The 144,179-nt window shown below is 44.5% G+C and overlaps 1 protein-coding gene and 1 long non-coding RNA gene across 3 annotated transcripts; one reads left to right on the top strand and one right to left on the bottom strand.

The window, feature by feature from the left end:
* Positions 1–55,613: 55,613 nt before the first annotated feature.
* On the top strand, positions 55,614–66,862 carry LOC142020245 (uncharacterized). Its single transcript, XR_012647321.1, has 4 exons — positions 55,614–55,685; positions 57,371–57,654; positions 64,010–64,109; positions 64,663–66,862. It is a non-coding gene; the product is annotated as an uncharacterized LOC142020245 (long non-coding RNA).
* A 22,211-nt stretch (positions 66,863–89,073) lies between these two features.
* On the bottom strand, positions 89,074–114,411 carry TENT5D (terminal nucleotidyltransferase 5D). Of its 2 annotated transcripts, XM_075007750.1 has the most exons (3): positions 114,195–114,411; positions 103,293–103,415; positions 89,074–90,990 (listed from the first exon to the last, which is right to left on the bottom strand). In XM_075007750.1, exon 3 carries the CDS (start codon positions 90,969–90,971, stop codon positions 89,796–89,798), a length of 1,176 nt encoding a protein of 391 aa, XP_074863851.1. In that variant the 5' UTR covers positions 90,972–90,990; positions 103,293–103,415; positions 114,195–114,411; the 3' UTR covers positions 89,074–89,795. The 2 variants fall into 2 exon arrangements, with proteins under 2 accessions (XP_074863851.1, XP_074863852.1); XM_075007751.1 differs by lacking the exons at positions 103,293–103,415; positions 114,195–114,411 and adding an exon at positions 100,330–100,370 and having other exon boundaries at positions 89,074–90,948.
* Between the last annotated feature and the right edge of the window lie 29,768 nt (positions 114,412–144,179).

Genomic DNA, 144,179 nt, shown 5'->3' with positions numbered 1-144,179 from the left:
AAGCTGCTCCTCGATAAGCCTCAGTCCCTAGGAAACATAAATGCACAAGCCCAACTGCCCGCATATTTGCCCTCGATAAGGCTACTGTAGCTTGCTGTGGGCTGAGGTCTCTCACAAATGTTAACGTACATCAGCAGGGTCCATGTAGAGAGCTGGTGTACAGCAAGCCAGTGTGGGGGTAGATTCACATCCCAGCTTGCTGCAAACTAAGTATTCATGCAGAGAAGCCCATAGGTGCCTGACTTTCTCATTCATTGTCTAGAGATCAGAATGCTTAGCTCAGTCTTTGTGGCTTTCAGTGACTTCTTTTATTTCTTCCACAGTTCCCAAAAGCTCAGTGTTGCAATGCCAAGTCCCTTTGTAGATCCAGGCCTAACTGTCACACATACCTCAGAGGCCATTGCAAGAAATGAATGTTCTTTCAGTGATTGTCTGATACTAGATCAAACAGCAACTGGCAGTCAAAAGCCAAGGCTGTTTACTGACTCCACCAGTTTGAGGGAAGTGGGGGGAAGCCGTGAGGTTTGGAGCATGCTAACTGAGCAAGCTCGAAGTTCCAGGGGCGTGTAGGTAACAAAAGAACCAACGTGCAATTAAAAGTTAATTATGTTCTGCCAGCAATTGCTCTTAGGTGTTTAGGACTATAGAAGAGGAGGGGTTGAGGGGAGTAGACTTCATCTGGGCGCAGTGGGTGGAGGAGAAAAATCAAGGAGATAGAAAAGGAGGAGGAGAATTACAGCGTGACACTGGTGAATACTTTCTATATTTGTGCCGGTTACGTCTTTGGAAATACGCAGGTGGGAAGGGGCAGTATCTATTACGATGATGGGAATTTGGTGTAACTGTCTTTCTTTTAAAAATGATATAACATGTGAAATTAATCAGGTCCCTTACACTGTTTTGTCCGGTGTGTCATTCATGTGCAGTTGTATTATTCCTCAGATATGTCCTTGGCCTGGTCACCCACCCAGTATGACAAGCAATGGTTCCTTTCCTTTGGGCCACTTCTTCACATTGGTGTGTAGGTTTTTCCAGCATTTCTTATCTCTTCCTTGAGATGGACCCTTTCTTTCAAGCCAAAAATACTTTGAACATAGGCACCAACTCCACTGGTGCTGAGCTCTCATCATCAGTCAAGCTCCCTCTCTGCCTCCCTCCGCCCTACTGCCTCTTGCCCAACACTGACCCTGGGCTGACCAGCTCCAGGGCTCTGAGAGGATGGGGAGAACAGCAGGTTGGTTGCAGTCACGAAGCTCCAGGAGGGAGGGATAGGAATGAGGACAGAGCGTGCGGGGGAGGAGATGGCGCAGAACAGGGGTGGGGCTTGGGCCAAGAGGTGGAATGTGGGCGGTGGGAGATGTTGGCTGGAGGGGAAGTTGGCACCTATGACTTGGGCAATTTAGAGTGGCAACCGGTGACTCTGTTTGCTCCCTTGTTAACTATTGCAAGCATAGGAAGAACTGCTGCACCTGAGGTTGCTGTCATCCAAACTGCCGAGAAGCAGGGCATGATAGTATGACAGCTGGTTGTGATGGGGGTTACTGTGCTACCCCCGTGAGCAACAGCAAGTGAGAGCTTTTCTGCTGCCAACCTGCGTGTCAGCTCCCCTGATATGCTGCCTTGCCCACAAACCCTTCAGGGCTCCGCCAGGCCAAACCTTGCCTAGCAGCTCAAACACAGGCATCCTTCTGCAGTGCACAGACAGTTCCAGCTCACTCGAAAGTTCACAAGACTTTATCAAGGCGTCTCCCTGCTGCTTTAAGGAGACAATCTGCAGCAGCTCGTGACCTTGACTGGAATCAAATAAATTCTGTTTCAATCCGAGTCCTGAGCTGGCCTATCACAATAAAGCCTGCCTGACTTTTAACAGAAGGATCATAGGTTGAAGTGATGCCACGTCTTAGCAAGAGGGATAGAAACCCAAATGAATGAATATGCTCCTAACTCTTGAATCTTATCTAAGAAACAAATGGATCAAAATTTTCTCAGTGGTTTCCTTCTACTGTGGCTGATGAGATCTTTAACCAGGACCCAACATACAGAGCTCAAGGTGCTCGGTTTCTTTTGACTCCTAAACTGAAGGATAACCTAGGGTTTCACTATCCCTCTCGCAGTAAACCTTGGGAATATATCCCCAGATAAAATTCTTACCCCCTGCTGGGAGTCAGCTCCATATTGGTTATTCCCCCACTAATGGTTTTTACAATGGGAATGAGGCCTTCCTGCAACCTCCGGTGGAAAGGAATAGCCCACTGCCTTTTGCCACACTTAGTCTGAGGTGTCAGCTTCATTCCTTTGTCTCAAGAAGGCCTCAGAGGAGTAGCCATGTTAGTCTGTAGCTACATTTGTTAGTCCTTTAGGTGCTACAGGACTGCTCGGCTGTGTCTACATGGCACAGCTATTTCAGGTCACCTCAGTATCCCAAAATAGCTACTCCTGAGGTGTCCAATATGCTCCCTGTTCTCCACATGTGGCGAGCAGGGCAGCACAGTGCGGAGAAATGTGCCTCCTGGGTTGCCTCTCTGGCCACTCCGTGTATGCACCCGCCACACAGTGGGACAAGCACATGGTGGCAGTGGTGGGGGTGGCTCCTGCAGCCCTGTCAGGCTCCAGCTGCAGGGCAGCTAGAACAGCACAGCTTCAGTCCTGGGCAGCTCGCGTGGCGGCAGCTCCAGTCGCACCACAGCTTCAGCCCCAGGCGGGTTGCACGGTGTGGCTTCAGCCCAGGGCGGGTCGCGTGGCTACAGCTGAGTAATCTCACAGGGGTGGGCTGTGTCTGGCTTCGGGGGAGGGGGGCAGTGCCTGGCTGAGGGGGTGGCGCTTGGCTGGGGTGGGGCCTGAGGTGATCAGTTAAATTAAAGGGACGCCTGAGCTACTCCATATCTTTGAAACACGCCTGTTACTTCGAAAGTTTTCCAAAATAATGGACGCACTATTTGGCATCCCTGTAGTCCACGTTGCAGGAGGAGTAAGGGGTGCCTCGAAATAACGCATTATTTCAAACATTTGCCACTGTTTAGACAATGCCAAATGCTGAAATAGCCTAGTTTGAGTTCAGGCTGCCGTGCAGATGTAGCCTTTATCCTCCAGCTAGAAAACCTGTTTATCATCTCCCCCAGATGCACCCGGTTTAAGCGCATCTGAGTCAAATCTTTTCCAGCACATCTGTAAAGTTCTTCGTGGGTTAACTGGACATGCATCACACAGGAGTATTAATGATCTGTAAGCAACCAGCTTTCCAGTAATATATCACATGCTGCCTTTTGGATAAATATCATGGCAATAATGTGCCATCTGCCACTGATGTGCTCTTAGTCACCCCAGGATACAGGTCTCTTGTTACCTTCATGGAACAAGACTCAATTCCATTTACATTTCCCATATTAGGTTAAAATGTGCACTGCAATTTAGTAAAAACTAAACTGATACAGATGCTGCAAACTCTATTTTTTTGTAACTCCTCCACAACCCCGACCTAAAGCATAAGGTTCACAGGAGTGTCAGTACTCAGCACTTCTTTAACTTCCCCAGCTCCAACAGCTTTCTTTTTTGGAAAGGAGTTGACCCGCATTTCCTTGCCCACTGCAGGAAAAATCAATGATGATATAAGAACACACTCAGGCTGCGTCTACACTACAGCTCCCTTTCGAAAGGACAGCTTTTGAAACGTCTAAACGGATCATCCACACAGGCAGACAGGGAGTGAAGGTTTGACCCGACCTTTCGACAGTCCCCCCCGACTTTTGAAAGAGAGCGTCCACGTGTCTCAGGGTGCTTTCAAAAGTACAGGGGCAGGAAGTGCCACAGGCAGGGTCACATGGCAGACGAGCCCTTCTGGGGCTGTTGCCTGTTGTCACTTTAAAGGGCCCCCCCACCCCAACCCTTGGCCTGCACATGCTGAGGGCCAGCTATTTGTCTCCATGCACCCAGGGAGAGTGAGCAGAGGAGACACCCCAGGCCCCCATGGATCCCGAGCAGCTCCCCCCCCATGGAGGCTGTGGCTGGCACACTGGCCACGGTCCTGGCTGCCGTGCAGCAGTGGCTCCAGGTGGCCACCCTACTAGCCACTGTCCTGGAGGCCGTCCTCAGGGTGTGACATCTCCACCCAGTCCCCCAGGCACGCGCCTCATGTGGGGCTTCCCCACAAGCAGCGACTGGTGGGACTGGCTGGTGCTACAGGACTGGGGCGACGACCGGCGGCTGCAGAACTTCAGGATGACCAAGGGGACATTCCTGGAGCTGTGCCACTGGCTCGCCCCAGCCCTCCAGCACCAAGAAACCCACATAGAATCATAGAATACTAGGACTGGAAGGCACCTCGAGAGGCCATCAAGTCCAGCCCCCCTGCCCCAATGGCAGGACCAAGTACTGTCTAAACCATCCCTGATAGACGTCTATCTAACCTGTTCTTAAACATCTCCAGCGATGGAGATTCCACAACCTCCCTTGGCAATTTATTCCACTGTTTGACCACCCTGACAGTTAGGAACTTTTTCCTAATGTCCAACCTAAACCTCCCTTGCTGCAGTTTAAGCCCATTGCCTCTTGTTCTGTCCTCAGAGGCCAAGAAGAACAAGTTTTCTCCCTCCTCTTTATGACTCCCTTTTAGATACCTGAAAACCGCTATCATGTCCCCCCCTTAATCTTCTCTTTTCCAAACTAAACAAGCCCAATTCTTTCAGCCTTTCTTCATAAGGTCACATTCTCTAGACCTTAATCATTCTTGTTGCTCTTTTCTGGACCCTCTCTAGTTTCTCCACATCTTTTTTGAACTGCGGTGCCCAGAACTGGACACAATACTCCAGCTGGGGCCTAACCAGCACAGAGTAGAGCAGAAGAATGACTTCTTGTGTCTTGTTCACAACACACCTTTTAATGAATCCCAGAATCATGTTTGCTTCTTTTGCAACGGCATCACACTGTTGACTCATATTTAGCTTGTGGTCCACTCTAACCCCTAGATCCCTTTCTGCTGTAGTCATTCCTAGACAGTCTCTTCCCATTCTGTATGTGTGAAACTGATTGTTCCTTCCCAAGTGGAGCACTTTGCATTTGTCCTTATTAAACTTCATCCTGTTTACCTCAGACCATTTCTCCAATTTATCCAGATCATTGTGAATTATGACCCTATCCTCCAAACCAGTTGCAGCCCCTCCAAGCTTCGTATCATCTGCAAACTTAATAAGTGTACTTTCTATGCCAATATCTAAATCATTGATGAAGATATTGAACAGAACCGGTCCTAACACCTAACATCACCCTCTGGGAACTGGCCACCCTGGACAGTCACTGATCCTTCGGGCACTAGTTCAGGGTGGGCAGGGCCACGGTTGGGGCTGTCCTCAACAAGGGAAGCCATGCCCAGGTCACACCCCCACCTCATGCGGGAGCTGGGGACAGGGGGCACCCTGGCAGGGGACATCATCAGGAACTTGGGGGGTAGTCCCAGCTGGGGATGGGCGGGGGCAGGGACGAGGATGAGCAGGCAAACTGCAACCCACCCCACACTCATGATCGTGTCCCACCCCCACACCCTGCAGGTCATCTGAGCCATCAACAGGGTCCTCCCATGACAGCTGATCTGCATCTGGGACCTGGACGATGCCATCAGGGGCTTTGAGGAGTTGGGCTTCCAGAGCTGATTTGGGGCACTGGACGGTATATGCATTGCCATCCAGGCCCTGGAGCACAGCCATGGGGCCTATGTAAACCACAAGGGCTACCACTCTGTGGTTCTTCAGGCACTTGTTGACACCAACGGTCAGTTCCAGGACATCTGCCTGTACTGCTCCGGCCACACCCACGATGCCAGGGTGTTTCGGAACTCAGGGCTGGGCTGCCGCACAGCCAAAGGGATCTTCATCCCTCGGTGGGAGCTCCCTATCGGGGACACCACAATGCCACCCTGCATTGTGGTGGACATGGCCTACCCCCTGCAGCCCTGGCTGATGAGGCCATACACGGGACACATGCAGCCTAGCCATGATGTTCTTAACGAGCGGCTCAACTGGGCCCGTACTACAGTTGGCGGACATTCAGCTGCTTGAAGGGGCGTCTCCAAGGCCTCTTCACCAGGCTGAAGGTGGGCCTCCACAGCGTACCAGCAGTGGTTGGGGCCTGCTGCACCCTGCACAACCTCATGGAGGTGAGGCACAAGCCATTAGCGTAGGGGTGGGCCCTCGAGGTGGGGTGTGGGTAAGAGCAGCCCCCTGCTGCTCTGTGCCACCAGGCCCACCAGTATGGGCTGTGGGTACAGGAGGCCCTGTGCCAGGCCTTTGAGCAGGGACCACAGTAACCCCCGCCTGCACACTCACCCCACCACCACCCACACACATGCGCAGGGGACTTGGAGTTAAACTCCATAATAAACTCTTTAAATGCACCTGACACCAGTCTCTGCCTGTGCCAACTCCAGGGAACTATATACATGGGGAACTGCAAACGGGGAGCTGGGGAGAACTATATACAGATGTGTAGCGACCCTGGGCAGGTGCCCTCTGAGCCCTGGGCATGCCGAGGGTCGGGGCAGGGGGCTCTACCTGTCGACGGGGGTCGAGAGCCAGGATCCCTGTTGCCCATGCCCGCCCCCCTCCCCTGTGTCTGGGGGCCCCCTTGGGGCTGGGCCAGGGCTGGCAGCATGGGGAAGTAGTGCCATGGCTGGGACAAGGCCCCCGCGGTGTCCCTGGGGTCGACAATGGGGGACCGGGGGGGGTGGGGGGAATGGCCTCCTCTTGACTGGCCCTGGCCAGCAACATACGGGCCAGCTGCATGAGGTTGGCTGGGGGGCAGGTGGGTCGGGACCAGGGCAGCGAGGTCAGGCTCACGGGGACAGTTTGTGGTGGGGGGTGGGGTGGGAGGGGGGACCGAGGTGGGAGGGGGATCGGGGGGAGTCTGACTGGGGGATGTCAGGCGGGGGAGGCATCAGGGTGGCTGGGTGACAGCGGGGTGGGGCAGGAGGGGCAGGTGCATGAGTGGCTCACAAGGGCGCAGCAGCTGGGGCCAGATGGCCAACCACAGCCTGGGTCAGGATGTCCAGGTTCACTGCAACCACAGCCTGGGTCAGGATGTCCAGGTTCACTGCAACCACAGCCTGGGTCAGGGCGTCCAGGTTCACTGCAACCCAGTCCCAGGCCTGCTGCTCCTTGCTGAACCACTCCCACAGCATGCCGGTGAGGTCCCACAGGGCTGCCGTGTGGGCAGCGTCCCTCGCCTCTTCCTCCCCACCTTGGTGGTGCCGGTGGACGGCCCATGGCAGCCCCACGCAGTCCTTGCTCGGGGTCCGAGCCGCTCCCCCTTGACCTTGAGGGTGGGGCTGGTTTTCTTCCAGCTGCTGGTGCTGTGGAGACAAAAGGGGAGAGGGGAATGGGCCGTTTGTCCCGGACGCTGGCCCCCATGTCCCTGTCCACCCATGCCGTCCTGGGGGCCCGGCGATTCCTACATCCTGGGGTTCCCCACATGGGTGCCACGGGCGCGGGCTTCCCCCCGGTCCCTCCACGACGAGCCGGCCCATGGTGCTGTCCCACCTGCGTGGTGCTGAGAGCTGCGTGTTGGCCCCCATGGGGTATGGGGAACATAGCTGTCTGGGGTCCACGTGTATGGGTACTGGTGGCAGCCAGGGGGGCTGGGATGTTGAGGATGAGGCCCCCTTGCTTGAACCCTTGTCTTCATCGGTGGGATCCACTTGGGTACTGTCTGCGGGCGCCTGGTGCTGGCTGCCAGTCCCAGGCGCTCCTCACCCTCAGTCGCCGTCTCCGGCTCGGTCTTGGACTCAGCCGTTCCAGGATGATGACTTGGGGTCCGGCCTCCTTTGGCCCCAGGAGGCGGTGAAGCTCTTTATAGCAGGGGCGGCTTGTGGGCACTGCCTCTGACTGCCTGGCCGCATCCTGGACCTTGCAATAGCCTTGCTGGAGCTCATTTGCCTTCAAACGGACCTGGTCTGGGGTGCGGGTGGGGTGGCTCCGGCCAATCAGGCCCTTTCACAGCTGCTCAAAGACCACAGCATTGCAGTGCCAGACCCCTGTTTGGTGGAGGAACTCCTCATCCTCCCATAAGTAGAGCAGGTCCTGGAGCTTGGCTTCCATTCAGGAGGGGGTCTGATGCTTCAGCGCCTGGCTCGCCTCCTGGCAGGACTCCCTGCTGTGCCTGGGGGGCCGCTGGGGTGGGCAGGGTTCTGGGTGGCTGGCCATGGGGCTGAGGAGGGCGAGGGGCTGGCTGAGGTGTCGCAGGAGGCAGAGAGCTGGAGAGCAGCCTGGGCTCCCTGTGGCCTGCATGCTCTCAGCTTCCTGCCTGAGGCTTGTGGGAGCCTGCGCCTTTGAATGCAGCTGGAAGCTGGAACCATGGAGCTCTGCTTATGCTGAGAGCGGCTCTGCCAGCTGATTGCCACCATGGCAGACTCCATCTTTCAAAATATCCCTCTGTAGAACCTCTACACTTGCTCTCTTTTGAAATAATCTTTCGAAGGGGGGTGCTCTTCCCACTGCGCGAACGGAGGACCAACATCGACAGAACGGCCCCATTCTTTCGACGTTATTTTGTGAGATCGTGGAGTGTGTGTAGATGCTCCGTAGGTTATTTCAAAAGAAGGCCATCTTCAGACCTCAATTTCAAATGTATTTACTAGTGTAGACGCGGCCTCTGTGTGTATCTGTCTGATTGTTCACGCAACATTTCTACTGCACACACATGGCCTACGCTGATTATTTCCTCTGTAAAAAGTCATTGTAAGAACACTGACGTCTGAACAGAAGAGATTTATTGGGTGGGCACATTAGTCTCTTTACATTTTTAGTAATATGCCTGAGCATCATACTTGAGTAAACAGAAGTAACATCACAGGATGCCACATCTGTTCAATTCAGATCACTAGTGCTTGCTTCTTCTATCTTTAGACCTACACCTGATCACATCAAAGCAATAACTGAGCCACCGAGAACCCTCTGCTGTAAGCTGTCCCTGCGTGATCTGACTGTGCAGTGTTTAGAGAGAAGCAGTGACTGAACTCTGGCTCCACTTTTAGAAAAACAAAATACTTGTGGCAAAAATAACTGACCTCCACTAATAACTAGAAACTCAGGTCAGCTTTGGAGTCAATACTTAACAGAGTTAGCAGCAACTCATAGACAAATACTCTAAAGAAAACTTTACAAGCTCCCTCTGACCACAATTGTTTTCCTTATTTGGTTTGTTACAGTTAATTTTCATAATTCAATTATGCCAGATGCATAAAAAATCTTAAGTGTTTTCTCCTTTAAATAGTCTCATAGAATTTCACGTGCATTAAAAATGGGACGAAGCGTCTAATGGCTGAGCCATAAATGTATTCTGAGAACACCCCAAAGCAGTCATACTTTGATCTTGTGGTCAGCCTGCCCTCCGCAATACTCCAAAGCACTTTCAACCCTCTCACCTTGATATCATCTGCAAATCTTATAAGTGTACTCTCTATTTTCATTGGTGGTGTAGATAAGGGCACACTGAAGAGAACAGACTGAGACCTGATCCCTGTGGGACCTCACTCATTACGCCCTTCCAGCATGACTGTGAACCATTGATAAATATTCTCTGGGAACAGTTATCCAACCAGTTATGCACCCACCTTATAATAGCTTCGCTGTGATTGTATTTCCCTAGCTTGTTTATGATAAGGTCGACCAAGGCCATATCAAAAGCCTTAATAAAGTCAAGATATACCATATCTACTACATCCCCCACCCACCCCTGAGGCTTGTTACCCCATCAAAAAGCTATTAGGTTGGTTTGGCATGATTTATCTTTGACAAATCCATGTGGACGCATAGCACCTTATTATGTTTTAGGTGTTCACAAATTGATTGCTTAATTATATGTTCCATTATATTTCAGGTGACTAAACTTAAGCTGACTGGTCTGTACTTCCCCAAGTTATCCTTTTTCTTCTTTTCATAGATTGTCACTATATTTCCCCATGTACAGTCCTCTGGGATCTCACCCAACTTCCATGATTTTTCAGACATAATTACAAATGGCTTGGCTATCTCCTTGCATGTTTTCTAGGATGTTTTTCATTACACCCTGGTGTCTTGAAGGAATATAATTTGTCTCGGCAATTTTAACACATTCTTTCCCCATTTTAGCCTTTGATCCTATCTCTTCTCCGCTAGCATTCATTAAATCAGGGAAAAGAGATAGATGAGACTTTCTTCAGGCAGCTATAAGTGAAGCTTCCAAATCACAGGCCCTGGTTCTCCTGGGAGACTTTAATCATCCACACATTTGTTGGGAGACCAATACATCAACACACAGATAATCCAGGGTGTTTTTGGAGAATGTTGGGGATAACTTCTTGGTACAAGTGCTGAAGGAACTGACCATGGGCCATGCTTGACCTGCTGCTCACAAACAGGGAAGAACTATTAGGAGGGTGGAAACCTGGGCTGCAGCGACCATGAAATTGTGGATTACAGGATCTGGACAAGAGGAAGAAAGGTTAGCAGTAACATACAGACCCCTGATTTCAAAAGAGCAGACTTTGACTCCCTGAGAGAACTGATGAGCAGGAGCCCTTCGGAAATGAAGATGAAGGGGAAAAGAGTACAAAGGAACTGGCAGTATTTTAAAGTCTTACTGAAGGCACAGGAACAAACCATCCTGCTGCATAGTAAGAAATTCAAATGTGGTAGGCAACCAGCTTGGCTTAACAGAGAAATCCTTAGTCAGCTTAAACTCAAAAAGGATGCATACAAGAAATGGAAACGTGGACCATTGACTAAGGAGGAGTATAAACATATGGCTGGAGAATGCCGGGGAGTAATCAGGAAAGCGAAAGCACAATTGGAACTGCAGCTGGCAAGGGACATGAAGAGTAACAAGAAGGGTTTCTACAGGAGTGTTAACAATAAACGGGTTATCAGAGAAGGTGTGGGGCTGTTACTGGGTGAGGGAGGTAACTTAGTGACAGATGATGTTAGAAAAGCTAAAGTAGTCAATGCTTTTTTGCCTCAGTCTTCACAGACAAAGTCAACTTCCACATGGCGGTCCTAGACAATGCAGTATGGGAAGGTGGAGGGCAGCCATCTGTGGGGAAGGAACAAGTTCTGAGCTATCTAGAAAAACTAGATGTACACAGATCCATGGGTCTGGATATAATGCACCCAAGGGTACTGAGGGAATTGGCAGAGGTCATTGCTGAACCTTTGGCCATTATCTTTGAAGACTCTTGGAGATCGGGGGGAGATACCAGATGACTGGAAAAAGGCAAACGTAGTGCCCATCTAAAAAGAAAGGAAAGAAGGACAATTCAGGGAATTATAGACCAGTCCACCTTACCTCAATCCCTGGGAAAATAATGGAGGGAATCCTCAAGGAATCCATTTTGGAGCACTTGGAAGAGGGGAAAGTGATCAAAAGTAGCCAACATGGATTCACCAGGGGCAAGTCCTGCCTCACCAATCTGATTAGCTTCTATGATGAGGCAACAGGCTCTGTGGACATGGGGAAGTCAGTGGATGTGATACACCTTGACTTCAGCAAAACTTTTGTTACGGTCTCCCACAACATTCTTGTTCATAAGTTAAGGAAATATGGATTGGATCCTTGGACTATAAAATGGACAGAAAGCTGGCTTGATGGTCGGGCCCAACAGGTGGTGGTCAATGGCTCAATATCTGGATGGCAGTTGGTTTCAAGTGAAGTGCCACAAGGCTCAGTTCTGGGGCTGGTGTTATTCAACATCTTCATTAATGACCTGGTGGAGGGACTGGATTGCATCCTCAGCAAGTTCGCGGATGACACAAAACTAGGGGAAGAGGTAGGTATGTTGGACTATAGAGAGAGAATCCAGAGTGACCTGGATAAATTGGAGGACTGGGCCAAAAGAAATCTGATGCGGTTCAACAAGGGGAAGTGTAGAAACCTGCACGTGCAGCAGAAGAATCCCAAGCACTGTTATAGGCTGGGGACCAACTGGCTCAGATGCAGTACGATGGAAATGGACCTAGGGGCTATGGTGGATGAAAGGCTGGATATGAGTAAACAGTGTGCCCTTGTAGTCAAGAAGGCTAATGGCATGCTAGGGTGCATTAGGAGGAGCATTTGGAGCAGATCTAGAGAGGTGCTTATTCCCCTCTATTCAGCACTGGTGAGGCCACATCTGGAATATTGTGTCCAGTTTTGGGCCCCCCAGTATAAAAAGGATGTGGATTTGCTGGAGCAGGTGCAGTGGAGGGCAACAAAAATGATTAAAGGGACTGGAGCACAAGACCTATGAGGACAGGCTGAGGGCTGGGCTTGTTTAGTTTACAGAAGAGAAGACTTAGGGGTGTTTTAATAACAGCCTTCAACTTCCTGAAGGAGAGATTTAAAGAGGAGAGTGAGCAACTGTTCTCAGTGGTGTCAGATGGCAGGACAAAGAACAATGGTCTGACGCTGAAGAGGGAGAGGTGTAGATTAGATATTAGGAAAAGCTACTTCACCAGGCGGGTGGTGAAGCATTGGAATGCATTGCCTGGAGAGGTTGTGGATTCTCCATCCCTCGAGGTTTTTAAGTCCCAGCTGGACAAGGTCCTGGCTGGGATGACTTAGTGGGGGTTGATCCTGCTTGAAGCAGGGGGCTGGACTAGATGACCTCAGGTACCTTCCAGCCCTGTGATTCTGTGTGATTCTGTGAAATCAATGTCCAGGTGCTAGTAGGAGCATCATGAAATGTGTTATTATCAGTTGTTAAGACAATTTAAGTTTAGTTTTACATATCTATGATGAAAGTTAACAATAGTTAAGTTTATCTGGCCATCTATATGCATTCAACCTATATGAATCCCTTTCAGTGCTTTGGGCCATATCCAAGTCTTCTTTGGTGATTAAAAAACAACAACCAGTGACAAGCTCTGCGTGCTTTTCTCTGTTTCTTGGTGTGAATTTTAAAACTTCATGTAAACTCTATGGGACAGGGACAGTCATTTTCATTCTGTATTTGTACAATGCTTAATATAAAGGTGTCCTGGTCCATTTCTGGAGTTCCCAGGCCACTCTGCAATGCAACTAATAGATAGTGATAACAAGTCGCCTACACAGGGCTCAGCTGGCCTGCATATTGTGAAATCATATGTTATAATTAATCGTAATTTATAGTAAATTACTCACTAACAAACCTCAGAGGGGTCTCACCTGATGCCCTCCCCAAGTGATGGAAGGAAAAATGTAGAGCTGGAAAAGAGGGTAAACAAATCTGGTCTCCAGGAGACAAAAGAGATGAGGTGGATACTGGAGCCAAGAGGTATTTTGCCCAGAGAGCACCCTGCCAGCACCTGCCTTCTGTTTGAATTCAGAGAATTATTTCAATCAAGCTTGAGCACCTCTGCTGATAACCATGAAGGACGTATCTTAAAAAATACACTGCCATATTTTCAAACATTTTCATTGCATGAACCATATCTCAACAGGAGTGCTTAACCTCCCTTCCCATTCATGATTATGTAACATCCCTGAGACCACAGCAGCATTTGTTTGCATGGAAGATGAGTAACAAAAACATTTAATAAATCTCTACCTGTCCTTAATGCAATTTAGCAGCTGGAAAATAAGGTGGAAGGCAGTATTATGTGACTAGTCAGTGCTCTATAAACCAGCTGCAAGAGCTCTGTGGTCCACAGCCTGAGAACTGATGTTTTCTATGCTTCAGGGAGATAAACAATGTATGAGTCAGACTGTCACTTAGTATGTTTGTACAGTGCCAGCATGTTGGGCCCTAGACAGGTTGGGCCTTGCTGCTGTCCCAGTGGAAATATTTAATAATCATACTGAACCATTTCATGGACTGAGTGTAGCTGAACAGAAACCAGCCTAAACCACGTGAAAAAAACAGTCTGTAACACAAATCCACTCCTGAAATGCCTTATAGTGAGAGGCTCAAAGAGCTCCATCTCTTCAGCTTGTCAAAAAGTGGACTGACAGATGATTGCTTTGGGGTGGAGAAGCACACTCACGAGGGAAAATTTTGGATAATGATCTATTGGACAAAGGCATAACAAGAACCAGTGACTGAAGCTGAACCAGACAGTTTCAGATTAGAAGTAAGATGAATATGTAAGAGCAAATTTACACTCCGGGAGGCGATCTAGGTTCCATAGCCTATGTGAATAGTGTAGCTGAAGTCAACGTTCTCAGGGTACATCCAAGGTGACTCTATTAAAGTCGACTTTATACCACTAGATTGTATAAAGTCAAAGTTGAGTGTCTACACCTGCTCACAAAGTTGACGTTCTCTGTCCCCATAACATTGACTCAGTTCAACTGTAGCAGCAGTGCATTGTGGGTACCTATCCCATAATTCCTGTAGCTCTGTTGCATTTTGGGGCTTTTTGCCAGTGTGTTATGTGAAAAAATGCACCACATATGGTTGAGGGTGTGTGATGTCATCATCCCAGAGTGTATTTCCCTCATCTCCCCCCGCCATTGAAAACATACGTACATTTTTCCAAATCCCGCCGCTGAATCAGGATGCTTTGATGGTTGCCACCATCAGCACTGGCTATTTATGTGCCACTCTGCACAGTGCAGAGTAGACTGGCAAAGCTGAGGACAGTAAAGTTGTGGAAAGTGAAACTCTTGTGAGTGTTGTCAATCCCACACATTAGGGTGTCTGCACTTCAGGGCTACGTCTACACGTGCAGCCAACATCGAAATAGTCTATTTCGATGAATAACGTCTACACGTCCTCCAGGGCCGGCAACGTCGATGTTCAACTTCGACGTTGCTCAGCCCAACATCGAAATAGGCGCAGCGAGGGAACGTCTACATGTCAAAGTAGCACACATCCAAATAGGGATGCCAGGCACAGCTGCAGACAGGGTCACAGGGCGGACTCAACAGCAAGCCGCTCCCTTAAAGGGCCCCTCCCAGACACAGTTGCACTAAACAACACAAGATCCACAGAGCTGACAACTGGTTGCAGACCCTGTGCCTGCAGCATAGATCCCCAGCTGCCGCAGAAGCAGCCAGAAGCCCTGGGCTTAAGGGCTGCTGCCCATGGTGACCATAGAGCCCTGCAGGGGCTGGAGAGAGAGCATCTCTCAACCCCCCAGCTGATGGCCGCCATGGAGGACCCAGCAATTTCGACGTTGCGGGACGCGGATCGTCTACACGGTCCCTACTTCAACGTTGAACGTCGAAGTAGGGCGCTATTCCTATCTCCTCATGAGGTTAGCAACTTCGACGTCTCGCCGCCTAACGTCGAAGTTAACTTCGAAATAGCGCCCGACGCGTGTAGACACGACGGGCGCTATTTCGAAGTTGGTGCCGCTACTTCGAAGTAGCGTGCACGTGTAGACGCAGCTCAGCTGACTCTGCCTTTTCAACAGGTACCTCAGGTTTCCCCTGGTGAAAGAACACCTTGAGAGTGTGAAGCCCATGAAAAAACAATACAGTGGCCAAAAGGATCAGTAGAAGTGCTCAGTCTACAATAATCGCTGAGCAATTCAGGAAACCTGTAAATGTATGTGCTTTCAGTGGAGCCCATCAGAAGCAGACATCTGGCAAAGTTAAGGAAATAGTAGACGATAGAAAAGATGAACTCCGAGAGTGTTGTCAATACCACACAGGAGGGTGCCTGTGCTCCAGCTGATTGTACCATGTTAGCAGGTACCTCAGGTTTCCCCTGGTGAAAGTACACCTTTTCACGGGGCAGGGCAGCACATCAGGGAGCTGTTTTCCCCTGGTAAAAATGCAACAAACAGGCCGCGGCTGAGACTGTGTGGCTCCCACACGTTTGGGAAGGGAGAGTCCTGTACCGGTGTGCTGAGGTGTGGAGGCCAGCCGAGAATAATGATGCATACAGGGCTGGCCCCCCCAAATTCAGCTGGCATGAGCCAGCTGAAGCACCTGTTAACATGGTGCAGTTACCAGAATTTAGGTGTGGCCCTGCTGGAGGAGCCTTCCCTCCCACCCCCAGTATGTGTTGCTTTACAGGGGTCGGCCAGCTCCCAAAAATCTTTGCCGCGGGGGGAGCCTTTCCCCTGGTGACAGTCCCCAAAAATAATTCCCACTGGGGAAGACTTCACCCCGCACAGGTCAGGACATGCTGCTGTCTGGAAAGCCTGGTCCATGTTGCACTCCCAGCACATGGTGCAGTGGGGCAGGGGCTAGCTACGTGGTATTGTGGGGTGGGGGGTGGCTTGCCAGCTAAACTGAGACCCTGGCTCTCCTGATGGCTCAATGCTAGGGGTCTCTGAAGTGGCTAATGTGAGTACCACACTGATCATAAAGAAATGAATTCAAAATGCTGGTGTTCCTGTTTCCTACTTCTGCACACCTGGGCTACGTCTACACGTGCACCCAACCTCGAAATAGCTTATTTCGATGTTGCGACATCGAAATAGGCTATTTCGATGAATAACGTCTACACGTCCTCCAGGGCTGGCAACGTCGATGTTCAACTTCGACGTTGCTCAGCCCAACATCGAAATAGGCACAGCGAGGGAACGTCTACACTCCAAAGTAGCACACATCGAAATAAGGGAGCCAGGCACAGCTGCAGACAGGGTCACGGGGCGGACTCAACAGCAAGTCGCTCCCTTAAAGGGCCCCTCCCAGACACACTTTCATTAAACAGTGCAAGATACACAGAGCCAACAACTAGTTGCAGACCCTGTATATGCAGCACGGACCCCCAGCTGCAGCAGCAGCAGCCAGAAGCCCTGGGCTAAGGGCTGCTGCCCACGGTGACCACAGAGCCCCGCAAGGGCTGGAGAGAGAGTATCTCTCAACCCCCCAGCTGATGGCCGCCATGGAGGACCCCGCTATTTCGATGTTGCGGGACGCGGATCGTCTACACGTCCCTACTTCGATGTTGAACGTCGAAGTAGGGCGCTATTCCCATCCCCTCATGGGGTTAGCGACTTCGACGTCTCGCCGCCTAACGTCGATTTCAACTTCGAAATAGCGCCCAACACGTGTAGACGTGACGGGCGCTATTTCGAAGTTACTGCCGCTACTTCGAAGTAGCGTGCACGTGTAGACGCAGCCCTGAAGAGCAGTGGGGATGGAGTGATGACCTGAAAAGACACCTCTGGGGCACTGGTAGATAGTTTAAAGGCTAAAAAAAAATCTTAATAATGCTGCCGTCTCCACTTGTATAGTTTGAGTTTGCAAATTCGACCTCTCGAGTTACTGCGGGGGGAAAGCAGCATTACAAAGGTCAGCCTTACGGTACCTCAAAATCAACCTGTTGAGCACTGGAGTATAGACTGGGAGTTTATAATATTGAACTTAAACCCTTAAATTTGGCTTAATTTCCTAGTGTAAACTAGGCCTTATATCTCCTTACTGCAGTGTGTTGACAGGAGCTGCTCTCCTGTCAACCCCTCTTGCATTTCTTGTTGAGGTGGAATACCGTGAGCCAATGGGAAAATGATCAGTGGTTGATATATCGTGTCTATACTAGACCTGATAAATTAATACCTGCTGAATTAAACCATTGATCTGGCTAGCAGTGAAGACAAGCCCTAAGAGGGAGGAGGATTAATCACTGGAACAAACTACCAAGGGAACTGATAGATTTTTCATTGTTTGGGGTCTTCAAGTCTGGCTACAGAATTTTGTCCAAAAAGTTATAATGTTTTAGTCAAACACAATTTTTTGGGAAAATACAGGGAGAACTGGGTGAAATAGTCTGACTTCTGTTATATCACAGGGCATAACAAGTGATCGAATGGTCTCTTCCGCCCTTAAACTCCCTGAATCATATACTGTATGTGTAAAGTACTTCCATGTGCTGCTCTCAGGATATTGATACTCAAGAAAGGTGGTGTGCTCAGATCAAGAGACTAGCTTCTTTTCCTTGCTGGGTGCCTGCTACCTAACCTTGGTGAAATCTCTTCACTCTCTGGGCTGGTGTTTCCCCTCATACTTTTTGCCTGTCTTGTCTATTTAAACTGTAAATGCCTCAAAGAAAGAAGTGTCTTGTCCTAAGTTTTTGTGGAACACCCATCACTGTGGTGGGCTGAATTTTGCGGGAGCCTCTGGCTACGTCTACACGTGAACACTACATCGAAGTAGCTTATTTCGATGTAGCGACATCGAAATAGTCTATTTCGATGAATAACGTCTACACATCCTCCAGGGCTGGCAATGTCGACGTTCAACTTCGACGTTGGGCAGCACCACATCGAAATAGGTGCTGCGAGGGAACGTCTACATGCCAAAGTAGCACACATCAAAATAAGGGTGCCAGGAACAGCTGCAGACAGGGTCACAGGGCGGACTCAACAGCAAGCCGCTCCCTTAAAGGGCCCCTCCCCGACACAGTTGCACTAAACAACACAAGATCCACAGAGCCGACAACTGGTTGCAGACCCTGTGCCTGCAGCATGGATCCCCAGCTGCCGCAGCAGCAGCCAGAAGCCCTGGGCTAAGGGCTGCTGCACACGGTGACCATAGAGCCCCGCAGGGGCTGAAGAGAGAGCGTCTCTCAGCCCCTCAGCTGATGGCCGCCATGGCGGACCCCACTATTTCGATGTTGCGGGACGCGGATCGTCTACATGTGCCCTACTTCGACGTTCAACTTCGAAGTAGGGCGCTATTCCCATCCCCTCATGGGGTTAGCGGCTTCGATGTCTCGCCGCCTTATGTCGATTTCAACTTCGAAATAGCGCTCACCACGTGTAGCCGTGATGGGCACTATTTCGAAGTTGGCGCCGCTACTTCGAAGTAGCATGCACGTGTAGACACGGCTTCTGTGTGCTGCTGTAATACAAATAAATAATAAGATAACTTGCTGACCAATGTTACTCTAGTCAACTCTCTCACTCAGCAGTGAGATCATCTATTCCACTCGAAGGCCTGGTTATCCAGAAAGAAGTCTCACAGGGTAGCCATCTTAGTCTGTAGTCTGAAGAAGTAGGTCTTTCCCATGAAAGCTCATTACCTAATAAATACATTTATTTGTCTTTAAGGTGCTAAAGGACTGCTTGTTTTTTGTCCAAAAAGAAGGTTAAAAATCTTAATCTTCTTGGGTTTGTGACTGGCTTAGCGCTTTCCCTTTGGCATGTGTGTCATAAACGTGAAAAATGCAGAAAAGGCTTAGTAGGGAATGGCCGTTGAGAAGAGTGGATGCAATGGAACGAATCAACTGAGGTCTGGATGGAGTGTGAAGACATAACTGTAACTATTGTAGAAGACACATGCACCTGGTCTACATTCTGAATTTAGGTCAAAGTTAGCTGCATAATGTTGATTTTTATAATGACAGTGTACACACACCAAGCCCTTTCCATTGGCCTTAAGGGCTTTTAACGTCAACTTCGATACTCCACCTTGACAAGAGGAATAGTGTTAAATTCAACATTCTGGGGTTGACTTTGGGGTAATGCAGACACAGTGCTGTTCAAGTCGACATTCTTGGACTCTGGGAAGTGTCCCACAGTGCCCCGATGTGACCGATCTGGCAGTGCTTTTATCTCTGCTGCACTTCCAACATGCAAAACCCAAGGAAATTCTAATTTAATGTCCTGTTTGGCCAGTGTCGTGAGCCCAGCAGCACGCCTGACCATGAGAACCCGGGATCACAAACAAACACTAGCTTGGAGCACAAAGAAGATACTTAAGCTGGTTGGGTTGTGCGGAGGAGAATCCGTGCAGGCAGAACTCCAAAGCAACAGAAGAAATGCTGATATCTATGTCAAAATCACACAGGGCATGGTTGAAAAAGGACACAGCAGGTACTCCCAGCAGCACCACATGAAAACAAAGGAGGCAAATAGATGGTTTGGGTCAGAGCCCCGGACATGCTGCTTCTATGAGCAGCTGCATAGGATTCTGAGAGTGGGGGAACCCAACCACTATCCCCAAATTGTCCATGGATATCTCCCAAGTGACTCTTCAGATATCCTTGGGCAACAACGAGGAGGACAGTGCAGATAATGAGGAGGAGATTTCTCAGAAGACAAGCAGAGGATCCAATCTCACCAACAGTCAGACCGTTTTGTAACTTTAGAGCCAATCCCTTCCCAGGGCCTATTATTGCTGGATCCTGAGAGCTGGGAGGGCTCCTCTGGTGAGTTCACATTTGTTATCATGTTACAGTGGTGAAATGTAATTTGGTTTAATCTTTGAGCTGTCCTGAGCATTTGGGATACAGTGGCAGCCAGCCTGCCTGTGCAGCAAGAGCTCCCCAGAAAAGATTGTTAACTTATCTGGAGATGGAGCAGGAATCCTCCCTGCGCATCGCTGTCATTGAGTTACTCTGGGATTCTTCTCAGAAGGCTGCTGCTGGGGGGGCTGCCCTTATTCTGCCTTATTCTGTCCTCCCTGGTGAGATACTTTACCATGCTGAGCCAGCAGTAAGTGATCTGGCACCAATGCAACACAAAGCATTTCAGCATAGGGCTCAGATTTCTGGCCACATTCTTACAACATCTGGTTCCTATTATACTTTGTGAATTGGAGAAGACTGATATCATGCATGGTAGCCTGGGTGAAATGGGGGAAGTTCTGTAATTGATAGCCCTGAGGCAATCCACCTTTGTCTGCTCGTCCCCAGCAAATTATTGCTGTAAATTTGCTGGCCTGTTCTGGAATGGCCCTGAAGGGATTATCCCAGAGAACAACGAAGTGGTGCGTGCGTGTGTGTGAGAGATCATGAGCTGACTATCCAATCTAAGCCCAATTGCCAGGGCTCCTGAAGTAGAAAAGTGTCATTCCCACAGTTTGAATGTGACTCAGGGAGCTTGTAATAAGCCAGGTGTCCTTGTGCTCCCCACAATCCCATTATCAGACCTTAACTGTGCCTGCAATTCCTTTTCTGTTTAGTTATGTCTGTGTTCCCTATGCTTCCAAAACTGCGCCCCCCCCAAGCATGAAAAATTCATTGTGCCAATTCACTGGGGTACGGGGGTTGGTTTACAGGGCTGTACCTGTACAACGGGGGCAGCTTGGTAATGCATATGGATTACATACATACATAACTGTCAATTATTGTCTGCTCATTCATTAAACTGGTTTGCAGAGCCTTGCTGGTACACAGTACACTTTGATGTGCTCTCCTTTTTGCACTGGTGTCTGGCTGCTCATAACTGGCCACCAGGCAATGTGCCTTGAGCCTCCCTTCCCCTGCCAGAAACTTTCCCCCTAACCTTTCACAGATACTATGCAGAAAGCAGCAACAGCAAAGGAATATTGCTTTTGTTGAGACCTGACCTAGTCAGTAAACTTCACTAGCTTTCCTTTGGGTGGTCAAGGGCACATTCTACCGCCATTCTGCACTTGCATCAGCCTGGAGTTGAACTGCTTGTTGCTGCTGTGCCAGCTGCCTCTGAACAGTTTAGTAATCCATAGAGGCTAAGGGTAGCTGGGTCTCCTATGAGCAATATCAACATTTCGGTGTCTCCAATAGTAATTTTCTGGCTTAGACAGAAAGTTCCATCTTGAAGCTTTCTGAAGAGACTGAAATGCCTAAAGATGGGCACATTATGCACCTTTTCCAACCATCCCATGTCGGTGTGGGTGAAACAGCCACTGTGATCCACCAGCACCAGCAACACCACTGAGAAATACCCTTGCAGTTTATGTACTTTTTGGTAAGGTGGTCTGGTGCCAAGACAGGGACATGTGTTCCATGTATCTTCTCCCACAGATAGGGCACCCCATCATGGTGAAATCATCCACTGTTCTGTACATGCCCCAGAGTCACTATCCTGCCTAGTGGAAGGGTATTGATTGCCCCGGCTTCTTGGGTCCCAGCAGCCCCCTCTCTAGGTTTACCCACTCTGAACTTATTCCTGACTGACTGGTGGCAGTCCGGCCGTGCAAGCTTCCACAGAGCTGGCGCCTCTTGCTTCCCAGCTATCAGAGTGGGTATCTCTCTGGTATTGCTGCACTTCAAGGCAGGGGAAAGCAACTCACAAGGTTCCATGGAAGTGGCCTTGGGCATGAAAAGTTTTGCAGCCACTGGTCAGGGTCCCATAGCCACAAAACAATGAGTCCCACCTGACCGTGCTTGTTTCCCAGGACATGAATTGGTGCTCCGCTATGTCAACATGCCCAAGTGCTGCCAGCATATGCCAACTGCTCCCTTCAGTGACTTCCCAACTCTCTGTGCGCACGGCCACCTCACTTTCTTCCTCACACAGATGGTCCCTGGCAAGGCTCTGGACAATCATCATCATCATCAATAACCGTGGGCTCAGCGCCCATTGGTGTCTGATGCCTCTCTCACTACTCCTGTCCATCATTCCCTGTCCAGTGCAGAGAGGCTTAGCTTCTGTAGACTAGCTCTGCACCAATCAACTATATCATCTATCCATTCCCTGTGGGGTCTGCCTCTCCTATTCGAACTGTCCATTATGCCGAATACCAGGGCCTTGATTTTTCGTTCGTCGTTCATTCTGCAAATACGCCCAAATAGTTGTAGCTTCTGTTTTATAACCTTCTGCAGCAGGTTCTCTTTCGGCTGCATCTTTCTACATAATTCCTCATTGGTGAACTTCTGCATCCATCCTATGCTCTGGGCAAACTGCAGCATAACATGTGAGGCGTTTGCAATGCTTGCCACAGCAGTCTGTAGCAGAGCGGTGGCTACATTTGCTGTGCAATGGCAGCTGCATGGACAACCAGGGAGAAAAGGGGACAAATTGATGTTTGCCATTGATTTCCAGCTGGGAGAGAGGAAGTGAGTTCATTACAGGAAGCTGATGACATGTACCCGGAACCATCCATGATAATGTTTTTGTCCCATCAGGCACTGGGAGCCTAATCCAGATTTCAAATGGGTGGCAGGAACAGTGGGGTGGCTACCCACCCCGTGTCGCTGTTAGAGGTGCTGATAGCCATGACAGTGGCAATACACATGCTTAACAAAAATGTGCATCTTCACTTTATACAGATAAGTGTTAAAGGTTGACATCAAGAAATCCAACCTAATTTCATGGTGTTGGGCATAGCCTGAAGAATTACAAAAATAGAGCAAATCCCATGCTTCTCCCTCTGGGAAGCTTGCAGAAGAAAGTTCTCCGTTTTCGTTTCTGTTGTTCTCTTCCTAGGAACCCTCTGGAAAGCGTTGCAATCACTTTTTTAAAAAGGTATTTGAACATTTTAAAGTGGTTTTTCGTTTCATTTTGCTTTCTGAATGGCGCTCTTGGAAGGAGTAGGTTAGATGCCTGCAGAAGCTGTGCTGCCAGAATTCATAAGGGCCTTGATTAAAAAGAAAAGTTGGTGCCTAAGAAGAGTTAGTCGCATAAGCTGTTCATCCAAAACTGTTAACGATAATGACACTTACGTATGATCTTCCCTCATAAAAACTGCTTTGCAGATTAGATATAAACTATCTGCCTGATGGAATTCTGCTACCACTGAAATAGCCCTCTGTGGGCCCCATATGTAATGTGCATCAGCAATTCCTATTAGTGGCTTACATCCTTGGGGAAATAAAACACTTCAGGGCTGGGGAAGCGGGAAGAGCACTTGAGGCTGAGTGTGTTCACCTGGATGGTATAGCTGGAAGAGAAGGAGACACTCAGGATACCCAGATTCAATGTCTGAGTCTGCTACCGACTTTCTTTCCGAGTGTGCAAACCCCTTAGGTTGCGCTTCAGTTTCCCACATGTAACTTGGGGATCGTGGGTTACTTCTAGCTCGCAGAGGGAAATGAGGAAAAATGCATTGCCATTTGGAAGGCACTCAGCAGGGTCACCTGTAAGGGCCGGGGGCAACCCCACTTCCACCCCAGACCCTGCACCCGCCCAGCTCTTCCCCAAAGCCCCCTCCCCAAGCACTGTGAGATGGGGAATTACCTGGGGGCCTGGCACAGGGTGACAGCAGGGGTTGCCCCCACACTCATTGGCGTGGCCGGAGCTGCGGGAAGCAGACAGATGCAGCAGCCTGCCCTGCCGGGTCACTCCACTTTACCGCAGCGGGGGGGAGTGGCGTGCCGCAGGCCACTCCATTCTGCTCCCCTGAACCCTGCGTGGCTGGGAGGAGTGGAGCAGAGCAGGCTGGGGCTGAAGCCAGGGCACTGCCCTTCCCACCACTTTGGTGAAGGGGAGAGACCCAGCTGGCAGATGGTGCAGTGGAGCAGGCTGCTGGGTTGCTCTGCTTCCTGCAGCTCCAGCTGCTGTTAGGGGAGTGGGCCCAAGTCTACTGCCGCTCCATGCCAGGCCCCCTCTCTCCCGGTAATCCCCCAGGCCACTCCGGGCCCCTCGAGCTAACACCAATCCAGGGGACTGTCCTGTCCCTAGGACAGTTGGGGAAGGTCCTGGAGCAGCTGCACTGAAAACTCCTCCACTCGAATGCAGTGAATACCTTAAGCCGTGGCTGGTTGTGTAGGAAAACAAACCAGCAGCAGCAATTTAATCATATTTTAAGTGTGTTAACCTTGCACTGACAACGTGCAGTTTCTTTCTGCAGACAACCAATTTCTTCACCGGGCAGATCAATCTCTTCCTCATGGTATTTCCTCAAAAAGTGCAGCTGCCCCCCCGGGGCTGCTTAGTGGGGGAGGCTCTTTCCCCTCCCTGCCGTATGGCCTGGTGTCCAAGGACCAGGGAAAAAGGGTTTGTGGGCAAGGAGACCACTTACCTCAGCTGGTGGCTGACAATATGGAAAGTCCTGGCCCTATCTGGCCACTGTCTTGCTGGTGCAGCCACCCCACCCCCCGGTCACTCAGCTGTGTGACTGTTCCCTACACTCACTGCTCCCCATGGTCATTGTGCAGCATAGCTTTCCCTCCTATCAGACACCGTCCCTTTTCTTGTTATGGAAACCAATCAAATTCCAGGTGCATCCCATTGTCTGGGCACTGTCAAACCCTGATCTTGCTTCAAGGTAGGATAAGAGGAAGCTGCGTACCACATTTGGTGGCCCTACTTCTTATCCATCCCATTTAATTTTGCTTTGTTTAACCTTTGTACTTCTGCAGCCTCAAACTAGAAACCAAAGCAAGGGCACCTGGAACCAGAGTGCCCTGCACACAGGCCTGTAGCATGAGATAAGGTGGACGTCTCACTGAGGTGTTGAACAATCTCAGCTCCCACAAAAGTGAATGGGAGTTGAAAGTGACTTGCAAACTAGCTCATGCTTCATCTTCCTGGCATGACAAATTTAGTTACGGAAATCTGTAACAGTGTCAGTCAGCATACCCAGGGCTGTCCCCTGGTACAAGTCTGGTTCATAACGGTGTGTGACTCAAAGCAGAGCGCTGCTGTCTGAGGCAGTTGTGATGCACATAAAGGAAATGGCTTGCGCCTTCTGAGTCTTTGGACTCCTCATTTACCTATCATTTTCTCTGTGATTTGGTTCCCAAACGTCCTGTAATTTCATTGTGCCGTTTAATTAGGTTTTTTTGTGGATTTTTTTTTTCAGCATGTAATTGCCGGTTCCCTGAAGCAGGATCTTTTAAATTATTTTGTACAAAGAAAATGTTTGGGAAAATATTTACTCATTTGTCTTCTGTACTGTCAATTTCAAAGACACCACCCCAGAGCTGATGCTATAAGTGAAGAAGATGATGCAATACCTGGATGCACAGAGGCTACAGACTCCTGTTTACTCTACATGTGGGAACAGTGAGTCCCAGTTACACGTCCCTGCCCTGACAAGTTTACTTTTCAACTCCCTTTCCATGAGATTGTAAGAGGTTCGTAACTGTCCACTTGGTGGGCGCTACTCTGACTCTCCCATTTCTCTCCTTTTCACCTTGCAGCCTAAGAAGGCTGGATTCGTCTCTCCAATGTCAGACCTAGGTCAGCCTGAGAGAGTTGCTTACATGTGTTGTAAAAAGTGTCCTTTCCCGGAGGCTGAACTCAGATCTCCATATAGCAAATTACTACTACACTACTACTTCTCTAGCTCAGCTACAAAGTCAGAAGGTCTCATCATCCATGCCAACTTCACTGGAGCTGTGTTGTGGAGGACTTTAATCCACAAATCCTCCAAAAACTAAGGGCTCGATTCCATTCTGCGCTGGAATTTGATTTGAGGGCTGTCAGGGAACCATTACAGCTCTCTGATTCTGAAGCCACAGCTTCTGCAGTATGGAGCCTATGGGCTCACTGTGTATGGTCTCTAAGTGACCATATACCAACTGAGAATTGGCAAGGCAGCGCTGTACTGCATCCAGTCCTTGGCTCGCTGCTTGAATGCCTCATATGTCCTGTTCACTGGGGAGTGGTATAGTGGGGCATCTGGAGCAGAAATTGGCTTTCAAGAGCTGAGTGAACCCCTTATGGGGGGAACTATCAGCTGTTCATTGATGGCCAGATCCACCTCCTTTGTATTGTCTGAGTACAACAGAGGAGCTGGTAGCAGAAGAGTCTGGCCCTAAGTGACTGGGCAAGGCAGTGTATTCACGTGAGAAGAACTATTAATTGGTAATTGCCATTGCTGTAGCATCCAGACCCCTAATCTCAGTGATCCTGTCTTTGTCACTGATAAGGCCATTTGAACGATCACATCTATGGCTACATCTACACTGCGAGATAAATTCAAATTTATTAAAATCAATTTTATAATACCGGGTTTTTCTAAACTCAATTTTGAGTATCCTCACTTCCTGCAGGCTCCTAACAAATTCGACACGTTGCTTCTCCACTGAAATCACCAAACATCAACTGTTGCTGCAGTGCATTGTGGGAACCTATCCCACCGTTCTCCCAGCCCCGCATTCTGAGCCAGGGGCAGCAGCATTGTCAGTTTCCAAGGTCCAGCAGCTTGGGGGACCCGGGAAACTGACAGTGAAGCAGCCTTGGTCAATTTCCCGGCTTCCACTAGTCCAGTAAACCCTCCATTTAATGGACTAATAGGGCTGTCCATTCTTCCCCATAGTTTGTTAAATGTGAGGGTTTACTCCCCCTCCCCGTAGGCTACCCCAACCCTGTTCCCACCTCAACTTCCTCCAAAAAACACAACCTCCTGAAAAAAAAACCCAAAACACCCCCCACAAAAAAACCATTCTTCAAACAAACCAAACCCCTGCCACTCACCAGCTCCAGTGGAATTGCTGCTGGAGCCCACTGGCTCGGGGACCCTGGTCGCAGGTGGCCAAGGGTGCCTGCAGGGTGGATGCCTGCCCATGGGCATCTGGCCCCCTGTGGCAGGAGCCACCTGGCTGCAGGATTCCTGGCCCCATGCTTAGCTCAAGATGCCCAGCAGTGGGGTGCCTGGATCCATGCGGCTTGAGCTGCCTGGCCACTGGGTGCCTGGCCCCAGCCCCCCCACAAGAGTGCAGCAGCCTGATCAGTTTCCCAGCTCCCGCTGGTAGTGGAGAACTGGGAACCAGGTGCAGCAAGCATAGCTTTGTGGGATAGAGAGGGGCACTTCTGGAGGCTAATAAATTCAATTTTAAGACATAGCGCTTCCAGCCTAGCCTTTGATCAAACCTCTGAATTTAAACTTGACGCTGTACCCGTCAGATAACTTTGATTTTGTAATCTCAAGATTAGTCCACCCTACGTTGAGCTAATGTGAAGACAGTCACCTGGTAATATTGAGCTAATTGCCTTAAATTCAAATTTATCTTGTAGTGTAGCCACAGCCTATTTTACAAAATGTTATTAGATTTGTATATAATATAAAATTTTACTTATATGATTTGAGCACAAGCTGAGCATATGCATCAAAGCAATTTGCTTTCCTCCATGCCAGGGTTAAACACCACAAAACATTTTGAATTAATGTGAATTTAATAAGGATTAATCCATCCTCTTCAGTCAACACTAATAGCCTATTAACCTGAACTGTCATGACATGCTTTCCCCAGGTGCTCAAGTAATTTTGCATAGTGTTTTGCAGAGACATTGTAATTCAAATACTTATTCATCATTCAAACACTTCCAATCTGATCACACATTTTCCACAGCAATACTCTATTATTATATCTGTTTATTTATGACACTTCAGGAATATTGTCATGTCTCTTGTAGAGTTCTTTAAGTAGTGCCTACTGTGTTGGTATTTTGAGTTTTCTTCTGCTCTAGGCTTGTTTTGAAATGCCCCATACTGTAAGTAAGGTCATTTGGCGCCGTTTCATAAAATTGTGTTTAATATAAAACATATTTTTATTGCACCTGCATTTTTTTTATTGAAGTACCATATAGTAATCAATTTTGCTTCCCAGAGCTGAAGTGAAAAAATGCAATGAATGGAATATATGTATCACATTTAATCCTCCAGCTTTCTTTATCTTCACAATGCATTATTTTAAAAATAAATAAAAAAAGCATACAGAAAACTTCTTTAAAATGACTAAATATGTGAAAAAGTCATTGGGTGAAATCCTGGCAATGCTGATGTCAATAGGAATTTTGTCATTGACTTCTGTGGGACTGAATTTCATGCACTGAGTATGTATTATCTTGACACACTACAGAATTTTATTTGAAAAGTGACTTGTGGGTGCCACAGAAGAATGTCCAGCCATTTGCCTTTATAAAGTACTAACAAATTGACTTGGTGCTACTTAGGTATTTAAGATCTTTTTTCTGTTTGGCAAATAAAAGGGAAAACTGTAAGGTTTATGAAAATGATTGGGAGCTAATTGCGTGGGAGCGGCGGGGTGTGGGGTGGGGTAGAGGGGTACTTACTTCTCCCAGCAGGGTGGAGAGCCCTGTCTCCAAGTTGCCACTGTTTTCTTGCTGCAGCTGCCCCCAGTGGTAACTCTGCAGTATGGCTGTTCCCTACATTTGCTGCCCCCCTTGGTGAGTCTGGAGTATGTCATCCCTCCTGGCGGTGCCCCTCACTTTCCATGTTCTGGGAAATCCTGGGATTTCAGGCATTTCCCACTTTCCAGGCACAACCAAACACTGACTTTGGTTTAATTTGTAGCTGGTAGCTTGACTCCTTATGCTTGCTCTCTCTCTCTCTCTCTCACACACACACTGGCTCTTTTGGTAGCCTACACTCAAGATCGTTTATCAGGCTGGTGACGTGCCGTGATGGTGCACCCACACCACACAAGACCTGAGTGCTTTAATGTGGGTGACAAAGAGCCAATTAACTTTATATACTGCATCTGCAGGGATGCCAGGACTTGATAAGTCCTAATAGCAGAGGAAGCTCAGCTGGGGAAGAAGTTGGGATAAGATGATAAAGCCAGGAAGTGAAAGCAGGGAAGCAGCAGTGCCAACAGCCACCATGGGCCCCACGGCAAGGTGCATGCATGGTGGGAGGCATTGACTTTGGGCCCCTGAAAGGAATGGGGCCTTGGGCATAAGGGAACCCTCCCCCATCTCTCAGAGCCACATGGAGTGATGCTTCAGTGGCAATTCAAAGGGACTCAGGCCTCTAGCAATGGTGGCAGCCAGGAGCTCTGGGCCCCTTGAATTGCTGGGCCTCAGGGAAGCTGTCCCCTGACCCTCCTGTTGGTGGCCCTGTAAAGAGAGAACTGCAGGGAAAGAAGTCTATAGTCACTCCCAAGGATGAAGGAGGTCAACAGGTCCCAGGAGGATGCACAGGGACAGAGTGATCTTTCTGAGCCTGTCGTGGAGTCAGGTGTCTGGCAAATGGCTTTGGAGGGATGATGTAGCCATGGGTAGTAGAATAGACTCCAATGGTAAACCCAGAACTGCACCAGAGAAGACAACGAAGCTACATAGGAAGGGGTCCAGGGAAGCAGCACCAGGAACTGGGGTTCAGCAGATATGGATGGCTGGTCATAGCATCTCGGGGCAGGAACCCAGTGCGGTGAGTGAACCCAGGTTCCCCTGCCAGCTACGGGTATAGTGGCAGAGAGCCCGGGAAAGGGCTGAACATAAGGGCTGGCAATAGCATTTGGACTGATGTCCTGTTGGACTTTGTAACCCTAGTAGAGGTGGGCTCTCTGATGGTTCTCCGTGGTGACTGCACCAGTCTTAACCCAGCTTCTCCAAACTGAATGATTGTGGTCAGGATGTTTCCACTTGTCAGGGGGAATGTTGAATTTCTTGAAGCCTTGCTTGACCTTGTCACTGTACCGGAGTTTTCACCTTCCCCTATGTAGTGAACTGTTCTTAAATTGGCCATAGAGCACAGCCATCCACAGCCGGTTTTGAAGCACGTGCTTCATGTGTCCCATCCAGCAAAGTCTGTGAACATCAATCGTAGTCTAGAGTGAAGACCAATTCTCTCTCTTCTGGATCTTGGTAATGGTAATCTGGTGGGCCCAAGTAATTCCAAAGATTCTTTCTCAATAACTGATTTTTTGTTAGAGATTCACCATATAAAGAGCAGTAAGGATAATCTCATTATTAGAACATGTTTCTTTCGTACAGTGCTGACCGAGCCTTTTCAGTTTGTTACATGGAATCACATCTGCACTTTTAGCAGCTAGTTTTCAGTTTGTCTCCGTGCTTGAAATTCTCCATGTAGAGAAGGAAGGATGAGCTGTTAACTGCTGCACAACGTTTGGAAAGGATATTAATGTTTCCTGGGGAGTTTCTGTCATTGAAAAATCAGAGTCATGTTTGCACTATGATATATCTTCTGGAATAGACAACGGAGAAGATGTGCTTTAAAGACCTCTATAGCCAACAGAGAAGCCAATGTATATTTCAAGACTTTGGATTCTGCAGCAAAGGGACAGTGCCATTTTGCAGCTTGTCAGCATTCCTCTGCCCTTTTCCAAGGGTCAGAGAAAAGAAAATACAACATACGCACCATGCATAATTCTTAGTAGATAATACATCTTAATTACATTTCAAGTCCTAAAAGTAATTTGTGCTGGTGCTTCCTTAAAATGGGCACTCCGGTGAAGACTGACGAGTTTTTATTTTGTTATAAAACTTAGCTGAGCATGCTCAGAATGAGGCCTGCTATCCTTACTGCATAACTGTAGTTTGAGGGTAAGACTGTTAGACCCTGTCTGTATCATCACTGCACCCCTCAGGCAGAATCATGGTGATCCACAAAATCCATACCATGTGGCTGACTTTTCTCCATCTCCTCACTAGCCACTAACCTGACTGGCATTCTGGATCCATGTGGGCAATATTCTTCTAGTTCCCTTTCTGTGTGAGGAAAGTTAGGTTATGAATATCCAGCAAGCTAGCACTGCTCATGAAAACGTTGATCAGACTGCAGTTTTTACAACTTATTTACAATTTCAAATGCCTTTACCCAAACAGCGTGATAAGAAACAAGTTCTTCACGGATTCAATATTTAAAACAAAACAAAAGCGGAGCTTGAAGTTATTTGCTCTTGAAAAAATAACCATGTTTTTTCCAAGGAGCCTCTACTGGTTATTTACTGAGTACCCCAAATATTTACAGAAGCTGAGGTGTCAGTGTTGGAAAGGGTAGCTTTATTTAAGTCCAGATTCCTAGGGACTAAGTGTGATGCGCTATAATAATGTTTCCATTTAAATATCTATGCAGAATTCTCTTCCCTTTGGCCCTTCTTCTTCTCTGTTAAGTATTTTTCTTAGGCTAAGCAAACGTAACTTCCTCAGCCTTTCCAAAGCCCAGTATTCTGCAGGGTTTAACTCTGACACTATAAAGTGTCCATTTGTGGCCAACTGGACACTGTGGTGTGGCAAAGTGGCTTGTTAGACCCGCACATGTGTGCAGCGCCCTCTGCCCTTGTGCGCACATGCCCCACCATTCGGTGGCACAAGGGCATGGTGGCTCCGGCAGGGGTGGCTCCTCCTGAGTTTCACTGTGGGCCACGAGGTGGCTTGGCGCAGGGCGGCTTGCTCGGCGCAGTTCAGAACAGCTCACGTGGTGGGGCTCGTATGGTATAGTTTGGGGTGGCAGGGCAGCTCATGTGGCCCAGTTCTGGTGGTGGCTCCAGTGAGTCACCAGGAGTTTGTGGGGTCGTGGCTGGCTTGGAGGGCGGGGCTCTGTGACAACTGTTATATTTTGTTTTGGGCACCATTGCCAGAAAGTCCTCAGAGGAGGCCCCTGACTTCCTTTACTGCATCTTTGAAACTAAATAATATTCTGCAATCCTGGGGTGAAATGGTGGCATCATTGAAGTTAATGGCCTCAGTGGAGCCATGGTTTCACTCCCTCTTGCAATTGTTACCTTTATGGTCCTCCTTTGAATCCTGCCTGTGTTGCTTCTATCTGGGCCCATAAATTTTCATAACCTGATGGGTGATTATTTTGAACAGTGAGGGCACTCCAGAACTGAACTAAGCTTGATTCATTTATGTGCCACAGCCGCTACATACCTTTCATAGTGTAAAGGAGGTGTCAGTGGTGTAATGGTTGAGAAGTGCAGGCATCTTACATGCTTCTTTTGAATTCTGAGCATAATTACTGTACTGATTGTAAGCACTTTTGACAAGAATCCATCCCTCCCTCCAGTTCATTTGGCTGGCTTTCTGCCATCAGTCAAACCTTAGTGTTACTTTCCAAAGAGATTTAATCTCCTCCCTCCTGATAAGCGCTACACATCTATGTTCTGCATTTTCTGCTACTAATTAGTAATCCTAATAGCATATTTCCTATTTATGATCTAATTTTCTAATTTATTGTTATTTCTGCCTGCTGAGATAGGTCTAAGTAATTTTGGTGAATGATAATTTTGAACATACATTTTGGAGAGAGATATTTTTACATACTTTAATAAAGGTCTATAGGGCAATTCACCTTCATATTATATTTCTGTAGCTTAGCATCCTATTTTACTACTCTACATAATCATCTAGTTATAAACGTCTCACCATCTGATGCACTCTTATTTTAACAAGTATGCTTTTTCATTTAGAGCACAAATGTCAGGCATTTTATGTGCTGATTGTCTTTTAACAGTCTTTTTTGGAAGCTGAACAGCGCAACAGTTAGAATATCTTAGTGTTCATTTTATTTTAATGTAAATTTTTCTCTCTCTTCTGTTTCATTTTGAGTTGCTTTTTAACACCCTGACTCTATTTTTTCCTATCATTCATCTGAACTAAGCTAATTATTCTGCAGTCTTTACTCTGTAGGTCTCTTTCATTTTTCATTCAACTACTTGTCCCTCAGATAGATTGAGTGACATTTAACTTTTGGGTAGAACCTCTCATGTGGAACTGTTGTTATTAATATATTCAGAACAAGCTCATAACAAATCTCTCAACTTTCGGAATGACAATTATGATACACATCAGACGCCTTCTGAAAATTTACCCATGAAACTATAACACTGTTAAAGTTGAGTTTTTTAAGCTATAGTGCATATCTGTACCGAAGAGTGGGTTTTGTTCTGAAGGTCCATTACCTCAAAATGTTGCTGTGCTCTATCAGTCGTTGTGAAATAATTGTTTGGCAGTTCATACAAAACGTAGCTCTTGCTTGCCTAGAATAATAGGGGCTATTATGGCTGCAACATAGCGAAGGCGCAACAGAATTCAGCCCCTAGCTGTAATTGAAAGTAAACAGGAACTAGGCACTTAACTGTCATTAGTGCCTTGAAAGTCTCCTTTAGTTTCACCAGCCCTGATTTTCACTTACACTAACTCTTTATCTCTCTCTGGCATTGTAAGGGGATTTATTGGCAGTCATCGATAGAAAAAGCTTACCCCATTTCTCCTCATCATCAGTTTCTTTTCTCTTACTCTAAGACAATCAAGAATTTTTATTAGAATCTGGAGAGGTTATGTTAGTGGGTCTAATGGCTTTCCACTAAAGGCCATTGCCAAGCTGTTGGTTAGAGAGGTTATGTGTACGGCCCTGTTTCACATGGCCTGTTCAGTAAAGATGCTATAATAGAGCATGCACTGGTCTTTGTTAATGGGACATGGGGAGAAGTAAGGAACATGCTGGGCCTAGGCTTCCATGAGCCATCACAGCCTATAATAGCGCTTGGCCTCATCTTTTTCACAGCCTTGCAGCTATGGTTGTCAAATGATTAAAAATAATGGTGTGATTAACTGTGCGACTAAACAGTAAGAGAAAATTCTTTATGTAAATATTTTGGTTATTTTCAACATTTTCAAATATTTTATTTTATTTTTATTTCAGCTACAACACAGAATACAAAGTGTACAATGCTCAGTTTATAGTCAGCTTTGATTACAAATGCTTGCACTACAAAAATTGTATTTTTCATTATCATTTTCCATTAGAGGTACTGTAGGCAATATCGTAGCAGTTGGCTGTATAAGAAGTAGGACTGAGTGGACTGATAGGCTCTAAAGTTTTACATTATTTTTGAGAGCAGTGATGCAACAAAAAAGTCTACATTTGTAAGTTGCACTCTCATGATAAAGATCTTGCACTATCATACTTCGGAGATGATTTGAAAAATACTACAATATTTCTCTAATCATTTGTACACTGCAAATATTTGTAATAAAAATAGTATAAAGTAACCACTGAACACTTTGTTTTCCATGGTGTAATTGAAATCCAATACATTTAAAAATGTAGAAAACATTAAAATACTTTAATTTAGATTTTCCTTTTTCCCTTAGTTTATATTTAAATTGAAATTTCATATTATCATTATTACTGCTTACTGCATCTATTGGTGGTATTGCCTAAGGACCCCAGTCAGAGACTGCCAGGGCTGTGTTTGTACAAGGTTCTATTAACAAATCTCAGAGAGAATCCATTGCCCAGAAATTCAGTCTAGAATTTAGACAAGACACAATAGATGTGTAAACTGATAACTTATGGGGAAGTGGTGAGAAAGAAGGGCAAGGTAACAGCAGAGGTGAATACCTTTATATCAACTAATACTTTCTATGGTTGTATTAATTAGAAGTGAAATCAAATTTGTTCTACTTTGGTACATATATTGACTTATTTAGTATGCTCCTATTATTTTACCACAATAGAACAATTAGACACAGAGGGCTTAATTGTAGAAGATGAAGAAGATTTTGGCCCCATACAACAAAGCGCTTAGCTGCTTTCCTGCATTGATGCAAAAGGACTCAGTACTTCTAAGGAATTGGGCTTTGTTAAGTTTGCCAGAAAATAGTCACAGAATCACAGGGCTGGAAGGGACCTCAAGAAGTCATCTAGTCCAGCCCCCTGCTTCAAGCAGGATCAACCCCCACGAAGTCATCCCAGCCAGGCTTGTCCAGTTGGGACTTAAAAACCTCAAGGGATAGAGAATCCACCACCTCTCTAGGCAGCGCATTCCAATGCTTCACCACCCTCCTGGTGAAGTAGTTTTTCCTAATATCTAACCTACACCTCTCCCTCTTCAGCTTCAGACCATTACTCCTTGTTCTGCCATCTGACACCACTGAGAACAGTTTCTCACCCTCCTTTTTAGAGCTCCCCTTCAGGAAGTTGAAGGCTGCTATTAAATCACCTCTAAGTCTTCTCTTCTGTAAACTAAACAAGCCCAAATCCCTCAGCCTATCCTCATAGGTCTTGTGCTCCAGACCCTTAATCATTTTTTGTTGCCCTTCACTGAACCTGTTCCAGCAAATCCACATCCTTTTTATTCTGGGGGGGCCCAACACTGGACACAATATTCCAGATGTGGCCTTACCAGTGCTGAATAGAGAGGAATAACTACTTCTCTAGATCTGTTCGAAATGCTCCTCCTAACGCACCCTAGTATGCCGTCAGCCTTCTTCGCTACAAGGGCACACTGTTTACTCATATCCAGCCTTTCATCCACCATAACGCCTAGGTCTGTTTCCGTCGTACTGCTGCTGAGCCAGTCAGTCCCCAGCCTGTAACAATGCTTGGGATTCTTCTGCCCCAGGTGCAGGACTCTACACTTCTCCTTATTGAACCACATCAGATTTCTTTTGGCCCAGTCCTCCAATTTATCCAGGTCACTCTGGATTCTCTCTCTACCCTCCAACGAATCTACCTCTCCCCCTAGTTTTGTGTCATCTGCAAATTTGCTGAGGGTGCAATCCAGTCACTCATCCAGGTCATTAATAAAGATGTTGAATAACACCGGCCCCAGAACCAAGCCTTGCAGCACTCTGCTTGAAACAGACCGCCATCCAGATATTGAGCCATTGACCACTACCCGTTGGGCCTGACCATCAAACCAGCTTTCTGTCCATTTTATAGTCCAAAGATCCAATCCATATTTCCTTAACTTATGGACAAGAATGTTGTGGGAGACCGTATCAAAAGCCTTGCTGAAGTCAAGGTATATCACATCCACTGACTTCCCCATGTCGACAGAGCTTGTTATCTCGTCATAGAAGCTAATCAGTCCTCAGTGATGTCTTATGTTTCTAAAGGTTTTTCAGCATAGTTTAGTTTTCCTTTGTTTTGATTTTCTTTGTTTTACTTTTTCCAATTACTTGCAACATTAATACAGGTTGAACCTCTGAAGTCCAGCACCCCTGGGACCTGACTGGTGCTGAATGAGAGAAGCCGACCCATGGGAGGTCAATGGTGTCTAGCAGCATTACCAACATTTCCACTTCTTACTGAGCTCTTAGAAGACATTTAGGGGTAAATTAGATGTAAATAAGTGCACAGAACACTGAGAGTCACAATCGGTGGCTGTAAACAAGCTTTATGGGACCACAGGAAACTTGCCTACACCCATAATAAGTGGTTGTCTAACTAACTAAAATCATACCAAATTATGGATGTTGCCAGATGAAAGAGAGCCAAACTAGAGAGATTCAACCTGTAGGAATTCAGTAGTGTGTAACGCATGTGCCAGCTAAAATCCTGACTCTTCAGTAGGTTCCATTGTCTTGATAACTTGTCAGTTCTGCAGCATAGCTTCTCAGAAAGGAAGGGTGCCTTAATCAGCCAAGTCAACTGACTGATCAGAAACTATGACACAAAGAAAATCTATTCTCATCATCTACAAGATATTTCAGAGAGTTCATGCGTCTCTCTGCGTGTCTGTCCCTCCATCTCAGAGTCCGTTTGTTCAGAAACTCATCCTAAGCTGTAAGAAGTCAGACCCCCAAATTTGGTGGGCTTCTTCTTCTTATCCCAACTTGAAGCAAGGTCAGGGTTTGGCTGTGCCCAGACACTGGGATGTGCCTGGGATGCAGTTGTTTTTCATCAAATGGAAAGGGAGAGGTCTGGTAGCCGGGAAAGGTATACTGCAGAATGACAATACAGAGGTAGCAACGAAGAGCACTTCCAACAGTTACATGGGGCCAGCCCCAGTAAGGAACTGTGCTGGCCAGGCAACGTGCCCCTGCCACCTCAGGCTGGGCATTGCAACCCCCACCGACTTGAGCCAGCCCTGGGGAGCAGCCTCCCCCATCTCCTGCCCTGAGACTCCCACCCGTTGCCATGAGCCCCCCCACACCTTCCAACCCTCTGTCCTGTCTCCTGCCTGGGTGCATGGATCTCAAGAGCAACCTCTCATACATGATGCATAGGAACAATGCAGAACTCAAAGAACTCAAGTTATTCCAAGGTAGGTCACACAGCCTTACCCAAACCTGTGAGTCTTGATTAGGTTTGAATCAAAACACCGTGTGCTGATTGGCTGAGCTGTAGGCAGAGGGAGGAGCTATCAGGGAGGCCGAGCACTTAAACCCCGCTAGTAAGCGAGCAGGGAGCTTGCGAACAGGGTGAGTGCTAACAGGAGAGAGTTTTGAGAGGAGAGTTTAGAGGGGGAGCTTGGAGGGAACCAGTGACTTCTATTGCCCTTAAACTTAAATCCTTTATAACAACCTCTATCTGAAACATTTAATTAAACCCTCATATATAATTAGAGTAGGAAATGGAGGCAGAAGCCCAGCAGCAGAGTGGGGGCTATCCTGTTTATTGTGTCGAGTGCAGTATGTATGACTACCTACCCTGTGGGCGGGTGGCGTATGTGTGCGCTCGATGAAAGGAGCTCCTGGCCCTCAGAGACCGAGTGCGTGCTTTGGAGGCCAGGGTGGCTGAACTGGAGGAGCTAAGGAAGGCAGAGGTGTTTGTTGATGAGACTTTCCAGGACATAGCAGGGCTGTCCCACCTCCAATCTGACAGTCCTGATGCTGTTATGGAGGATGAAAGGCTCAGGGAAGGAGAGCAGTCAATGGGAGCAGAGGGAAACCATCCCATAGTTGGGACCCTCCTTCCAGAGGGTGCTATTGTATCCTCTCGTGCCGAGGATACTTCTCCGGGGGAGGGAGCGCCAGCTGTTAGGAAGAAGCAGGTTTTAGTAGTGGGGGATTCGATCATTAGAAATATAGATAGCTGGGTTTGTGATGACCAGGAGAACCGTATGGTGACTTGCCTGCATGGTGAGAAGGTTGCGGATCTCTCGAGGCATCTAGACAGACTTATGGGCAGTGCTGGGGAGGAGCCAGTGGTCGTGGTACATGTTGGTACCAATGACATAGGGAAGGGTAGAAGAGATGTTCTGGAGGCCAAATTTAGGTTACTAGGAAAGAGACTGAAATCCAGAACATCTATGGTGGCATTCTCTGAAATGCTTCCAGTTCCACGCGCAGGGCCAGATAGACAGGCAGAACTTCAGAGTCTCAATGTGTGGATGAGATGATGGTGTAGGGAAGAGGGGTTTAGATTTATTAGGAACTGGGAACACTTTTGGGGTAGGGGGAGCCTATACAGGAATGATGGGCTCCACCTAAATCAAGGTGGATCCAGACTGCTGGCATTAAACATTAAAAAGGTCGTAGAGCAGTTTTTAAACTAAGAGGTGGGGGAAAGCCGATTGGTGCGGGGGAGCACCTGGATCGGACGGTGACTTCTCTTACACGAGGCTCCATAGATAGGGATGCCCTAGAAGTTAGTCAGATAGGGAACGTGGGAAATAATATCTGGGCAAGATCAGATGTGAAACAATCGCATATAAAAAAATCCAACGCGTCTGTGAAAGGCGGACATATAAATAGTGGTAGTTTTTTAAAGTGCTTTTACACAAATGCTAGGAGTCTGTCTAATAAGATGGGTGAACTGGTGTACCTCATATCAAAGGAGGAAGTTGACATAATAGGCATCACAGAAACATGGTGGAATAAGGACAATCAGTGGGACACTATCATACCGGGATATAAATTATATCGGAAAGACAGAACAGGTCGTGCGGGTGGCAGAGTGGTACTATATGTGAAGGATAATATAGAATCAAATGAAGCAAAAATCCTAAAGGAATCAAAATGTTCCATAGAATCATTATGGATAACAATTCATTCCTCTAATATGAATATGACATCAGGAATATATTACCGACCACCTAACCAGGACAGTGATAGTGATGCTGAAATGTTAAGGGAGATTAGAGAGGCTATCAAAATAAAAAACACAGTAATAATAGGAGATTTCAGTTATCCCCATATTGATTGAGTACATGTCACCTCAGGACGGGAGTCAGAGATTAAATTTCTTGATGCCTTAAGTGACTGCTTCTTGGAGCAGCTAGTACAGGAACCCACATGGGGAGAGTCAATTCTCGATCTAGTCCTGACTGGAATGCAGGATCTGGTCCAAGAGGTAACTGTTACTGGACCGCTTGGAAATAGTGACCACAATATAATAACTTTTAATATTCCTGTGTTGGGAAGAACACCGCAGCGGTCAAACACTCCGGCATTTAATTTCAAAAAGGGGAATTACACTAAAATGAGGAAGCTAGTTAAACAGAAACTAAAAGGTAGAGTAACTAAACTAAAATCCCTGGAAGCTGCATGGAAACTGTTTAAAGACACCATACTAGAGGCCCAACTTAAATGTATACCCCAAATAAAAAAACACAGTAAGAGACCTAACAAAGAACCACCATGGCTTAACAGCCATGTTAAAAAGGCAGTGAGAGAGAAAAGGGCAGCTTTTAAAAAGTGGAAGTCAAATCCTAGTGAAGAAAATAGAAAGGAACATAAACACTCCCAAATTAAGTGTCATAATGTAGTAAGAAAAGCCAAAAAAGATTTTGAGGAACAGCTAGCCAAAAATTCAAAAAATGATAGTAAAATGTTTTTTAAATACATTAGAAGCAGGAAGCCCACTAAAAAAGCAGTGGGGCCCTTGGACGATAAAGATATAAAAGGAGCGATCAAGGAAGACAGTGCCATTGCGGAGCAATTAAATGATTTCTTTGCTTCAGTCTTCACGGCTGAGGATGTTACAGAGGTTCCTAAATCTGAGCCAGCCTTTTTAGGTGACAAATCTGAGGAACTCTCCTAGATTGAAGTGACATTAGAGGAGGTTTTGGAGTTAATTGATAAGCTGAATAGTAACAAGTCTCCAGGACCAGACGGTATTCACCCAAGCGTTCTGAAAGAACTCAAATGTGAAATTGTGGCATTATTAACAGTGGTTTGTAACCTATCCTTTAAATCTCCTTCAGTACCCAATGACTGGAAGACGGCCAATATAACGCCAATATTTAAAAAAGGCTCTAAAGGAGACCCTGGCAATTATAGACCGATAAGTCTAACATCAGTACCAGGCAAATTAGTAGAAACAATAGTAAAGAATAAAATTGCAAGGCACGTAGAAGAGCACGAGTTGTTGGGCAAAAGTCAGCATGGTTTCTGCAGAGGGAAGTCGTGTCTAACTAATCTATTAGAATTCTTTGAAGGGGTTAATAAACATGCGGACAAGGGCCACCCAGTGGACATAATATACCTAGATTTCCAGAAAGCCTTTGACATGGTTCCACACCAAAGGCTTTTATGTAAATTAGGCGGTCATGGGATAGGAGGAAAGATCCTTTCATGGATCGGGAATTGGTTAGAAGACAGAAAACAAAGGGTTGGAAAAAATGGTAAATTTTCACAATGGAGGTGGGTAACTAGTGGTGTTCCCCAGGGGTCAGTCCTGGGACCGATCCTGTTCAACTTGTTCATCGATGATCTAGAAAATGAGGTAAGCAGTGAGGTGGCAAAGTTTGCAGATGACACCAAGTTGTTCAGGACAGTCAAAACCAAAAGGGATTGTGAAGAACTACAAAAAGATCTCAGCAAACTGAGTGATTGGGCAGCAAAATGGCAAATGAAATTTAATGTGGGTAAGTGTAAGGTAATGCACATTGGAAAAAATAACCCAAATTACACGTACAACATGATGGGGTCAAATTTAGGTATGACAGATCAGGAAAGGGATCTTGGAGTTATAGTGGATAGTTCTCTGAAGACATCCATGCAGCGTGCAGCGGCAGTTAGTAAAGCAAATAGGATGTTAGGAATTATTAAAAAAGGGATAGATAATAAGACAAATATATCATACTTCCCTTATATAAAACTATGGTACACCCACATCTTGAGTACTGCGTGCAGATGTGGTCTCCTCACCTCAAAAAAGATATATCGGCATTAGAAAAGGTTCAGAAAAGGGCGACTAAGATGATTAGGGGTTTGGAACGGGTCCCATATGGGGAGAAGCTAGAGAGACTGGGACTTTTCAGTCTGGAAAAGAGGCGATTGAGGGGCGATATGATAGAGGTATATAAAATCATGAATGGTGTGGAGAAAGTGAATATAGAAAAATTATTTACCTTTTCCCATAATACAAGAACTAGGGGACACCAAATGAAATTGATGGGTAGTAGGTTCAAAACTAATAAAAGGAAATTTTTCTTCACACAGCGCACAGTCAACCTGTGGAGCCCCTTGCCGGAGGAGGCTGTGAAGGCCAGGACTCTATTAGGGTTTAAAAAAGAGCTCAGTAAATTTTTGCAGGTTAGGTCCATAAACGGCTATTAGCCAGGGGTAAAGTATGGTGCCCTGGCCTTCAGTACAGGGGCAGGAGATGGATGGCAGGAGGTAAATCACTTGATCATTGTCTTCTGTTCTCCTTCTCTGGGGCACCTGGCATTGGCCACTGTCAGCAGACGGGATACTGGGCTGGATGGACCTTTAGTCTGACCCAGTATGGCCATTCTTATGTTCTTATGAGAAGAAAGCATTATTCACATGTTGTACAAAGAATAAAGGATTCCAGAAGATGACTCTTCCCCTGATGCAGCATGAGGGTCAGTTTGGAGGGAAACATGTTATAAAAAGACCACTTCCAGTTTAAAATACCGGTATAGAGGTAGACTCCTTAAAACTATTCAAATGTTACTTTAGATTGTTCCACCTACAGTATGAAGTATGAAGAATTTGAGAGAATCCCTCAAGAGGTAAAGGTAGTAAAGTGCCTATGTTTAAAAAAAAAAAAAACAGCTGAGATATAGTTTAGTGAATGAGGCAATCTAAAAGAAAAGGCCTCTGGGTCCTACTAGATGTGACATCAGAAGGGTTATTTTGAGGAGATAATTATTAAAGAGAGAGACTCATGACACCGGAAAAAAGTTGTATCTTAGTAAGCTGGCTCTCTAAATGGACAGAGAGCAAGTTAATGATTGCACTATGATTGCACTGGGAATAGGTTTCTATTTGTGCTACATTTTTCATGAATGGTAAGCGAAGTGAGAAGTAACAGCTTATAAATATTGACAATCTGCTAATGGCTGTCCTACATTATTTACATTTTTGGAGGTCCAAACCTGCAAGCAAGCTTCTTTATTTTCTTTCCTGATTTTTTATTACTCATTTTGAAATGTCATTTTCAAAACCTACCGATTTCAGCTTGATGAAAGTTTTCTGAATTTTATTTTTCCTGCCTTGCATTCTGTGGTCCCTTCTACATTGCTCTGTTAGGAACAGGCATGGCGGTTCCTTCCCTTAACAAGTGCAGGTTCTCTGCCCATGGTTTTTCCATTGCGAAGGGGCAGCAAAGGGCTTAATGGGCTGCAGGGAGCCCTTTGCCCCATAGGGAATTTTGGGCTAAGTCGTTTTGAAAAACTCTGAGAGCAGGTCTACACGACAGCAGGAGATCGAATTAAGACACGTAATTCTAGTTACGTTAATTTCAGAGCTAGAGTCGATGTTCCTTAATTTGGGCTTCCATGCCATCTCCACGAAGGAAGGGCCAGCGTCTAAGGGTATGTCTTTCCTGTAGTAAAGACGTACCCTTAGATGCTGTCTGTAAATCCTGAGAACATGAACTAGTGCAGCTGCCATCTTGTAAGCCAAAGGGCTTGAGTGGCTTGGTGTTACTTCTGTATTTCATAGTGCCATGGCACTGAGATGAGGTGGCTAGTGTCTCTTACAGAATTGCATAGTCTCTTCAAGATGGGCGCTATGGTGATCTCCCAGAAATTCAGGCCTATCAACGTTGCTTTTTGCTTGTAAGATGCAAATTTGGAGTTTCATTCTGATTTCAAACAAGCTTCTGCACTCTCTTCCTTTTCCCCTCATTAAGGCTGTGACTGATATTAATGATTGGATGTGTTGGTATCAATTCAGGAAATGAGAAAGGGAGCTGAACTGCTTTTTATGAGAGTTCTTGGGTAACAGGCATTCATTGCTTTTGGAGACTCTATCTCCCTTACATAAATCAGTGCAGGGGGTTTGTTCACTCATTCTTCTTGGTGACTCACTTTTCTTATTACCAATGCCTCTCAGGGACTGACATTCATGACTGAGATTCACAAACTCTTTCCAGATTTAAAATGTGCAGCATTAGTAAATCACTGCTTTTATTTGGTGCCTTTATTCCTAATGTCTTCTATCTATCTACTAGATAGGCTATGGTTTTATGACACATTGAAGTGTCACTCTGCCATCTTGATATATTTCCTAACTTTATCATTATTGGGGTACATTATTACAAGGTCTTTGAGTACTAGACTGTAGAAATGATTTAGACAAAAATAATAGAAATAATACCATAGTGCTGCTTCTTTGGCCAGTGTGAAGGTACATCGGTTTACACTAACTGATGATCTGGCCCTGCACTGAATATGGTAACCTGAATGACAGACATTCTGGGGAGAGGAGGCAGGGATAAAAAAGACACCGGCCCCACCAATATACACACATGTTTTCCAACTATTAATCACTGAAGATGGCTATAGCTGGATGATTGGATTTTATTAGGAAAGAGAGAAAACAACACACACTACTACTACCAGTGAGCTTCAGACTTGACTCTCTTGATCAAATGAAAGCAATTATTGTTTATTAATAAACATTATATTTAACAATAACTGTATGGTAACCTGTCTAATTAATACTAATGCATCCTTTAAAGCTCATTTACCAAACACATACAATTAAAGGGCAATGAAAATCTTTACTTACGGAGCAGATTCAGCCCTGACTGAAATACTGGATTTGGTTTGATTTACAATTAATGTGATAAACGATCAGTTGCTACCTGGTCATAGCTCAAGAGCTCTTTGTGCATTTGGTTGTTGTTACTAATGCATGCTGAATGAGGTAAAAGGAACAAATATTTTAGTATAAAATGCTATTTTCACGCAAAATGCTAGGGAAACTTCAAAACAGCATGAAATCTGAGAAATAATCTATTATGAATGAGTGATTTGTTCATGTTCTTTTCCATCTGTGTATGCTGTTGTGACGTCAACAGGATGTTCATGGATTTCTTATTTATGAGCAGGTGCTCTACAGCTGGATTACATTTCAAAATGACTAATCATTGTAGGGCCAAATTTTGCCACAATTTATAGTGGTGTAAATCAGTGAGGCTTCAATTAAATTACTCAAGTTTCGTACCCCCGGTGGACAAAATTTGGCCCAATTCATCTACTTTAACAAAAGAGTTACTGTTGTTTAGATTAAATATACTACAGTGTGCACTCTTTTTGTCTAATGAACTGGCCTGAGCATTACGTGGAAAATGACAATGGTGAAAAAGGCCTGCCTCTCTATTATTTTTAAACCCTTGAGAATAATCATTATTTTCAAATGAAGCTGTGGAGGGACTCAAAGAACTTGTCAATTAATAGATAAATTTGAATCATCATAGGCTTTCCTTTCCTTAGTGCTAAACATGGTTGGGCTGGGTCAGAAGTGTGGTTGAAGGACTTCTGTGGCAAAACCCAGATACCGCATGAAGTGGTGGTAGTGATTCAGTAGGTGGCATTCTTCCCTTGGAATCACTGCTGAAAAAACACTCCCATACAGTATCCAAACAAAAAGCAGTCAAGTAGCACTTTAAAGACTAGCAAAATAGTTTATTAGTTGAGCTTTTGTGGGACAGACCCACTTTCTGTCCCACGAAAGCTCACCTAATAAACTGTTTTGCTAGTCTTTAAAGTGCTACTTGACTGCTTTTTGTTTTGATAGTGTATAGACTAGCACGGCTTCCTCTCTGTTACTACTCCCATACAGGAATGCTGTGTTGCAGCGTGTGTCCTATTGGACTAGGTCATATCAAACTGAGGTCATTCTGATGGCAGAGGGGCACTAAAAATCTCACGTCACTTTCTGTACACAGGGGTGGGTGTCCTCTGTGGCTGCATTTGCTAACTCCAAATGAGAGTCGGTTTCTGCCTACCTCAGAATCCCTGACCGATAGATGTTCTGCTCTTCCCTCTGTTGACGAATGACCACCGTGCACTGTTCCAAGTCAGAACTCCTATGCAGCCACTGGCCTGGGCACAGGAAAGGAATGAGATAGACACAAGAATATGTAGGTAAATGCAGTGTATGGGATTTAATTAATTTCAACAAACCAATTAAAATAGGCAAAAGAGAACTCCAACTACTATCCACTAGGAATTATTCTAATGCAGATACTAAGCTGGCTGCTTAAAAACAGAGAAAGAGATGAATAGCCCTTGGTCACTGGTGCTTCCACAAACACACACCTCCCTCCCCCAGTGCCACTCCCCTAACCCTGAAGGGCTTTGACTTTGGCAGACAAAATCCTTTTCCATCCTAATCTTACTTAAGGTTGGGAAATGAGGTTGTCCTAAATGGGTTCATGATATTGAAGGATATACCCCACCACAGCCATCTCCCAGCATCTGTGGACTGTGTATTTTCCCATGTGGTCTGGAACCCCACTGAGAAGAGATAGAAGTCAGGTCTTTCTCCCCTAGAAAGACCTCAATGATGTTCGTTCTCCTGGTTGTCACAGTCGAAGTCCCAGCCCTGAAACCAAGGTGGCATTAACAAAATGAATAAAGAAAGAGTCTTATTTAAGTCTTATGATCTCTCCCATTTAAAAGGCCAAACATTTTCTAAATTTCTTTTCCTTTGGTGGTGTTTATAAATAACTTCATACTTGGCTTCTGTGTGTCAAGCTCCCCAGATGAACAGGTGATATCTAAGTACTAAGTATCATTTTTCAATAGAAAGTGCAGCATTTCATGGCATGTGTCACACCTTTGGGGATGTTAATTTCTTTTTGTACAGTTCTGGAATTCAAAAGGCCACTCTACATGAAAACCTGTTTTACTTGGCCATCTGAAAAGTTGGACTGACGTGTATCAGACTGACATGTAGGTATAGCTATTCTGTGAGTAATCGCTGAAAAGTATTTACATTGTAAATTCCACTGAGGTTTTGCAGAGTGACCCTTATAAAATAAGTGAGCCACAAAATTAAAAGAAAAGCTGTTGTGCAGCCACCTGAATCCAATTGGTTGACCTGAAAGAGTGAAACTATGCTGCAGTTTGTGCAAACCACTCAGGAATACACAGGGCTATTGAGATAATATGTGTTGAAGCCACTTGACTGGAGTAGGAACCACGGAAATATGAACTTTTTCACTCAAACATTTTATTCACAGTCATTGATTAACAACCATACTTCATATTGACAGAGCTTTTCCATCACTTAAGACCATCCCTATAGCCATATGACTTATTATAGACCAAGGAAAAATACCCAAAATGAAAGAATAAAAGGAAAGCTTACATAGGCCTCCGTCCAGCAAAGCACTTTATTTTAAGTACATGAGCAATTCCATCAATGCCCATCTGAGTGAGAGCATAGTGTGTGTGTGTGTGTCTGTCTGTCTCCTTCGTAATAGTCTGTGAACAAAATACCCACTGTCATTGCATGGAGGTATAGTTTTTACCAACCTCATGCTGCATTCTGTAGGGAAAAGGCATCTCACTTTTCCAACTCCATAGGCCACAGAGATCACTGGAATTTCAGTGCAGGAAGAGAAGGTTGCTTATTCTGACACTTGTGAAAGAGACAGATTTCCATGGAGTAACTATTGGCAATAAACAAGCTGGGTCTATCATTGCAACATAGCTGTTTTATTACCTGATGTCCGTACAGCTGGCAAATTTACCTTAAATGATGATGGATATTGCTATAATTTAGAGATTTCACTTCCTGAACCCAAAACACCAGCATTTCATATATTCACTGTAAATTGCGATGAAGATAAATACAAGCTAAGTCAGAAGACCACACACTTCAGAAGACTAGACACTTTAAATCAGCCAGTGTCTAGAAATTCTTAATTCTCCAAGAGAATTATCCCAGACATCTTAGAGCCCCTCAAAAAGGTACAATTTGTTCGTTGCTAAAAAATATCCATTGTACACTTGGACACGTTGCCAATGCTTTGGACACGTGTCCATTACTTTATCTATTTCTTTGCAACTTTACCTATAGATCACCTCAAGACTTTAATAAAAACTTCAGCAACACTATCATCAATTTACGACAGACCTTGCAACTGTGGTGAATATACAAAATATCAACTGTCAAGGAAGCTGTTAATCTCTACCAAATAACAGGAACCATCCTGTGAACCAACAAAGTATGAGACCAGCCTCACAGAAGAAAATGACGAAATGACTTGCCAGTCCAAAATGTTTTATATGCTGCAAACTTTGGAACTGAGCCACAAACTGGCTCTGAAAAAAATGCTGTAGCTGGGAAACGAACATTGTGAGCATCTCAAAAGAGATTACCAGAACCAGACTTTTGCAGTTACGTGCACCTTTTGTCCAAAAGATCTCAAGGCTTTTCACCCACTCAGATTAAAAAAGCTGCAGTGAGGCAGGTAAGCTTTAGTATACTCATGTTACAGATGAGGAAACTGAAGCACAGAAAAGTTCAATGACTTCTTCAAGGCCTCACAGTAAGTCAGTGACAGAGCCAGCTGCTAGAAACAGAACCTAGTAGTCATGGTTCCCAGGCCTTTGTCATTATTAAATAACTCTCCTTACCATTCTCTCTGAATTTCATCCTCCTTTTGTTACGTTAAAGCAAAGGTACAAAAGTTGTGGTCCATCAACAACTGCTAGCTCATGTAGCATGTGTTGGTAGTGACTGGGGAAAGATTGGCTTGCAGGACACATGATGTCAGAAGCAGGACACAGGTGGCCTTGCCTAATGGTCAGAGCAGGGGCACTCAGTTCTAGTGGTCAGAGCCAGACACAGAAATCAGACCTCCACAAGAGACAGGTCTAATGCAGAAGCCAGCCAAAAGTCTCTCAGTTGGTTGGAAAAATTCCTGTGCCTCCTTTTGGCTTAAACTATTTGGTGCAGGGCCTGTAATCACCCCCATTTGGTATTATCATGGACAGTACCGCTCGGCGGAGTCAGAGTTCTGTAAGTCCCTTACTTCTAGAAGCTCTGGGTGAGCTGCTCAGTAGACACCTGGCTGTGAGGGTTACCTGGGAACCCCCTATACCCAGGTTTGGGACTGCTGGGCTCTTATATGTGTCCCAGGTATTCTACTCCTGTCCATCTGCTAAACTGCATTAAAAGAGGATCGTCCTTCTCAAGCCATCTGCATGCCCATGTCAAAATGCACATTAAATGCTTTCACTAGCAGCATGATCTCACTGACTTTATGTTTGGGGCTAACATGAGTCTTGACTAAAACTAGCCAACTAATTATAACATTTCTCTTTAGGCAAAGAGAGATGGACAGGACTGAAGAGCTGATGTGTCTAGCCCTCAGGATACAAAGCTAATCACTTATTTTTCCAAATATCCTTTATTACCTCCTTACAGGGCAGTTGGCCTGCTGTTCCCTGTGGAAACCAAAAGCCAAATTTATTCCTGGTGTAACTCCAATAAAACTTGTGGAGCAACATCAGAAATGATCAGGACTCAAGTACTTAGCATCTGGAAACTGGAAATAATTTCAAATATCATCAGAGCGAAGGAAGAACTTCTGTAGTAACTCAGCTCACCCTGGTCTCTTAGATTGCAGGGTTATTGATATTGTTGTCCTCTTTGACCTGAGCAATTAGGTGAAAATGTTCAATTTTGCAGGTTGTTTGAGTTAGGTGGTGATGGACTCAGACACTCCTGTTTTTCCAATCCCATTTATTTCTCTGACACATCACACTATAGGAGATTGTTTACTTCCTCACAGACCTAAGTCATTTTTGGGCAGTACCCGACTCAACCCCTTTCTTTCTCTAGATTTTTCCTCAGTGCAGTGCTCCCAGTGCTTTTCCATTCTGTGTCAGTGGCTTTCAATTTTTCTTCCTCTCCTTTGGTGGTCTTTTCCTTTCCTTCCTCCCTCACCTGGGCACAAATAGGGAGCAAACACCTCTGCCCACAGATGGAGTTCCTGAGCTACCTTTGTTTGGGTGTTGACAGATGCCTATGTTTTTATTTAAATCCACCTTGTTCCAGTTATTTGATTCTCCGAAGGAATTTAACCCTCTTCCAATCTCCTCTTCCTCACCCCTGGTCTCAGCTTCACAGCTTTGTCCATCATCCCCAAGGGTACTAAAATTGTGACCCCCTGAGCAACCCTTCCTAAATTCCTAGACAGAAGGAAAAGAAATAATTTCACAAATTACAAATAAGACATTATGTGAATATGTAAATAGCTAAGACTGTATTTCTCTCAGGATGTTAAACAAAACTCTCCCCATGATTTTTTTTCACTTCCATTCAAATCTTTTTGGAGTTTTCCACTCCCCACCTTATCTCCACTTTGGTAACAAGGAAAGACATCTTACAACGTGCTGTGGAAGTGTCTCTTGCTTCTGTGCAGCTCACTAGCTGAGACAGACTCTGCATAGTTTATCTGAGCAAGGGACTCCTGGCTGTCATCTCTTCTCCAGCTTTCACTCCCACACCTACTTTCTCAGTTTTGTCCCCTGACACTTTCTTAGATAGTCCTTAGAGATAATTTTGAGTTTAGTCAGTCTTCAAATCACAAGCTACAGACATTCCTAAACAGATGCCTGAGATTCACCCTTCCCATGAAATGGCAAGAGTTTGTCACAAATGGGGAGCTTTGGAACAGAGCAGGACAAGAACCACTTGACATTCAAATCAAGATAAGAAAGTGGGCGTGGCTAGGCCACATTCTCAGAAAAACATCATCCAGCATAGTCCATCAAGGTCTCACATGGAACCCTCAATGAAAATGCAAAAGAGGAAGACCTCAGACAACATGGAGAAGATTTACTGAGACTGAAGGACAACAACTGGGGTGCTCCTGGAGTCAGCTAGAAGTTTTGGCCTGAGACAGAGTGAAGTGGAGGAGACTTGTAGATGACCTGTGCTCTACGCACGGTCAAAGGGCTTAAGTCAAGAAAGTCATGATTCTGTAAATACAGTTACATTCTGCACTTCCATTTGGATTCATGTGTCCAGGCTGAAATCATTAGCACGAGCCTTGGTGCCACAGGGTTTTGCAGGTGTTATATCTGACAATCTTGTGAGTGCAGAGGGCAGGCTAGTGAAAGTCCCCCTGCAACATGGCAGCACATATGTGCCTGTGCACGAGTGGAGACACTTCTAACATGGACTTTATTGTCTGAGGCTCAGGCTGCTGCTGGAGCACGGAAGATTCAGCAGTCACTTCGCACTTCCTCCCCTCATGTGGCCACAGGATACATTCATTCCTGCCTATTAAATAGGTCTGATAAAAACTAGTGAACTGAAGGGACGTGAAACACTTGTCCCTTCCTGTTTGAAAGTGGTCTCTCCTTCTTATGGCTGAGAAACTACTGCACTCTCTGCACAAATGAACTGTATTTCACCTAACTGCCTGCGTACGAGTGACACAAATGCATAAACCTGCTGGACTTCACCATGGTATTAGATCATCTTGTGTTTGTATGAAACAAATTGTATCACCAGGTCATTTCCATAGCAACATTTCCAGTGTTAGATTTATGAAGGTTTATGCAAGTTGTTAAGTGGTACTGACACTAATGATATAATTAACTGTGTTAAAAATCATGTCTGGTAGGATCTACTTTGTTTCCAGGGTGACTGAAAACCTATAAATAATAACGTCCAGTGCTGTTTCCATAGACTTACTTTCCATAATCAAAGCAAGTTATAGGAATTTGGGTTTTTTTAGAGTTAATCTACAGTGCATGTAAATGTCAGAAGGATTTTGCTTGATTCTCAGTTCAGCAAAGCTAAGATTGACAACTCTTATTGTGCTAAAGAGGAGATTGGGGTAACTTAATGAGAAGAGATAAAAATAGGAAGATATTATGGAAGGGAAGATATTATGAATCTGATCAGAGTAGTTTGTGTTTGCTGAAAACTGAGAATGTTTGAAGAAGGCCTTTAGTTAAACTCAGTTACACTGCAAGGCTCCAGATATTGCATACTCAAGCCCTCATCATCTCCCCAAAGATCTTTATGACCCAGTCCTAAAGTGCCGCAGATTGATTATGACACCATCTCTGGATCTGGCCCATGATCTTTGGCTTTCCTCAGAAATTTTGTGTCTAAAGATTATTGTGTAATATTTGTCAATTTTTTTAACAGCCATCCTTTCACCAACCTAGTCCAGTATGCTGTCTTTCAGCAGTGGCCAATGCCCTACAGTAGTGGTCTCCAAACATTTTTAAGCACAAGAACGCTTTTTAAAATTTAAATCCAATCCAGGTTCTACCTCAAACCTGTTGAGCAAAGCCTCTGCCCAATCCAGTATAAAGTGAATATGCATTTGCAACTTCCAGGTATTACTAATATAGCCTTTTAAGTTCAGTAACATTCTGTAAGCTTTTGTAACCATTATTGTCTGAATAACCTTTGAGCTTTGTAACATTCCATCCTATAGAAACTTTTGTATTGGTCTTATAATGTCATGTAGAAACTTTGTATCAATCTTATAATGCAATGATTTGTTACTAGCTTGTTAAGAATTACCTTGCAAGAATATGGCGTTGTAACTGAAACTTCATTTTAGAAAGTTAGGCATGTCTCCAATTTAATTTAGAAGTGTGAATGTGGGTGTGCGTTCAATGGAATATGTCCCAGAAGCCAGCCTGTCTGGATGACCTGCCACCAGCAGCATCCTGATGTCCAGAAGCGAATAGGAGCTGAGCCCTGCAAAAGAACCCACCCAAGAAAGAAAAAGAGGCAACGATCAAGGAGAAAGAGAAGGTCAGAATCCAATCATGCAGCATCCTGGGGCAGTGGGACAGCACAAGAGCTATGGACAGCAACATATAAAAAGATGGGTGCAAAGCTATAGGGTGGGGTTCTCCTTGCCATCACCACTCTGCAGGAGTCTCGGTCTAAACAGAACAGAGCCTGGTTCCTGCCTTGTACTCAGTATGCCTGATCAATGGACTGAGTTGAGCAACAGACTGGTAAAACTCAACATCAACTGGCAGGACTTTGTGTATGAGTTTGATCCCTTTTCCTTTAATCCAACAGCTGCATTTAATAAATCAATATACATGTAACCCTCCATGGTCTATAGTGAAATTAAGGTAACATTTAGTGGTGGAGAACATGGGCAGACAACTATTGGGTACACTAGAGGAAAGGGGTGATACAGAGAAGAAAGCGCACATGGGTAGCCTAGGAATCCGGTGCCTGCTCCCTCTTCCAGATTTTGGGTACAATGCTGCTATTTGGGAAAGAAAAGGAGAAGAACCTCCTGAATCCATATTTGGAAGGGAGGTGGCAAACTTCTACCTCCTCCTCCTCTGAGCACAGAACAAGTGTCTTGACCCAAGGGCCCTAGGGACAATTTCATCAGTCTTCATTCATAGTTCATGTTCTCTAGACCTTTAATCATTCTTGCTGCTCTTTAATGGACCTTCTCCAATTTCTCCACATCTCTCTTGAAATGTGGTGCCCACAACTGGAGACAATATTCAAATTGAGGCCTAATCAGCACAGATAGAGTGGAAGAATGACTTCTCATGTCTTGCTCACCACACTTCTGTTAATGTTATGCACATTGTTATGTTCTGTATTTAGGAAAATAGGGGATACTACACTAGGCAGGGAAAATTCCCTAATCAAACCTCTTCCTACCCCATTCCTTATTTTCTGCCATACTATCAATCACACACCCATCTCCAGGGTGCACCACCTCTTCCCTAAAGCAATGTATGTGGCACACTAATGTACAGTTATTGGTATATTTTTATTGTTAGTCATCAACTGGCAGGACTCTGCATGTGTGTGTGTGTGTGTGTGTGTTTATAAGTATGATCCTTTTTCCTTTACGCCAACAGCGGCATGTAATGAAATACATGTGTGGGTAACCCTGGGGTGGTCTTTAGTTAACATAAGGTAACAAAATCCAAACACTCTTACCCCACCCCTTCTCCAAGGCCTCTGTCTGTTCACTCAAGCCCCTGTCCTGCTCCTGTTCTCACTCATTTGCACCAGGCTGGGACAGGGGGTTGGAATCAGTGTTCTCTGTAAGCTGAGCACTTGAGGGGGCTGCCCAGGAGAGCTTCAGGTGCCACCCAGGTGATTAGCAGAGTGCCCACAGCCAGCCACAGTTGGCAGCGTGGGTTTCTACTGGTGATGCACATCCACACATGCCTCAGTGTGCATAACAAAATATATTCACCCCATGGATGGAAAAAATTAGAGGCAACGTTGACTGAGTGGCTGGGAACCACTTCCCTTAGGTGGTTCCCAGGTGGGGGTGCAGTGGGGCTAAGGGAAGCTCACCCATGCCCTGGTCCTGCGCCACTCCCAAAAGCAGCCAACATGTTCAGCAGGGGTTCCTGGGAGGGAGGGGCAGATGTCCTTCTCTTTGGGTGGGGCATGTTCCCTGCTGTGGCTTGGGTTAACAGCCAGGTGCCTGATACAACCAGAAAGTCCAATGGCAGGCCGCCGGCCTTCCCTCTGGAGAGGCTCTGACTTGCTATAATCCAATGAGTTCCTGGTTCCAGTCAGGCTTCTTGCCCTTAGCTCCACTTCCTGGCCAGTTACAACTGAGTGAACTCTCCCAAGGAGGTTGGGTAGGACTGTAGACAGTTAACTAACCTGAGCTTCTGCCCATGTTGCCCTGGAATGCTGGTATCATCGGCACACTAGTCGGAGCAAAGCTAGGCCCGGACTACCCTCCATATTTAGACTGATGTAGCTACATCACTCGGGGATGTGAAAAATCCACACCCTGAAGGCAGTAGTTGTGCTAACATAACTGCTGGTGAAAACACAACTAGGCTGCCAGGAGAATGCTTCTGGTGACCAGCAACCACTGGCTGGGGAGCTGGGATACTTGTAGCACTGGAAACCCCCCATTCTGTCACTGAAGGAAACATCGACAACTGGGTGGGCAATAATTTTTAAGCGGAGGCACTCCAAGAATTTGGTACGTGATGTTCCGTGATGTTAATGGAGGAGGTGTGGGGTCTGGGACCGAGGTTGGGCACAGAAGGGAGCTTGGGGTAAGGGACTAAGGTGCAGGAGGGGTGTGGATCTGGGAAGGAGTTTGGGCAAAGGAGGGGGTTGTGACCTGGGGCAGGGGACTGGGGTGGAGAAGGGGGTTCTGGGTCTGGGGAGGTTTATGGGTACAGGAGCAGGACTGCAGTATTTTGGTTACATAGGGAAGGAGTACAGCAGAGGGGGCAGAAGGTTGTGGTGAGGGAGGGTCTAGGGTGCCAGAAACAGGCTCTGGCCAGGAGACACTTACTTGGGCAGCTCCCATCCAGCAGCCCAGCAGGTTCCTCAGGCAGGGTCCTTGCCTTCCATATCCCTGTACTGGCTGCAAGGGCCATGTGTGACGCCTCTGAAGGCTGTGAGCCAGGACAGGAGAGGGATCCTTCATGTGCTGCCTGTCCTGCAAACAGGCAGCTCTCATTGGCCAGAAACTGGCCAATAGGAGCTGCAAAATTTTGCTGGGAGTGAGGCAGCACACCAAGCCTCTCCCCTCCAGAGTGGAAGTGTTCAGAGAGCCTGATGGAGGACCCTGCTGGCCGTATCCGACACAGCTGGTGTGCTGGATCTGGCTCACAGGCACTAATTAATTGTACGGCAGCACTTGATCTACAATTTGCCAGCACTTGATCTACACTACGGCACTGCAATTGTAGTGTAGACAAGCCCTGAGTACAGGTCTGGCTTCCTGCACTAGGACACAGCCTCCCGTCTGCAGCGTAAGCATGTGCTACTTGGAAGGTTAAGCCTGGCTCAGTCACTTAGCCGCATAAATTAGTGCTGTACAATTAATTTTCCATTTCCACAATCCCTCTTCGTACTTCAGCAGCTGAGTAACCATGTTGCCATAAGGGATGAAATCAGGTGGTTTCCGGAGACGTGTTTCAGTAATCAGTACCAAGTCATGCCCCGATATTTACAGAACACTGGGCTGATGGAAGTCACAGCGGGCTTGAACAAATAGCTGCAAAGACAGTTTTTAAAGAGGAAGGTGGGACTGATGAGGAGGACAATATATTTAAAAAAAACACAACAATTGCAAACGCCTCCATATTCTAGCTTGTGGGTAGAAGCACACATATATTTTATATAAAGACTGAACTAGTGCCCAATCCAAAGCTCATTGAAGATGATGAAAAGACTAATGACTTCCAAGGGATTCAGATCAGGTGTCCAGTCTGATTAAGATTCAGCCCTAAATAAGATGGAGGTTTAAATGTGCACATTCCAGAGGCTTCATTTGCTGTGCTCTTGTGTATTCTTTTCTGAGACATTTATTGACCACTGTAGCTTAACTGAAAAAAAATAGCTAAGAACTGCAGAGGGCTGCCAGTTTTGTTTGGCTGTGTTCCTGGAAGTTTCATCATGTGACATAATCCTTAATTAAAGATTAATCTTTAATGTCTGGAGACTCCAGAACAATTCTGGAGGGCTGGCAGTCCTAGCCCTGCACTGAACACAGTAGTGAAGTTAGGATGGCATGGACCCCAGGAACCCTGCACATACCAAATTCACAGATCTGTGAGTAGAAAGTGTGGTTTGACTTCTGCTTTTATAGCCAATGCAATTTTGATCAATTCAGCACTTCTGAATTGCAAATTTGAGGTCAAGTTAATGATGCAATCGGACTGATCGTGTAAAGTTGAGAAATTCTTTATGAGAAAGTCTCCCTGGCTATGAATTGAAGACAAAAAGAAAAAGCCAGCCTGTTTCAGAGTATTTGTTGTAAATGAATACTTTGCCATAGAGCATTAAAACCCATATGACCTGGCTGCTGCCTTTTGCATATATTTGCCTAATAGATCTGCTCAGTGTTTGACCTTACAAATAAAAGGAAGGGGCCTGATTCTCATATATGGTAAGGTTCTTTGTCAGTGGGAAAGGGCCTTAAAGTGGGGGTAAAATTACATTTTTTTGCACTTTGTCCCCTGTGTGACAAAAAGTGTGAGGTAAGAGGCCACAGTTTAAAGCAGAACAAGGCTCTGCATGTAGAAGAAAGATGTAATCAATTTGGTTATCAACTTTGTGCACTTCTCACAGGTCTCCCACATGTGCAGCTCGGTGTCCTGAGCAGTAGCTGGGCAACTTATTGGATCGATGTAGCCTGTCCATGAACAGACGAGGTTTGCTTGCAGGAGGGACATTTTAATTTTGCCATTCACCTCAGTACACTGGAAGCATGGTCTATTTTATATAGGAATGGGACCCCGCGCTAAATACTGGGGGGGTCAGTGGACTTTGCATAGTGCCCCATGGTTTCACAAATCATTGGCAGTGAGAACAGTGCTGATGTGAGCATTGCAGGCAGCGTGATGTACAGCAGCCTGGCCACAGCTTAGAAAGGGAGAACCAGACACCTCCCATGTGTTCTCCTTGCCTGTGCTGAGTCTAAACTTCCTGTAGCCGAAGGCTTAATCCACCAGCACTTTTGTGTGAGTACAAGAAATAATTAAGTCTAAAAGCTGCACTGCGCCAATAAATATTACAGAAGCCTAATTTTATTAATTACAAGATCTGTTCTGGAACCCTGCTCATTTGCTACCTTTCCCAAAGCTGCCACTTCTCCATTGGCATCTCCTTCTGCATTCTACAGTGTTTCTGTGCAGCAGCTCCGTCTTAAATGACACCAGACACAGTGCTATCTTATCAACAGACTTAGGCTATGTTTACACTTCAGCCTGTGTCAGGGTTCAGCAACCAAAAGTGCAAGAAGAGCCATTTTTTTTTAATTTGATAAAAAAAATCAATAATTCAAGAGCCGCACAGCATGTGAGTACGAGACGGTCCCTAATAAATAACGTCAAACCATACTTTTTGTAACCCTTATTTTAAGAACAGTGCACACATATATCCCACAATGCACTGCACATATTAGAGGGGAAGTTATTCAGTGGTTTGAGATCACATATTAGTTGCTATTTAGATAGGAGTTATTCTTTTTTTGCCTTATAGGTGTTCACTGAAATATTGCAAATAATCAGGAGGGCTTTTTATAGCCCTATTTTAAGAAGAGTTCACATGCATATCCCACAATGCACTGCACATATTAAACAGGGAGTTATCCAAGGTTTCAAGATCACATTTCGGTTGTTATTTAGATATGAGTTGTTCAGTGTAGGGCTTTTATTTATTCACCGAAATATCAAAAATAATCAGGAGAGCTTTTCTGTTTGTTTGTTTGTTTGTTGTTTACTTTGCAATTATAGTGTCGGGAGCCACAAAGAAGTCCTTAAAGATCTGCACATGGCTCTGGAGCCGCAGGTTGCAGACCCCTGTCTTACGTCAGTGGGATTTGTGTTGCTGAAGGGTGTGAATGAACCACCTCTACAAGCATTATACCGACATGAGCTTCTCCTGCCAACACAGCTTCCGCTGTTTCCAGAAGTGGTTTTATTATGCTGACAGGAGAGCTCTCTCCCATCAGTATAGAGCGTCCACACCAGCCGCACTGCTGCACTTCTGCAGCACAGGGCATGTCTACATATACAAGGTAACAGGGCATGGAAAGAGTTCTAGCGAAGTGTGTGAACAGGGTTTTGTTTGCCTGGTTTTCTTCCTTCCTCACTTTCGGTTCGGAGAAATTGATTTTGTTGAAATGGGGAAAATTATTGAAATGATTCACCAGTTCCAACTCCTTTCTTGTTGCACGTACACGGTTGAAACATAAGCTTTATCACAGACTAAAGAGAATTCCCTTTTTAAAACATAAGCCATTATTGCTTAATACTAAAACAAAGTTTTTTTAGCACTGCACAGCCAGCACGGCAATGGAAGATTGAGCCAAGTTCTATTTGGTGTCATGTTTCATCAATCCAATTCTCAGCCAATTTGCAATTGCAGAATCTTTGTTGCTGGTGACAAGCCAAGAAGCACAAAGACCAGACTTTGTTTTCCAGATCCCAGGATGAGTATACCAATCTATCGAGGTTTTTGAAAATCCACTCTCAGTTTGTAAACTGAGAACATTTACTTTGGGATTCATGGACTGAACATAAATATAAAATAGACCTCCCACAATGACATTTTTAGAGAGTCACTTTTCTAGAGTATGTTGAAAGATGCACTGGGACTTTCTTGAATCGATGTCACTGGGGTGACAGCATATGAAAAGACAACAGTAGATCTGATAAGCATCAGAGGAGTAGCCGTGTTAGTTTGTATCTGCGAAAACAACAAGAAGTCCTGTGGCACCTTAGAGACTAACAGATTTCATGGAGCATAAGGTTTCATACTCGCCAAAGCTCATGCTCCAAAATATCTGTTAGTCCACAAGGTGCCCTGGGACTTCTCAATTTTTAGTAAATTCGATGATGACATGCCAGGATTATTTATTTATTTATATATTTATTTTTTAAACCTGACGAGCCTGTGCGAGTGTCACCTGGAGAAGTAGCTGTGGCCATTTTCCTCTTTTGTCAACTTCTGTGTTTGAAATTTCTGAGCTCAGTTTTTGATGTTACATATAATTCTGGAAGTGGACTTTAAAAAGGAGGCTATGGTATTATACATGCATATACCATTGCTTTAGTATCACAGTTATTAGGCTGAACGTACTGCTACTAGAGGTAGCTTTAGCTTCATTGTGGCTACGTCTACACTAGCACACTACATCAAAGTAGCCTATTTCGAAGTAAGAACATCGACAGGGCTGGTGCTGTCGATGTTCAACATTGAAGCAGCGATGGGGAACATTGAAAGGAGCTGCCCCGGAAGGAAACGCAGAACGTTCACACACACAAGCACTTCCTGTCGAAATAAGGGGCCAGTAAAGCCCGCGGACCAGGTCACAGGCTGGACTAGCCCTTCCGGGTCAACAGCAATCCGCTCCTTTAAAGGACCCCTCCCAGACACACCCGGCCTGCACAGCACGAGGTCCACAGAGTACTCTGCACACTCTCGCAGACCAAGTCACAGCAGCTATGGACCCCCAGCAGCAGCAGCAGCAGCAGCAGGAGGAGGCCCTCCAGGTCGTCATCTGGCAGGGTGACCCCGGGCGGTCAGGCCCTCGGCCAGTCGGGCAAATGCTTCTGCGTTCTGCCGCTTGCTCTCCATCACGTGGAGCATCTCCTCCTCACCCCAGAGCCCCAGCAGGTCTCGGAGCTCGGCCTCCGACCAGGAGTTGCCCCGCCTTTTTTTGGCCCCCCCACTTGGCTGCCAGGGGTGCCTGGGTCCCCTCAGGAGGGGAGCCCTGGGGGCACATGGGGGGCTGGCTCGATGCCATGGCTGGTGGCAGTGCAGATCGGGGCCTCTGGAAAGCGTGCAGGGCTAGCATGTGTGTGTGCTGCTGCCTGCACGCTCTCAGCTTCCTGCCACAGGAAATCTGGGTCTGTGGTGCTTTAAGGGCTGCTGTGCATGGGGACCATAGAGCCCCTAAGGGGCTGGACAGAGCGTCTCATCCCCTCAGCTGATTGCTGCCATGGAGGACCCCACTATTTCGAAGTAGCGGGATGCGGATCGTCTACACACACCCTACTTTGACGTTGAACATCGAAGTTGGGCGCTATTCCCATCTTCGGATAGGAATAGCAGTTTCGCCGTTGTGCCAGGTACTTCCAAGTAGCTGGCTAGTGTAGACGCACCCTGTAAGTTCAGCTGGCAATTCTTAATGGATTAGACAATGGATCTGCTGAAATTCCAGAACCCAGCAGCAGTTTCTTGACTGTGTATTGAGAAGCTAAAAGAAATGTGTAGATTTTGCTGCAAAGTTTACGTAATTCAGGAAATTAAAACCTAGAAAATATAAACTGAAACAAACAAACTGAATGAGCTTTTGGCAGGGCTTTGGAGGTATCTGTTTGATTTTGACCTACCAGGCAAAACTGGGTATTCTCTTGTCTGTCTGCAATTAATGGCTGCTGCTGTCAGGACAAAAGGCTAGATTCTGCTCTCACTTGAACCAGGTAACAGCTGCATAAAGCCAGTGCTCACAGCACACACAGGCATATCTGAGGACCATGCTGCCCTGCGTAGATTATTGCAATGAAATGCCTTAGTTTGTACAATTGCTATAGTGTGATTTTTGCCATTAGGCTCCATTCTGAATCTGATCACATGCCATTATCTCCTTTTGTCAGCATGCTCCACATCACAGAACTCAGCTATGACTGAATCTTCTTATTCCCCCACATGGTCAAAAGTGCCTGCATGTCCATTTCTGACCTACTGATCATCGTGATCATCGGAAACTGGGTCAGACTGGCAGAGATGCAGTGAGGGAGGAGGGGGTGTCACCTTCTTCTGCAGCCTGGGGCATGGGTCACTTGCAGGTTTAAATTGGGTGGCCATATTTGCCCATGCTGAACATGGGACACCTGGTAAATTACTCTTATTCAGGGTAGTTCACCAGCAATCAATCATACAAACACTCAAGTTAGCATCAGGTTGACTGTGACCTTGTTAAAAAGAAACATTGAAGAGCTGGATTCTTTTTAGTTTCCTTCTTGTAAGAGAGGCTTTGGTGAAACATGACACATATTCCAACCCCTCCAAACATGAGACGAGGTGACAAACATGCACTTCCTTACATCTCTTTCACACAGGGCGTGACTGACTGAGCTTCCCTGCCTGGTACTCTCCACCTTCCATGCCTGGCTGGGCCCTCGAGATGGACTTGCCTCTGTTGGTTTCTTGGAACTGCATGTTCCCAGGCGCCATGTAGGAGGGCGCATAGGGTCACATTTTCCTCCCCTCCCTCCAGATTTCTGCCAGTATTCACACCAGAATGTGGCCTTTTGGTTCTTTGCTGGAGGGAAGGTGACTGGAGCTGTTTCCAGCCAAAGGAAGGGGCGGTGGGGAAGAGGTTTGACCTGGCTCATGTCTTTGCACAGCTCTTCTCTTTCTCCCCTTCTCACTCCTATGGCTGGAAGCAGCTTGTCCTTTCCTGCCTACATGGTCCCTTCCAAGCACTAACACCTCCAGGCTGCTGCTGGCCACTGATATAACCCAACCACCTTCTGTCCCCTGGCTACAGTGCAGGCAGTAAGGGGTTAAATGCGAAAGGTACAGTGTGCACCAGAGTCCAAGAAACCCTGGCTGAAGGGGCATCAATGGACCTGGCCAGAGAGGCGGCTTAGCAGGGGAGGGCGCCTAGAGGGTTGAGCAGCCTCATTCTTCCAGGGGGCAGGACCCAGGGTGGGATGCAGGTGAAGAGGGTGCTGAACCCCTGCCCTGGGAGCCACTGAAGAGCCTTCATCACTAGGGTGCAAATAGACCAGAAATTGCTTCTCCCTTACCACTCCAGAGCTTCGTCTTGGTGCCCTGTGCAGCACTCTGTGGTGAGGTGAGGCCGTGTTCACAGCCCCACCAGCAAAGGCTGTGGGGAGCAGGAGCCGGGTAGGGAAGCAGCAGGTTTCGGGCTTGTCCTGCATTCGCTGGTGGTGGTGGAAAGTGGAGTGACTTGGCCCCAGCCACATTGCTGGAAGGAGGCTGAGGGGAGGGATGGAACCGCCCCCACACTCACTGGTGGTGGGAAGCAGAGTGATGTGACTGGGAGCCGTGGGCTGGGCCAGGTTGCTCGGCTTCCTGACGCTGCTGCTCGTGAGTGTGGGGGTGGGACCAACCCCTACTGCTAGTGCCAGGCCCCAGTGCTGTGTTACATGGGGGAAGGGCCTTGGGGTAAGAGGTGGTGAAAAGGGGCATGAGGAGGGGGCTGAGGGGGCATGAAGGGGCCAGGCAGAGCAGAGGTGAGGGCTTAAGCCAAGGAGTGGCATATGGGCAGGATGCTTGACAGACATCCTGGACACTTGGGCTAGGTGGGGGGGCAGCTCTGTGACTTGGGTGGAAGGGGTGGGCACAGGGGGCTCTCACACCAGTCCCCATGGCAGCTGTTCCCTTTGCCCTGCTGTCAGCAGGCTTGAGTGTGGGGTAGAACATAGGGGGTTATCCAGGGCCTTGCACCCACCCAGGGATGGCCTTGATGGGCACAGCCCAGGGGGATGCTGGCCGGGGGATGGGGCTTGGTGACAGTGCCAACCCATACACAACACACAACTGCCTTAGGACACCACAACATTTGGAACAATTTGCTGCCCCAGATTTTGTGGTGCCCCACACGGCTGCATATTTTGAGTAATGGTAGGGACAGCCCTGTGTGGTTGTCTGAGCCTTGCGTGCAAGGGATGGTGCGAGGTGGACCAAACGGACCACAGCACGCCTCATTTTCTTTGTCTGGACAAGCACAGAAAAAACTGCAGCCTTGTCTGGGAACGTGAGCCCACTGCTTGTTTTGCTGAAGTTCTAGTAGTGTTGCTAAATTATCTCGGCGCTGCCTTTGAAGTTAATAGCAGTCGTTTCTGGGAGTGGGAGCGCAGCTATGGCCATTCTGTAGTAAGGACTGTGTAGGAATTAAGCAAAGTACTGACAGACACGCCAGATTTTAAGCATATTAGACATTCTGTTGACCTCAATGACACTATCCAGGGGCTTAAAATTAGGCACATGCTTAAGTACTTGGCTGAATCTAGGCTGTGTAGTGGATTTTTTCAAATGTGCATAAGCAGGGTAGGCCCAGGCTCCGTTTGAGTTCCTTTCCACTCTGCTGGTTGGAAGCACCTAAATGCCATTACAAATGTGTCCTTTAATGGGTATTCATATCTCTCCTAACAGGGAAATAACACACTTGTAGAAGCCAAACTTTCCCAACTTCTGGGAGTTAACTATGTCAGCATGAGGAATAATTCATAAAGCCTTTTATGCGTGTTGTACAATAACAAGGAAATTAGCTGAAATTCATTACATGACAACACAAGCAGGGGACATATTTATATTCAGTACTGTGTGTCAATTTGACAAGAATCCAGTATGTGCCTCAAACATGTACCACATTCCCTTCATAACATTATAATGAGATCCAACTGCGAAAGTGATGTATTATTAATCAGCCTTGCATTTTGCTAACAAAATATTATTACTTCTACAGTTTTGCACAGTTTTATCATTAACTAATGTCATGCTATGGAAATCAAAATCACAGTGAAAGCCAGAACATCCCTGGGATAGTTTTCCCTTCTGGTATTTAATATTGTTATTATGACAAAGGCGTTTGCCTCTTTGCAAAACATACAAATTACATTGTCTGTGATATAGTTCTCTATAGTCCAATAGTGGTAACACCTTAATGATAACGTGTCAGCATTGAATATGTACACTAAACCTGTTTTATTTAAAAGAATGCTATAGTAATACTTTGTACAACTTTAGTAGCTTCCATATAAGGATTTGAAAGTGAACGCCTGAAAAGAACAGGCTGAGACTCAATACAGCACTATGAAGTTGGTATCATCATCTAAATTTCACATAGGGAAAGTGAGCCATGGAGTTAAAGTCCCCTCTCCTGCAAGCACTTACTCCTTTGCTTTGCCATGCCAAAGTGAGTAGTCATGTCACATGTCTGATTCGAGGACTGGGCCTGTGTGACTCATCCCCAAAACTCCCACCCATGCTATAAGTTCATCTATTGCTCCTGTTTGGGAATCTCACGACAAATTCAGCCACCATTGTACACTGAAAAGGAAAGCAGTCCTCCTCCTTCTGCACCATTGTCCTGTTTCTCTCTCTTCTCCCCGCCCCTCCCAGCCCCCACATTCCCACATTTGAAGAGCTCCTTCACTGAGAAGGTTCTCATCTGAAGTAAATGCAGTTCGATTTTTCTTAACTAGATCTGCCAACTCAAATGAAATGCACTGTCGATGATGTAACAATGGTGATTCATTGTTTTAGATCTATGGGATCACATTTAACAATCAATTTCATGCATTAAAAACCAGGCTATTCCTGGCTTGTATGGAACTATGTGGAGAAAGAAAGACAAAAGGCAACTTTTCTGTTTCTTGCCCCCTTGTATAAAGGTCAGCTGCAATGGCAGTCCCTATAATCTCCTCAGCAGCCAAGGGATCCCAAGAAGGACCTGGGAGAAGATGTGATCATAACTATCCTTCTTCCATGCTGGTCAGTTAAACAAGGGGAAATGGTTTTGTAAGGGTTGCATGCTCTCCCTGCGTGCCTGTGATCCCTTCAGACTGTGTGACTATCTGCCCTGGAGCTCTTTTGCTGCAAATATCCCCTTGTTGCTACCACAAGGGCAGCCCCACTAGCAGATTGGTCTTAGGCAGTCATGGCAACCAGCTGGCCTGTCCCATCTGCTGCTGTAGCAGCCACCTGTGTCTAGTCTACACTAGTGCTACCACTGTTGTTACTATGAGCTGGAGCTGAACTAGTGGTAGCAATGGAGGGATGTTTTTGTGTGTGTGTGTGTGTGTGTGTGTGTGTTTTTCAGAAAAAACTTTGTGTAGGCAAGAGGAATTAGACAAAAACAATGCTAGCTTCCCTTGGTGATATGTGGTTCCATGCCATGCCCAGCTCAACAGACCTCTGCTGAATCAACTGGCTGGAAAAAAGCAACTCAGATGCTTAGTTTTTCTTTTGTTGATATTTAGGCAGAAGTTTGAAATCTCTCCCAAACTGGCCTGTCATTACTATTGACTGTGGTTGGCCTTTTCAGGCACTTTTCCCTAGAATCTGCTACTATGATCGGCTGTCTTCTGCTTGGAAGGAAACACGTATGTGAAAGACCTGAGAGCAAATGGGAAAACAAAGGGAGAGATCATCTTGGGGAATGGAAAGGTAATGTTCTGCTTAGCCACCGCAGTGCTGAAAATGTTCTGTGTGCTATGCAGACTAAGACACATTCCTTATACAATACTGCTGGGCACTTCACTTCCTCCATGGGACTTTCAATGCCATATATCTTCTTGTGACAGTCCCCTCTGCATAGACAGTATCTCCTTTTTTTAAGGGGGAATTCATGATTTTAAGTTAACTGAATGGCGCTATCAAGGTGACCACAAATCTACTCCTGCTTTGTTCATGGAGATAAGACACCTAGTGGATCCATGCTGTAAAACTTGCTGTGGGTTGTCTGCTCTTTGATAATTCTGTCTGACGTTACACAGAAAGACAACGTTTACACAAGAAGTCTCTGTCGACAGAAGTCAGGGTCAGAAGGGATTTCCCGGCAAAACTTCTGTCGACAGAGAGCATCTACACATAAAAGCAGGTCAAAAGACCAATCTGCTCTGACAACAGAGAGAAGCCATGCTGTTTGGCCCTCTCCTCACAGAACGGCTGACCAAAAGCTCTGCAAACGACTGCGTGGTGAACCCAAAGCCCTGTCTGTCAACAAAAGGGTCCCGGAGCATCTACGTGGCTGTTTTGTTGACAGGAAACTGTTGAGAAAGGTGTTACTCCTGAATGCAGAGAGGTATAATGCTGCTGGTGGATGCGCTGAGTTTTGTCGACAGACTGTCGACAAAGCATATTTTGAGTGTAGACGCTCTGTGGGTTTTTCCGACAAAAGCCCAACTTTGCTGGAAAAACCCTGTCATGTAGTTGTAGCCGTGGAAAGGAATTCCAAGGAAGTTGTGATGGGGGGCTGCAGAGAGGACTTCAAGTCCCCCCATCAAAGCAATATATTTTTGAAGCTTCGCTCGGGGGGAGGAGGGAAAGCCTTTTTCTGTTACATGAGGACAGTTCAAACAACCAAACCAGATTCTCCAGGGACCAGCACACAAAGAAAGAACTTTTGAGTAAGTAGCCTAAGATGACTCACAACCCTCCTTCTGGTGCAAAAAATGGACAGGAATTCCATTCCACAGAGGCCTCAATCCTTAGGGGAGGATTAGAATGGCTTTGGCCAACGGAGGCCCCATCCCACTGGTTTATTGTTCAGAACAAAGGGTATGGTGAACCTGAAAGAACTGCACCCACCACAGGCCTTGTTGGAGTGAAGCAGTGATCTCTGGAAAGCTTGTTACTATGTGTTCAGGTTCTTTCACTGTTTGTGGTATCTGTTTTCTGTAGTGTTTTTACTTTAAGAATAAAATATGTTTGCTTAGAAAGAGTTGCATAACTTCTAATTGCAGCAGTTACACTGTGTATTGTGTCTGAGAAGAAAGCCAAGTAGGCCTGCATAGGGAGCCTGCCATTTGCTGGGAATGTGACAATGAAGACCAAGAACTGAAATACTGGTCAGAAAGGAGATCTGCATCCAATAAAAGCAATGGCTGGGAAGCTGGAGACCTCAGAATGGATGCCTTTGCTGGAGCATGTAGGGGAAATAAGGCACAACTGCCTTGAACTGTGACAGTAACAGAGAGATAGCTGTGTTAGTCTATACTCCAACAAAACAAAGCAGCAGAAGTGTAGCACTTTAAAGACAATTATTTATTTGGTGATGAGCTTTTGTGGGACAGACCCACTTCAACAGATCAATCTCACTTCCAATATAGATTGACATTTATAAGTACAGAGGACTAAAAAAAAAATTGCAGTAAAAACTGACAAATCAAGTACATAGGACTGAAGTAGGTGGCAGAGGGATGGGGGATGTGAAGTGTCCTGCCTGAGATAATTACACGCATCAAAGGAGGAGAAGCAGTCTTTGTAATGCATGAGGTAACTGGTGCCTCTGTTCATAAAGCGTGTTAATGTGTAGAATTTTTCTTTGTAACCTGTTTTTAAATGCTCTTTGTTCTAAGACACAAATTCTCAGGTCTTCAACAGAATGGCCCACTCCACTGACGTGTTCGCTGACCAGCTTAAGTATATTGAGATTCCTGATGCCTGCTCTGTGTCCATTTATTCTTTGGTGACGGTTTGCCCAGTCTGTCCAACGTACATAGTGGCAGGGCATTGTTGGCACATAATGGCATAATGTTGCTTGAAGTGCACAAGAATGTCCCCTTGATGTTGTAAGTAGCATGGTTAGGTCCAGTGATGGTATCCCCAGAATAAATATGTGGGCAAAGATGGCAGTGGGGTTTCTTGCAAGGAAAAGTTCCAGGATTATTATTACTGTGGAGTAGCCTGTGAGAGTAAGTCCGCATGGAGATTTTTAACTGGGAGCTTCATAGATCAGAAGAATTGGTGCAAGAAAAATCTCCATCTTGCAAGAACAAGGCAGAGCAAGTACCAAGAGGCATTTTTAATTGACATAGGCAATATAATTATGAGGATAATTCGATCACACTGTGTTTAGTGCTAATGAGCAACACTGCAAACTATTACATTATTTCCCTCCCTGCAGCAAATCTCCCTCAGAGGGTGTGGTTTTTTTAAATCTCTCTCTGGCCTGTGCAAACATCAAGTAAGATCCTTCAGTTTCACCCTTGCAACCAAAAGCTCCACTGCTAATTATAAGTGAACTCTAAAATCAGACCACTTTTAACTGAGGAGTCTAAGTGTGGGATTAAGCAACTAACTTCAGACACCCACAATTGAGAATTCTGAAAATTCATCAGGGCCTGATAAATTGCACTCTAGAATATTCAAGGAGCTGGTAGAGGAGATATCCGAGCAATTAGCTATCATCTCTCTAAAGTCACGGAAGCCAGGAGAGACTCCAGAAGACTGGACAAGGGCAAATATAGTGCCCATCTAAAAAAAGGGAAATAAGGACAACCCAGGGAATTACAGACCAATGAGCTTATCTTCAGTGCCAGGAAAGATGATGGAATAAATAATTAAGGAAACCACTGGCAAACATCTGGAAGATAATAAGATGGCAGGTAACAGTCAGCGTGGATTTGTCAAGAGCAAATCATGTCAAGCCAGCCTGATAGCTTACTTTGATAGGATAATAAACCTTGTGGGTAAAGTGGAAGTGGTAGACTTGGTATACCTGGACTTTAGTAAAGCATTTGGTACACTGTTGCATGACCTTCTTATCAGTAAACTTTGAAAATGCAGCCTAGATGGGGCTGCTATCAGGTGGGTGTATAACTGGTTGGTTAACCATTCACAAAGAGTAGTTATTAATGGTTCACAGTCATGCGGAAAGGGAATAACAAGTAGGGCTCCACAGGAGTCAGTTTTGGAGGTCAGTTCTGTTCAATATATTCAACAATGATTTAGATAATGGCACAGAGAGTACGCTTATCAAGTTTGCAGATAATACCAAGTTAGGAGGAGACACAAGCGCTTAGAAGGGTAGGGTCAGATTTCAAAATGATCGGGACAAACTGGAGAAATGGTCTGAAGAAAACAGGATGACGTTCAATCAAGATATGTGCAAAGCACTCCATTTAGGGAGTAACAATCAGTTTCAGGCTTACAAAACAGATTGACTACCTAAGATGTAGTACTGCAGAAAGAAAGTAGGGCGTCATAGTGGACAACAAGCTACGTATGAGTCAACAGCATGACACTGGTGAAAAAGAAAGCAAACATGATTCTGGGATGCGTTGACACGAGTGTTGTGAGCAAGACATGAGAAGACATTCTTCCGCTCTACTCTGTGCTGATTAGGCCTCAGTTGGAGGACTGAGTCCACTTTGGGTTACCACATTTTAGGAAAGATGTGGGAAAGTTGGAGAGGGTCCAGAAAAGAGCAACTCAATGATTAAAGGTCTAGAAAGTATGATCTATGAGAGAAGATTAGAAGAACTGGGTTTGTTTAGTTTGGAAAAGAGAAGGCTGGGAGGGGACGTGATAGCAGCTTTCAAGTACCTTAAAGGGTGTTACAAGAAGGAGGGAGAAAAAATATTCTCCTTAGTTTCTTGATGATAGAACAAGAAGACATGAGGTTCAATTGTGGCAAGGGAGGTTTAAGCTGGACATTAGGAAAAAATTCCTGTCATGGTGGTTAAGTACTGGAATAAATGACCTAGGGTAGTCATAGAATCTCCATAATTGGAAGTATTTAAGAACAGTTGGGATAAATATCTAACAGGGATGATATAGATGGTGCTTAGTTCTGCCATGAGGACAGGGGCCTGGACTTGATAACTTCTTGAGGTCCCTTCCATTTTAGTATTCTCTGATTCTGATTTTATATGTTCAAGCTGAGTCACAGATTTACAATATAAATGTTTTCAGCATGCTGGATGGTCTAATACTAATAAACTGCAACTCAAAAGAGGCAGGTTGTCAAGCTGCATCTACTTTTTGGTAGAAAATGTGTGTAGGAGATGAAGTGGATTAGATTATTTTATATTACTACTGTGACTGAAATATAGAAAGCAAAAGTTTCAGAGCTGTCTGCTGTGTTCATGTCATTCAAACAAGAGTTTATTGCTAAATTAACCCTTAAAGGACTTTGCTTTCAGAGGCAGGCTCTCGCTTTAGGGAACCTAGAAAAGAAAATGAAAAACACCAGTCTCTTACTGTCCAATGTTCTTGCTATGAGTGTTGTTGTCTGTTGAATTAAGCAGGCAGGCATTGGAGTAAGCCTTCCATTCAGCTCTGTATGGCCTGCCCAGACTTTGGGTGTGGGCTTGCAGAAGTAAGCAGATACTATCTACATTTTACTCCTGCCTGAGCAGGTGGCTGGAGCTGGATGAGCGATAGAGGAGCCCTGACACCTGGGCTGGCTGAGGCAGAGAGGATAGTAACCTTTGGTTTGATGTTCCAGCAGCAAATGACTCCCCACTCTGGAGCAAGGAAACAGGAGTGAACCATGCTCCAGTGAGAGATAGGATTCTTTCCCTGCACTGCTCCTGGGACACCTGACATGCCTTATGCAGGTGAAATACCCAGAGGCACTGAGCCCTCATATGGGATGAGTGAAGACTCTGCTCTGCAGCCTCAGCTGAGAGGAAGCCAGCTTTTAGCTCATGTGGTAGAGTGCAGAGCTTTAGATCCTATGCTCGCAGGTTCTATCCCTAGGGCCAGCAACCTGGGTCCGTCAGTGTTACAACTGGTGCATTGGCCAGGAAGAACTGCTGGAAGGTCTCAGAATCTCAGGATGTGCTTCCTCAGCCCAGGGAAGCATGTAGTACCCAGAGGCACTGAGACCTCATCCGGGGTGAGTGAAGTCTCTGCTGTTCACAGGGATAAAAGCCAAAGCTTGCCAACAGGATGGGTGCTTTGTGTCCCTAATGATGGTATGAACATGGTTCAGATAGAGTGAGGGAACAAACATAACAGCTCCAGAGGAGCCCACAGAAGAGTTAGTATCTATTTGCCACAAGAGAAGAGGGATTGAAATGACCGATTTTAATAATTTCATTATAGTCAAACCGTTCTTCAGAAACACTTTTTAAAAGGTCTTTAAACATGTACATTTGAGGGATTCCATTTCACTAACTTTGTATCTACATAAACTATGTTGCTAAAAGATCACAGACAGGTGTGTGCACACAGAATTCCCTGCAAAGTGTGGGCAGGCATTTTCTTCTTTTTGCATTCGGTTGCTTTATGTATCTTAATTGCCTTATATGGCACTGGTTAAAATCCCCTGGGAGACTGGACATTTAAAATAGCAGCACTAGTCATAATAAAGCCCCAGTGCTGAAGGCTGAGTGCTGTGCTTGCATGTAAAGCCATTGAAGTCAGCGGGGTGCTGTGCAGATGCAGTATTCTGCCTGCATGGGTCACCTTGCAAGACTGGGGCCTATGTTTGTGAATATAAAATACACACCATTGTATGGAAGAACTGCTGATATTGACGTTGGCAGGCTTCATTTTCATGGGTCTTCCTAATTTTGCAGGCTTCTTTGGCATATGTTGATTTCTTGGGTGCACCTGTCCACTCGCACACAACAGCCACAGACAAATGATAGCTGGATAACCGTTTTTAAAAACAATTATCTCTTCCTGGCATCGTGTTCAAAGACCAGTCCCAGGAGTTTAAATAAAGCTTCTGCCTGTGCGGTTTTGTTGGTCCAAATATTCATCTACCCAGAAGGTTTGATATTATTACTATTATTGAGGTAGTGGCCAGGAGCGCCAAGATCCTGTTGTGCTAGATGCCATACATACACACACCAAAGAATCAGTCCTTGCCCTACTGAGTGTCCAATTTGCACAAGTAAGCTGCATTTGCATCCCCAGGACATCTGAGTATGATTCTCTTTGTGCTCCCAAATCTAACCATTTGGCTGGACAGATTTGACCGCACAACTGGCCAAAAGGCCTTTAAAAATTTTGCCCCTGAACGTCAACATTAGCCAAATCAAGCCTGGGTATGTTTGGAGACAGGAGCCTTCCCCCTGCTTTCCACAGCCAGCCACATTTCCAGCTCTGGCATTCAGGGAAGCTTGGGGAGTCTTCTGTCCCCATCAGTTTTCCCTCTAATGTTTTACACCCATAGGTGGAATAAATTGTGTTATGTGCACCAAGACGTGGAGATGTGCACCACCGAAAGAAACACATGCTGCCAGCTGTGGGTGGCTGTGGGCGCTCTGCTAATTAGCTGGGCAGCACATGGCTCTCTCTTCGCTGGCTGTCCAAGTCCCTAGTTTGCAGGGCATACTGCTCTCCATGCTCCACGGAGACAGAGTCAGGCATGGAATTCCATCCCCAGGTGCTAGCTAGTAAGCTGGCCTGCCACACAGGGGGCGACAGCTGTGCCCCTGACAGAACATCACTGCAGGTACCCCGCCTGTCTCTGTTCTCCCAGGGCTTCTGTGGGGCTGGTGTGACTCTATACTGTTGCTGAGAAGGGCTGGGCCTTGTACATACCCCTAAAGCTGGAATGTTGGAAGTTTTTGTTCAAAACTACCATTACAACTGTCTTTTGGGCCTGAGGAAAGCTGCACTCCAACAGGTATTTGCGGGATTTAGAGTTTCACAGTCCTGCAGAGACTAACAAATTGGCACTCGGGAGGATAAATTGGCACTCGGAAGAGATAGGATTTGATCAAGGCTTTTGGCATCTGTTCCTCTTAGCTTAATCCTTTACAAAGTCTTCTTTTCTTCCTCCCGTGAATGGTAAATGTTCGTTGTATTGCATGAGCTTAAGAAAAATGGAAATATACGTGTCCATTAGCTCGGTAGTTTTCTGAAACACATTAGCAAGTGGCTACAAAGAAGAGCTGGCCCTGGATCCCCTCCTGGTTAGAGGTCTGTTGCTGGCAAGGTGTTCTCAGTGTGGGTTGTCTCCTTAACTTGGTCCAAAACAGCTTCAACTTTATGGTCTTCTGAGATGTTGAAATGCCACTCCATGGGCATGGGCTGACAAGAGGACTCAGGGTACATTACCGTGCATTTTAAAGAGGTTGTCTTGCTGCTTTTGTTCCTTGGCTGGAGAACCCCCAAACATCCCTTGTTATCAGTAAATTCCACTCAGACATTTACTTTACCAAAAAAAGGCGTAGCCCAAAGCAGGATCTAAGATACTAGTACCCATGTTTTACAATGGTATCATTGGCACCTCTGTCTAGGTGCATAGATCATATGGGTGAGGCTGATTTAGGGGAACCTATCACAAGAAGATAATGCAATGTGGGGAAACAGTAATGAATTAGTGGTACGTTAAGGAACATACTATGAAATGTCACAATAATTCTGCCATCATTTAGGAAGGCTTGTTTCTGTAGTAATATAGATGCTTATGGAATGAAGGGAGATTTTAGCTATGTTTGATGTTAATGCCCAGTAAACCTTAATTCTGGGTGAATCATTTTAAAATATGTGATCTTTGGGAACAAGAATATTCCACCTGAACTCTGTACTTTGTTTCTGGGAGGGACGTCTCCATGCAAGAGACATTCAGAAAGGTCACTTATTGCTGTCAGCTTGATTAAGTGTAGCTGCAAATGTGAGACATCCTGCCTTACAAACTACATAGCTGAGTTAACAAGATTTGGCACATTCTAACTAGGGAAAAAAGCTAAACATTTCTAAGTGAGACAAAACACTAATATTCTATCATCATCACGATCAGCCAGGAGTATCCTCAAGGGATATAGCTCAATATGGAGCAGCTGACAAAGAAAACAAAAAGCAGAAATGCCAATTTGCCGCCTTTCAGCTTTCCTCGGTGCCCACGTTTCACTGGTATACAATAAAGGTGCTCAAACCATGGTTCTATAGATCCACAACTTTTATAGCAAGCTTGATGTCTCCAGGGCACCAATGTTCTTTGCATCTGGCAAAACTTTTCTCTCTGCAGCCAAAAGTTATTCACGGGGACAAAAAGGAAGCACCACTTAGCTCTCACTCTTGCTATCTTGCATGATAGAATGAGGTGCTTTCTTAGCTTCTCCAGCTGTTGAGTCAACTCCTTTTAACGCTGACATATAGGAATGATGCTGGTAGGGATAGTCCCACAGGGACATAATATCTGTCCAACCTATGGAGACAGGTTGAACAGCACATCATCCTTTCTGACCACCACCCTTTCTCATCCGGGGAGTGTTCTAACTCAACCATCCCTCTCTCCCTTGACACAGGTCTGTGGGAGTTAGTTTCTTCATCCTCACTGCTAGCGTACCACAGGCACTGCTCATGTAAGAGAGGAGGGCAGAACTCATAATGGAATGGTTGTGAGAAGACAGGGACCTGAGTGTTAGAAGCAATGTCTTCCATTAGCAGCTGTTTGGGCCCTATCTGAAGAGCTGTGCCATGCTCCTTTCCACACCAGGATCAATCAGCTTTGTTTTTCCTGTGCATCAGAAGGTCAAGTGATGGTCCATGATGTGGTCTCAACTCTCTCAAGGAATGAAAACTAATAAAATTAAGTGTTGTTTTATTAAAGTTCTGTGAAGTCAGTGATCAATCAAAGCGTGAATAAATAGGACAAGGTCTCAGTAACAGAACTGCTGATCACAAACTCATCTTATTTAATTTCAATTTTTACACTGTGCTGTCTAAAAATATTTCACCTGAGCTAAAATTTAATTTGATGGTGACAGTAAATCAACAGGCATTCAAGCTGCAATCAGTAAAAAGGGCAGAAGCTCTTTTGTGTCTCAGGGCCTTAAAGTGACAGAAGACTGTTTGACGTTAGGATATAATAATAATAATAATAATAATAATAATAAAAATAATATCTTACATTGCACTATATCATTTTAACACAAAGGATCCCAATGTGCTTTGTGAACAGAAATCCCCAGTGTTAGATACAACCATTAAAAAGGGTTTCAACATTTATTAAACTGGCTAGTTTTTATTTAGCAATGGGTGAAATAAAGTGATGGAGTTCGCTTCCAGTCATGGGACTTTAGCAAATTCCATCCTGAACTGGGGCCTAAACTTTCTGAATAAATTAACCATTGGAAACTATTCCTGTAGCTCTTATGTACTGCTTGGGTCACCAATAAGACTGAACTGCCACACATAATTCTTAGTCTTAGTTTATAAAATGTCCACATCCCTACCCAACCAGTTGAAGGATTTGCAGAAAAAGCTGAAGAGTAGCTGTGTTATGTGACTGAAATCTGCGATCTATAGCTCATTCTGATAGAAATACATTATAAACTCCCATCAACATAGAAGTCTGTAAACTATTATGCAGTTGATTGCATTGAAATTAATATATTAATTTATCTGACATGTCTCCAGATATGCTACATAAAGAACACAAATAATATAACAATACTGCTGCTTATGTGTCGTTGATCTTAACATAGCTTTGTTGTGATCACTGCCAAGTGCTTCATGATGGTTATTAAAAATGTAATGGAAATAGCCCTGGAGGGAGACCTAAAATGTTTTTGTAAAACTCTTTCAAAGCACATCTGAGCTCTTTAACTTGCTTAGACAGTTTTGAATGTCAGCTGGTATTGGAGTAAGCCAGCTGGTCTGACCACAAGCTGTAGGTCAAAATGGGTGAATTATCCATCCTTTCAATTCCTGAAAGAAATTACTGCTGCTTGGAATTCTGTCTTCAGCTCTCACGCTCCTGTCCATTTTAACTTTAGTGGGAGTTGAGGGCACTCATCACCATGCAGGATATGGTCCAAAGAGCCCCAATCACCGTAGCCTTTTTTGGCATGCAATTAAAAGAGCATCATGGCTCAACAGCCAACAGTACCCTGTCCTGTCTGCCCAGAGCTCTAGTTTATTTGCCTTCACCTAGCCAACCAGGCTTATGCCAGGATTACTGCCGCTCACCTCTAGTCAACTGTCCACAACAGGTTCTGGGATTTGAACTTTATTTCCCCAAAAGACCTTGAGTCCTATTGTGTCTTTCTGCACATCAGTGCCCCAAACCTCCACCTAGATGGTGATGCAGAAATTGTGCCGCTTGCTTGTGCTGTATGAGATAGCAGCTATAGGAGGCACAGTGTCCTCTGGACAGTGCAGATCCAGTTGCACAAGGAATCGCAGCCCCAAATTCACAGCCACACAAAGGGCCTGCATTCCTGCACCTATCCTGTTGGCCCTTGCCAGTATGTAGCTGGCAGTGGGTGCTGCAGAGCTATTGGCCATTATTTCCTGGTCTGGAAGCAGGGAATGAAGAGATAGAAGCCAGTCAAAGCACAGCACAACCTTTATAGCAATTTGCCTTAGAAGGTAATGGCTGTTGCTGAAGGATTATGCTTTGCTGAATGCTGATCTCTAGCTGCTTCTTTCTGGCCAGCAAGTCCTGCACAAATCCACATAACGTCATGTAGACAATAAGCCTGTGGATGGGATGATGCTGGCTCTTCAGGGCTGACTTGCTAGGACCATTGGAATTGCCATGGTCTATCTAGATCAGTATCCTTTGTCCAGTATTGCCAGAAGGTTTGGAGGAAAGTATGAGAACCCCATCATGGAGAGTTATGGAGTAACTAGCCTTCTGATGACAGGTCAGGGATTCAGAGGGATCGGGAGTTCTTGGTAAACTGGGCTCCAGCAAACAGCACGGAAGCGTTTATACATCTGAGAACAAAGAAGGCGGGGCAGAAGGGGAGCTCTGACTTATGAAACAGTGACTCTGAAAAAGATCTGGTGGTCATGGTAGGTAATGAGCAGAACACGAGCACCCAGTGTGACCCTGTGTCCAAAAGCGCAATGCAATCATGGGATGTGTCAACAGGGGAATCTTAAATAAGAGAAAAAAAATCTTATTTTACCTCTATGTTTGCTACTTACAACCGCTGTTGGAACACTGCAGCTGGTTCTGGTGCCCACAATCAAAGAAAGATGGTGATAAATTGGAGTGTGTTCAGAGAAGAGCCGTGACAATAAATAAAGGGAAACATGCCTAATGCCGGCACATGCCCAGAGTTCAGTCTATTGAGCTTAACAAAGAGGAGATGAAGAGTGACTTGATCATAACTGATACAAAGCTACACAGGAAACACCTAGTAGATAATGAGCTCTTTAGTCTAGCACAGAAAGGTCTAACACAGTCATGGGGGGCAGATAGGAGAGGCGGGGAAGGAAATGCCTTTCCAAACTGCCTGGCTGGCCCTGCCAACACTCCACCCTCAAGTTTCCCCCATTCAGCGCAGTTCCTCTGTCTCCTGGGGCTGCCTGGCTTCAGCCCGGGGCTGCCAGCCCTCCCTGTGCTCCAGGGACAAGGAGATAGGGGGAGGTGCCCACTTGTCTGCCTGTACCCTGGGAGGGCTGGGCCCATGGTCTGCCTTCCAATCCCATGCTGTGGGGAGGGAGCTGGGGAAGGCCAGAGCCATGAGCCTCCCAGGCTCTGGAGGATGGGGGAACATGAGCCACAGACTGTCCCTGCCATGACCTGCCCAAGCTGTGGTGGGGAGTGCACAGACCACCTGTGCTTTGTGAGGTGTCTGCCCCTACAATGGGCAGGCTTGGCTCCCACAGGGACCAATGGGTAGCAGGACTGGGGTCTTGAGCAGAAGGAGTGGGGCTGAGGGCTTACCTCCCTCAACTCTAGGTTCACCCAGGGACTCAGTCCAATGGATTGAACTTGACAAATTCAGACTGGCAACAAGTCATAAATTTTTTTACCAGTGAGAATAACTAGTCACCAGACCAATTTAGAATTGGAAGGTTGTGGTGTATTCTGACAACCAAGACTGGACGTTTTCCTAAAAGCACTGTTCTAGGAAGTATGTTTGGGAAGTTCTAGAGCCTGTGTTACATAGGAGGTCAGACTAGGTAATCACAGGCCTTGTAATCGATGAATGGAGTTGTGCCTTGAAGCTGAAGGTGAGGATGAGGAATTTGAACTGGATGAGGAACAGCCATCAAAGAGACTGGTAAGAGGAAATTACAGGTGGTTGGAATCTCATTAGGGAAAGTACAGTTACCATATCTGATCTTTCTAAAAAGAGGACACACCTGAGAGGGAGGGTATCAGTATCTACCAACTCACCTTGCAGTAATGTACTATACATACTTTAACACACTGATACAGATACTCCGTCTCAAGGGTGTCCTCTTTTTTATATGGTAGCCCTAGAGAAAGGCATGCACAGGGCCAACCAATCTTTAGTCTCATATGTAGCTCTTACTCATGCAACTATCTGAGGTGAATGAGTCTATTTGTAAGAGTAAGAATTGGAAGGTTGGTGCCTGGAGATTATTGAGCCCTATCAACTATTAGCAAAGTATGTCTCCTCTGACCAAAAATGAAGAAGAGACAATGCATGGAAATTTTCAATATACCGTTTTAAACAATAAGGCTGTGTCTACGCTTGGCCAAAATTTCAAAAGGGCCATACTAATGGCCAAATCAGAGAATACTAATGAGGTGCTGAAATGAATATTCAGTGCCTCATTAGCATGCTGCCGGCCGTGGCACTTTGAAAGTACTTTGTTTCGATCGTGCGCAGCTCATCTACATGGGGCCCTTCTTGAAAGGACCCCACAAACATCGAAATCCCCTGATAGGAATCAGCTGACAGGAATAAGGGGATTTCAAAGTTTGCAGGGTCCTTTTGAAAAAGGCCCTGTGTAGCTGAGCCACGCATGCTCGAAATGCGGCACTTTTGAAGTGCTGTGGTCAGCAGCATTTCAGTGCCTCATTCGTCTTCTCCGATTTGGCCATTAGCATGGCCTTTTCGAAATTTTGGCCAAGTGTAGACACAGCCTTTGTGTGGTAGTATATAGAGAAAAGTTTGTTTTGTTTTGTTGTGTTTGTTTTCCTTTTTAATAAACATGCAGGCACTCTATGCATGTGCATGATCATTATTATATTTGTATTACCGTAGCACTGAGTTATTATTTAGTCATAATTCACCACAAAATGGACTGAAAAATAGCAACAGTGACAGCTGCAATGGAATCTGAAAAGTAAATAAATGAACACATGGGCAACATAATGTTCCCGTCTCCTGAAAGCAAAACAAACCTAGTGGAGAGTGAATCTGCATCAATAACACTGCGTGTTCATGTACCGGAAAACAATTATATAAGACTGAAAGAGAATCCCATATGTGGAGGTTAGAAAAAAATGTAGCTGCTGCCAGAACTAGCAAAATATTTTTTCTTTACACCTTGTCTACCTTCATCAAACATTGTTTCTCAAGGCACCTGCAGCACTGTATGTCTCTCCTCAGTGCTGTATATTTTAGACTACCTGGCTGCCATCCAAATGTGTTACAACTTTTCAGGTTAACGGGTTTCCTTGTGGAAGCCATTCCTGCAAGCTCTTCTCAAGTAGAACATCAAGAGGAGCTCCATGCCTGGAGCTTAATAAAGCAGGCCTCAAATCTCTTATTTATAGGAAGAAGTTCAAATAAGTTTTGGAGTCAGGATGATCCTAATTAGTGTTACAGGACCAAATTCTGGGATAGAACCAGCTTTCAGTGTAACCTAAAATAGGCATAATTGCTTTGGGACCGATTACCTGAATGACATTTCTTTCAGTGCTGTGTTACCTCAGTTGAGAGTCTTTGAGCTGCAAGAGCTTGTTATAAACGGAAGAAAGCCACTGGAAGGGTATTCTCTATTGAAGGCCGCTTGGCTTTGAAGTTCTCTGCCTGCAAATTGGTCCACCAGAGTCTGCATTTGTAAACCTCTGAGGTCGAAGTTCTGTCTCCACAGGCATGTGGTACATGGATGAGTTAGAATTGGTGTCTACAACGAGAGCAGGGATTAATACCTGATGACTGATTGGGAAGCTTGTAGTAATGCAGCATTGGCAGTTCAGTCATTATTGTCCTGAATACCAGCTCTTTAATTGAATATATATGGAAACAAGAGGATTTACCTTGTGGTGCTTGGGTCTTTACCGGGGCTCAAGGCAGAGAGGGTGCAGGAGTCAGGGCTGGGAGATCTGAGCGGAGGTTCACCAGGGCCAACTGCAGCAGCGAGGGTAGAGCTGCTCTGGCAGTGGTGCTCCTTGGAGCACCCAGGGCCATGCTGGCCAGACAGTGGCCCCTCCCAGGGGGCTGAGGCTGCTCTGCCCAGCCCCAGGCTGTGGCTTCTCCTAGGGAGGGGCCAGGGTTACCCTACCTGGCCTCAGTCTGTGACTCTTCATGGGGGAGGGGAGGCAGCAGGGCTCTGCTGCTTGGGCCTGCCCCATAGCTCCTCTGGGGACAGCCTTGGGGTGCTGGCACTGCACTCTCAGCCCCAACTGTGCTCTCAGGGAGCCCCCAGCAGCAGCAGGGCCACTGGCAACCTGAGCAGGAGCTGAGGGCAGGGTGGGAGGGGTTTTTGGCAGGAGACCACTTACCTGAGGCTAGTGGCCAGCAATATGGAAACTCCTGTCTCCGGCTGGCCACTCTCTTCCTGGCGGGGCTGCCCCTTGTGGTCATTCTATCCTCAATGTTCACTGCCCCCAGTGGCCATTGTGCCCCTGCTCTCAGATTCCTCCCTTTCTGTTATGGAAAACAACCCCACCCTAGGCACGTCCCATTTTCTTGGCACAACCACACCCTTACCTTGCTTTAAGTTAGGGTAAGAGGAAGCTACATACCACACTTGGTAGTCCTAGCTCTTATCATTTAGGAGGAGTTCTTGAACAAATGGACTCACCGACAGACAAATACACAAATGCTCTAAAATACGTATTCCTCATTTATTTCAGGAATGAGGGCTGCTGACAAGCGGGGTTTGGCCAACAGAACCGTGTCTGCACGGCTTGTTTTGTGATGAGAGAAAACACTCTGCCAGGAGAGTGATCTCATGTGACTATGCAAATGAGCATCCATTTGCATTGCTGAGCGCCCTCACTTGCATGATCCTTCCGGCAGCAGCACACCATGTAGATGTAGCCCTCAAGGGGGCCTCTCTCGACAGACAGGGCATCAGCAACAATGGACAGCCCTGTCTGCTGTGCTTCCGGGTGCCTGTTTTGTCAAGAGGGCAGCCAGGCAGTCCAGCCGCTCTGTTGACAGAGTGGAGCACTCTCCCGATTGGCTTTTGTGCGTACACGCGATTTGTTGGCAGAGATTTTGTTGGGAAAACTCTCCCGACAGTGATGTCTGTTGACAGATAGCTGTAGTGTAACTGTAGCCTATGACCACGACTCTGTGAAAGTCATTAGAGTTTTGTGCAAAAATCATGGTTAGAGTGTGAGCCATATGTTTGAATGTATTTTCTATTGCAACGAAGTACTCAATAGTGGAAATTACCTAAACTCAGTTATGAGACTAACACATACCCTTGTAATTTTATTTCAAAATTCCTTCCGTCCAACTAATAGTTACAGCACTTGTTCAACAAAATGCACAACATGCTTGAAATAGGTCTAATAAAAAAGACTGTGTGTGGGTGACTCTGCCAGAGGCAATAAGAGTACCTACGTCTTGTTTAAAATAAATTGTTGTGACAAAACTGACCCTTCTACTGTTTGTGTGACATTACACATTATCTCCTAACCATAAAATGGAACTTCCAAAAATTATATGTGGGGCTGAATTATCTAGGACTCATAAAAATAAGCAGTGAGCATCAATGACAAAATGTTAAGGACCATTTTCATTCAAAACTTAGAGGAAACATTAAAGCAAAGACGACAATTACCTAATTTCCTAAATTGAGGAATTTTATTTCACTTTTTCATCTGCTCCATCTCCAGTTCATTCAAGGTTCATTTCAACTCATTACATGTTTGGTACTTGTAATGAGGGGAGAGGATTTATAAGTCAGGGACTTGGGAATATTCTAAAATTTCTGTAGCAAAAGTAACATGGTGTCTAGGAGTAGTCTCAGATTAAAAAGAAGCATGACAGTTTAATATGCTCTATACCTAGCCCGTTTCCAAAAGCAGCATTGTCTAGGCCCTGACATGGACTGGGCCACGGAATAAACAGAGACACCTGAGAGACCACAGCCTTTATTAAATAGCCAGTTGAACTTGATCAACCAGACCTAAAGTAGGCAGGAAACGAAGCCCTTGAGATATGTGAATGAGTTCAGTGTGTGTTGTACTAGACAGACAGCAAACAATGCAAAAATCAAATAAAAATCCACCCCGGAGTTTCTGAGCTCTAACACTCGCTCTATCATGTCATGTTAATTCCTTTTCACAGTGAGCCCAGAGGATGCAGAGAAAAAGTAAACAGTGCAGTGCCCATCTGCTGCTCCAGAGGTTCTACCAGCAGAGGGAGGCTTCTTTTTTTTAAAAAACTACCTATACAAAGTTCCTACTCACCACTCTAGCCGTGCTTTAGTCCTCTGCAGGAGAGTGGGTTAGGCAGAGAAAATAGCTGGGAGCACATCTGTCCTTACTTTACTCTGCCCTGGGAAGGGGTCCAGTACTGACTCAATAAGGGAAGCTGAGGAGAGGTGTTTGAGGTATCCCAGGGATACCTGTGCTTAAAGCATCTACAGCATTTGATCTGTGCTTAAAGCATCTACAGCAGGGATCAGCAAGCCCTGACATAAAGTAAGCAACTTTGAAGTTATTTTTATAGTATAGACACAGCCCTTAAGTAGTATTCTATGTGCTTTCTATAATTTGATTTCTATTTCTATTATTTCTAATCATTCTTTATGTGTAAAAAATCTAAGTTTATGCTTTGTAGCTTCAGAGCACTTCATCTATATCAGGTGAGAAAAGTGTTAAGTACTGGCTTAACTCTTCTCCCAGTGAAGTCAAGGGGACATTTTCTATTAGTCTTGGTAAACCAATGTTAGATGACTGCTAAATGTCTTTGAATATTACAATAGCTATGTACAACAATATGTAAACATATGTGTCCTAAAACAATTTATTATCGTGGTTTTGGCCCATTCTGGCAAAGAAAATAATAGTACAATGTTACACCAGTGCAGCTGACAACAGGGAGCATTTAAGACGCTTGTCCAGATAAATCACATTTAAATAGTACCCCTCAAAACAATCCCTGCTTGCCTTGTACTTCCTAGTTAACTTCCCAGGGGATTGCAGCTTCGCTTTGTATGGAAAATGACATGAAGTATGTGGGCGAGATTCTCATCTGGCACTTATCAGTGCAGCTCCACTGAACTTCTAGGTTAGTCCTTTCTGAAACCAGATATTTTATTGATGTACTTTTTGATCAATTCCTGTGTGTCTGGCACCAGTACTAATATAAAATGAAAACAGTTCAGTCCAAGAATTAAAAAAAAAAAAACAACCTTCTCCTAAACTGTAGTATACTGAGTCTCCTGCAAAGCTCTCCCGATACCTTCTCAGAATCGCACAGACCCTAAGACCAGGTCTACACAAGACCTGAAAGTAGATGTCAGATATGCAATTCTAGGTACGGGAATTGCGTAAGTAGAAGTGATGTATTGGAATGATGTGTCTTGATTAAGGAAGGTCGATGGGAGCATTTCTCTCATCAACCTCCCTTACTCCTCATGCTAGTGTAGAGTAGAAGAGCCAACTGTCAACCCAAGATAGATCAATTTCACACGTCTTTACTGGTCAGGGTTGATCTTCTGGAGTTGGATTTCACACGTCTGGTAATGACATGCGAAACTGATCTGTCTGGGGTCAGCAGTCAACCTCTGTCCTCCTCACTATCACAAGGAGTACGGAAGGTGGATGGGAGAAACATTCCCATTGCCCTTCCTTAGTGAAGAAAGTCATGTAAGTCAATTTCCAGTACGGCATTTCTACTTACACAATTGACGTAGCTAGAATTACACATCTGAAATTCACTTTCAGGTCGTAGACCTGGCCATGGTGGCTACATGGTTCTTAGAAAGTAGAGCACTAGGCTGATCTTCCGGGAAGTGTAGACAAGCCCTCAGTCTCCTCCCCTTCTGCCTAGAAAATCGCTTGGGTATCTAATAAACCTTGTAACATGACTTTAGGATGGACTCAAAATAAACCACTACGGGAATAAATTTCAGTTAAAGTTAGAATTTCCCCTCACAATCAAACAAGTAGCGATGTCAGCTGGAATACCTCAGTAATCAAAGACGCCATGGTATCACACAGGGAGCATTGAGGACCCTGCTAACAATTGCATTGTCTTTCTATACTACTCAGAGTCAGAGTGATGACCTTGAAAAATCCAGGAGGGAAAACTAGATTCCTCACTAACACATGGAGGACAGGAAGGTACCCAACTACATGAAGGTTTTTGGCTAAAATGGCAATTGAAGAACAAGCTACTGTCATTCACAGGGGCTTAAGCCTCCTTCCCAGCCCCCCTCCAAACAACAAAGGCTTTGCAGCAGCAAGTACTACTGTAAACAATGCATTCCTGCTGACAAAGCCAATACTGCTCACAGGGGGTGGAAGTTTTTGGCTGGCAAAAATGCCAACAAAATAGTGATCACACTGCCTGACTGACAGAAACACAGCTGTGTCAACACAGACATGACTAAAAGCTGTGTAGTGTAGACACACCCTACATTAGAATAAGAGTGGAGGACAGCATACCTGCATTTCATGCATTCGTTTATGTTGATAGTGTTTGTATGACCAAACATCCTATTGATCCAAAGGAATGAATGCCAATGGTTGGTTATGAGGTATGATCAGAATGAATTCACTTTATTCTTAGTAAATAATTAACAATGGTCCAAAATCCTACTCGACTATGAGATCTCAATGTATTTTGCTAAGAGTCTACATCTGTTGTAGGCTGCACAGAACTGAACAGTGGGAGACAGAGAGCATAGGTGGTACGCCTAAGGGTGCATGTGGTGCTCCTGGCTTGAAGTAGCTTCATAAGACTTACAGTGTGGTTCTATGGCTCTCAGCTCTCCCACTACACAAATTGTTCCAGCACCCAAGGCACAGAGGTCCGATCTTGCAGGCCTTACTGAAGCAAAACTATTATTGACCTTGAAAAGTTATACTTGAGCAAGGAATGCAGGATGAGGACAAAGGATGAATACTTAAAAGGCAGTAAACATTAAATTCAGTAAAATGAATTTGCTTTTTGAAAAGCACAGAATTTACACAAGTAACTTAGAGCCTGATCCAATGTCTGAACGAAAGTCAATGGCAATGGCTACACTAGTGAGTTTTTTCGACAAACCAGAGTTTTGTCAACAAAACTCAACACACATCCACACACAAAATTCATTTTGTCGACACTCCGTCGACAAAACTCGGCACTTCTGCCGACAACCTTCTGCCTCTCCCAGATGAGGAAGAGCGCATTTGTCAATAGATTCTGTCAACACAAAAGCTCTGTGGGTGCTTTAGTGGGCCGTCTGTCAACAGACAGTGATTCTAAGACACTGGGCAGCCCTCTCTACTGTGTTTCTGGTTGGCTGTTTTGTTGAGTGAGCAGCTGGGCAACCTGGCCGCTTTGTCAACAGAGCGGTGGGCTCTTTCAATCCACTGTAGTGCATGGCCACACTCTGACAACTGAGGTTTTGTCAGAAAATCTCTGCTGACAGAAACGTCTGTCAACAGATGCTTCTAGTGTAGCCATAGCCAAGGGGTGTTAGAAAAGTTCCTTAGTTCTGTCAATGTCATTCTAGCGTGCTGAGTAAATATGTACTTAGGCTTACATGAACACATATTCACATTAGGTTAAACTATGTATTTAAGCATATGTAATGTCAAATAAATTGCCCAATTAAGTGTGTATTTTGAGGCATGTATTATTGATCCATGTATTTATTTACATCAATGGCCTATGCTCCAAGATGTAGGAGTGGAAGAGGCTTACTACTACTACTATTTACCACACAGACAATCATGGCTTTTTTAGGTAAATATGTATTTATGTATTTAAAATGGGAATTTGTGACATAAGATGCTTTAATGACAACTGTAAAGCTGTTATAATTTATGACAAGTATTTTACACTGGGCCTTGTTTATATGTGGCTCATTTCAATCATTTTTGAGTATGGATCAATGTCAAAATTGGGTTTGTGGTTTATTGACCGAAATAACCATAATGGCATTTTAAATCCCTCCTGTAGTTGTAACGTCAATCTCACTGCCATGTACACACTACACAGTCAGGGGTCTTCTTCATGAAAACAATATTTTTGTACAAAAGAACGAATGTCTACTTACAAGCAAGCCAAGCAGCTAGAATAAACAAGAAGGTTGTTTTTAATGATCTTTCCCCTGATATCCAAAGGCACTCATCAACACTGTGGATTCATGACCTACAAATTTGTGTGATTAGTACAAATTTTAGCATTACAGTATTTTTTCAACAACTTCAAATGACACATTACATTAAATACTTCCTCACTGTAACAGGCTTGTTTCTGGTTACTAATCTACTAGTATAAAAACACACCTACCAAACAAGGAATCAGATATAGGAATTCTGCTCGCATTGAACTGCCTAAATTTGTTTTGCGGTTCTATTCGCAGGTAAATTTCCAAATACAAATGTACCTGATTCACCAGTGTATTACTCCAGTTATGTGCTGCTGTAATTCCATTCAAATGGGGGCGGAAGTCTCATGTAAATAAAGGAGGAAAGCTAGGAGGGGAGATGGTGAGAATGATGGGGGAGGGAAGCTGGGACGAGGCGGGGAAGGAGAATACCATTCTAGTCTCTCTGGGTCCCATTCCTTGCTCCCCAGTACAATCCCAGTCAGCATGGCAGCTGCTGCAGTGCTTTGGGGTGCTGCTGTTGCCTCTGTGTACCACCTGGGGCAAGTACAAATTTAGGCAGGAGCTAACCTTTTTTCCCCCAGTTCTGTCACCCACCTCCACTCTTATCACTAGAATTACACAGGTGTGAACATGGAATAATTCGGTGGCAAATCAGGCCAATTAGTTTTACATTTTTACACATATGTAGATCAGTGTAATACAAAAGACAACATAACATCATAACAGAGGACAGTTTTTATCCATTGCAAAAACCTTGTAATGTGTTGAGTCTCAAGCTTACAAATGACAATTTGAAGAAAACATTAGAACGTCTATGCTTCAAATGGAACTTTTACAATTTAACACAAAATTCAAATGACATTTTCTTTTAAGAAAGCACTTGAAACCTGTACGCATATATGCTGACATTAGGTTACTCTAAGATGTAAACTTTTAGAAGTTTTTCAAATGATTAAATAAAAGCAGCATTACAATTTCTAGTCATTATAATTATTAAACAGACAATTGTAACAAGAAATCATGTAAACGTAGCTCAGGATACTGGTACTGAAAAGAGTCTCTTAGAATTAACTCTTCAGAGATTTTTATGTGCACATAGTAAAATAGATATGATCTGGAGAAGAGGTTACCGTGTATCTTTCATGTAGCTGTCAATGTTTTGCAAGCAACAACCTATGAATATCACCTCCTGGCTTCATATTAATTTTTTCAGAATCAGTGCTACCTTTAAGAAACCCTCCAGATTTTCACTGCTGCTAAAAACATCAATTCAATTTAATCAATGTTTAAAAGTTACATTTCATAATTGTGGGTGTGCACATATATGTATATCACATTATCACCCTTCAGTAACCTCCAAAATTGAAAGACTACCTCTAAGTAAGAAATACAAGACCTTTTCAATAAATTAAAAGGGCTTAATTATACCTGAGACATTTTTGCATATTGGTGTCTTTGTACATTTACCTGTAGGTACTATATAACAAGTCCTTTATGTTCTCTGTAATCCTGAAACAGAGCCCATTGAAGTCAATTGAACTGATTGCATTAACTTCAGTAGACTTTAATTCAGGACCTCACTGTATAACCTGGATGAAGTTAAACAGAAATGTGTCTGGATTGAAAAAAAACCCGAGCAGTTGTTATATGATTTCTTTATGCATCCTCAGCAATTTCATCATAGGCTGTACTTTGCACAAGATCGTCACTACTCAGTAAGTATTACAGTCACACCAGACATCGACATCATATTTATGATGTGTCTGTTTTTTAGTAAAAACTGCTAACATTATGAAATATTTCTCCAGTTCATGGTGGGTTGGATATGCATAGGCTGTAAGAAATTTCTCCTTTTGGTAGACCTGATTTCTGGTTTTCAAGGTGGTCACCAAATTTCTCCACAAATTTCTAGTAATAGCCAATGAGGTTTGGGAGTTTCTTGGTAAGTTAATGTAACATTATCACGTTAAGACACCAATCCTGAAAACACCTATACATTTGGACTGAGATTTGCACATGAGATGGTCATATAAAAGTCAATGAGACTATGCATGTGCTGAAAGTTAAAGCATGAGCATAAGTATTAGCAGGATCATGTCCAAATATATTTTCATGGGGTTATATGGTGCTGTTTATTTTTGGTGAAAAGCAGAATAAAATTAAAGATTCCATTTTTATTTAGAGGAATCAACAAAAAATTACTACACCAGGTATGTGGATTATCTGGTGTTTTACTAGAAGATTTTTTCTGGAAGTGCTTAAGTGCCATACAACTATGCCAAATATAGTAAGATAGAAAGTTAAATTGCCAATTTTATTAATTATAGTTTACACAAGTGATAGGATAAGAAGTCATGAGCATAGAGGGGGAACTGAAATGAAATGTGCCTTGAGACAAGCAATTGTGCATATTTAATAAATTAAGAAAAGAAATGGAAAATAAAAAATGTATTCATGATGGACATCACAATTCATTTGCCTCTAAGTGGATTATTGCACCCTTCTTTGTTTGCACAATCATTTCACACACATCATTCTGTATTATTGAGTAGTTTTTATATTGCTCTACATTATACAGGGAGGCTAGTACAAGAGCTGAAATTCAATAAAATCTTCTTTAAAAAACAGATCTTTTGATATACTCTACAGATGCTTTAGTGTCAGTAAGAAGAGTTACATTTGATTGGCAAGCTAATGATCAATGAACTAAGAAAATATAAACTTGGAAATATTTGAACTAGCATACCAATACATAGTATATTTCTATATAAAGTGAATCAAACATTTTGCACACAAGAGATATTTTTATAAGACCTGGGAATTGTCTGTACATAGGTAAAATATAATTAACACTTTTTGCACACAGGAGATATTTTTATAAGTCCTGGGAATTGTCTGTATACAGGTAAAATATAATTAACGCTTTACAATATAATGGTCAACCAATATGACATGTTGTGAAATGATGCTACATCCTGTAACATCATGAGCTCTTTATATGGCAAACCAAAATATGAAGCATCAGAAACAGGAAAACCTGATATTGACTAACAGCTTTCACTTTGTAACAGTATTCATTCTAAATATTTTTGTCATTAGTGATTTTTTCAGTCTCTGCTCCTGCTTCCACTTGAGTCATTGGCAAAAATCAGTTGGTTTCACTGGGAACAGGCTCAAATTAATTGGCCCCAATCCTGCTTATAATGAAGTAAATGGCAAAACTCCATTTACCTTGCTAGAGCAGGATCTGACACATTGTAAGTACAAGATACACTAGATAACTCACAGGTGGAGCTTCAACAGCATATGTTTTGTGTTTCCAGATATATACTTTTAGGAGCTATCCAACATGCCCCAATTCTAGAATGCATTATAGCTTTCCTGGAACAACTGGCACTAGGAGGCACTTAAGTGATATGTTTAAAACTTATCTTTGGTAAATACACACACAAAACTTGCAACTAATATTTTATTTCCTGATCATGACAAATATTTAACTTGCTACTGGTATATGTGCACACTCATCTAAACGTATAGAGGACATTTTCAGTATAAAATGCCATATCAAATACAACTAAGAATATTTTTAAAAGTAACTTAAAAATGACATAGTCCTGTTCTGGGATTTTGTTTATTTGTTTTGTTATTACCATGTGTTGTACACATAAGCTTACTTTTTTTTTCCTGGTCCATATTAAATATGCATAGAAATCTTCCACTTGCTGAATGCTCACTTTCTTTTGCTGGCTTTTAATGTTCTTTACATAATAAATTGTGCAGAATAATTAAATCATCTGCTCATACCTATAGTTCAGACTAAAGGAACCAATACTGTATTCCACGCACACTCAGATTTCCTACTGAAATCAATGGGTGTGCAAGAAATACAAAATAGGGCCTCCTTCATATTGATCCTGCAAGATGCTGAGCACTCTGGTAAATGACCTTAACTGCTCATGTCTTTAGTGAAGGTTGAAAAGTGTTCAACATGTTGCACAATGGAGCCCAGAGAGAAACACTTAACCTATGAAAGTATTTCATCATTTCAGTCAACCAATGCAAATTTCAAAAATGATTTTACAGTCTGCATTGCAAAAGAGACTTTACCAGTGTTATCTCAGTGAAAATGAGGAACAAATTTGGCCCTGTAGGTTCAATGTATCCATTATTAATGTTTTCTAAATCTATGATTTTGAAATCAGGCGTTTCCACTGAACAACTTTAATTATATTATTGGCATATAGAACAACCGCGTATGGCACTTTGTACAATTAGAATTGTTTATATCTCCTTTTGGCCAAAATGGGTGAACAGGTCTGTCATATATTCTGCTTTAGGAACTTATGATAGTCATCAAGAATTGTTGAACTATGGGCAGTGATTTTACATGTACATAAATTATTTCATGGCCTGCTTACTGATGGTTTAAGTCCTGACTGATCAAAAACCTAAAATTAAGAAATGTAACACTTGCTGTAATGAGGCCTTTATTTCGGGCTAGTTGGGTAGTGGGGTGGGCAGTGAGAAGGCTAACTTTTGCTAAACCATTCCACTTTGCATTTGTATATGAAATGGATATGGCTGGTAGATGATAGGTGGCTGTCCATGAGCAATGTAATAATTGCTGAAGTTCCTGTCACTGATATATGGAGCAGGCTGATAGTAGCATGTTACGTTGGCTGCATTTGGGATGATGTTTTGTTCTCCAAGTACTTTCAAAGCGAGAATGGTAATCATGTTCAGAGTTTGTCTTCGTTCATGTCCCATGAGACAGACTGTGCTCTCATTTACAACTCCGCGCAGAGTCATCAGATAGTCATACTTGCTCTTTTCTTCCCCAATGAAATGGTTGCGCAAATATGACTCAATTTTCCTCTGCTGCTCTGCCACATCAGGAAAATCAATGAAGAATCTGGAACACATATAACGTTCCAAAGATTTAATTTCAGCCTCATCTGCTGGCTTAAAGTCACGAACCAGCAGGTTGCTGTATTTCAAAAGCCCTCCACCCCTGATTTCTTCAGGGTTCCTTGTGGAAATAAGTTTGTATTTTAAATGGTCCATTGCCTCGCTGAAGTCTCCATACATGCTCTCGGCAATAACAGTGGTATGTAAGTCTTCTGTCAATTCGCATTCAGTATCACTGTAAACATTTAACATGGAGTCCAGGATTATCTGAAAGGAGTCAACACTAAATTCAAACTGTCGTCTGAGTGAGTTTACAAATTTTAGTTCTACATTCTTCCCGCTGTTGTTTGACAATGAGATGAGGCTCCAGCGGTCATGATCAGTGGAGACTTTGACCATCTTTTGCACATACGCATCTTTCATAGTCTGAGCAGTGATCTTTTCTTTGTTGACACATTTTGGTAAAAAGTCCAGTAGGCAATTCAGAACTGCCTCCTTCACAACCTGAAATTCATGTTCACTTGGTAGTTCAACACCAAAAATGATGTCCAGGTCTTTGTAGCTAGTTCCACTCTGTTTCACAAGGATGTGACTAGCTGTTGAACCATTCAGGCGGATGTCTCTAACAGTGATTTGCTTCTCAATAAGCTGCTCCTTTACAACGTGAATGACGTCCTTTGGTTTAACCTCCAATGTTGGGAAATTTCCTCTTCCATGAATGGGTATTACCTCAGTTAATACTTGATCCAATATTTTTATCTGATCCCAAGTGAGAGTACTGAACCTATGATCTAAATCCTCAGTCATTGTGAAGTCACTTGGTTAACTAGGAAAAAATAACACAAATAGTAAGAGAAAAACATTAAGATCCACACACAAGAGCCCATCATATGCCATGATAAGCACATATCTTACTTGTATAAGACACTATTAGGCATAATGAGAAAGCAATATACTGTAAACTCTGTCATATCTGGGATCCTATTAACTGGAACTCTCAAATAACCATCATTTTAACCATAAGTAAATTTTAGTTACATTTTCCATAAGTAAAGTGAAAGGAAATACAAATACATACAGCATACACAGTATAAGTTTACAGTGTACGATAAAATACTTTTCATACATTTTTGTTTGTTTCTTAAGATCTAATTTTGTTTTTTTAAGTGTTATGCATTGCTAGGTATACCTCTCTATTATCCAGACTATTTGAATATCCAGCAACCTCCCAATCCTGGGCTGCTGAATATGAAATAGTTTACTGTATTTTCCACTGAGCTATATCATTGGCCGTAGCTGAATATGGATATTTTTCAAGGTTTAAGCCTATCAGATAACATTATATTACTGTCTAGTACCATGGCTACAACACTCTGGCTATGTCTACACTAGTGAATTTTTTTGTCCACAACACTTGTGGAGCGTCCACACTAAAAATGCATTGTGTCGACGGTAACTTGACAAAACATGGCACTTTTGTCAACAGACTTCTACCTCTCCCCCAAGAGGCAGAACGCCTTCCTCGACAGAATCTGTGAACAAAAAACAAGTGTGGATTCTCTGGGGGGTCCTTTTGTCGACAGGTAAGTCCTCCATGGTACCGGTCAGCTGGCCGGGGGGGCTGCCTGTCCACTGCAATCACAGGTCTATGTTCCCTGCCTCTGGCCACTCTTATAGCTGCAGGTAGCCCCAGAAACCCCGTGGCAGGAAACTGAGACTGTGGAAGCAGTACAGGTACCACATGTGCCCTCCCACCCCACACCCTCGCAGCCACTCCCTGAGATCCAAGCCTTTCCCTGTGGCAGAAAGCCAGCCACTCCAAGACCCTCCCAGGGCCCTCAAGGGAGCAGTCTGGGGGGTCCCAGGACCCACCCCATGGAAGTAAATGCCTAGGCCCATCCTGGCCTGGGGAGGAGATGCAGGACCTCCTGAGCCTCTGGGCTGAGAAGGCCATCCTCCTTGACCCCTCCACAAAGCGGCATAATGCCCTGGGATATGCCTGCCTCACTGAAGTGCTGGCCAACCAAAGACACACCACCTCCACCCTGGAGCAGGGGTATGTCTGGGCCCTGGATGCCCAGTGCAGGTCAGAGGAAGGACCGACCACCTGCCCCTTCTATGCGGAGCTCCACCAGCTCATGGGGTGGGAGGATGGCACCCCTAGCACAGCAGCTGGAACAGGACCAGCTGGGGACCCCGCCGGAGGCACAGCTGGAGCCCAAGTCAGACCTTGATTCGAGCCAGGGCACTCTGCTCGTTGCCCTGGACTCAGGCCCCTCAAGTGAGGCGATATCCAGGGTGCCTCCGGACCTGTTTGAGGGACCCTCTGGTGAGTATCCCATGGTTCACACACCCCAGAGTGTGTGGAATGGGTGCAGATGGGGTCTTGCCTAAGCCAGCCACGAGCCTCTCATGGCTGGCTTAGGCAAGACCCCATGCTGTGGTCTCAGCATATGCAACCATGTGCAAGGCAGCATGTCCCACCCAGACTCAGGAGGCAGCTCCTGGGTACAGGTGCAAGCTGCACGAGGCTGCACAAGCTCCAGTGTCCCAGGAAAGTAGGAGGGGGGATGCCTGCCCCTGCCAAGGCTGGGAGTGGGCCAGCCACATGGGCAACAGCCCGACCCCAGACAAACCATTGAGGAGTGCAGCTCTTGGGCATGTCCACAGACAACAGTCAGCACCTGCTCCTGTGGACAGCACTGCAAGCTACTTGCATGTGCAAGGACCCTAGGCAGGGCCAGGCAGCACCTGGAATACCCGCCACCCATGCAAGGACCCCTCTGTGGCCTGACACCCCCCACTGGGCTACTTTGGAAGAGTGGAGGCGCACAGCGGTCAGCTCAGTCCCTGAGACACCACGGGGTCCCTGTGTGGAAGGATCCACTGTGCAGGACACACATGACTGTGCTCTGGGGACATCCCTGTCCCTTGGCTGGGGGTTGGGGGCTGCTGCTCGCAGTGGGTGAAGGGAAAGGACTTAGGGGCTGTGTGGCGGTAATGACTCACTGTCTCTCCTCCTTTACAGCTGCACTGTGTGAGGGCCACACCAGTCCCACCTTGCCACCAGAGCTGGGCAGCACCTGAGAGGGCCAACACCCCACCATCATCACAGGAGGGGCCATGGCTGGGCTGATGATGACCCCCCTTGTGGGCCTACACAGCTGCCCTCAGGAAGCAGACTAACCTCCTGGTGTGGCAGCTGTGAGAGGACTGGGGGTGGCAAATGTGGCCCCAGGAAAAGTTGATATCCCCCCAGATGCCATCACCAGCATCTGGCAGGACCAGTTGGCCCAGCTACCCATGACTGCTGCCTCCTGTCCCCCCACCGCTGTCGTTCTCCTCACCCCTGCTGCCCTGCCCCCACCAACCACACCCCCAGGGTTGTTGGAGCTGGCATGGTGACTGATGGCCATGGGCAACCCCTTCCCCCCAAGACTCCACTGCCACGTCAGCCTTCCCTGTTCTCCTGGCACCCCTGTCCCCCAGACACCCTCTGCTCCCCCTCCTCAAGCCTGACCCTACTGCAACCCCACCCCATGAGTACTTCCCTGTGCTCCCGGCCCCAACCCACCCCCAACAGGGTCTCCGAATCCGTGGCAGGAGAGGATCCCAGGGCTGGTGCCACTTGGGGTCCTGCTCCTCCATGGGGTCACAGCCCCCCGCCCCTGTCCCAGGCACAGAGCTCCAGGAAGGCGTCCTTCCGCATTTAGAAGTTCTGGAGCCACTGCTGGACCTCCCACTGCCACATGACCAGGCAGTCCCTCGAGTTGGAAATGGTGGTGTAACTCCAGATCCATCTGGTCATCCTGGTGGGGTGAGCACAGGTTGGGCCCTGGGGCACCAAAGGCGTGCTTGGCGGTCCCAGTGTCAGGTGCATCCCCCCAGAGGAGGTGAAGGCTGGCCATGATCAGGGTGATCAGCAGCTCGAGCAACTGGGAGTGGGTCCATCATAAACCCGGGTCTGCTTTGACACCATGGCTATCTGGAAAGCACAAACTCTCACAGAAAGCATGTGAGCACTGCACTAGCTATGCTATCCCTCAACAAGATAAGCAAGCCTCCACATGGGCAGGGAAGATGGGGCTGGAGGGAGCCTTTAAGAATGCACTTTGCTGGGGCTCCCAGGAGGGCTTGCCATCCATGCGACCCTGTCTGATGGGGTTCCAGGCCCCATTTTGTCGAGAAAGTGGCCAGGCACTCTAGCCTCTCTCTGTCAGAGCGGATTGCTTTTTCAATCTGCTTTTGTGTGTGGATGTCATCTGTCAATAGAGGTTTTGTCGGAAGCTCTCTTCAGACAGTAACTTCTGTCGACAGATCACTCTACTGTAGACGTACCCTCCGAAGTATCAAAACAAAAAAGCAGTAAAGTAGCAGGAAACAGTATATGATTCAAGTGCAAAGACACACAAAGTTTTCAGCTTCCAAAATTAAGTGGGCAAGTTCACTTCTGCAGTCCTGAATGAAAAACATCTGCTGTTTTCAATGGTTGTTATACATATGGAACTGCTGAAGGAAATTACTTAACAAAACCAGAAATAATGCAAAATATTGCTCTTCATGTCTCTACCTCAGTATTTCTAATGCATTCATCACTGTAGTCCTCAAAAAGCAGGGGTATCTAGTATGTTTCACTCTCGTTTAAGAGCTGGAGACTGAGGAACCTGTAAAGATGTTCTCGGAGAATCTTCAAGGCAAAGTCTTTCTAACCTATCTAATGAACTGTCTGGCAGCACAGTACAGCCCTTTCAAGTTCTGGTTTGCAGATAATTAACCAATCTCTGGTTTGTTTTGAGATTTGGGTTCCATTAAACAGAACTTTTCTGGAAGCCTCGCACCTCACTCTTCAATATTTGTGACTGGAAATTAATATGAAAGGCACTTGGTGAAATCATGGCATTAGCATGCTTAATTTTATTTATTGCTTTTACATCATTATACTAAGCAAGCAGTTAGACCACTGTGTGGATTAATTGGTTTAGGATTATAGTTAGAAAAATTTAAAAAAAAACTTCAAAATGTTGCACTTAAGATATTGCTAATTCAATATGTCCAAAATATTATTTTCATGAATTTCATAAAGAGTTTTATGTAATTAAAAACTCTCATTTTGAGATAAGCATATACAAATGTAATTAAACACGGTTATAGAAATTAGATAATTAGGTATAATTATAGTAATTACATAAGTACCGGAGAACTGCATTCAAGAAACTAGAAAGTAAAGAAAATTCACAGTTGAACATTAGGAGAGATGTACTGTCTTAACGTTACCAGTTACTAACCTAAATATTATTATTATTGTCTGGAAAATATTCTCACATTTCCAATATTTTCCCTCCAGAATCTATTACTCCTTTACTAACTAACTAACTAACCAACTAATGTTATTTTGTGATAATTCTCCCTTCACCTGCCTAAGCCTCTTCAACTCGTCTGCTGCAGTTAATCAAAAAACAATTAAGCTACGTCTACACTAGAGAGTTGTGTCAACAAAACTTGCAGAGCTTCCACACTAAGAATGCGTTCTGTCAACATACTGTTGACTGAACTTGGCACTTTTGTTGACAGCCTTCTGCCCCTCCCCATGAGGCAGAATGCCTTTCTCGACAGAAGCTGTCAACAAAAAAGCTGTGTGGACACTCTGGGGGCCCACTGTCAACAGGCATGGCTTCCAGGTCACTGGGCAGCTCTATGTGCTGGGCTTCCAGTTGGCCATTCTGTTGAGAGAGCAGCCGACTGACTGGCTGTTCTCTGCCAACAGAGTGGATCTCCAGAGCACTCCACTTTCATGTGTGGCCGCAATCTGTCAACAGAAGTTTTACTGGAAGATATCTTCCCATGGTAACTTCTGTTAACAGATCACTGTAGTGTAGACGTAGCCTTAGTGAAGGAATTTTATTGCTCAAATGCTATCAATCTTCTCCCTTAAAGGTCATGACATTTTTCATCACATTTGCATAACTCTGATCATATCTCATGGATTGATACTGTAATTTGTTGATAACTTTTCAATTAAGCTTTTCAATTAAACTCTGACTCAGTGTGTTGAGTCTGAAGCTGTGCTGTGAAGCTATGTTTGCTCTGACTCACTGCATGATGGAAGCATTGGTTATGAAATTGGTTGGATACCCTCCTGCTGCCCAGCCCAAGAGAGAATGCAATCTTTAGTTAATATACTCACTTTTGAGACTATCCAAATATTCAGGTGTGGGCACTAGAAATTCCCCAGCACATGAGAGCTTGTTGCTCAAACCTCCTATGGACATAGTTTTAGATAAATACGGTTTTCAGCCTCCCTGGTCCAGCATCCATGGGACCTGAGCAGACCCAGACCAGGGATTTTGCCAGACAAGGGTTGGTCAGTTCTGCTCCCCTGCTTGCGTTCCAGCCCCTGCTCTGGAATTCCCCTCCTTGCTGTCTCCCACAACTCCCTGACTCCCCACCCCTGCAGGCTCCCTGACTGCCAGCTCCTGGCCCCGGCCACCTCCCCTCAGCTGCAGCTTCCCTGGGGTCAGCTCCCTGCACAGCCCTGGCTGTGGTCTCTCTGGGCTGCGGCTGCCTACCCAGCCCCAGCCCCAGTTTCTGGCCTGGGGCTTCCTGCCGTCCCCAGGGATGAGCCACTGCTCTCTGGCCTGGGGCTTCCCACCCAGCCCCAGCTGTGGCTGCCCAGGGCCGCAGCTTCCCACCTGTCCCCAGGGATGAACCGCTGCTCCCAGGCCAGGGGCTTTCCATCCAGCCCCCTCTGCAGCTTCCCTGGGATGGCTTCCTCCCCAGTCAGCCCTGACCACTGCTCCTGCCCCAGGGCAAGGGTCTCTCGCTGCAGCTCCATGGCAGCTGCTGCTGCCTCCCTCCTCCCTGCCTGCTCCTGTCACTGGACCAGATGTGGCTGCACTGACCTGGGCTCCTGCTGCTGGTCTGGTTCACCCCAACTCCTCCCAGCCCTAAGACTCTCTGGTCCTGCAAGATCCATCGTCCTGCTGGACAACGAATGTTGCCAGATGAGAGAAGTCGGAGTTGGGAGGTTCAACTTGTATTAAAAATTGGTTTTGGTTAGTGCAAGCTGTTCTATTTTCCTAGATATGAAAATGCTGTTGAAGTCTTGTTTTTAGAAACCACTGCCTTTGGTTTTGTGAGTGATTAGATTGTAGAAGTTTACATCAAACTGAAGATGCTGAAATTTTGAAAATTGTTCCTTAAATTGTGTTAGCTATTATGATTGTAAATAGTATCAGGTGAGATTAATATGATACTGTAAGGAAGATGGCCCTGATAATGTACCTGAGCACTGTGAATAAACAAAATTGGTATTTCTTGGCAGCAATGTAATTCATCACATTTCCTCTAAAAGTAAAATACCAAATATCTTCCTTACAATGACTTGGGTTAATAGGTGTTCAGTGTAACATGGATATTTTATTAAGTGGATACATTAAATTATTGGAGACTTAGAACAAAAGGTCAATCTTAAATAACAGACAGGAAGACTTTAAAGTTTAATTATAAATATTTTGTAAAAGAAATAAACGTTTTATCATTATATGGGCAAATACATTTTTATTTCTCCACACTATTCCAGGTCATTCAGGTGTAATAGCTGCTAATGTTCTGTGGGAAAGAAGAATAATGTACATGTAAGCTGTGAGTAACTCCACTAACTTCAATGGGGCTATGCACATAGTTAAAGTTGAGCATATGTGTAAATATTTGTGTGATTATATCCTCCTAGAAGAAAGCATGTAGGACCTTTTTTCTTGGAGAAATTTATTTCTTAAATTTAGGTTAAAATGAAAGGGACTTGACGAACTTAAAAAATGGACTGGTTATTTGAAGCTCATGTAGGTACACATAAAATTTGAGCTGTATGACGATCTCCGTAGCGGGCAGCAGTCGCTTTATTAAGGATTTCTGACAAGTAAAGCACATCACTGATGGATCAAGACAGACACCTCTTAAGTAATAAGGAGACTCCTCCCATTTTCTTGTGACAAAACCAAGTATCAGTAAATTGTAATAATGCTATTGCAGCATTTACTGGCTTCACTTTCTAATCTACCATGACAGCACAGGTACACTGAGGTGTATTTTCTTTCCCTCTCCTCAGTTATGGGCAAGCTAGATATTTGAAAAATTTCAGCTAACTTGTTAACTTCGGAATAGTTTGGGGTTATTGCTAAACAATGTTATATTTATTTGTAATATTGACTTTAAGAGGACCCAAATTAAGCAAGCTATTTAAGCATATACATAACTTTAAATGTGTGAGTAGTCCTATTTAAGTCAATGGAACTCGTCATATGCCTGATGTTTAACACTTGCTTAAACAGCTTGCTGAATCAGGGCCTAAGTAGATTGATATTTTGTTTTCTTAAACTGCTGCTGAAAAGATGCTCTCATGTTTTAGACTCAATCCAATAGTCCCAAACTTCCCCTTACTTTAGTGTGGCATATATAGATTCATGATTCCAACGTCAGAAGGGACCTTGTCATCATCTAGTCCAGCATTTCCCAAAGTGTGATCTGCGGCCCAGTACTGGGCCTTGGAAAAAATACCGGTCCTTAGAAAATATACAAATTATTCTATGTACTATTATTATTGTGAATAAATAATAAACAGTGAAAATTTATTCATTTTTCATTTTTTTAGATATGTGTCTTTATTTTTGGGCTGCAAAAAAAGATACTGAAAAAACACGGGGTCCCAACTGTATGAAGTCTGAGAAACCTGATCTAGTCCAAGGATGGGCAATAAAATAGTGGTGGCCCACCAGGGTTAGTCCCTGGTGAGCTGCTACTGCCATATTTAGCTGTGTCTCCGTAGCTATCAAGGTGATTGAAGCTCTAGTTGGCTGTGGCTTGTTATTTGCAGCCAGTGAGCGCTGAGATTGCCCCATTAACTGCAGAAAGGCAGGTATACACAGAGGTGTGGGCCTGCCAGGGACTAACCCCAGTGGACCAGATTTGGCTCACCAGCCAGTATTTGACCACCCCGATCTAATCTGACTTCTTATGTAGATAAACATTGCTCACCTGAATGAGTCTGGGATACACAGTATTCAGCAATGAAAACTAAATAATTGCTTTTCTTCACATTTCCCCCTGCAGCTATCACTGCACATTTATAATATTTATTAAAATCTGTTATGACAACTGTAATCCTCCCTCCCCAACCCTTTTCAAATACTAGTACCCAGGGCTGGATTTAATTTTTATAACACCATAATTTCTTATTTCAGTGGAGGACTATAAAAAGTCTTGTGAAATACTGTCATGGATGAGAATTTCCAGCCTGTAACTTTGAGGGAAGAGAGATACATAGTCAACATATTCCCATAGCTCTACCCCTCCAGCAACGCCTTCCTGTACCATGACAAATAATTTAACTTTGCAAAAACGTTATGAATGTGAATGGATCTTGTTATTTTACTTTCAATATTTTCCCCCTTTCAAGAGCCCTAGGGCTACATGAGAGGCTTTTCCCAGCAAAAGCAGATTTTTGTCAGGAAAAGCTGTGGTGTGTCTATACACAAAATGTGCTTTGTCGACAAAACCTGGCACATCCGTCGGCAGCGTTACACCTCTCCCCATTCAGATATAATGCCCATCTCAACAGTGTTGTGTTGACAAAACAGCTGTGTAGAAGTCCTTGGGCTCTTCTGTTGACAGACAGGGCTTCCAGTTTATCGGGCAGCCCTGTTTGCAGACCTTCCGGTCAGCTGTTCTGTCAAGAGGGGCCTGGGAAGTCTTGCTGCTCTCTGTTGACAAAGTGGATTGCTCTTTCAATCTGCTTTTAAGTGTAGATGTTATCTGTCAACAGAAGTTTTGCTGGGAAATCCCTTCCAACAGTGACTTCTATCAACAGAGGCTTCTCGTGTAGACGTAGTCTAGGTGGTCTAGCCCTAGTGGACAGCAACATGGTAACTAGGAGCACTGCACTGAAAAGAAGGAGTGCTCTTTGAATATTTGGTTTGCAGATGTTTAATTTTTCTCCTAAGTAACTAATAGTACAACTCATTAAAAGTAATTTCCTAGTGAGATTTGTTAGAGTTCATGTATGCCTTTTCTTTTAACTCCTGAATTTTTACAGGATTTGTGATGTTATAATATCACAGAAAGGTAGGCTTTGAAAGGTCCTAGAGAGGATATTATATATAGCCCTTTTTGCTGAGGCAGAATTCCTGCATCCTGCAACAGACTATTAGACATTATCATAGCCACAAATTCCTGAATTTTGCATTCTGATGAAGGGAAGAACTGGTTTTCAGGTTTTTAATGTACTTGTTGAGCAGCAAAACATAGGCTGGACAGGAGACCTTAAAGTTATACTGTACTATACACTGAACTTTTTACAATGTAACAAATTACTTTCCTGTTTATTCAAATTCTGGGCTATCCTTGAATAGATAGCACAAATTATGCCAAGTGGTAAATGGTTTGTGATGTGATATAATATTTGTGGGGATGCGTATTGTTACCTTATTTTACACTGCAGACACCCCAGGGTTATACTCATATTTATTTCAATAAATGCCACTATTAGATTAAAGGAAAAGGGGAACGAGCTTTCAAGCACACACCTACACACGCTCATGCCCTCCTGCACTCATACATTCACACAGGCAAACTCACACAGGTGAAGAGCAGCATAGGGACAGAGGAGGACGCCAAGGCATAGCAAGTCCAGTGTGTCTGTATGCAGTCATGAATCCACAACGGCAAGCTGATGGTATGACCCCTGTGTCAGCCTGCTCTCTTGTTTGTGTAGTACTCAGGAGCAGTGAGTACTTTTCAATCTAGGGAGTGGGGGAGGGGCCCAGGGCCCTAGGCCTCCTCTTGCATCCCCAGAAAGCCAAGACTAACTCCTGCAGAATGGTGATGGCAAGAAGGACTCTTATGGCTTTGCACCCATCTTTTTATATGTTTCAGTCCTCTTGTCCTGTCCCACTGCCCCAGGATGCTTTATGACCACAAGTCAGCAGCTAACAGCAGAGGGGGACTTTGATCTTCTTCTGATGGGGCCTCTTTCTCTTTCTTGGGTGGGTCTTTTGCATGGCTCAGCTCCTATTATTCTCTGGCCATCAAGATGCTTCTGGCAGCTGACTGTCCAGAATGGCTGGCTTCAGGGGTTGAGTCCATTGCACAAACACACACCTTCACAATTTCCTCACTCACACAAAGGAGAGTTCACTTCAGAGAAAGCAATTTCTTTTGCAAAGGAACAGCCAATATTTCTTACTGACTCATGGTATCAGTAAACTATTTCTTACTGACTTATAATACTTAATATAAGCCTAGCAGCTGCTCCAAAACAAAGCTTATGAAACGAATTATAACTATACAGAGCAAAGCTAAATCTATAAACAAATCTACTGTTACAAAGCTGAAGGGTTATATAGGCCATGACTATTGCAAAGCTTACAGAAAATTACAGGACTTACATCTGCTGTACTAGACTGACTTGAGGCTTCGTACAACCAGTGTCAGATCTTCAAACATGTTTCCATTAAGTGTTTATTAAAGGTCAAACTTAAAGTCCGTTATAGTGAAAGGATACATTCCCTTGATTTCAAGGAGTTATGAATCAATCCCATGTTACAGAATTTGAACATAGTTCCACAGTGGAAAATGGTTCATTCACCAGCTCTCTACTCTAGATAGTCCTCAGGTACAGGTAAATTCCACCAAAAATAGATATTGGGTTTCTATATATGGAAAAAGAAAATCTTGCCAACGAGTACTGTAACACTTTGAATAACTTTCAAAGAAATCTAGCTATTTAAAATCTGGAGGACATTCTCTTTCCAATGCAGGTGATGTTTTGACTATAAACTTTTTAACATTCCCTTTTTACGTGTTCTATCATACCATTTCAAAGTATTTAAGGGGTTTACAATATGCTGACATTTTCAAACAGAACATGTCCAAAACAATTGTGAAGGTAGGCTTGCTCTATTCTGATCTGTTAGCTTTTATCAGTGCTACGTATACAAATAGGCACACTGAATATTTTGATGTTCCATTTTTCTATTTTTTGTCTGAACTTGACAAAAATCACTGTGAGACCTGTCACAGATTACATTAAAATGTCTCATCAGATGCATTAGCCTTGGTCTATTCTATAATTTGAGGGTTTACAGAAGAGAGGCTCTAAATAACTACAGAGGATTTGTTTTCTAGTTTTGTGTTTTGGTTCACTATATCTCGACAGTTAATGACTTCTATGCCATTTTGCTTAACTGTATATAGCTAATTTAAAGACATTTTTCTCCATTATATAGGAACTTTTCTTGAAGTATTCTACAATGCCTTGAGGAATTACAGCCTGGCAAGTATACAAGAATGTCTCTTCACAGCACAAGTGTGCAGAAGAGAAGTTTAAGCAGTAGTGGAGATGAGGCACTCTAAGGAGAGAAATCTTCTGACCAGCCTCAATTTAATCTTGGTTTTCAAGATTTCTTTTCCATTAAGCTAATGCTAATGGATGCAGTGAGATGATTATTTGCCCTGTATCCTGAGATTAGGCATGCGTTCACATAAATCAGTACAGTTACCCTTGAGTTATTCTGACACAACTATTAGTAGTTCCTGGCCATCTGTTCTTTTCCTGTGAGAAGAGATTGCATGACACTGCAAGTAAACCTAAGCAGAAACCAAGCACTTCAAGCTGTAGCACAGCATTTCACCTTCAAGGATAGAACAAGTGAGTATTTAAAAAAGCAGAAGCATAACCAAATGTCTTTCTCCCAGCCAGATCAAAGCATCAGGAAAGCAGCACTGTCATGTGCACATGCACCTGCCTAAGTATATCAGCTTTCAGCATTCTGAATCGTAAAAGCAGGTGATAATATAATCTGGCACAAAACAGTGGACTTGGGAAAGGGAATTCCAAAGAATGTAAGGTGAACAAAATCATACAAAATATAGTCCAAGAAACTGAACTGGTGGTTGGCAGGAGGTCAACAATGAGTAATGAGGTGGTTGCTTTGTGCTTGCTTTGTGCATTTCTGTTAACTTATAATGATATTTTTTATATTACGTAAAGAAAAATACTTTTACTCTTGAATGCATACCACAGGCTGATTAAATTATAGACCCATATTTCCAGGACAATGAAAAAAATAGACTTACTGTAGCAGGAATATTGCCAATCATGTACCTCAGTAGAGTTAATAAGATGACTCACTGGGTCCTTTGGTGAAAATACGAATTGTCATCTTGTCACCAATAAAAACATGAACCACCCAGGGAAAGCTGCAGGAAAAAAAACAGACAATAACAATCTTTTTGAGATTAAATGTTAACTACTAGTCACCTGCTGTACATAATAAATCATGCATAATGCCTTGACAATGCTGCAATCATGTCAATAGCCTTTTAAGTCATAAATTATAAGGTAAAAACTATGAAGGGGAAAACAGAGCAGTACTTAGAAAGAATTTGAGCTTCAGGTCATTCTTAATCCTCTGCTGGTGTATTTACTCAGGCAATAACTTGCAAGGTATTAATATTTTACTATTTCTCCTAGGGATTAAAGAATTATTACTTATAGATAGCAAATTAACAGAGACACTGTGGAATAATATAAGAAAAGAATTAAAATCATTAACAATCCAGCAAAATCAAATATTTTCTTTTCACAAATGCAAAGCAGGTCTTGCACATTTTCCAAAAATCTCTGTGAATCACAGAGACCTTTCAATCCCTTGGCAAGCTTGGCACCAACCAGTTAATTTAAGACAAGCACAAATGGTACAAGTGGGACCTCCATGCAATTATATGTGTTGCACAGATGTATGACCAACTCTGCATAAATTGTAACGCATTTTTAATAGCACTAGATATGTGAGATCACAAAAATCCCTTTTATATACACTACTTATTATTACCCCATATTTAATATTGTAGCACTTAGGAGGCCTACTCAGAGACCAAGAAGATGACTTGCCCACAAAAGCTTACTTCAAAGAACCACTGACAATCTGATAATTAATTTTAACCTTTCCTTCAACATTCAGTTATTTCAGCTATTTATGTGCCACAGTGAATAAGCTCGAAGAAACAGCAAGGACTCATAATCCATCACAGGAAGGGCTCTAGGGAATCTGTGACCCTGCAACCACAGAATTCATTCTTTGCCATGGAATTGTACGCCACAATCTCAACTTTTATTTTAAAATATTTGTTTCTAATGTTTATGGTGTCCAAGATAACCTTGAAAATACAAAGAGTATAAACGGATGCAGTGACGTCTACTGAGTCTACAGTGACGCCTGCTGAGTCTACTGATGCAGTGACGTCTACTGAGCCCAGAATAATTGCTCTGTGAGGTGTGAGCTGCCTTACTGATTTCAATTTGGGCCATATGGGTTTTTTTAAGATGCCACAGAACTCAAGAGGGGACGTTCACAAGGAAAGACGGAGGATTTTGCTATGATACATACAAAATGTCTTATTCTGTAAAATGCTCATAAAAACAACATATGAGACTAAATGCTTAAGATGTTCTTTGGCTATTGATCTCAGTTATAGTCTACGGTTGTCATTTTACTGAGTGAATGCTTACAACCGATAGCCAAATTGCAGAGGATAAGAAATAAAACACTTAAGTCATCCATGGCACAGAGATGGGTTACAGCAGTACTGAGTACTGAACACAATTAACAATTATACCTCATAATGCCCCCTGCCCTGGATACATGTGGTGGGAAGATTACATTTAAGCCAATAAGTAGCTTCTGGGCAAAGATCAATATAGCAAATTCTTAGTCTGTCAATATAAGTAAATATATTAATTGCAGGAATTTGCCCATCTAGGGAATAAGTCCTAAGGATTCAAAACAAAACAAAAACAAAAGCAAAAAAAAATAGCTCCGTCCAGTTTAATTCAGTCCATCAGGCAGTGGAAGCCAATGATATGATCCCTCGTCGTCTCCCATCATGTCCCTCAGACTGTGTTCAGTCTGGTTGCAAACAGTCCCTGATACGGTCTCTCGTCATCCTCAATCATGTCCCTCAGCAGTCGTCTCATGTCCCTATGTCTGGCTGTAATCTGTTAAGATCCTGGCAACAGCCTCTCCGTCACCTGAGAAGGAACCAAGGCCTTGGGGGGAAGTGGCTGAAGCCATAACCATGTTCCTCCTCTGTGGGAGTCCAAGTAAAAACTTCATAAAAGCAGAGTCTAATAGTCCATCAGGGAAAGCAATGGAAACGATTCCCTGACCATGTCCCTTGTCGGTCATCAGTCTCCTTCATTGGTAGTCCATCTTTGTCATAGTCACAGCTGGTCGCTGTCCTGGTGATGGTCTCCTCTGTTACCTGAGAGAGAAGCAAGGCCTCGGGGGGAAAAGTGGTTGAGTTCCCAGCCATGACCCTGCTTGGTGAGAGTCCAAATGATGCTTTAGAAAAGCAGAGTCTGTCAAGGAGGGTTGTGGTGGTGATCACTAAACGTGTCCCTCAGTGGTCATCTGTCTTCAGTCATGGTTGCAGTCAGTTGCTGTCTCACTGGCCACCTGCTCCGGCACCTGTGGAAGGAAGCAAACTTGGGGGCGGGAATAGAGAAAGAAAAATGTAGCCCCTGCTGAGTTCATCCTTGGTGAGTGAACAGGCAAAGTTTATTAGAGGCATTGTCTATAGTCTGTCAGGGAAGGCCCTAGGAGCGATCCCCAACAGTGTCCCTTGTCAAAGTCTAAACTCAGAGGTTTCCAATATTTTTAAAGTCAATGATTATTCAAAAGTTTGGTTTTGTTATATTTTAAAATTTGGGCCATGATTATGATGATGTGGAGACACCTGCATTTTAGACCTAATTCTAAAGTCATGTATACGTGTGAGTTATACATAATAATTGCTAAAGCACAGTGACAATAAGAATGGCCAAATGGGTAAAACATGGAACTGGGTTACAAGTGTTCTGTTCCCTGATCAACAAGTGACTGACCCACTGTGGGGCAGGTAACATTCAGTCAGTCTGTCAAACTGCTTACTTTCCAGGCCTGGGTACTACGTAGCCATTGTCAGACACTGCGGCACTGATTTTCAGAATTGTTAAACACCTGCAGATACCATTAACTGCAGCTGGAATCATTGCTCCTCATCCCTTCTATCTCACATTGAGTACCCAAAAAATGAGGCATTCAAAATCAGTGGCCTATTTCTAAAATTCTGGCCTTTACCTTTTTGCATCCCAGTTTCAAGTGCAACATATTAATATTTATTTCTTTAGAGTAATACAAAGTAAAACCTATCCAGTCTCTCTAGGACCATGATTCAATCTAAAATTCACATATCAAAAATGTCCATTAGTAATGACTCACCTCACATCAGGCAAGTAACAGAATGAAATAGTCTTCACTTCCAATCTCATAACCAATGACCATCCTCATAATTATCTGTCCTTTTCAAGTGATTTGGGCAGGGAAGGGACTGAGCTGAGCAGCGTAACCAGAATATTATCAGATTGGACGACAGAGACAAAAAGAGGAAGGAGGATACAAAGCCAATGGGGATGTGGATGAGATTCAGAACTAAGGACAGTGCCACTTGGAAAACAACAAGAAGTCATGTGGCACCTTATAGACTAACAGAAATTTTGGAGCATAAGCTTTCATGGGCAAAGACCCACTTCATCAGATGTCTGAGTGGCAGGTTCCAGAGGAGGGTTTAAATATATGGGCTTATGGAAATGATGGAGTCCCAGTGAAAAGGAGGGCCAGAGTTGACAAGGTTTGTTCAGTCAGGGAGGATGTGGCCCATTATCAGTAGCTAATGTGGAGTTGTGAACATCAAGAGAGGAGAAACTGCTTTTGTAATTGGCCAGCCACTCCCAGTCTCTGTTCAGTCCTTGGATCATGGTGTCAAATTTGTAAATGAATTGCAGCTCTGCAGTTTCTCTTTGGGGTCTGTTTTTGAAGGTTTTTTTGTTGTAGGATTGCTACTTTTAAATCTGTCACTGACTGTTGTGGGAAATTGAAGTGTTCTCCTACAGGTTTTTGTATGTTACCATTCCTGATGTCTGATTTGTGTCAATTTATTCCTTTATGTAGAGACAGTCCAGTCTGGCCAATGTATATTGCAGTAGGGCATTGCTGGCACATGATGGCATATATTATGTTAGTAGATGTGCAGGTGAAAAAACCCGATGGTATGGTTGATATGGTTAGGTCCTGTGATGATATCGCTGGTGTAGATATGTGAGCAGAGTTGGCACCAAGGTTTGTTGCAGGGATTGGCTCCAGGTTTAGAGTCACTGTAGTGTGGTCTATAGCTGCTGATGAGAATTTGTTTAAGGTTGGCAGGCTGTCTGTAGGCGAGGACTGGCCTGCCTCCCAAGGTCTGTGAGAGTGAAGGATCATTGTCCAGGATGGGTTGCAGATCAATGATGATGCGCTGGAGAGGTTTTAGTTGGGGGCTGTATGTGATGGCCAGTGGTGTTCTGTTGTTTTCCTCGTTGGCCCTGTCTTGTAGCAGGTGGCTTCTGGGTACACGTCTGGCTGTGTCAATCTGGACTCCCCCACTCATACATCTGACAAAGCATGTCTTTGCCCATGAAAGCTTTTGCTCCAAAATATCCATTCATCTGTAAAGTGCCACAGGATTTCTTGTTGTTTTTGAAGATACAGACTAACTTGGCTACCAACCCCTTTGATACTTGCCACCTTGAGTCCATAAAGAACTGCTAGTGGTGTTAAACATGTTGTTCTATCTAAATTCTAATTTAGGAAGATGCATTCTGTGATCCTTTGTGATGAAAGATGTAGGTTTTTTTAAAAAAGTTAGTTCCTTATCATGATTGCACCATCAAAACCACTACTGTATAAAAACATAACAGCTGTTGTGTCTAATTAGCAGAAACCTATTTGATTCACCTTTAAAGTATCTGTATACATTGTAATCATTTTTCCTATTGATTAAAATTATTTTACAAAATGTAGACACTATTTAAATACAGAAGACAAGCACCTGAATGCTAAATTAAGCCCACTGCAGACTACAGTGGGATATCAACATGTCTTTATTAAATACAATTTCTTTAATTTGGCCCTAACTGCTTTAACAAGTTTTTAATTATTTTGAAGATAATTTCAGAGCCTTAGCCAATATTATTTCTGGTACCAATATCAGTGTACATCTTGCATAACTGATTACACTTAAAATCAGTTTCCTGCTAATGGGTGGCTTTGCCTTCAATTGTTTTGGATTTTTAATGGAACAATATAATTGTTTCTATTTGCATAGGCTAGTGCTACACTCACCCCTAGTGCTGGCAGCTTGATGCAAATGAGCAATCTTGAAAATTCAAAATGGACACTCATTTGCATATTCACGCAGTTCATTTGCATATTCACAACAGAAAACAAACAATGAAGACATGGTTATGCCAGCCCTTCATCCCTGGAAAAAATCAGACATAAGGGGCTGCTACAAAGGGGGTTTTTGCAGGCAGAACCATGTCTTCATTGCTTGTTTTCTTCCATGAATATGCAAATGAGCACCTCAAATATGTAGATGAGCAACCATTTTGAATTTTCGAGACTGCTCATTTGCATCAAGCTACTGGCACTCAGGGTGAGTGTAGCACTAGCCATATAAGCTATGTCTACACTAGAACCATCTGTCTACAGAAGACAAGTTCCGAAAAAACTTCTGTCAACATACCACATTTATACATAAAAGTGGATCAACCTTTTGATTCGCTTGGTCGACAAAAGGGCCCCCTGGAGCATCAACACAGCTTTTTTGTTGACAGTTCCTGTCAACAAAATGCTTTTTGTGTGTAGATGCTCAATGAGTTTTGTCTACAAACTAGGGTAGTATAGTGTATGTCTAGTGTATACATAGCCATAATGTCAATATAATTACTAGAGCTATTAATAAAACATGAATTTGTGTTTGACTTCCAAATTACAAACATTATTCCATGACTACAAAATGTAATACTGGACTTCCCTGTTTGAAAGAAGAAATTCACTGATGATGTTATTGCCACACTGCTGAAAGATAGTAAAACAATGATGAGCCAAGGAAAAGTTTAAAGCCTAACACAGATGTGTTTATTCATCAGTTTCTTGCTGCCATCAATAATATTGAAAGTCAGGCGTCTGATGAAATCAGTTTCTAAGATAGTGTAATTCAAACCTTCTGTCACCAAAATTTCTAAAAAGAGGAATTACCATGGCATTTGCATGCCTAAAAGTCCAGCTCTCTATGCCATGTACAGATGTAAAGAAAGAGAAAACTATGGGGGGGTGGGGACAAACAGCCAACATTGTTACTTACAGCTTTTTGTGGGGATCTGCATTCTTGTATAGAAAAATCACCTTCATTTGCTGATATTTGTTAGAAGAAACATTGTCTGCTGCCAGGCAAATACTTTGAATTAAAAAATCTGTTTTATTGGTGGAATTTTGTTTATTGGTATTCAGTATTTATAAATACTTGTTTTACAGATATTTTATATACTACATTCTAATTTTGTAGATCATTGGCCTCCAGGTAAACTGTGGATATCCTGTGATAACTGATGTAAATAAGTCTGTTCTTTCTTGAAAAGATACCTGAATTTTCATCCACACATATCCCCTGATCTTGCACGGAACCTTGCAATAGACTTTTGTATTATTGCAAACCCATTCTGGCTACTGAAAAGGAGTCAGATTAAATACTGAGGAAAATATATGAAACATGAGTAAAAAACAATAAATAGAGAGAGGGGACAAACAGTGTTCTAATACCCAGGCTGTTCCTTGGAAGTGAAGGAATTACACGGGTCCTCAGAGCAGAATTTGGCCCAAATGTGTTCATGATCAAATATTTTACAACAAGGGAACATATTCCGCTGTCCCCTAGATCCAACACCACACCATGCATATATTTAGGCTGCCCATGGTGTAAGAGACAAATATGGCCAAATATTTTGTTAAAAATCCTGTAAAGTCTCCAGAGTCTTGATTCTCCACCATTGATCCAATGGAAAGTATTCAATGGGAGCAACAGCAAACCCCATATTCAGAACTGAAGTCAATGCAAGTTCCATCCACAGAAAGATAAAGTAAATCAAATGCTTGCAATGAGATTGTGTTTTGTTTTTGTTTTCTCTATGTACTGCTTTTCATTTATCATTAGCCAATCTTATGGTCCCTAACACATGCAACACTTGTACGGAAGTATTTTTCTGAAATAAGACCTAGAAAATATATACTCTCTTTTTTGGTGTCTTTATCATGTATAGTGATATGTTTAAAATTCATGTTTTCTGTCAAAGTTGCAGATGCTGAACTGTTTGGTTTCCATATACAAAATATTTAAATGGCAATCTCCTAGTCGACACTGGATGTGTGACAGAATATGTCATCTTTACATATGCTAAATATCACTTCTTTCCACAAGTAGCCCAATGGATTCAATGGGATTCACTCAATAAGGTAGTACTTAGCATGAATGATGGTAGAAGGATATTACACAAAGCGTTTATTGACAGCTTTCACTGTACACCACCCCTTCAGGCCCAAGGACTGAAAAAACACGTGGGCACAGATTCATTCTATTGATACTTCTTGACAGATTCATTTAAAAGAGTTTCATGAGTGTAGATGAGAGCAGAATATAACCATTTTTCTGCCCTATTGAAAATCTCAAGTAATGGCTTTGAAACCAAGAGACTTATTCTGGATTCATACCATAATACAAATGATAGGAAAAAGTAAGCACAAAGAATACTGAATGTCACTGTTGTTGTGCATAGGAGCTAGAATTTTAGTATCTATGAACATATTGGTACAAATCCTGCTTGCCGTACACATACATAATTAAACTTTAATCACGTGATTTGCTCCATTTTGGGAATCTGTAAAACTAAGTGACACATTACTTGTCCCTTTCTAAGGGTTGTTCAGTAGTGGACCTGAGCGTGTTCTAGATACTAGCTATAAGAGTTCCTTCTTAGCCCAAGTAGTAATTTCTCGCTTTTAGATTTGCAAGTTCTAGGTTCTTTCCTCTGTCCCCACCAAGAAAGTAATAATATAACTTTGATTTGCAGAATTTAAATCATAATTGCTCTTCATATATCATTATATAATTTATGCCACTACAAGGCAACAAAACAATGCACTGAAAAAAACTGCCTTTAGACACAGGCTAGAACATGGATGGTGTGTAAGCTGTACCATCCCAAAACCAGTTCTATGAGGCTTCATACCCCACTGACACCCCTCGGAGTCCCAAGTCCTTCTCCATGCCAACGGGTAATAATTTGAGGCTAATAATTACCAACAGGAAATTGGTCTCCTCCACCATCTCTCCTAATATTTCAGCTGTTCTGGCCAGAAGATTTCAGGCAAGTATTTCCCAGACTCCACCCATTTTCCCCCTGCCCATACTTGTTTAAAATCCATTTAAGGCTTGGGTTGGTTCAAAATTTTCTGATTTCAATGGAACGATGCCTAATGGTTTCAACCGACTTTCTAATTCAGCCCTTACACTTCTTTGCGCCAGCTAGATCAAAATTAGAACAGCTACACTAGAGTATAAGAAGTGAGGTTCTTACCCTGCTGTATGGGATGTAGCCCAACTCACAATATGGCTCTAAAGTACAAGGAAAACACATAGTTTAAATCAGAGGGTCCCCACCATAAATTTAATTTGATTTCTCATTAATTTTCTGAGTCAACAGGAAGCCATGTCACTATGGACAACTACATAATTTTTTAAAATCAGTCCTGAATAACCTATTCTTTGGAATAAAGCACAGAATGCAATGCATATGCTTGTTTAATAAAACAGCTTCCTTATGATGGAATAATGAGCATGTTTAGTTTTAAAATTTACAAATATGCCACAAAGAAATTATTGGAAGCGCCAGGCAGAAAGAGCTACGGAGTCCCAGGTTGTAACTAATGTATATCCCCCATTATTTTTTCTTATCACAGGTTGTTTAGATCTAATCTTGATTTCAGCAAATGCATTCCTTATTTGAACAGTCATCACCGCATCAATTCTGTGAACAAACCGCAAGCCATTGTCTGTCTGTCTGTCCAATGACAAAGACTGATCTCCTTAGAAGGAGGCAGGGACTGTCCTTTTCTGTAAGGGCTTAACGCATCACAAATGCTAAATCATTATGTGGATTGCTAGTTACACTATTTGCAATTTATTTGTGCTGTGTGACCAGTCACATAACACGGCTTTCTACTTTGGATAGTGAATAATGAACAGCACAGCTTCCAATATGAATTTTTGGGGGCATTTGATCTGTGCCAAAATTCAGAAAACTTTTGTGATTCAGCCAAGTGTCTAGGAATAAGCCACTAATAAAGTGCAGTGAACAATAAATTCCAACAAATTACAGCAGAGCAAATCTGCCATATTAAATCTCGAAAACAGTCTTAAGTCATTCTTTGTATTATTTAATCAGGTCTAGTTATAGACACTACAGCCCCAAAGTCATGTAGGTACTCTGGATTTCACACCAGTGTAACTGAGATCAGAATCTGGTCCATACGTTAAAAGATAATTCATAAACTAAATTTATATCTGTTACAGAATTATTTTTGTCTGAGTTCTTAAATATCATTCTAAACTCAGCTAGTATTCTATTCCTATTAAGAGGCACTGAGATACTAAAATGAAAGGAGTCATATAAGGAAAGGTGGATGAGGTAATATGTTTGATTACACCCCCTTCTGTTGGTAAAAGAAAGATGCATTGGCACTCCATAGTGCTCTTTACAAACAGCTTTTGTCTCTTACACTTGGCTGAAGTTGTTCCAAAGATACTACCTCACCCACCTTGTCTCTTTCTACACTTAGATCAAAACTACAACAATATTCGATTACAGATGAGTGAGTTCTGAGAAAGTGATAATTCCTCTGCACAAGCTGATGGATCTAGTTTTCAGCGTAAAACCCAAACAAGGAAACTGTACACACTATGACCAGGCAAGATCTAAACACAGTGTAAATAGCTGGGAGGGTGTTTGCACCCTCTTATCCAAAGAGGGCTATAATTTCTTATTTTTTATCTGCCTGTCACTGTTGTTTATGTCACATGCCAGGTCCCATAGTTTGTGATTACAAACAAAAATTCAACAGATACCATGCTTTCCAGCGAAGAAACTTATTTTAAGGAGAGATTTATTTAGGAAATCCTTTGTAGGAGCAAGGGAGGAGAGAAGTCATGCTATGGCCTTGAAAGTAAACACCAAAGAGAACAACCTTTTGTAGCATTTAAGAAAATGGGATAATACAGGTCACTACAATATATAGCAAGAAAGAAACACACTTCCTTCGGGCCCTGAAGTTACTGAACCATTAGAGCTAGAGAACAGTTTATACTGAGCGGAGGCAAAGGGGGGCGGGGGGGAGAAGAAAGTTCACTTCCTGCTTGCCTCCAGATAAGCTCATGGGGTTGCCACCCCTCCCCGAGCCCACACACACACTTTTAAGTAAACCCCTCCTGCCCCAGGGAAAGAAGCAGTGAATCCAAGCCAGAGGAGGGGCATGTCCAGCCTGTGCTTGCAGGGGTGAGCAGCAGCATGCCCGAAGCACCATTTCCTCTGATGCCCTCGCTCACCGTGCGATCTGCCACAACCCTGCCCTCTCTGGCTGAGAAGTAAGCAGAGGTCCCTAGAGCACCAGAAGGCGCCTCTAGTCCAAAGTACGACTCGGGAATGCCTGTGCAAGGGAAGCTACGACGTCCAAGGCGAAGGGACCCCCCAGCAGCCCAAGTGCCTAGAGCACCACATTGAGCCTAGAGAGCTCAGGACCCCTTAGCAGCCAAGGACTCTTCGAGCGCCCAGAAACCTGTACGGCCCTAGGGGGCACCTACAGCCCTCCGCACCCAGGGGGCCGCACAGCACCCAGGGACCTGTGGCGCCAGAGCGTGTCCCTCGGCAGCCAAGAACCCACGAGCACGCAGCGACGCTGTGGCACCAGGGGGCGCTACAGAGCGCAGGGTCCCAGGCACCCACGAGCCCGCCCATGAGAGCCAGAGCCGCCTCCCCGCCGCGCTCCGGGGCCCTACGCACGCGGGACTCACCGGGCTGGAAGCTGCGCCCCCTCCTCACTCCGTCCGCTCCCCGCTTCCTCCCCACAGCGCCCGGGCTAGGGGCGCGCCGCTCACCGCCCCGTCCGCCCTTCCGCGCCTCCCGGGGCTGGCTCAGACCGCGCCGTGCAGGGCGCCCGGGGCGGGGGCGAGACGCTCACAGGCGCGGGGACCCGCCGACCCCCCCAGCGCCGAAGCGGAGCCCGCAGTGGGAGCGGCGGAGAATCGCCGAGCCGGAGCCGCTGCCGCTGCTGTCCGCGGCCAGCCTGGTGCTGAAATGAGCCCCCGCCCCCTCCCCGGATGAGCCCTTGTAGCGTAAAGCCGTGGCCATGGCAACCCCGCGTCACACAATTTAAGGTGGCGGAGACCTACGCGTGCCAGGGCAGCTCCCCCGCCCCGCGTGTTACGCGCCTCCCACGCCCGCCGGAGCGAGTTCCCGCCCGATCCGTGCCCTGCCCCCCGCCCGGGGTCAATGGCAGCGGCCCGGCCCCTCGGTTCCGTCCCCTCGTTCCTCTCTCCCTTGGCTCGTGAGTGTGTGAGGGCCACCGCGAGCCTGACACGCCCCCCGACCATGCGAGGGCCACGGCTTGCCTTAAGTACCACGGGGGTGCGGCGTGCCTTACACATGCCTCCTCGGCCCTGTGAGTGTGCGGTAGCAACGGCATGCCTTATACACTGCTCCCTCTGCCCCTGTGCGTGAGTGCCACAGCATGCCTTATGCACTGCCTAGTGCCCCTAGGTGTGCAAGGGACACAGCCTGCCTTACGCACTGCTTTGTGCCCTGGGTGTGCAAGGGCCACCGCCTGCCTTACACACTGCCTTGTGCCCTGGGTGTGTAAGGGACACAGCCTGCCTTATGCATCGCCTAGAGCCCGTGGGTGTGCAATCACCACAGCATGCCTTACGCATTCCCTAGTGCCCCTGGGTGTGCAAGGACCACAGCATGCCTTATGCACTACCTAATGCTCCTGGGTGTGCAAGGGCCACAGAATGCCTTATGCATTGCGTAGTGCCCCTGGGTGTGCAAGTGCTGCAACATGCCTTAGACACTCCCCCCGCAAGTGCGCGGGGGGGCACAGCATTGCTTTACCTATCCTCTTTTCCCCTTGTGAATTTGCAAAGACCATGAAGTGCCCTATGAACCCTCCCACACCTTTCAATATGCGAGGGACGCAGCAAGCCTTGTACACCCCGCCACCTGCCCCTGTGAGTCTGCAGAGGCCACAGTGTGCATTACCCATCCCCCCTCCCCTGTAAGTGTGTGAGGGGCATGGCTTGCCTACCCTCCCCTGCCTGTGAGTGTGCAAAGGCCACAGCGTGCCTTACATTACACACATCCTGCCCTGGGCAGGCTCCGGCCCCAGGGACCAGGGAGTAAAGCTTAAGGAGGAGGCAGTTGGGAAAATAATGAATGAAAAACTGGCATCATGCAGTCCTGCCTCCTCCCACACTGCCTTGGGCAGCACGAATAAAGGAGGATTGCAGGAGTTACTGTGCTTTGTAACCCTCCGTGGGGGACAGTTTTTTGCCTGTACTGGCTAGTGGCACACAGGCTGGCAGGGTTCAGTTTCTTAGTGGGGAATGATTTATAACTATTTCACTGCCGTTCTGGTCCAGAAAAGGAGCTGGTTGGGGAAAGCTGCAAATAGCAAAGACACTTCTGCTTGGCATGCTTGCTCCTTTTAGCTAAAACTTGCGCTCAGCAGCTTCAAAAAAATAAAACAACAAAAACAGAAAACTGGAAGAGAGATGAGAAAGGAACTTCATAGGGGACAAGTTTTTACTGAGAGAGCCAGCTGTGCTGGTAAAGACAAAACTTTCTTAAGTCCTAATGGAGCCAAAGCTAATGTATCCCTTATAAACTTAATTTTTAAATGTAAACACTTTTTTCCCTTTGCAGCTGCAAGTGAAATTCCACAGTGGGCCACCATAAAACCTTTGTGTAGAATTGTAGATGTGTAGGACTGAAAGCAACCCCCAGGAGCTCATCTTGGCTATTGAGCTAGTCATTGTGTACACAGGAGACAATAAAAAGAGAGTGGAGGAGAAAGGCAATATCATCATTATCCCACTTTTACAGATGGGATTAAGGCCTAGAGACACCAATAACTTCAGCAAAGTCACACAGGAAATCTGTCAGAGTCAGGAGCTGAATACAGGTACCCTAAATCCCTGGGCAGTTGGTCAAAAGAGATTCCTTCCTGCCAAAGAGGAGATTTCCTCTGAGCCTTCCAAAATCTTGAACTGCATATCCTAGTAGATCTTGCCCTCAACACATGCATGGCATGCCCCCTATTGATGTAATATGAAATTTGACTTGTTTGATTTCAGTTATAAATGGCAGATTATAAAAATCAGTCTTCCAGCAAGGAGCTTTTAAATTTTATTATCTTTGATCAATTACTAAATTGACTGAATGGATTTGTATTTTTTAATCTTTATGTGTTAGTGTAATATTAAATGTCATAATTTTGTTGTACAACTTCCTTGTTTGCTTGTTGAACTACAGGCAACTGAAATGGATAAGATTTGTCATTACTGATTTTGCAAAAAAGGCAGATTTAGTAGTGCATTGATTCATACCAATGGACATACTTGGGAAAACATTTCAACAATATATTAAAGCACATTTTATTATTAGTATTTTATTAGTAGTATTTAAATCCATTGGGCTACATACACATTGGGCTTGTCTACACTACCACCTTCCTTCGAAGGAAGGATGGTAACTAGGGTGTTGGGAGTTTACTAGTGGAGTGCTGCTGTGCATAGGCAGCACTTCATTAAGCAAATTCCCCCCCGCGGCAACTTCGAAGTTTTAAACTTCGAAGTACCGGCACGCATCTAGCCGCGGTTCACCCACTGGTACTTCGAAGTGCCGGGGCAACTTCGAAGTCCCCTTACTCCTCAAGGCTGTGTCTACACTAACCCAAAACTTCAAAATGGCCATGCAAATGGCCATTTCAAAGTTTACTAATGAAACACTGAAATACATATTCAATGCCTCATTAGCATGCCGGCAGCCACGGCACTTTGAAATTGCTGCGGCTCACCACCGCGTGGCTTGTCCAGACAGGGCTCCTTTTTGAAAGGACCCCAGCAACTTCGAAATACCCTTATTCCTGACAGCAGATAGGAATAAGGGGATTTTGAAGTTGCCGGGATCCTTTTGAAAAGGAGCCCTGTCTGGATGAGCCACGCGGCAGCGATCCCTGGCACTTTCGAAGTACCACGGCTGCCGGCATGCTAATGAGGCACTGAATATGTATTTCAGCACTTCATTAGTAAACACTGTCCTTTACTTTTGGGCTAGTGTAGACCTAGCCCAAAAGTAAAGGAGCAACGGGACTTGGAAGTTGCCCCAGCACTTCGAAGTACCAGCAGGTGAGCCGCAGCTAAACGTGTGCCGGTACTTTGAAGTTTAAAACTTCGAAGTTGCTGCGGGGTGGAATTTGCTTAATGAAGTGCTGCCTATGCATGGCAGCACTTCATTAGTAAACTCCCAACACCCTAATTACCATCCTTCCTTCGAAGGAAGGTGGTAGTGTAGACAAGCCCATTGGTATACAATTTTTCTACTCTTTAGCTGGCTGGTGTGCAAACTTATCATTTTCATCTCAGGAGCTGTACAGTATTTTGCCCTGAAATCTGGCATATTTTAAAAATAAAACCTCCAAATCAATTGCTACTTTTTAAGCCCGTTAGAAAACAAAATAATTATCTACTTACCTTTCAGAAACAGTTTTGCCTGTCTAGTGATAAGTGGTGTTGTGGTAAAACTCTGTAATTGTCCAGGAATTTTGAAATACTTCCTGGGAATAGCCTTCTTTAAATCTTAAGATGCCACAAGTAGTAAGTATACTTCATTGTTTTATACTTTGGAGTTTCCCCATGAAAACAAATAAACATTACATGTTTTATTGTTTCCAGATGCTCTAAAAGCTGGACTGTTAGGCTTGACAGCTCTATGGTAGAGGGTCTGTTGTAAGTCTAGCGAAAAGCTAAGTAGCCCTAAATAAACAAAAGATTTCAGTATTGATGAATGACAGGACAGCTATTCTACATGCCCTCTCAAACCAACCTCCTTATCAATTTGAAGCCTATAGCTGTGCATAACCCAATTATCTTCCAAAGCAATCAAGTGACTAATCAGTCAGATGATTTAATTAATAGTTTTACTGCACTTTGAAAACACGGAAGTGCTAAATATTATTCTCTTGTGCAGTTATTTTTTAAATATCAGTAAGCAGTTGTCAAGTAGCTGGAAGGGACTCCCTTTCCTCCTCAATATCTCAGGAGGCGGGGCACTGTGTGATAATGGCTGAGTCAGAGTGAGTAGCAGGGGACCATTTAATGTGCACATCTTAGTGAGAGTGGAAGAAGTGCTGCCCCCTGGTTTTAGAGTTTCTACAACTCCTGTTACCTGACTGGACGTCTGTAAAGGTTTGCTTTTCAAGGTAAAGAGAAAAGAATGGATTTTCCACATTCCCTTTTATGTTCAGGTTGGTTGGATGGTTGTTGCTACTGCTGCTTAGAACAATAGTAAGAATGAGAGTGGTATGACAAGAGATTGCAAAGACTAGGACTGTTTAGCTTGGAAAGAGCTGAACAAAGCAGCATTTGTAATAAGTCTATACAACCATGAATGGAGTAGAGAAAGTGACTTAGAAAGGCTTAAGCTGTGTCTACATTACCAGATGCATTTGATTTTATTAAATTTGATTTTATAATGGTGGATTTTATAAATTTGATTTTGAGTATTCTCACCTCCCACAAAGTCCACACAAAGTCGAGTTAGTGCTGCCACATTAGAGTGGCCAAACATCGACTGTTACTGCAGTGCATAGTGGGAACCTAACCTACAGTTCCCTCAGCACCGCATTTTGCGCCCTCCCCCCCAGGATCTGCTGCACTCTCACCACTGGCAGCACTCACCCTGCTCATGGTTCCTGGGTCCCCCATGAATAAGGTTTAAAACAAATAAAAGGAAGTGCTTTGTCACAGAATGCACAGTCAAGCAATGGAACTTGTTGCCAGGGTTGTGAAGGCAAAAACTATAACTTGAATTTTAAAAAAGAATTAGACAAGTTCAAAGAGCATATGTCTGTCAGTGGCTATTAGCCAAGATAATCAGGGACACAACCCCATGGTCTGGGTGTCCTTAAGCTTCTGATTGCCAGATGCTGGAACTGGAGGGCAGGGGATGGGTAATTACCCTGTGTTGTTCATTCCCTCTGAACAGGGAGGTTGACCAAATTGCCTGGGCAAGGTGAGGGGAAGGGACATCTAGCTCTGCACTCTTGGAAGAAGCAGGGCCTTGGGCAAAAGTGGCAGGGCTGGTACAGCCAGCCCTCAGTGCTGCCCGGACTGCACTGCACCCTCCCGCTCCCCAACCCAGCCCTTAGTGCTGCCCAGAGCACATCTTCTGGAGCTCCAGCAGTGATTTAAATGGACGAGGCTTTGGTCACCACCACTAAAGCAGTAGCAGCAGTGGCAGCCAAGAACCCCAGGCCCTTTTGAATCTCCAGGTCCTGGGGCAGTTGTCCCTTTTGTCCCTCCCCTCCATTGGTGAGCCTGCCTCTGAAGGTTCTGGCATTGGCCACTGTCAGAAGACAGGATCTTGGGGGAGATGGACCATTGGCTTGACCAATATGGCCATTCTCATGCTCACAGTTAGATCCTTTGTCTCTGTAAGGTAAAATTTTCCCATATGTATTATGGTTTATTTGAACGCCCCTTCTCATCATTCCTAAATTTCATAGTCTGGTATGAGGCCTAACTATCTCATAACATGGATTGTGGTTCATAGGTAGTTAGTGAAAATCTGCTGTCTCTGACCTTTACCATATATTACAGGCCTAGGCAAGGCTGTAAACAGAAATGGTGCCTAAAAGTCTGAAGAAAGAAAGAACAGGCTGATCCTGGGGTCAGAGAGAGTCCTAAACCATCAATAATGAGACACGATGTCTCAACATCCTGCCTTCCCTATCAGGCACCTACCACTGTTGCCAGTCCAATACTCAGAGATAAGAACAAGTATGATGAAATCGGCATGCTTGCCATTTACTTTTACTGTTTTGCTTTAAATCCCTCAGATGCATACGTGTGGTCCATACCCGTCCGGAAAAAGTCATCATTACTCCCAGGAACACATAATTAAAAACTAATGCTTGCATCGTTTAAGTAAATTGCTGAGGAAAACCACCTGTGTATTAGATAAAATGTTTTGTGAGGTATGGGCGGAGTCATTGTGTAGCCTGTTAGATTATTAGCATATTGTGCACATTTTGTCTTACTGCTAGTGCTATCCAGTTGCTTCTCTCCACCCACTGGCATCCTATATAATAAATTGTAACTAATTCCTTGACAATGCTCCAATGAGCCTGACAGGCAATGTGGCACTCCGCCAGTGCTGTGCGTAATGAACTCTCCTGCTTGCTTCATACATGGAGTCCAGACTTTTGTTTCCAACAGTTTCATGTTTTTTCCTGTCAGAGGCTTAAGTTTTGCACGACATATATTCTGAAACAATTTGCTACCATTGTTACTTTGGTTTGAAATACCTTAAAAATTGTAAGAAAAAGGAAAAGACACATTATGAACCCTATAACAGCAAGTTTTGCACATGTGATAAGCAACACACTATAAGGCAGTTTAAAGGGGCACAGATGTAAGGTTTAATTTTAAAGGAAGTTTAAATCATAGAATCATAGAACACTAGAACTGGAAGGAACCTCAAGAGGTCATCGAGTCCAGTTCCCTGCCCTCTTGGCAGGGCCAAACACCATCTAGACTGTCCCTGATAGGTGTCTATCTAACCTGCTGTTAAATATCTCCAGCAATGGAGATTCCACAACCTCCTTAGGTAACTTATCCCAGTGTTTAACCACCCTGACAGTTAGGAAGTTTTTCCTAATGTCTAATCTAAACCTCCCTTGCTGCAGTTTAAGTCCATTGCCTCTTGTTCTATCCTCAGAGGCCAAGGAGAACAATTTTTCTCTCTCCTCCTTGCAACCCTCTTTGAGGTACTTGAAAACCACTGTCATGTCCCCTCTAAGTCTCCTCTTTTCTGAACTAAACAAGCCAGTTCTTTCAGTCTTCCCTTATAGCTCATCTTCTCTAGATCTTTAAACATTCTTATTGCTCTTCTCTGGACCTTCTCCAATTTCTCCACATCTTTCTTGAAATGTGGTGCCCAGAACTGGACACAATACTCTAGTTGACGCCTAATGAGCGCTGAGTAGAGTGGAAGAATGACTTCTCATGTCTTGCTCACAATACTCCTGTTAATGCATTCCAGAATCATGTTTGGGTTTTTTTGCATCAGCACTGTTGACTCATATTTAGCTTGTGGTTCACTATGACCCCTAAATCCCTTTCCCCAGTACTCCTTTCTAGACAGTCATTTCTCATTCTATATGTATGAAGCTGGTTAGGCACACTGGGCACATTCTTCCTAAGTGGAGTACTTTGCATTTGTCCTTATTAAACTTCATCCTGTTTACCTCAGACCATTTCTCCAGTTTGTCCAGATCTCTTTGAGTTATGAGCCTATCCTTCAAGCGGTTGCAATCCTTCCCAGATTGGTATCATCTGCAAACTTAATAAGCGTATTGTCTATGCCAATATCTAAATCATTGATGGGTTGGTTCTGCTTGAAAAAATGAATACAATATGTGTCTATTCAAAGATGTGCTGTCTTCAGTGTAGTGCAGTTTGAACAGAATTGAGTTTGGGATGACTAAATGAAATACCGTAATATAGCTGTCTGAAGTTGGGGAACCTCCACTCTGTAACTAGAAGAGATTCCTCAATATTCAGAAGGGTGATAAATAATGTGACAGAAGATATGGTTCCCTGTACAATAGTGTGATTCAAGTGAAGAGTCTAAGATGAAGGAGTGGCTCTGGAAGATTTACTTCTGTCTGTTCCATCTCTTGGATTTCACAGAGGCGCATATAATTACAGGTTTTAAACTTAACTTTAACAACACCCCTTGTTGTCAGGCAATGGGCTGTTGCAAATCAGCTGGGTGCATGAGTATATAGACATCAGTAAAATAGGAAAGAAGCTGATAATTTGAAGCACAAAGTCGTCACTCAGTTCAGTTTTGCTTCATTTGTTCTGGGATGTCTGGAGAAACAGGAAAGAATCTAGGGTCATAACCCTGATTATCTTTATAAATACAGCCCATAACAACATTAGACAGACTTGGAAACACACATAGTCCAGTGCAATGTGCTCAATACAGCATATAAACTTAATTACATGGTTACATGAAAGAAAAAAATCCTGAGTCATGTTTTCATTAAAACAGTACAATACCATGCTGAATCAGCAAATTGCTATTGCTTACCTCCTCAAACGTCAACCATAATGAAGTCTGGAGCAATTTAAATTAAGCTGGCTACATATGTAAATAGAATATGTCCTCACCAGCTGAATTTGAGTTCAGTGGAAATTATTATTCACCCAAGATGAGGCAATTGGAGAGCATTCTATCAGAGGCAAAGAATAGAATTGCTTGGACCGCTAACCTCCTCTTGATTTCCTAATATTAGTTCCAGTGAAAAAACATGAACACTCCAGAAATCTGACAGAGAGATTTCTATATATCATTGAGTCAATTTTTGGTCTTATTTAGAACCACGTAGCTGCATGGTAAGAAATTGAACTGCAGAAACATAAATGCTTTGCCCGGGCTCCCTGCTCTATTTTTTTTTATCCGTCATATCTGAATGCCAGAGAGCTGAGATTTACTCACCTAAGGGCAAACCCTTACATACCCTTAGGTAAGGGGGTTGGCCGTGGGGGAGGGAAGGGAGGTAGACAGTTCTAGGGAATGTGGGAAGAATTCCCTCAACCCCCTGTGTGCCAAATAAATGACTCGTGTCACAGATGTGCACAAGGAAATATGAAGAGGATGAAAAGTAGGTGTGTTGCCTCCACGTGGGAACGTAAGCAATCATTCCAAAGCTACATCTACACGTGAAGCCTACATCGAAGTAGCTTATTTCGATGTAGTGACATCGAAATAGGCTATTTCGATGAATAACGTCTACACGTCCTCCTGGGCTGGCAACGTCGACGTTCAACATCGACATTGCGCAGCACCACATCGAAATAGGCATTGTGAGGGAACGTCTACACGCCAAAGTAGCACACATCGAAATAAGGGTGCCAGGCACAGCTGCAGACAGGGTCACAGGGCGGATTCAACAGCAAGCCGCTCCCTTAAAGGGCCCCTCCCAGACACAGTTGCACTAAACAACACAAGATCCACAGAGCCGACAACTGGTTGCAGACCCTGTGCATGCAGCATGGATCCCCAGCTGCCGCAGCAGCAGCCAGAAGCCCTGGGCTAAGGGCTGCTGCACACGGTGACCATAGAGCCCCGCAGGGGCTGGAGAGAGCGCGCCTCTCAACCCCTCAGCTGATGGCCACCATGGCGGACCCCGCTATTTCGATGTTGCGGGACGCAGATCGTCTACACGTGCCCTACTTCAATGTTCAACTTCGAAGTAGGGCGCTATTCCCATCCCCTCATGGGGTTAGCGGCTTCGACGTCTCGCCGCCTAACGTCGATGTTAACATCGAAATAGCGCCCAACACGTGTAGCCGTGACGGGCGCTATTTCGAAGTTAGTGCCGCTACTTCGAAGTAGTGTGCACGTGTAGACACGGCTCAAGTATAATGCAAATCTGGGTTATTATCCCTGGTTCATCCCTAACTTTTCTATCATAGCTGCCCGGCTGACTGATTTGATCAGGACCTAACAACCCCAAAAGGTGAAGTGATCAGGGGAACGTGAGGCAGTGTCTCAAACCCTATGGGAAAAATTAACCCGGGAGCCCATCTTCACCTAGCCTGACTTCACCAAGTCCTGCAGACATGCCTCTGAGGTGGGCTTGGGGACTGTTTTGTTTCAGGAGGTAGATGGCACGAAGCACCCTATGCTCTACCTAAGCCACAAGCTGTTTCTCTGTAAGACCAGGCCCTCCACAATAGAATGGGAGGCATTGGCAGTGAAATGGGCCATCGAGGCCCTTCGTTATTACCTGCCAGGAAGTTCTTTTACCTTGGTGGTGGACCATGCCCCGCTTACATGGCTACAAACAATGAAAAACTCAAACATACAAATTATGTGTTGGTATTTGTCCCTGCAGCTGTATTTGTTTCAAGTGGCACACTGGCCAAGGAAAGCACATGTGAACACTGACTTCTCTTCCCACCTCAACTCTGACAGGGGGAGGAGGAGCAACCTAGAGAACCTCTCTTAAGAGGGAGGCTGTGTGATGTGGTGGATACCAACACTGCCCTGGCCAGGGATGGGGGCCAGGCTTACTGGGTGGGGAAGACCCCTCCAGCACAACCCTGCTGAGGATGCTCCAACTGCAGCCCTAGTATATAGGACAAAGAAGCCAGTGAGTTAGTGCTGGCCTCTAGCGGGGAAGGAACTCTTGTCCCAGCTCAGGAGCAGCAGCCAAGCCTGAGGAGCAGCAGTGCAATCCGGAGGGAGCAGCTCCCTGAGGGAGCAGTGCCCTGAGGAGCAGCTCCAGCCTGAGGGAGCAGCAGCCTGAGCGCCAGGCAACATTCTGCTCAGCCAGACGGGTAGGAAGTAGCCCAGGAGCAGGGAGCCAGAAGGTAGCCCCATGAGCTCGGTGTGTTTCAAAGGGAATCTCCACTCAGTTGTTGGTTGGGGACACATCCACCACCACCAGGGCCCCAGGTTGGGACCAAATGGAGAGACAGGGCCTGGGTCCTGCAACCCCCAGCCCTGTGACCGCAAGGAAAGGGTAGTATGCACTGTTGTATGAACTAGGCCACTGTGGCCTGAGACACTAGGCCACTGGGGACTATGGGTGAGTGGCCGGTGCAGGGTGCAACCCCTCCAAAGAGCCGTGGGGCTGGAGGCTCCTGCCACACTCACCCATCAACATTCAAATGAAGCTGCTTCCACCAGCAGGGGAAACACTGAGTGCAAGAGTCTCCTGCACTCGGTCCCAATGCCCAATATCAAGGGCACTCTGGTAACTCAGAGGAACAATTGTAGAAAAAGTCCTGCTTCTTCATCTCTAGGAAGGGACATGCTCCATTAGTCTGGAGCGTGGGGCTGCCACATTTGCAGTCTGGAGGACAGCTGAGGGCTCGAGCATGCTTGATGAGTATGAACTCTTCAAAGAACGAAGCTGCCAAATTCTAAGGAAACTACCATGTATGTGTGAACTGAGATTTTTCATATATTTTTTTAACTTGGATAAATTCAGATGACTTTTCACAAGGATGGCACGTTGCGTCCATGACATGATGGCAACCCGTCTGCCAACCTCAAGTCCTTGATCCAGACTTCTGAGGCACTAAAGCTTCTCAGTTAAACAGTAAAGTTTATTGGGCAAAAGAATATATTTTTTCTCTGACCTCACTTTTGGAAATGAATAAATAAAGTGAGGTGAAACTTTTCAAAGGAGCTTGGCCTGAGGCAGTCTCCCAAACCAGGAAACTTCATCCCAAACAGTACAGCCTTGGCAAAGTTATAATAAACAACTGAAAACAGGGTCCTCATACTAAGAGTTAGGAAACCTTAACTTTAAGGTATGTCAGTACATAGGATTTTCAAGGACACAAAAGGGATTTGAAAGCCCAGATCCCATTTAAATCCCACCATAGGGTATTACTTTCTAAAGTTGCTAATCCATGTAACCTCACAACAACCAGTAGAACATATTGTCCAAAGTAAAATAATCAAAATCCATTGCTGATGGACTTTCTTTAAGATTTATCCATATTTTTTCTTACTAGGATACTATCTCTAGAGTCTTCTGGTACTGCAGCAAGTAGCCCTACTTGAATCCTTTCAAACTTTCTCTATCCTGGTTGAACAATGCTGATATAAGCCACTTTAAATCTCTCCAAAATATTCTCACAATACAAAGCCCCATTTCCTCCACCACAGTGCCAACCGTTCCTTCTTTCCTGCTATTGTTAAAAGTCAACATTGTGGTGGTTTAATGCAGGGGTGCACAAAACGGGGGGCATGCCCCCCAGAGGGGAGTGACATTTTGCAAGTGGGGCACAACATGATCAGCTCTCCCACCCTGCTGGCACAGTTTCTGCTGCCTCGCCAGCCCTCATCTTTCTCCCATGCGACTTCCGCCACAGCAGTCACCAAGGGAACACCCACCCCTGTTGTTGAGCCAATCAAAATGCACAGAGGCCCTGAGTCAAGTGGTGGGGGCAGCTGGCGAATTCCCAGCTTGGTAACGTACCCTCCTGGTGTCCCTCCTTGGTACCGTCCTGAGGTCATCCCCCCAAGCACCCCTCCCCTTTTGAGACATCCCTTGGAGCCCTGCAGCAGCACCCACTTCCTGAGCATTCCACCCCTTTCCTAAGTGTCTCCCACCCTTCTGAAGCCCCCCCCTCACCCGCTGCACCCCTTCCTGTGGTCCTCCCACAGGTTGGGCGGGCCCTGGCTAATTGCAGGGCTGAAAAGTGGGACCTGATGTAAAAAGTTTGCTCACTCCTGGTTTAAAGCATAAACTAATAACAACTGCGCATACATATGCTTTCCTGAGTGCCAGAGAGTCACATATGTTTGCTGGATATGAGACTTAACTGACAGTGGGAGTAAGACACATTAAATGATTGTTCTAAAAGGCAGTGGTGAGCAGTTTTTGGCTATAATAAAGTCATGTGAGAGAAAGTTCATGTCTTCCCCCCACCCTTGATGATCAATAGTCTAAAGAGTGTAACAAAACTGAAATTCAGGAACGCCAAAAAAATCCTGGAGGGAGTGTGAGCTTTGCACCACTATGGGTGACTACATCTACCATAGTGCTTTTCACCCTGTAGATTGTTTGACTCTCATCAATCCTCTTCCTTCCTCTGTGTTTCAGAAAGAAAGGGAATGAGATAGAAGATATTGGTGTGGAGAGGTTAACGGTCAAAGAAGAGGGTATAAGAAGAAAGTAGGAAGGATAACGGAAAAGATTTGTGAAGAACTAATTGTTGACTCTTAGCCTATGTCTACACTAGAGAATTCTGTCACCAAAGCCCTGGTTTTGTTGACAAAACTCGTGGAGCATCCACACACAAAATGCATATTGTCATCATACTATCGACAGAACTCAGCACTTTTTTTGACAGCCTTCTGTCTCTCTCCCACAAGGCACAATGTCTTTCTTGACAGAGGTTAAGTCTACACTACAGCATAAAGTCAATTTTAAGGCAGTTAGCTCAATTTTACAATGTCACTGTCCTCACTACAAACACCATTAGGTCGATTTCAAGGGGCACTAAGGTCAACATTCTTACAACAACCATGAGAGTTGGCATAATGCCAAATTCGAATTTAAAAGGTAGAAATAATGCTAGTGTGGAAACAGCATTTATTTAAATTGGTTTGATTGGCTTCCAGAGGTGTCTCACATGTAACCCACAATGCCCCACAGTTGTCCTTTCTGATTGCTTTCATCTCTGCTGCTCTCCAGGTGCACAGGAAGTAGGTAACAGGAAGCCCTGGAGGCACCAGGTAGCCCAAGAATTTGAATTCATTTTCTTTCTGACTGACATGGATAACACACCTCAGGAACGCAAGATTGATATGACTTGACAAATATGCAGCTGTGATGCTCACATGACTTCAGAGCCTACTTGCCTCACCTATGCATGACATCAGCAGCTCATGAGTCATTCTGAGTAGACAGGAACAACACTAGTGATTTCCTCATTTTCAAATTGGAAAATCTTGGACTACATTACATAGTATCTCTATTAGAGAAATGGCCCCAAACCAGAAAATCAGATACAGTATGTTGTCTACCCACAGCTATCAACGTATTTAAAAATGTTTCATGCCTTTTGTGGCAATTTACTCTGGTTAGATACACTACTGCAGCAATCACAACTACAAAGAATTGTCAAGAGTACCAAACAGAGCAAAAGCCAGTCTTTTAAAGCTGCTTTCTCACTGTGTAAATCAAGTTTAAATGTAATCTCTCAATTGTGGTGCAAGATTAAATGAATTTTCAGCTTTTTACATATGTCAAGGACAGGTATCTCACCCTGGCAGTTCTGAGGACTGAAAAGCATTGTTCATTGCAAGCTTTCTGTTTTGGTTTCAATTGACTGGGCTGATACCCGTGGCGTTTCACTTTGACTTTCCAGTTTATTTAAACCACCAACTGAAAACTAAACAGTCCCAGTTTCATGTGAAAACCCCTGCAAACTGTTTAAACAAAATCATAAACTAAGCATGTTTATGTTCATGCAAGATTTAGCAAACAGAATTCAGATTTGTAACAAATGCATGCAAGGTAGCCGTGACTTCAAATGAAAAATTTGTACAGCTCTGCTAATCTCATATCCTTCACCAATGAAAATAACTTTAATTCATTTATGAATAAGTATGGATTTGGACTGATAACCTACAAATGAAAGCCTCATTCTCCCTTTCAGTGACACCTCCAGTCCTTATAGTGTTGCACAAGTCAGATCATGGCCCAGATCTACTACATAATCGGTCAGCGTTCCCTCTAACTTTTTCTCTCTATGGGCAGAATAAATTTTTTTATGTGCATGAAGGCATATACAGATGTGCACCACCAGGAGAAACCCATGCTGCCAGCTGTGGGTGGCTGTTGTCATGCTGCTAATTAGCAGGGAGGCACCTGAATTTCTCCTGTCCCAAAGTTGTCTGTTGATACCTCCCAAGAGATTCTTCAGGCAGCCTTGGGTAACAACTGGAAAGACATGCTTGAAGAGGAGTGGGAGAATGGTCAGCAGGTAAACAGAGCAGCTGGTCTCACTGAGAGCCAGAATCTTATTTTAACTTTGGAGCCAATCCTCTCCTCCCAGAACATATTGCTGCCAGACCCTGACGGTGAGGATGGAACGTCCTCATGAGAGGGAGTTTGACAGAGGGAGGCCTATGATGGTTAGGAAGACTCACAACACCTGTACCAGCTCTACTACTGTCTCCTCCACCTGTGCCTGTAGCCAGACAGACTGCCTGACCATCGATGCCTCTGTCCAGATCCTGGTGTGGCTTTGCAGGGACTGTGGTTTGCAATTCCCGCTCACTGATATCCAGGCTGGTGGGACCATCCAGTGTGAAAGGTGCCTGCTGGTGGAATCTCTCAGGCGGCAGGTGGGAGAGCTACAGGAGGAGGTAGCCAGGTTGAGGAGTATCCAACTCCAAGAGCAGTTCCTGGGTAGTATTCATGTGGAGGCAGCTGTGGTAACTGTCCCAGTACACAGGACAGCTGATAAACCACTGGTGGAGGAGGAGGTAGATCAGGATGGACACTGGCAGCTTGTTACTTCTGGCAGCAGGCAGTGTTCCACCCCTGCTCAGAACCCTCCCACCATGGTACTAGGAAACCATGATGCTGTACTTGATACAGGAGACAAAGAATCACCCTATACAGCAGAGGAGAAGCCTCGTACCCCCAAGGCTGGGAAGTCTGCTGCCACCACTGCGAGGAGGAAACGTAGAGTAGTGGTGATCTGGAACTCTCTTCTGAAGGGGATGGAGGTGCCCATCTGTCGCCCTGACATTTCATCTCAGGAGGTGTGCTGTCTGCCGGGGGCCCATATCTGAGACGTTACAGAGGCGTTGTCGAGGATTATCTGGTCCTCTGACTACTATCCCATGCTTCTAATCCATGCGGGCACTAATGATACTGTGAGGTGTGATGCTGAGCAGGTCAAGAGTGACTTCAGGGCTCTGGGGGCACGGGTGAGGGAGTTTGGGGTGCAGGTGGTATTCTCCTCAATCCTGCCTGTCAGTGATAGAGGCCCAGGCAGAGACAGGTGCATCCTAGAGGTGAATGCCTGGCTTCGAAGGTGGTGTCGCCAGGAAGGCTTTGGCTTCCTCGACCACGGGATGCTATTCCAGGAAGGACTGCTGGGCAGAGATGATGTTCACCTTTCGAGGAGGGGAAAGACTGTATTTGGACACATATTGGCTAACCTAGTGAGGAGGGCTTTAAACTGGGTTCGACGGGGGCAGGGGAGCAAAGCCCCAGGTAAGTGGAGAACATAGAAACCTGGGAGATGGGTCAGAAATGGGAGGCAGCATCAGCAACAATGTCAAAGTAAAAAGAGGGTCAGGGCAAAACAGGGAGGCAAGATCAAATCAATATCTTAGATGCCTATATACAAATGCAAGAAGTATGGATAATAAGCAGGAAGAACTGGAAGTGCTATTAAATAAATATAACTATGACATTGTTGGCATCACGGAAACTTGGTAGGATAATACACATGATTGGAACGTTGGTATTGAAGGGTACAGCCTGCTTAGGAAGGATAGACAGGGAAGAAAGGGGGGAGGTGTTGCCTTATATGTTAAAAATGTACACACTCGGACTGAGGTGGAGATGGACGTGTTGAGAGTCTCTGGGTTAGACTAAGAGGGGTAAAAAACCAAGCATGATGTCCTGCTAGGAGTCTACTAAAGGCCACCTACCCAGGTGGAAGAAGTGGATGAGGCTTTTTATAAACAACTAACAAAGTCATGCAGGGCCCCGAATTTGGTGGTGATGAGGGACTTCAACTATCCAGATATATGCTGGGAAACTAATACAGTCGGAAACAGACTATCCAGTAAGTTCTTGGATTGTATTGGAGACTATTTTTTATTCCAAAAGGTTGAAAAAGCTACTGGGGGGAAGCTGTTCTAGATTTGATTTTAACAAATAGGGAGGAATTGGTAGAGAACTTGAAAGTGGAAGGCAGCTTGGGTGAAACTGATCATGAAATCATAGAGTTCACAATTCTAAGGAAGGGTAGAAGGGAAAGCAGCAAAATAGAGATAATGGATTTCAGGAGGGCAGATTCTGGTAAACTCAGAGAGCTGGTAGATAAGGTCCCACGGGAAGCAAAACTGAGGGGAAAAACAGCTGAGGAGAGTTGGCAGTTTTTCAAAGGGACATTATTAAGGGCCCAAAAGCAAGCTATCCTGCTGCGCAGGAAAGATAGATAATATGGCAAAAGACCCCCTTGGCTTAACCAGGAGATCTTGCATGATCTCAAAATAAAAAAGGAATCATATAAAAATGGAAACAAGGAAAAATTACAGAGGATGAATATAGGCAAACAACACAAGAATGCAGGATTAGAAGGGCTAAGGCACAAAATGAGCTCAGACTAGCTACAGGCATGAAGGGAAACAAGAAGACTTTTTATAAATATATTAGAAACAGGAGGAAGACCAGGAACAGGGTAGGGCCATTACTCAGTGAGGAGGGAGAAACAGCAACAGGGAACTTGGAAATGGCAGAGATGCTTAATGACTTCTTTGTTTCGGTCTTCACTGAGAAGTCTGATGAAGGAATGCCCAAAATAGTGAATGCTAGTGGGAAAGGTGTAGGGTTAGAAGCTGAAATAAAAAAAGAACAAGGTAAAAATCACTTAGGAAAATTAGATGTCTGCAAGTCACCAGGGCCTGATGAAATGCATCCTAGAATACTCAAGGAGCTGATAGAGGAGGTATCTGAGCCTTTATCTATCATCTTTGGAAAATCATGGGAGACAGGAGAGATTCCAGAAGACTGGAAAAGGGCAAATATAGTGCCCATCTATAAAAAGGAGAATAAGAATAACCCAGGAAACTACAGGCCAGTCAGCTTAACTTCAGTGCCAGGAAAGATAATGGAGCAGGTAATTAAGGAAATCATCTGCAAGCACTTGGAAGGTGGTAAGGTGATAGGGAACAGCCAGCATGGATTTGTAAAGAACAAATCATGTCAAACTAATCTGATAGCTTTCTTTAATAGGATAACAAGCCTTGTGGATAGGGGAGAAGCGGTAGATGTGGTATACCTAAACTTGGTATAGTGCTCCACTTGGGAAGGAACTATCAGTTTCACACATACAGAAGGGGAGAGACTGTCTGGGAATGACTACAGCAGAAAGGGATCTAGGGGTTATAGTGGACCACGAGCTAAATATGAGTCAACAGTGTCATGCTGTTACAAAAAAAGTAAACATGATTCTGGGATGCATTAACAAATGTGTTGTGAACAAGACATGAGAAGTCATTCTTCCGCTCTACTCTGTGCTGATTAGGCCTCAGCTGGAGTATTGTGTCCAGTTCTGGGCACCGCAGTTCAAGAAAGATGTGGAGAAATTATCGAGGGTCCAGAAAAGAGCGACAAGAATGATTAAAGGTCTAGAGAATGTGACCTGTGAAGAAAGGCTGAAAGAATTGGGCTTGTTTAGTTTGGAAAAGAGAAGATTGAGGAGAGACGTGCTAGTGGTTTTCAGGTATCTAAAAGGGTATCATAAGGAGGAGGGAGAAAACTTGTTCTTCTTGGCCTCTGAGGGTAGAACAAGAGGCAATGGACTTAAACTGCAGTAGAGAAGGTTTAGGTCAGACATTAGGAAAAAGTTCCTAACTGTCAGGGTGGTCAAGCAATGGAATAAATTGCCAAGGGAAGTTGCGGAACCTCCATCTCTGGAGATATTTAAGAACAGGTTAGATAGATGTCTATCAGGGATGGTTTAGACAGAACTTGGTCCTGCTGTTGGGGTGGGGGGCTGGACTCGATGGCCTCTCGAGGTCCCTTCCAGTCCTAGTGTTCTATGATTCTATGATTTTTAACCATGCTACAAGTGGGCTAAGGCAGGTGGGTGTGATCTGTGGCAACTACTGTACCTACACAGTGGGGGCTCCCTGGAACAATGGCTGGAGACAGAGTGGGAATTCTCCATGCACGTATACATAAAGCTATCATAGAGGTACTCTTTCACCACCCTCACAAGGTTTCCGGTGAGGCCTGCTTTATTCCTTCATCCACAGTAGGACACCTTTCCATGCCAAGCCAGCAGTAAATGGTCTGGCATCATTGCAGAACAAACTATTGCAGCATATGCTCCAGATTTCTGGCTACATTCAGTCAGCATCCACTCTCTATCATTCTGTGTGATTTGGAGAAGACTGATATCATGCATAGCAACCTTGATGTGTCAGGGAAAGCTAAGTAACTGATCCCACTGAGGCAATCCACCTCTGTTTACTCATCCCCAGCAAGTCATGGAGTGAACCTAGGTCCTGCCGCCAGACCTGGCAACCCTTTCTGCCCCTCCACTCTGCAGGCTCCTGTGGGAAGGGAAAATGGAACTCTCCCAGCAAAGAGGCCACCACATCTGGTCCCCCTCCTATCTCCTTCTCTTTGAAGGCTCCTGGGGCATTTCATTAACAGCAACTTGCCTAACTACAATTTCACTGTCTTGACATTCACTAAGCTGTTTTTCAAAGCCTCTCTGATTAGCAATTCCTCTTGATATGCTCTCCTTATTATCATGGTGTCTGGCAGCTTACTACCTTGCTTGCTGGCCAGGTGATATGCCTTGATCCTCCAGCATGGCATAATTTTTTCCCCCTTAAGCTCACAGATAATATGGAGCACACATCAGGTTGCCACAATGCTGAGAATGTTGTTTTCACTGAGATCTATCTGAGTCAAATTCTGAAACCTTGCCTTGAAATGGCCGAAAGCACGTTCTACCAGGCTGCACTTGCTCAGCTTCTAGTCAGACTGATCCTTATTGCGGTCCAGGCTGCCTGTGTATGGCTTCATAAGCCACAGGAGCAAGGGGTAGGCTGGGTCTCCAAGGATAACTTGGCAAGCATCTCCACGACTCCAGTGATCATTTTTGGTCTTGGAAGAAAGTTCCATCCTGCAGCTTTCTGAAGAGACTGGAGTTCCTAAAGATGTGCATGTCATGCATCTTTCCTGACCATCCCAAGTTGATGTCAGTGAAATGGCCTTTATGGTCCACCAGCACCTGCAACACCACTGAGAATTACCCCTTAAAGTTTATGTCTTCTGTTGCAAGGTAATCAAGTGCCAACACAGGGATATGCATTCCATCTATCACACCATCGCAGTTAGAGAACCCCATGGTGGCAAAACCATCCACTGTGTCCTTCACATTTCCCAGAGTCACTGTCCTTTGTAGCAGAAGGGTATTGATAGCCTTGGCTGCTTGGATCACAGCAGCCCCCACTACAGATTTGCCTAATCTGAATTGATTCCCATCTGGCCAATTGCTCTCTAACACTACAAGTTTTCATGGGGATATTGCCACTAATTTCTGAACTTTCAGAGGAGGTCTTATTCTGATATTGCTGCACTTCAGGGCAAGGGGAAAGCAATTCATAAAGCTCCATGAAAGTGGCTTTATGTTTGCAAAAGCTTTGTAGCCACTGCTGATTGTCCCATAGCTGCATAACTATGAGGTCCCACCAGCCTGTGCTTGTTTTTAGAGGACCAGAACCAGCATTCTACTATGTGAACAAGATTGTCTGCTGCCAGCACCTGCCAATTGCTCCTCCCCAGTGTTTCATATACACCTATGTCCATGTCCTCCTCATGTTCTTCCTCACTCTGGTGGCTCTTGGCTCTGCACATACAGCAGCATAATGCATGAGGTGTTCAAATGCCTGCCACAACAGTGTGAAGCTGAATGGGGTCCATGCTTGCCTCTCTATGGCCATTTGCATGGATAAATAGTGAAAAAGGGGCATAAAAACATTGCTTCCCATTGTTTTCAAGTGTGAATAGTAGGAGATTAAGTGCACTAAGGGAGGCTGATGGCACATATCCAGAACTACCCACTGCACTGTTTTTGTCCCATCAGACCCTGGGGGCATAACCCAGAATGCAAGGGAACAGTAGGAACTGTGGGATAGCTACCCAGTGTGCATCACTGTGAAAGTTGAAGTTGCCCACCCTTCCGTGGATGCACTCTGTTGAATGTCGACTTTCCAAAATCAGGTGCTAAAAAATCAGCCTTAATAAACTTGACCTAAACTTGTAGTGTAGACGTACCCTCCGTGCCTTGGTGGTACTTATCCTTAGTATGTGCAGTGAGTTGTACAGGTGTATAGTACTCTGACACCAGGAATATCCCTGGCCCAGGCTCCAGCAAACTTCACTGCTTGCCAGCCCCTGCACTCCCTGCCCCTTGTGCCCCCTGGTCCCCTGAGCAGCAGGGACTCACATGGTGGCAGCCGGGGGCAGTGAACAGCAGGAAGCTGCTCTTAGACCACTGCACTGCTACTGGTGGGGCTGGGAACCCCCAGGGCATGGGGGACACACAGCAGGGTGGGAGGAGTGTGTGGGAGCAGCAGGCAGTAGCTTGGAGGTGCCTGCCCCCTCCCAGGAGCTACCACCAGAGTGGGGTGTCCCAGGTAAGCGTGGCTCACCCGATGTCCTCTGGTGCATTCCATTCCCTCTGGAGCTGGAACCCTCTATCCCACCTCCTCCACCCCCAACCTCCTTTCCAGATCCTGTATTCAGGCCCCCAACCCCTGCACCAGGCCAGATCCAGCACCTAGACTCCCTCCCAGAGCCTGCACCCCAGACTACCACCTGCACCCCAGGCCTCCAGAGCCCCCCCCTTCTGCAACTCCTCCAATCCCTGAATCTCCTTTTCCAGTCCAGAGCCCTCCCACCGCCCCCAAACTCCCTCCTAGAGCCTGCAACCTCCCCCACCCAATCTCCCTCCCAAAGTCTTAGGCAAGTTTGGGGGGCAGAGTTTGAGTGGGAGGGCATGTAGGCTCTGGGCATTTTGGGTGCCCCCAAAATTTCTGCACGCCTGCCACCTTTGATCCCAAGGGTTTGGTCTTCCAGATGCGCTAAATGCCCACAACTCTAATGGAAGTCAACAGGTGCTAAGGGAACCCAGCGCCTCTGGAAATCAGGTGCTAAGAGTTCTGTGAGAGAGCTGGGAATAGAGCACACAACACTTGATGCTCAATCCTGCACCTTAATGGCAGGAATGCTTCAGTTCTGTGAACAGCAACGAAGGGTCCTGTGGCACCTTATAGACTAACAGAAAAGTTTTGAACATGAGCTTTTGTGAGCACATACTCACTTCATCAGATGCACTTCATCAAATTCAGTTCCGTGAAGAAACCAGTCTAAGCTGTCTTGCAATATATTTTAGAAATATACACAGTTCGTTCTTTTTTAAAGAAATGTTGAATAAATTATTTGGAAGTTAACACTAACTGACACTTTAAAAATTGGCTAATTTTAGTCAGCTTAGAGTTTCAGTGTCGTTCACTTCACATTAACGGAGGAGACAACAGGCTGGGAAATTATAACAGTAGCTCTGAAGACAGAAGACAAAAGTAACTGCTGCACCTGGTTCAATAGCACAGTAATTACTACGTGAAAGCCTTCATCTGTTAGCTGGCTATCAATAATTAATTTGTATAATAAAGAAGATGACACAATAGCTTTTTGCTGTTGAAAACATTGATTTGTTAATTGCTTGATCAACTGAGAGCTCGTTGATAATTTGCATCTTGCTGACACTGTAGTTATTCATTGGATCCTGTGTGCATACAGGACCAAATCCTCAGCCCAGAACTCAGTTTGAGTCACTGGTCTAGATACTAGTGAGAAATCCTGCCTAAAGTCCTTGAAGTAGCTATGATGTTGCTCCAGGAATGCTTGTACTAGCTCAGCCATCAGCCTAATGGAAGAACTTTTTGTCGGCCTTTGCATGATGCCCTGAATGGAGAAACTGTGGTGGGAACAGATCTCCAGCCTCATCTATCCCCCTAACTTATTGATGCCCCAACTGCTCCTGCTCCACACTTCCTGCCCCACTCCTGCTCTTCCACTGTGTTCCTGTTCCTTTATCTTGGGAGTGTCTCCACCCAAGGAAGGTGGAACAAGATTTGTTGCAGGTTTGCTCTGATAATGGTAACGCTCAACCTAGAAGTAATGGAATGTTGAGAATAGCCTCTTATTCTGAAATCTGGTGCTATTTGGACAGCACCAAGCACAGAATAAGGTATTTTCAAATAATTTATGCAATTTGCACTACACAAATGTGTAAATTATTTTGAGAAAATCTTACTGTGTAGACATAGCCTTAGAGTGCAGCCTGCAAGCCACTCTGTGAAAAGTTCATCTGCACTTCTCTGCTGGACAGGGAAAGCACTATTGATATTTTTGGAGGGAACTGAGGCCCACATCCTACCTCCTTTATTCTAAGAGCCACAAGTGGAGATAAAGCTTCTGAAGTGGTTGCACAGCACTCCCTGAGGGTAGGGACTAGGATTTAGGATGAAGACCTTGCGTGGGATATGTAGAGGTGGTGGGAGAGGTCCCTTGTGCCTTTTTGACCCTGCTAAGACAGACACAGTAGAGCCCACAATTTAACATTCAGGGGCATTTTTCTCCATCCATTTTCCACACACACTGGTACCCAACTGTAGTTGACCACAATTATGTAACCTCTTCCATATGCCCTTCTATTCCTGGCCCCACAAGTCACCTGCTATTCTGTCAGTGAGGAGAGAATAAATCTCTAGATAACATGTTTTCTTTTTGAAGAAATCATTTTGCACTTGTATTATGCTGGTCTTTCTAATGAGCTACCTCATCTCTGGTCTTTCTTTCTGTGTAATATAAATCTGTAAAAAAATTGTTTCCTGTCTCTGTTAGTGTAGTGACTATTTTGTATTTCTTTTGTTTTGTCATAAACATTAAAGTTGTTCAATTATCCATAGAGTCTTCTAAGATTCTGAAGTACTCATTTTTAAAGCTTTAAATATTTCTGGAGAAATAGTCTTTAGTCTCTAGCTCAGTTTCTTGTAAACTGTCTATTCCTGATTGTGATATGGGATAATAAATGAGCTGTAGTGTTTATAGGAGTGCTTCAGTTTTTAACATAATAAACGTGGAATGATGATCAATAGGCTCGTGTTAATAAATCTAAGGTAAAATTTTCAAACACCCTTAAGTGCCGTAAGAGACTAAGCGCCACTGACTTTCAACTGCTTTCAACACCTTTTGAAAATATTACCCATAAGAGACAGAGAGGTAGCCGTGTTAGTTTGTATTCCAACAAAACAAAGCAGCAGATGCAGTGAGTCTGTCCCATGTAAGCTCATCACTGAATAAATCATTTGTTAGTCTTTAAAGTGCTATATTTCTTCTGCTTTGTACCCATAAGTGATTGCTTTTGTTACCCCAACTTTATTTCATTGTCCTTGATACTTAAAATCAAATACAGAACTCCATTTGACATCAATGGCTCAGTCAGACTGTTAATCTTTAAGGGCTAATCCTTCAAAGTGCTAAGAGTTCACAAGTTATTTGAGTTCATTTTTAACTGGCAAAATATAAAGGCTATTACATTTCACAATGAAAATATGTTTTGACCTGAAAAAAATTATTTTCTTTTCCATTTAGCAAATGTCAAAGTGAGATGTTTTGACAAATTCATTGTTTTAAAAAAGTGAAACTTTCCAAAGCCAACTATTCCCTGTGAACAATTTCCGTTTTGTGGAATCTACATTTTCCAATGAAAAAACTCTTAAATTTCTAAACAACTCTAATAAATATCCTGTAGTAAACACTTCTGCATGGGACTAACTTCACTTACATGAAAGGCCCTATTGCTTTCAGTTATGTTTGTGTTTGCAGGACTGGACCCATTAACAGTGGTATGAATATCCCATTTGCAAGAGCTTTCAGGGTAATTTGGCCCTGCATATACATTAGGAGTGGCACAGTGATAGAGTGGGATGGGGTGTATTTTCCCTGTTCTGAGGCTGCTGGGAATGGGGTACAACTATCTTGGGCTTGGAAAATTCTGAAGGTTATTTCAGCTCGCATCCTCACTGCATTGGCCCTCAGGCGTGGTTGCAGTGGCACAGAATTGCTAAGAAATATTACCCCGGAAACTCACTTTCTAGCCCTCTCCAGACCATCCCTGAATGCTCTCTGCAATGTATCCTTCTATGAGAAGAGAGCAGAGGAGGTGCAAAGCTGGCTCTGTGCTCTTCATTGAGGATATCTTTTGATGGGTGTGTTCTCTGGGGCTATACCTACACTAGAGGGTTTTGTCAGCAAAACCCACAGTGTCCAGATTCCCAAGGCGTTCTGTCAACAGTAAGTTGATGGAACACAGCAATTTTGTCAACAGCTGTACCCTATTCTCTGTGCAGAATAATGCCTATATCAACAGAAGCTGGTCTGGACTTTCGGGGCGGAGGGAGAGCTCTGTTGATAGGCAGGGCTTCCAGGACACCAGGCAGCCCAGTCTGCTATGTTTCCAGTTGGCCATTGTGTCGATAGAGCAGCTGGGCAGTTCAGCTGCTTTCTGTTGACAGAGCAGATCGCTCTTGCAATCCGTTTGGCAGTTTGGCTGCAATTTGTCGACGGAAATTTTGTCAGAAGATATCTTCCAAAAGTAACTTCTGTCAATAAATCCCTGTAATTTAGATGTAGCCTGGGGTAAAGTTCGACAGGACAACCTTGAATCAATCCCTCTTCATAGTAGTAGTAGCAGGACTGTGCTCTCAAATCAAGTTCTCTTCTCAGTTACACCCATGAGGTCATATTAAAGTCAATGGAATCAGATGTCTGCCAACTGTTGAGCAGCAAAGTGACTCATGTTTGTGTTTGGAGGGTGGATCAGAATGTAAGGGCATTTACATTATTTCATTTATAAGAAAAGCTATTCTTTGTCAAGAGGGCTGTTGACAGTGTTTTGGCTAACTATGCAAACTGTTAAATAGAAATATCTAGGACTGTTTTGTTTTTTTTTTTTAGTTTTGTTTTAAAAGACCACAGTTTAGTGTTGGTGGGAGGCACATTTAGATTTTTATAACTATGATGCTTACTATTCAACTAGTTCCAGCTGCACAAAAAAATCTCACCTTCAGGATCAATTTGCCTTATAATGCGCAGATCAGATTTTTCCTGTTCCTTAATTTATTTTTCCAGTTCTGCATCTTTGCTGTCTCAGTTCCAACACTTATTGTATGTTATCAAGCATCTCTGTAAAACTCCAACACGTACTCCTCCTGGTATCAATCCTTGAAAGTCCATACACAGAAGGAGCCCTGTGGGAAAGAGAAGACACTCATACCCCTTCTCTGGTCTCAGTGCACATTAGGCTGTGGCTTCACTACAGAATTCTTTTGAGATAGCAGCTGTTATATCAAAATAACTTTGCTTGCATCTACACTTTCCACACACTATTTCGAAAAAAAATGTGAATGAATGGGGGTGCATCTACACTAGGAACTAACTTTGAAGTTAATTTTGAAGTTAGGCACTACACTGAAGTAGCCAGGGGAGAGTCTACACACATTTTCCCTTACTTCGAAGTTAGGGAGCCCAACTTCAAAGTCCTTACTCCATTCCCAGGAGCGGTGTGTGTAGCTGCTCTACTTCAAAGTTGCTTACTTCAAAGTTATTTTTGCAATGTAGACACAGCCTGGGTGTTTTATTTCAAAATTGGTAACACTCATTGCAGGGGAGTGATATGTATGTTGAAACAGATATTTTGAAATAGGAGCTATTAAGACAGAGAATAGCATTATTTCGAAATTAGCCACAATGGTGACCAATGGCACGATTTCAAAATAGCACTGTGTGTCCAGAAATGCTATTTTGAAATAGCTGGGTGCTGTTCTGAAATGCATTTTGTGTATAGCTGTGTTATTTCAAAATAAGACATTTTGAAATAGCTGTTTCAGAATATCTTATTTCAAAATACCTCTGTAGCGTAGCCACAGCCTTAGAGTGCCTTTGGCACTTGAGCTAAGGGGATGCTTTACCTGGGAGGAAAGAGCAAGCTGGCAGTTACTGTGACAAGCCTTTACAACAAAGCATGGTCACGTGCAAAAACAATGTAAGACAGCAGCAGCTGTGTCTATAAAAAGGATAAATTAATTGTAATGACTATTTTAGCAACTAGTAAATTAGGAAGTGGGCAAAGCTTGAAATTTCTTGTGCCAGTTTTCCCTATTAAAGAAGACTGAGGAAGCCAAACTGTGTGACCAACTTATATATCCAGAATAATTCAGCTTTATGTGGCCAGTTCTTTGCCTCTGAGACACTATAATGTGTTTCTTTAAAAAAAAAAATCCCATTGTCCCTGTTTGTATTATTTACATTTCTTTACGGACATTCAATATGGTTTGACATGAAGCCTTTTTTTACTTTTACTCAGTAACTGGCAGGAAAATGGTAGGTCTTACGCATCACAATGCTTTCCACAATGTTCCATTGAGTTTTCAGGAGCATCTATATTGTGTGTATGCTTATTTCCTCTAGTCTGCTGTTTGAATCCATCCAGTTACCACTTTCCACTTTCACTGCCTTTAGTTCCTTACAGATGATGGGTATGAATGATAATTTAATGTTTTAATTATTGTAATTCAAATCACTCCACTCCTCTTTGTAATCTGCAACTAGACTCACAGTAGACATACAAATTTGTATGTGCACTCATCGATATTGCAGCCTTTATGCATTAAAGAAATACTGCTGAATACAATGGAACTTTTCCAGGAGTAGAAACTGCAATGTTGGACCCATCAATAGGAAATAACACACATACATGACAAACTGTATATATGTGTTTTGAACGCTTATATAGTATTGAAATTACCATTTTTGTGGGTAGTGTCAGTGGGGTTTTATTCTCAGTTCTTTTGACATAGCATGTGATCTCTACCAACTTGTTTAGATGACTTGGGCCTCAGTTTCTTCTTGTAGAAGAAAGGATAGCATGCAATATGGTGTGGCCACAGTGACTCACTGCATCCTTTCATTGCTCCCCAGGGTGCCTCTACAGTGTTTGACCTCTGTCTTCTCTTTCATGGGGCTCTTTTAAATTCCACACCCTCCAAAGAGAGATTAAAACATTCCCCAATCATTTCAGGTCAGATTGATTCACTCCACAGTGGCCCTCCACTCCCAATTCAGTCTCTGTCTCTGTCTCTCTGTGTCTGTGTCTGTGTCTCTGTCTCTCTCTCCCCTGTTCCCTGTTCTTTCCCAGAGCTATGTCACAGTTCAATCTCTTTGCAGGGGCCAGTCGTCCTTCATGAAAGGACTTCTTCAGCTAGCCTACAGCATCTCAAGCTTCTATTTTCTCACTTTTGCCCTGGTTTCTTACCTCTGACAATTTCAACAACCCTTTCTCAACCACACCTTTTATATGTAGCTTCCTGATGCCTTTTATACTTGAATTACCTGATTCCCTCCAAGTGAGACTCACCTTGTATTTAGAGCTGGCTGAGGGCCCGGCTATCCAGCCCAAAAGCAAGCTGCTAGTAATAATCCATCTTCATTGTGTGTTTTGAAATCCCTAAATAAAGGGCACCGTGTAAACATTATTTTTTTCATACTCTGTTTTATATGGATCTATTTGCGAAAAACACTCAACCAATGAACATTAAATTATGACTTTATATTAAGCTGGAGCTCATTTTGTGTGGTTAAAGAAGAGACAAGAGGGTGGTAGGAGGACAGAGAATGCAGATGAAGAACGGAAATAAGACCATCAAAGAGAGTATGAGCTGAGAGACAGAAAGAGAGGAGGAATGAACAGGAGAGAGTAGGAGATGGAGAGGAAACAAATAGAGTAGCATCCTGCCAGAAACCGCTTCTACTATAAGAAAACACTGCCAACGAAGAAAAACATGATAGCCAAGGTCTAGGTCAGCTGATCTAAACAACATCACTTAATTTATGTAAAAAGAAGAGAAACAGGTTTCTCATCACCTGTTTTTCAGATAACTTACAATTAAGGACCTGTAGACCTTCTACCAGGTATGTGTTTCAAATTCAACTCCTTGCCTTCACATCTTTGTATTAATAGTATTCTTGAGAGTTGAATGATAGCTTAAAGGTATATTGGTTACTTTTCTGGAACATAATCCACATAATAATATGGACATCTATGGCTAGTTGCTACTTAGGAGTTCTTAAAAGCTGTCACTTTTATAACTAACTTAACGCTGGAGTTTTCATACCTTAAGTTTAATATTTTTGCTTTATTTTCATGTCTCAGAACTTTAACTAAAACTAGTTAACATTTAGCATCCAGTGAACATTTTAACTCTTTCTGACTTAGTTCATGTCCTGGAGACCACCACCATTTCAGAGCATGCGAGTTAAAATGGCAAGTCTGGCTAATATCTTATCAACTTAGGAAACTGAATTCTTCCACTCTAATTTTCTAACATGGTTGTTTTAGAGTTCTTTACCCCACACTGGGTCCACTGGCACCTTATAGACTAACAGAAAAGTTTTGAGCATGAGCTTTCATTAGCAAAGACTCACTTCATCTCACTGCAACTGATGAAGTGAGTCTTTGCTCACGAAAGCTCATGCTCAAAACTTTTCTGTTAGTCTATAAGACGCCACTGGACCCTTCGTTGCTGTTACAGATCCAGACTAACACGGCTACACCTCCGATACTTTACCCCACAGTCATTAAATTCTTTATTCTCATTCAACCAGTTCTGCAGCTTATTTTGTCAATTTTGTGTCTCAAAATTATCAAGCAGATAGAAAAATGCTATTATATTATTTATTACTATTTATTTTGTTCTTATCAACTACAATACACATCATAATCTACATGTATGCAAAATAAATTACTTGACAATAAAAACTTAAAGAAGAGATGAAAAAATATCAGATTTGCTTCAATTTTTAAGTTTTCAAAATAGAAAGCGGTGTATATGCGAGAATGTTCCTGCCTCAAATAACATGGCTGACTCAGAGATATAGCTTCAGAACACTCAGAATTCCAACATATTAGGGCGATTCAGGAAGACAACTCAAGAAAATAATTCATTTTTCTCTATTTACGAAAGTAGCTTTTCCTGATTTTTACAAACTACTACCTGTAATGATGCACGAGAGAGCCTAAGAATGTCCTTTTATTCCTTCCACTTCGAGCAACCGGAAAAGATGTTTACGTATGTTCGCAATACAATCTGTCTAGCTGCACTTCTGAAGAAACAATCAGATCTACAAAACCTGAATTAGCTTTCTGGCAAAGTGAGGAAATACAGTTTCGTGCCAAATGTTATTGCGGGGGTTGCCACCCAGCGGCCAGGGATGCGGGGGGACGCAGAGGTGTCACCACGCACTGATGGGGGCGTTGGAGGGTCAGGATTGACGGGGCGGAGCCGCTTTTGGG

Source organism: Carettochelys insculpta, chromosome 13 (assembly GCF_033958435.1).
Source record: "Carettochelys insculpta isolate YL-2023 chromosome 13, ASM3395843v1, whole genome shotgun sequence".
Lineage (NCBI taxonomy): Eukaryota > Metazoa > Chordata > Testudines > Carettochelyidae > Carettochelys > Carettochelys insculpta.
This window is presented reverse-complemented; position numbering and strand designations above follow the sequence as displayed.

Coding starts and splice junctions, on each gene's coding strand:
- TENT5D (XM_075007751.1), bottom strand. CDS start 100,370: ATGTCTAATAGTCTGTTGCAGGATGCAGGAATTCTGCCTCA. Junction 90,949..100,329: donor GATGCAGGAATTCTGCCTCA/GCAAAAAGGGCT, acceptor TTTAGATCATAG/GTTCAGTACTCTCACTTGGG.